The sequence below is a fragment of the Barbus barbus genome, assembly GCF_936440315.1.
Source record: "Barbus barbus genome assembly, chromosome: 15".
NCBI classification, from domain to species: Eukaryota; Metazoa; Chordata; class Actinopteri; order Cypriniformes; family Cyprinidae; genus Barbus; species Barbus barbus.
Window position 1 is genome coordinate 14,162,491 of NC_136743.1, and position 121,896 is coordinate 14,284,386.

Below are 121,896 nucleotides of genomic sequence, written 5' to 3' on the forward strand. Positions count from 1 at the left end.
AACAGAGACTGCATGTGATCCAGAGAGCAGAAGATCAGTGTGATTCTCGCTGTAAGTAAATTATGTCAATGATCATGCCATCTCTTGAGCTGTTATTTTACTGCTCCACATAATAATCGTCCGAGTGAAATTCTTAGGTTTATTGGAATAAAAAAATCAATGTTTTATTCAACATTTGTTTTTAAATGTACTTTTATTCATGTTTTATGTCAAATACTTGAGTCATTTGAAAGTTGATTTCCGTCAACATAGTTAACACTCTCTGATGCAATTAAAACATTGATCTGTTTGTCTGAAGATCATGACACAGAAACATCAGCGTGAGTTTGGGGCAGGATTCAACTCTTTCTATCTTCTGTGATACACAAAAGGAGTAAAGATTCTTGCAACCTTCAAGTATACAGAGACACCATAAAAGTATTAAATTTTTTCAGTTTTATCCAGTTTTCAATAGCTTTGTGGGCATTTTATTATTATTATTATTATTATTATTTAGTCATTTAGCAGACGCTTTTATCCAAAGCGACTTACAAATGAGGACAACAGAAGCAATCAATTGTAGTATTAAAACAACTAAAAACAGATCCAAAACTAAAAGCTAAAACTTTATAAATACTACCTATACACATTTTTAAAATAAAGAAATTAAATAAAAATGACAAATGTATACAAAAAAATTTCAAAACTTAAAAAAATACAAATAAAGATAAAAACAATTCTAAGTATTAAAGAACAAAAGGTATAAGAGTATAATAATAATTCTAACATAACACTAAGCCAAACACCAAAAAAACAACAACTATATATATGTATATGTACAACCACACACATACTGTACATATATACATAAATACATATACATACACATTTATAAATTAAGTATATATATATATATAATTTCATTTCCATTTAATTTGTTGAAGTTTTAAAATAACTCAAATTAAATAAAACTAAAACTTAATAAAAGACCTATACAGACATAATAAATTCAGATATTATTTAACTAAAATTAAAATAGATAAAAAATACAAATCACGACAGTATAGTTTATAGGTAATCCTAAGAAATAACACTGCCAAACACACATGATAAAAATTACAACTTAATTAAACATAGTAAGAAATGGTTATAAAAACTGAAACAGAAGTGAAACAAGTAGTAGAATTTTAGAATTGTAGGCATTATTTCCTCACCTAGCTCTTCAGAAATCTATATTTTTCCTTTTGTTTTCCACTGAAGAAAGCAGAAAATGAGAGGTGAATTACCCCTTTAAACAATTAAACATACTTCTTCATGGTGATTTATCATCATTTATACTTTATATTAACAATCTTTGTAATTGGCAGTATGGTCATTTATTACAGGTGTATTACCTGTAAAGATAATAGAGAGGAATGTTCAGATAATACATGCAATTTCTAAGAGATTAATATGTTAAATCTTATCAAATGTTATGCACTGTTAATCTACAGTCCATGCACTGCATCTCTTCTGTCTCGGGCTGTAGTTAAAGTTGTTGTTCTGCATGCCTCATAGTATCACAGACTGCCAGCCTAATGATTGCTCTAATTAAAGTGAATGTATTTGTGTAGTGTTTTCATGCCAGCCAGACAAGCATGATGGTGTCAACAGCGTCCAACCCGTCTCCTTCACCAACGACCAGTGATGCATTTAGACAAATATAATGATTGTTGCCGTTTCCTCACAAATGGGCAAACACATTTGGTTGAAAATGAGAATTAAACGGCGAGCTATCAATTTCACTTTCTAAAAGATCATATTACCGTTTCGCAGAATGAATACACAAGTGCTTTAATGCCTGCAGGAGTGCAGTGACTGAGTATTGAATACGAATTATAGGCCACTGTAGTCTCATCTGATAATTGAAATGAATCAGCCATTTACAACCACATGGCAGTTTAAAAAGGAACAGTTAGCTCATGCAGACACCTGTTGGGACTGACTAACAGCTTGTTCTTACTCATTGTACTTATCTCAGGAAGAAAGAAGACTGACATTCTGCCAGTTAGCCAACGAGGGCATGAGGATAAAAGAATGTGAGTTTCTTACTGATCAGATGAAAAATTACAATAGATTGATGTTGGTTCAATTAGACCTTTTAAAAGAGATAATTTGGGCTGTTTTCAAGGAGAGAGCACTTCATTTAAATGTTCTTTTGAGATAATGCGGGTGACATAAAATGGCATGTGATCTTCCACCTGAAGCATTTTAAAAGCCATTTGGTATTTTTGTGGGTGGGAGGGGTGCAATTAATGATTCTTTTTGGAAGTAATTATAATAATCTGTGTTTCTGTGATTGATGACAGCGTGCTAAATTATTTCTTGGAGAAGAAACACAACTTGACCTTAACAGAAAAGCACCTTTGAGAATTCAGTGGGCTATCTTTGAGAGAAAAAAAGAAAGAAATTAAATAAATGTAATTTTGAAACATTTAAATCAGCTTTCCAGAAAAATAATCTACTTTAACTAGCACTTGAGCAAATATGAAGCTGATTAGATATAATTAGTCAACTAAAGTATGAAGATCCTGTTTAGCACGCTACTACTTCTAATCCTAATAGTTGCACTAAAGCTGTCATAACGGTAATAATGATTATGTTACTAGGGATCAAACATCCTGTGTGAAGAGCTGAAAGGGAATCAGGCAAATTATTTCAAAACCCAGTCCTATTTGTCTTACTCTGCTGTAAATTGTGTATTAACACTTTCCAAATCTGTTATTGTCACATAATACTAATGTTTCCCAAGTTTTAAATTGGAAAAGCTAGTAGGCACTAATGAGCTGAACAAAAGGATTGAGCTAGCATCATATTTGTTGTGTTTTGGTTTTGATGGAAACATTGCAGATGCGTTGTTTTTCGTAAATGAGGCTTTGAAGTGAGCTGTCGTGTGTAGAGAATCAGGATCAGAGACTTTGCATCATTATATCAGACGGGGGATAAGCAAGCGCCTGTGTCTCAGGGGGGCCTGGATTGAGCTGGGCGGGAAGAGAAACAATGCAATTATGATTGATGTCGGGATTCCCCTGCTCTCGAGCAGAAGTGAGCTTTTGATGACCCGCTGAAGCCAGAGGCCTTCCTTCTAGCTACACCTCAATGTAAATTTCTGTCTGTTTTCTGCTCTGTGCAGCAGCTCAGATTAAATCCTCTCAAAGGAGGAGATCGGATCTAATGAAAGCCATCCCTCTTTGTGATGACTGTTAAAATGTCACCAGCTTCTTTTTAGGAATACCCTTTATGACATTAAAGTGAGGGAGAGAAAGAACCACAGATGGTTACAGGGAAGGAGATATCAGTTAGACAGTGAAAACAACCCATGTTTGTCTGTTTCATTCGGGTTTTTGAGGATTCTCGAGTTCGCAGTAGGTCAGCAAAGGGTGGCAGGGGAGCAGATATTCTCACAACTATGAGAGATCTTCACACATCTCCCACAAATGTGTGAATATGTCTGGGCGATATTCACACATCTCTGGGAAATATGATTATCTTTGAATGTGACTGCACTGAATCTTATCAAACCACTGACCATCAAAGCCTGCTATTCTCCAGAGTGAGCACCCAGGTACAGCTCTCTTATTATCCTCTGTTGAGAGCGGCATGAGTGGGAAATGCCTTGTCATTTATTTCATTGAAGTCATTTAAAATAGGATTCTGACCCTGAAGATTCGCTGTGGGTTTTGAGGCAGGAAAGCGAGGAAGGTCCGCTCAAGGCTAATGTATTACTGAAGATGATCACTTCAAAACCACATATGCCTGCCATCGTATCGTAATTCAAACAAAGTAATCACTGCTCATAAGCATGACTCCTATTGGTTAGAAGGTGATTATTTTTCTACCCAGCAACCTAATGGAGTTCTGGCATAGTGGATTTCAACAGCTTGTATAATGACTAAGCTTTTGGAAAAGAACATGTGATGATCCATTATTGTTTTTCTCTTCCTGTTAGCAGATCAGATTGAGAAAACTACGCCAAGACCTGGGTACATCCTGTTTGAAGTCAGCATGTCCTGTTGATTTGTCTTCATTTTTAAGCGCATTGCCTGAATGTGGTACAATTTAGCAGTGTATTACTTTATAGAATTACTTTAAAGCCTCAGAGGCACAAAAAGCTTCTTACAACAAATAGTTTTGTTCTATTCTGAAAACTTTAACTTTTTTGGGAAAGTACCTTAAAGTTCAGGGATACCAGATAATAAGTTTTCACTCAATTTTTGCTCTGTCGCTGTAAGTTGTGATGTTGCTTATCACACACTAACTTTTGTAAATTTCTCTGGGGAAATCAGTCATAGTGAAAGGTTAAATGTCACAGCATATATTTTTCTGATCTCTATGAGTTTTTTTTTTTTTTTTGAATGTCAGCATGATCTTCCCATTCCACCGTAAAAGAAGTGAATCAATCTAATCTGTCTCTGACATCAACTCAACAAAAATTTGTATTCTAGTACTATATAAAAAGTGACACTAATCAATCAACTGGTGAATCGAGACATGCAATTTTTATTCCCTTCTTCAATCTACTGCAATGTAATGCTACACTGATTGATTTACCTACTTTCAGACCAAGATGTATTAAAAGTGCATCAAAACTTTAGTCATTGTTGTTATTGTGTCATCCTCCTTTTGTTCTTTTTTCCCATTCTCATAACCAGACATTAGAGAGAACACATTTAATGAGTACAATTTATTGATCTGATTTATTTGATCGATCACAATGTCAAGACTGGCATTTCCTTGTCCACTGGGATGACGGCATTAAGAGCGATTACCCTCAAGAAATCTGATTTTAAAATGTTCATGATTTTTCCTACCCTGAAATATTTCATCTAAAATCAATATCATTCCTGTGAGGTAACATTAATTCATTTTTAATGCAGTGGGTGTTGTTTTGATCATGCTGCTTCTGACTGAAATGATCGCTCAACACCTATTAAACAACACATTCGAGAGATTCATGTTATTTACTAAGTTTGATTTGAATTTCCAAGATGTATGAAAGATTTTCATAAAAAAAAAAAGTAAAGACAAATTTTATATCTAGTCTGATTGGTTAAGCATGATATTCAGTTCCACGGCACTTTTGCTTGGGTGATTTTGCCATTTTCAATTCAATATTGCTTAATGCATATCTCCTTAAAGATGAATACTGAGCAATAATTCTTCTCAATGGGCCAGTATGTGTTCCTAAACATTATCTCAACTGCATAATGATCTATCATTTTGTCTATCTGTCTAATCTTTAAGGCCTATAAAACGTTGAAAACTAACTTGACTTTTTTAAATATTTCAAACTTCCAGAACTTTCAGAGATTTGATGAGCTCAAACTGCAATTCTGAATTTCAGTTTAATGGCATAATTAATATTTTGCTGAGCGACTGACCTCTGAGTGATGGAGCACATCACTTTTGGTTTGTTAAATGAAACTCCACAACTAGTGGGGAAGTCGTGGCCTAATGGTTAGAGAGTCGGACTCGTAATCCAAAGGTTGCGAGTTCGAGCCCCCGGCCGGCAGGAATTGTAGGTGGGGGGAGGGAATGTCCAGCGCTCTCTCCACCCTCAATACCACGACTGAGGTGCCCTTGAGCAAGGCACCGAACCCCCAATTGCTCCCCGGGCGCTGCAGCATGGCTGCCCACTGCTCCGGGTGTGTGTTCACGGTGTGTGTGTGTGTGTGTGGATTTGTTCACTACTCACTGCTGTGTGTGTGCACTTGGATGGGTTAAACGCAGAGCACCAATTTCGAGCATGGGTCACCATACTTGACAATACGTCACGACTTTACTTTACTTTACTTTTAGTGTCACTTGCTGACAGAGGTGAATACTCATGAAACGGTGCATGCTCAGAGCCGGGGTGTTTTGACATGGTCTGCAGTGCAGACGGTTAATCAGCTTCTTGACCTGCAGCATGTGATATGGTCTCTGGCCCTTAACTGGCTCCGGCTCTGGCTTGGGATTTGTCAGGCCTTCTCAAGAGGTCCCAGTGGGGTCTACGGCACCATTGACCCCAGCTCAGATGCGCTTGATTAAGGCACAGGTCAATGTTTTAATTCAGCTTGAGCCATAGTTGCTATTCTGCCCTTCACACAGAGATCAGGGCCTGGAATAATGAGATTTTCTCCTGCAGGTGATTATATGAAGCAGTCAGCCTGAAAGGCTATGATCCTCAGCGATGTTCACCCTTCAGGTCTGGACACCAGCATTACCCCGGATGCTAATTTTAGGCATGCTGTTTTTAGGGTGGGCTGTAGGAGCGAATGCAATCACTTCCTTTTCTTCAAATACGTCAGTCTGCTTCAGTCGGTCGTTCATTGAACTGTCTCATGGAGGTAATTAATGTTAGTACTCCCTAAAATTGTTTGCAGATGAAAAATCTTTGTTAAGTAGATTAAGTTTTTCCCTTTTCGGTTAAAAACTGATGACATGACGTCATCGTAGAGTATTTGTGGTTGTACTATTTTGGACGGGAAGCAAGAGCTGCTTAAAGTCTGGCTCAATAAAGATGACGAATATGACAGCACCTCTCGGAGCGGTGTCAGCCAATTCGTCATCCTGTCTGATGACATGATGAACAGCCCCATCCACTCGTCCCATATGACTCCTCACACAGCGCCGCTGAGGCACGTCTCACCCAAACGCTGCCTGCCAGTCACAGCGTTCCCTTTGTCGCAGATCTCTACCTCGGTGCTGCATGTGACAGTAGGGGTCACATCTGCAGTCGGATTTTATTGTGTTAATATAGCCACTTGACTGATGATGGCAAAACCCTGCGGATGAGAGAATTGAAGTTTGATGCAATCTGTCCAACACAATTGTATTATTGTCCAGTTTAGATTTAATTTTACTTTGGACTTTTCTTATTATTATGTCTATTGTTTGCATCCCAACTAATGTTTTAGCCTGAATAAAAATGCCTGAACTGTGCCAGAACAACTGATATAAATATGATGGAAATACTAAGGCATTTGAAGAGTCCAAACACATTAGGAGCATTATAGCTGGCTTTATTACAGCCAGATAGAGAGGCACTGCAACATTATAGTTTTTTATGATGCATCTAGCAGATATGAAACTAAATTTTGCTGAATTCTTTAAAATGATTTCATTTACAGGACAAAAACAATTTTGATGTGCAAGCACGTTAATGTCTCATAAAGGACAGCTGATCCCTAGTAAAAAAGTAATATATTTTAAATACTTTTTTTTCATACTAGGTATAGTTCAAACCTATTGACATATTTACAGACATAACTTTTGAGACTTACTGATATAAAAATATAGAATTAAACTTCATTGGGATTACTACTTGTGCACAATGCATTTTTCTTAATATTAAGCTAAAAATGTGTTATAATGTTACTGTTGATGAGGATTGTATGACATTGTATGAATAATATCAGTCTTTAAATGCAAGATATTTAAAGTGTATCTGAAGTATACTTGCAATAGTTCCACGCACAATCAAATATGCTTCAGTATATGTTTAGTTGGACTTCCGCACAATTAAAGTGCATTAAGCACAAAATTTGTTGTTCCAATTTAGCAAACTTTATGTATACCAGTTTAGTATACCAAAAGTACATCTGCAGGGTATTTTAATTTAATACATAAAAATGTAAATATATTTGAAGTATTTTCAGCATAAAAAAATGTATTTATTTTTCACATATCATCTGAATCAGCAGATTCTCTTGTTTAATTTAATATATAACAGTTACTCAAGGTCTAATATCAGATAAGTCAGCCATTTATTACCCATTTATTTCTAATGGAGTGACAAAAAACACTGAACAAAATGGAACAGTGTATACACCACATTTGGCACAAAAATTTCCTTTACATTTTTAGCCCTTTAATGTATTGTTCAATTTAGTTTTCATGCTTTTTTCTTTTCTGTTTTACCATCATTTTATTATTTATTAATAATAATAAAAGTTATTATCATTATTATTGTTGTTGTTAAAAGGTTAATGGGGGATTGGTTATATATATATATATATATATATACACACACACATATACAGATACATTCATTTATTTAAATTATTGTACATGTTCTCCATCACAACATCTCACCCTGATGAGTTGCAGTAAGTTGGAGGTTGTAACAACAGTACTTTTTGTACTTGACATTAACTTACACATAAGCTGTCATTTTAAAAATAACTTTAATTTGCAGTCTGTACAACTGATGGGAAATTCTAAGATCACAATTCTCGACACTCTTTATCAAAGTCTGTGTTACAATGTTCAAGCGTAGCGAAGTGTTACAGCCATAGTCTCCACTACAAAATAGTAAAGTGAAACGTGGCAAGACTGGACTTACTTACCACATTAAAGCAGAGAAGTGATTTAAGTTCAAATAATGAGAATGATTTGTTTGTGATGCCTTGAAAGAATGCTGCCTTGATTAACAACCAAACGTTCCAATTACACTGAGATGCACATTAAAAAACAGCCACATTAGCTCAAAAGTATACGTTTCATATGACTCTATTTCTGTAATTTCCTGATGCCATAAATCATGCACACAGTTAATTAAATACAAACACACACACACTTGCACACAGTTTGTACAGTGCTGCTAAATTGCACAAGATGATACAACAGATCAATGGTAAGAGCCGAGAAATGAATTACTATCATAATATCATAAAATCACATTTGGCTTTCAGTTATTTATTATGAAGGCATAAAGCTTCTTCTAACCAATGAGATAACTCCATGAGCACCTATATATTCCACCTGAGCATATTTGTGGGTTCAATACAAATATAAATTGTTGTTGTCTTGTTTACTTGGTAAACCAAAATATACTTTTTGAGATCAGGTTTGAATATGATGCAGGCTGAAATAGTTTCCATGGTAACTCTTCAGAAGAATAGATGGATGAGAGGGGGAAAGTTATGAGCAGGTGTGGCATGAGGAAGTACATCAATTACTGTTCCCTAGAGTGGATCTTCATCTTCAAACACCGAGAAATAATAATGCTGTGAGATATTGGCAATATTCACGGAGAACAGGCTAATATTGATCACAGTTATGTGTTGTAAACAGAGTAAATCTCCAGGTAGACTGAAAAGACAGACAAGGAGACTTACAATGACAATGTCTCTGCAGTGTGGCGTCTTCAGTAAGAAGTTAATGAGGCCTGCTGGATATTAATGTAATATTTATTCATTATTTAGTATTCAGGTTCAATCAATCATGTACTGAAAATAACTTTAAATGTCTTTGGGAGGAAGTACGCCGCCATGTTTCTGTTACAAGGATACTGAATTCAGCTATGATGATGATGAATGTTCTTAGTTTTTAGGTGATCATGGGAAATTATCTTTTACTTAAGCAAATTATGTGCTTTTTAAACAGTCCAGGTGATTTACTTTTAAAAGGAAAAGTGCTTAAGAGCTGCAAACCATCTCATGACCAAGAAAACATTCATTCATTTCTTCTGCTTCGTGAGACTAAAAAGAGAAATGCATAACATGGAACACAGAGACGTTGCCTCCCACGTGTACGTGCAATAATCTGAAAACATTAAACTCAAATAAATCATTCTGCCACAAATGGATTCATGTGATCCTCCCACAGAAAAAATTCTAAATCCATTTGAATATTATTATACAGCATTTCATAAAAACAACAAAGATTTTTTTGCTGAAATACTAAGCCATCTCCTGCTTTAAGAAACATAACTTTCTCTACTTTGCAAAAAACGACTGTCATTTGCTGCCCTTTAATTTTTTCTTGTATATCCTGCAGTATGAGGCATTTTATATGTTTAATGAAGTTTACAAATGTAAAACCTAGCATAGTGTTTCCACCCATAGGAAATATTCTTTGATTATGGGTTTCAGAGGGAGAAGGAAAACAGCAATAAAAGAAATTTTATCTGAGGCATTAGGGAAAATGAAAAACTCTTAGTGACACGCCTCTCTGTAATTGCTCTTACTGAGATGGCTCATGTTGTCTCATCCTTGGAGAAACATCAGGGAAAATTGCAGCAGGGGAGGAGAAGAAAGGGGTTAAGAGAATAATGGTATGATCGATGGCTCTCAAGAAGTGATTAGCTGATTTTGTTTTTATTTGGTTTTATGAGCCATTTCCTTTTTATGCTTGTTGGGTTTGACATGCAGGATAGGACGTTTTCAATCGAAAGTTAGACTACCCAAGACTCATTTCATGCAACAAATTTGTTTTCTTTCTTTAATTATTCTAATTTATTTAAATGATCTGATTGGCAATGGAACTGAGTTTCCTTTTCCAGATATTTATTCCTTACGAATACCAAAAAGGAATTGTTAATTGAACCACTAAGGGACTGGAATCAAAGCCAGATTATTAAATTCTTTACAATTCCCATCCCTATTCTTCATCTTATGCTTGTGCATCTAAATGTCATATTTTCATATTTATGTTTCATGAATATGAATAATCATATTGCGAAATGATGAAAGATAAGGCACTGTGTTTTCAATTACCTACGAAAGCATTTGAGGCATGAGATTCACAACCAAACGCATCCTTTCCTGTTTGGAATGAACTAAAATCCATCATTCAAAATAGTATAAATATTTGTCATCCTTTGGTGGCCTAAAAATAGGGCTATTCAGTGGAAATGGCAACATTCATCTAACAGAGATTTATATCCGGTTGATGAACAGATTTTGCATATCAATGCAGGCATCAGAGATTGAAATCCATTCCGTTTTACGGATAGCTTTTTGATGCCTTTCCATTATGAGGATGTCACCCTAAGGTCGACTGAAAATGCCATCCCAGTCTAAGCCGGGCAGTTTGCTGATGGCTCAGAGCCCACTCTAAGATGGAGAAATATCCCCTCATAGGTTAACCTCAGTCTCCACAATGATAAGAGAGAAGCAGACACTGCCAGTGTTTTGTAATAGAAGCTCCTTCATTGTATGCTGCATGTTAATAAGCAATACGATTTGCATTTTGGAGGGATGGTTGTATAAACAGTCCAAATTGAAATTCAGATCTCACTCCCTTGCTTACAAGTTTGCAATGACTGCTGCGGTTGAACTGACATTACCTTAAAAATATTTCTTCAGCATCAAAAATTAAATGATGCATCGTTGTTATTTTGCTTCACTCTGTAATTTTTTTTATGATATATTTTTTTACAAATTACATTCAAAAACAAGACAGTCTTTATTCCTTTTACCTAAGTCAGTAAAAGCAAAATGGCATCTATGCATGTGATTTGTGCTGTCTTTATATTGGCAATGGTACAGGAGAATAAAATGCTAGAGTGATTCTTCACCACCTGACTTACAGATGAGAAAAACCCAAGGTCGCAAGTTGAACCATTTCAATAGTTTTACCTGTGTTTCCCTGGGAACACTTTTTTACACTTAATCAACCTGTACAATGGTTCTCTATGCCTAAGCAGCGAGTCCCTGATTGCTTTTGTTGCATGGCAGCACAATCTTCTTCCCTGAACAAACCCACATCTCCTGTCTCATTAAAACACTGCAAACAGATCTGGCTTATGTAGACCATCATATTAAGAGTTTGATAGGGAAAGAATAACATAATCCTGCAAAACTTTTTTATTGAATGCTGAAGTATCCATTTGTCCTCATGTGAGATTAGAAAGGAAATATTTTATTATATTAATATTTTATTACAAAAATTTAAAAATAAAAACTCTAAAAGAAGTCAAAGCAACAAGCTCTGATACACATGGAAATCTAAAAAAGCTGTCATCTGAGCAGGTAAGTCCTATGACGTTGTTTTGAGAAGCTGAAAACATTGATGTTTTTAAATGAATGACGTTCCAAAAGTTACAGGTTGTCAGCTCAAAACTTTTTGGATGAAATGCAACCAAAAACAGAGATATTAGATGGAAAGTGAGAAGTTGACACCTTAATTTGGGGACCCATTAGGTTTATAATTCACACAGCCCATGCCTTGATCTTAAAATCCGTACAGTACTACAACGAAAATGAAATTAACCTGTACAAAAGTTAATACCCTCACTGTTAAAGAACTTCAAGAAACAAAATATCTACCTGTTGAGTAAAAAAAGAAGCCATTTCTGGGTCGGTTTTAAATCCTTTCAAATGTTTTGCTCCTCTAAAAAAGCCAAGGTTTTATGAACGTTACCTATTTGCTTGTAGACTCTGCTTTTTTCTGCATTTCTTTGTTTTTACAACCGGTGATTTCTCGTTCTTAACTTTAAAGGGATAGTTCACCCAAACAACGCATGCTTTTCTGTGTCAGCAGCACCATACGCGGATACTACATAATGTTTTTACATTTTGATCTGAACATAAACAACGGATCCGCGTGCATTGTTTACATATGTGATACTCTCCAAAATGGCGCTATAGGGTGATGCGGAGGAGACGAATTGTTGAATAAAGTCGTAATTTTTGTTTTCTTTGCGCACAAAAAGTATTCTCGTAGCTTCGTAAATTACGGTTGAACCCCTGATGTCACATGGATTATTTTAACGATCTCCTTGCTACGTTTCTGAGCCTTGATCGTGTTAGGATCCTTGCTGTCTATGGGAGCGTCAGAGAGCTCTCGGAATGCACCGAAGATGAACGATTTCATTTTTGGATGAACTATCCCTTTAATTAAGCTTCTGATTACGGATATGACGGACAAATGACGTGTACACAATTTACAAAAAATATCAACACATATTATTGCTTACTGTAATGATTTATGGTAAGACACTATGATGTAGCCTACAGGGTCATTATTTGAATTTTGGTAATTATAACAAAATTGCATATTGTGTTTACAAAATAACAACTTCAAAAAAAGTATACAGAGAGTAGGCCAGTGTGATTTCAGATGCAGCCAGTCACTTTGTTTTGTTCCTAAATGATTCAGTGTTTGGACAAATTGTTTCGGGGAATAATTCTATGAATCACTCCGAAATTCAATTAATTTGTTGAATGAATGTGTGTTTTGAGAAAATATAGCTGATCAAATCAAATTTTAGAAAACTTTGGTCAGGAATGAACGTAGGATGGTTTCGACGTAACAATTCTCAGAAAATGAGACGATAAAGGTTGCACAACGCGCTGCTGCTGTGTTTTTACGTGACTCTTGAAGTGTGAGACCGACTCTGACCCCCTGACATAAACTCAGCTGTGAACACACCGCTTCATGCTCACTTCCTCTGCAGCGCGCTGTGCGATGGCTTCTAATTGTGGACTAATGGTCTAAAAAGAACATGACACCGAGATGTCCAGTCCTGGAAATGAGACAGGAAAACGGCCCGAGAAGAGGAAACAGACAGTTGGACCGATCAGCACATAATGAGATAATCAAACTATTGTCTTTTTTCGTGTTATCTGGCATTTCAGATGGTGTAGCCTGACGTAGTGCTGCACTGATCTGGGATCAGTGATGTGGGAAATGCATTAACCCTGCGCTCTCTGGCCGAGGGAGAGGAGCAGTCCCATGGGACATTGGCGCTGGCTTCTGCCAATGTTATTTCCCGGACAGATTGCACACTTATTGCATTTTGACCTGTTTGGCAGCCCAGTATTGATTTTTGAAGCATTACAGCAATATGAGGATGAAAGCATTTCTCCGAGGGAAGGCTGCAATAAGCTTGTTTGCTACCTCTTCTCACTTCTTTTGGCTTCGTTGTTTTTGTGTGTTCGCCGCTAGTCGATAAAATAAATTCTATGAAAGTCTCGGAAATATCGCCCGGCACGTGGCTTCCTCTTTGGAACGTTAATCAAATAAAGAACGATCTCATTTCCATAACACATCGTGTCTCTGCTCCATGTTGTTCATGGCTGTAACTTGTTGCTTGTCAACGCCTCACTGCCTTTCCCATCATCCTTCTTTGATTCGGTGTGTCTTAGATTGGATGTTAGCCACAGGATGAACAAATGGTGTCTGTCTCCATGGAGCATTAGTTGGTCTTTAGCATGTATTATTGATTTGACTCTCCTAATAACTGTCTCCACTGTCAGAAACCACATAGTAATGTGGGCAGACAAAGTGCTTAGAAAACATTTCAAACATTGCCTTGGCTGTGAATGTCACTTTTGTGAACACATTGCAGTTGTCTCATTTTTTAACTGTTGTAACAATATTTTCACCTCTAAAATACACAATGACAGATAACTTAAAACATATTTAGATCGTATTGAAGAACTTTGTGTGAATTACGTTTATTTTCATATACGGTCCTTGCATTTAAAAAGCTGAACAATTTACAATTGTTTATTTTTTTAGTGTGGCACAAGATTTTAATTTCTGAAATACACAATGACAAAAAAAAAAACACTCCGATTTTAAAGAACCAGATGAAAAAGATGCTGTTCATATTGTACTTCCATTTAAAAAGCATTTTGGTCTAAAGTTGTTCTTTTTTTGGCTTCCCATTTAATCCGAGTTTTGATGCTATATCGTTCAGTCTGTGCAACGAGATATATTGATGCTTATAAACAATTGATGTTTTTCTCATGCTAGCTAGATTCACGTCACCAAAGAATGAATGTCTTCATTTACTCATCTCCGTGTCATTCCAAACTTGTACGATTTTCCTCTGTGGAACACAGATGAGATTCTGAAGAAGGTCCATACAATGAAAGTCATTTGGATCCAACTTTCATTGTGTAGACAAAAAAAAATCTGAGGCATGTTTCAAAATATTTTCTTTTGTGTTCTGCAGAAAAAATAATCAGCATGTTTTTGGCTCAACTGTCCCTTTATGGACATAGGTAATCTTTCTTCACCTTCACTTTGGACCTCATGCTTATTTATTTTTTTATTTTTTCAAAAACTTAAAGGGATACTCCACCCCAAAATGCAAATATTATCATTAATCACTTACCCCCATGTCGTTCCAAACCCGTAAAAGCTTCGTTCGTCCTTGGAACACAATTAAATATATTTTGGATGAAAACCGGGAGGCTTGTGACTGTCCCATTGACTGCCAAGTAAATTACACTGTCAAGGCACAGAAAAGTATGAAAGACATTTTCAGGATAGTCCATCTGCCATCAGTGGTTCAATCTGAATTTTATGAAGCAACGAGAATACTTTTTGCATGCAAAGAAAATAAAAATAATGACGTTTATTCAACAATTCGTCTCCTCTCTGTCTCTCTGTGTCAGCGTAGAGCCATTTTGTAGAGCATCCGATGGACGCAAAGTGCGTACGCTTTTCTGTCATCAGTAACGCATGGATATACTGTTTCTGTGCCTTGACAGTGATAATTACCTTGGCAGTCAATGGGACAGTCACAAGACTCACAGTTTTCATCCAAAATATCTTAAATTATGTTCCGAGGACGAACAAAGCTTTTACAGGTTTGGAACGACATGGGGGTAAGTGATTAATGACAAAATTTGCATTTTGGGGTGGAGTATCCCTATAATATGAATCAAACCACAAGAATTCCCATGAAGTTAGCAACTCAGTTACATTTTTTCATGAGATTGGGTTGACACGATCAGTGGCACCACTAGGGTTTTGGGTCCCCTGACTAGGTTATTGCCTTGGGAAAAAGAAATCACAGGGCACCCCTTAGAATCATCCTGCAATTGTGGTTTCCCTGGGTGCGATTAAGGTATCAAAATCAATTCAGTACACATTCTTTTCACCATAAAGTGTAATGTTGCACCTGAGCTTACCTGACACCTCTATTCTTGCCTGACCAGAATGCATCCCAGTCCTCCAAGGCCTTGCACATGCTTCTCAATCAAAGCTCAATTCATCTGTACACATTTGCTTAGATATTTGATTAAATAGACAGATGGTGGGGTGGTATTTGAGTATGAAGGATTGCAGCTTCTTTCAAAGACTTCCACTTAATTGCAGCAAAAGAGGAGAGCGAATTCACGTCATGCCGGCGCTCAAGGTTATCCCTTTATCCAACATCTGAAAGCAGCAGAAAAAAAAGTTTCTTTTTAAATTCATTTATATATTTATTTTTTGACACCTGAGTCAAATAATTTGAAAATATGAGGAATGTTCTAACAGGTCAAATCAGGGCGTGCAAGTAATATAGTTGAATTATAGTAAATGAAATGAAAGTGTGGAAGATAAAGCTATTTAATTCAATGAGATGCATATAAGGTAACAAATGTCGTCAAAAAAGAAAGTGCTAAGACATGGAGGAGTGACAACTGTGAGTGCTGTGAAAATGTGTGGGAGGTTTAAAACAATGGATTTGAATCAGTGATAGATTTGTCGAGTTCACTGAGCTGGAACATTAGGAATGTAATGATTTGAGTAATCAACAAAAAAGCTCCCTAGACGTCATTCCCCAACAACTAACCCTCAAGTTTTAGAGGTAGGCCCATTAGGGATGTGCATCTCCATAATTGAGGCCGATGCGATACACATCTCGATGCATAGCCAACGATACGGTACATTGAAGATACATATGAAGGAGCTAGCGATGCGTTGCGATACGATTAACCCCTATTACGATTCGATTTCGATTCGATTCAACACATTGCGAAAAAATATGATCGCTTTTATTTCTTTGGTTCAGACAGACAGCAAATCATAAATTAACTTATGTGTCTTTTGACTTCTAACGCCTCAAGGCCTGTTTCATAAAACAAGTTTACCAAATAGGCCAGGCTTTCAGTTAGTCTGACTCACTGTCAAATGATTTGGTTCCTTAAAGCAAATTTAACAATGATCAACCTCAGTCACTGTGGCTACTTATACTGGAAAGCTAACCTGGTCTAAAGCAGGCTAACTGTCAGGCTAAGCTAAGCTCACTGACCAATAGGAATGCAATGATTACTCTCTCACATACTATCATAGCCATGCAGCCTTTCTCTCTGGCTTTATAACAGCTGTACCTTTTATAGTTAGACCAGATAGCATTAGAACATTACAATCTAGCATTGCTCTTAATGCATTAACAATCACTAAACTAAAAGTTAAAATCACTAAATTAAAACGACATTTTAACTACTATAAGAAACACATTAACTCAACTGAGCTCATTAATTAGGACTGTATTAGCTTACATTTTATTTACCCATTACAATAGTCCCGTTACAGTTACTGCTATCATAAAATGCATATTAGACTCAGAATTATTGCGCTCCTATTTTAGGCCGCAGCAGCGCTCATCCACTCGCGTAAACCCACTCCTGACAACAAAATGGATGCATTTGCACGACTTTCTAACATTTACAGATGACAAATATACCCGTGACATGTCAGTTATGCATTGAGGAAAACAAAATGTCTCAAATGTATAAAACAGCACAAATATATTCTCTGTTTGCCATGGTCGCTTGATTTGATCCATGATCGACATTAAGGGTTGTTTAAGAATAAGCGTGCACAAATTAGTTAGATTGTGTGAATTTACATTGTCGTTTATAACGATGATTTGTTAGGTTATTTCAAGTCAGATTTTGGACTTTAATCCCAGCTTTTCCTCAGGTAGCCTAGTGTTGTTGTGAATCGTCATATTCACGCGCAGCGGTGAGAGAACGCGCTTGAGAAACAGTTTCGAGAGGAGAAATCAATCTACATGTAAAATACTGTATCAAAAATATATTTTATTATATAATATAATAAAATATTATGTGTCACTTTATAAACAATAAAAGTGTAGCGCATCCACTAGTAATTATATATAAATCAATCAGTTTTTTACCGATGCAAATATGTTAGAAACGATGCATCGCGATACAAATGCCAGCTTGTATCCGATGAACACTTTTTAAACCGATGCACCCCATCGTTTACTTTTTTCGGGGGGGGGGTTGTGATTATATATATTAGTCTAAGTATTTTTATGATTCTCCCACGATTCTGAAAACAAACGTTGGACAACCAGACAGTGTCTAAATGTTGTATTTAATGTTATGAATCAGATTATTTAAAGATACGTATTAATTTAAATGAATTAATTAGGCTATGTAAAAAAATAATTTGAAAAAAAAATGAATGAAAACTTGTTTCGTCCAGAGTTTTTTTACGAATCTCTTCAGGCATCAACCTACATTTAACAGTCCTTGTTTGCCACCTACTGGCGTAATGTAACAATCTCTTTTTTCTTTTTTTAAGTGTAACTTTAGTTCCACAGGTTAATTACTCGTTTTGATCGCGGCTGCCGCAACATCAGAGTCTATTTCCGGATTAAAAACTTGCATCCCAATACTTTCGTTATTATTTAATGTTTGCAACACAGAAATGTAGCTACTGTGTATGTAGACTGTTTGTGATGCATGCTGTAGGATATGACAAACATAAAGAATATGATGACCACTGCTCTCTCTGGATCAGCGGCTGCGCAAAAGCAGGATTAAATATTCCGATGTGATGTGATTTCAAAGGTTTAATTGACATAGCGGAATCGTCATTTAGGAATAAGATCGTGATCAGATCCCAGCCAACATGTATATGTGGGCCCCACATGGTTTATGCCTGGGCTACACGGGTACCAACTGGGCATGGTCCCAAAATGGGCATCTTATCTGGGGCCTACTTGGGTCAGCTAAGTAGGTCCCACATGGGCAAAAACAGGTGGGCTCCCTATGTAGGTCCTAGTTGGGTCACTAATGGGAAATGAGTGCATGGGCCCAGAATGGGCAACACAAATGAGGCCCATTTGGGTTTACCAAATGGGTTAGACATTGGCGAACACAATCAGTCCCATATAGGCTGCCTACATGGGCCCAATGTAGTACCCACATAGGTAATCTCTATATGAGTCAAGAATGGGAAAAACATATGGGGCACACTTTGATAAACCATATGGGTCAGACATGGGCAAACACAATAAGTCTCATATAGGCTGCCTACATGAGCCCAAGGTGGTACCCACATAGGTAATCTCTAGATGGGATCTGAATGGGGAAATACATATGGGGCCCGCTTGACCAAACCATATGGGTCATACATGGACAAACACAATCAGTCCCATATAGGCTTCCTACATGGGCCCAAGGTAGTACCCACATAGGTAATCTCTATATGGGTTATGAATGGGAAAAACATATGGGGCACACTTTGATAAACCATATGGGTCAGACATGGGCAAACACAATAAGTCTCATATAGGCTGCCTACATGAGCCCAAGGTAGTACCCACATAGGTTATCTCTCTACAGACTATGAATGGGGAAAACATATGCTGGGGCCTACTTTGATAACCCATATGGGTCATACATGGGCAAACACAATCAGTTCCATATAGGTGTCATACATGGGCCAAATGTAGTACCAACATAGTTAATCTCTATATGGACTATAAATGGTGAAATACATATGGGGCCCGCTTGACCAAACCATATGGATCATACATGGACAAACACAATCAGTCCCATATAGGCTGCCTACATGAGCCCAAGGTAGTTCCCACATAGGTAATCTCTAAATGAGTAATGAATGGGAAAAACACATGGGGCCCGCTTGACCAAACCATATGGGTCAGACATGGGCAAACACAATCAGTCCCATATAGGCTGCCTACATGAGCCCAAGGTAGTTCCCACATAGGTAATCTCTAAATGAGTAATGAATGGGAAAAACACATGGGGCCCGCTTGACCAAACCTTATGGGTCAGACATGGGCAAACACAATTGGTCCCATATGGCTGCCTACATGGGCCCAAGGAAGTACCCACATAGGTTATCTCTCTACAGACTATGAATGGGGAAAACATATGCTGGGGCCTACTTTGATAACCCATATGGGTCATACATGGGCAAACACAATCAGTTCCATATAGGTGTCATACATGGGCCAAATGTAGTACCAACATAGTTAATCTCTATATGGACTATAAATGGTGAAATACATGGGCCCGCTTGACCAAACCATATGGATCATACATGGACAAACACAATCAGTCCCATATAGGCTGCCTACATGAGCCCAAGGTAGTTCCCACATAGGTAATCTCTAAATGAGTAATGAATGGGAAAAACATATGGGGCCCGCTTGACCAAACCATATGGGTCATACATGGACAAACACAATCAGTCCCATATAGGCTGCCTACATGAGCCCAAGGTAGTTCCCACATAGGTAATCTCTAAATGAGTAATGAATGGGAAAAACACATGGGGCCTGCTTGACCAAACCTTATGGGTCAGACATGGGCAAACACAATCAGTCCCATATAGGCTGCCTACATGGGCCCAAGGAAGTACCCACATAGGTTATCTGTCTACAGACTATGAATGGGGAAAACATATGGGGCCCACTTTGATAAACCTTATGGGTCAGACATGGGCAAACACAAATAGTCCCATATAGGTTTCCTACATGAGCCCAAGGTAGTACCCTGATAGGTAATCTCTAGATGGGTTCTGAATGGGTAAATACATTTGGGGCCCGCTTGACCAAACCATATGGGTCAGACATGGGCAAACACAAAAAATCCCATATGCTGCCTACATGGGCCCAAGGAAGTACCCACATAGGTGATCTGTATATTGGTTATGAATGGGAAAAACATATAGGGCCCACTTTGATAAACAATATGGGTCAGACATTGGCAAACACAATCAGTCCCATATAGATTGCATACATGGGCCCAATGTGGTTCCCACATAGGTGATCTCTATATGGACTATGAATGGGGAAAAAAATATGGGTGCCTACCTACTTTGATAAACAATATGGGTCAGATATGAGCAAACACAATTTGTCCCATAAAGGCTGCCTACATGGGCCCAAGGTGGTTCCCATAATCTCTATATGGGTTATGAATTGGGAAATACATACAAGTATTATTGTGAATATAATTAGTTATGTAATAAATATAAATTGTGCATCTGTAAATTACATAATAAATTACTTGTAAATATATCTGTACAATCATTAAAACAATTATATACAGTACATTTATAATTTATAATCTTTGTTATAATACCACTAACAGTTGATAGTGGAATAAGTAGTGAGGAAATTTCACAAATGGACTTATTACACAGGTGGAAACCTGGTACCACGCTTGAATTCACTGAGATCCTGAGAGCAATCTATTCTTTCACAAATGTTTGTAGAAGCAGTCTGCATGCCTAGGTGCTTGATTTTATACAACTGTGGCCATGAAAGTGATTGAAACACCCAAATTCAATGATTTGGTGGGGTGTCCCAATACTTTTAGCAATATAGTGTATGTGGGTTCCGGCCATGGCTCTTCAAATCCAGTCCTGGAGTGTGGGTGTTAAGCAGACATTAATTCCAACCCTAATCATTGACATTACATATTCAAAGTGTCAACTTTTAGTGGTCTGACTTTGTGAGTTACTGCAAAATGCTTATCTCCATATAGTTATTTTAAAATCTATAGAAATGGTTCAAAATATCCAGAAAATGGTCATTGTACAATATGAAGAACGGGTAATTATCTATCAAAATAATGAAATTATAATGGCTTAGAGATGGGTAGAAGAAATCAAACCCCTAACAACAGCCACATGCCCTTATATTCAATGCATATACTCCAGAGTTTTCTGGTCAGTCAGTGAGTGACAATGTAATTCTAGAGATTTAGAAAATTGGGGTTAGGGTTTTGATTATTGAAAGCGGCACATCAGTTCAGTTCAGATTTGTGTTCAGTTTGCTTTTGAGGTCAACAGTACAGACTTTTCTTACAGTCGTATTTGGCACATAACTGACCCTCAAAGTTGAAATAAGGTTGAAATAATGTCAGTTGTTGTTTTAATGTTGACACAATGTAACATTTAATAGGCCTATAACAAAACAGTTGAACAGTTTTTTTTTTTTTTTACAAAATATATATGTTGAATCAATGTAATGTCTTCAAGAAATACATAACCTTTGAATCATTATTATTTCTAGTGATTATTTTGTTTTTATTTTAGCATTGTATGATATTTTGATTAAAACACCACTATAAAAATCTAAATTTGTTAAAATATAATCATATTATTAACAATAATAATAATAATAATAATGGATATAATTTCAATCTCAGTAGTACAGAGAAGAGCAGTAGAAACTTTTTTGTTTTGTGTGTTGTTTTGTGTGATTTTCTTACAATGTTGTGTGTGTACCTAAAGCTAGAAACCCTCACAGCAGCGGTAAATATTTTTTTGCAATTTCATGTAAAGCTATATTTAAAAAATAATTATTATTATAAAAAACCGCAGGAGTTCGGATCATTTTACTCACTCTCTTGTTCGATCTCGTTCATCAAAATGAACGAATCTTTATTCAAGTCATTTCGTTCATTTGAATCGCGTTAAATGTTATATTTTTAACTCTCAAATTCCCCAAACACATCCACCTACGCAATCTTAATCATATTCTGAATTAGGAAATAATTACAATGCAGCCAAAGATAATTTATGAGAAAATGATTACTTTGACTTACAGTCTCTTTTGTCACGTGTCAGACGCAATGAACGAATCGTTCATGATCGACCCATCACTATAAATTGCGCCATTTTGCGATCTGTTGGCGGTCTAGGATGAGCTGCAGGTTACTGCGGTGAGTACATCTTTGATTATATGATGATGTTGTAAATGTGTTTTAATAAACTGTATAATTCCACAACAGAATATAACACATTTCATAGAGAAGTTCATTTAGCTGTAAAAGGGGGAAGCGGCCAATTTGCTATAATTAACTTAACAATTCGACATTGGAATTCGTGAAATGTAAAATAAAAATACATTTAAGTCATCTAATGGGGCATTGAAACAGTCAGGTCGAATAGTTCGAAATTTAAACACACAAACGTTTGTTTATCAGCAGAATTATATATTTTTTTTATCATTCTTCTAAACTTTTTGAGATTAAATTCCATGCATCTTTAGCTGTGTGGAGAATAGCAAATAAAAATAAATAATCTCAGAATAAGTATTAGAGAAGCCCATTTACACATTTCAGTGTCGTTGTTTCCAAAGCGACAGAGTCTGGAGCTCATGCGCAGTAAACCCGCGCATTTTTTAAAAACTCTGAGCTCATGTCCGCTCGTTAAACAGAAGAGGAAGCAATCCAAATATAAAGTTGTCAATGCGTATGTAAGGCGAACTCCACAGTTTGTCAAAAATCCCAGTCACGGTGGATAAATATTATTACCTATTAATATAATATTTCATACGTTATCAGAGCCCTAACCTGTTATTTTGAGACATTATTAGTCAGATTATTCATTGATATTATACATATATTTTTATATCGGTTGGTATTAAGATTTAAGACATAAATGTTTTATTATTAGAATGTTATTAATATTATAAATAATGTTTAATAATTTATGATCATAAGCTAATCCTGTCATATACAATATATTGCATTAAAAAGAAAAAAAGTTAATTTATATTTAAAAGTGGGACACTTAGGCCCGGTTTCATAGATGGGTTTAGCCTAAACCAGGATTAGGCCATAGTTCAATTTGGACATTTAAGTAATTTTTATAAACGTGCCTTATAAAAAAACATTACTGGTGTGCATCTTGAGACAAAACAAAGTCACTGATATATTTTAAGATCAGTCAGTGCAAGTTTCTTTCATTTGAAACAGCTCAGACTTACATTTTAGTCTAGGACTAGGCTTAAGCCTTGTCTATGAAACCAGGGGTTAATTATATTTAGTCCTGATTTAATGAAAATAATTAAAGATTAAAAATTCACACCGTCCAGAATTGTTTAAAAATTTATGAAAAGTTCCAAACAGAATGACGTTTTAAGACACAGACATATCCTGATAGAGTTCTATAGAAATCAAATGATAATATCAAGTAGACTTCACATTGTTGTCATGTTTTATTGTTGAGCTGTCAAGCTGTCATGTGTTGCAATAATCAGTTAACTTCTTATTCTATTTATTATTCTTTTTCTTTTTGAATGTTGCTACATTGGAGGTGGCAACCATAACCTCTAATCAAACATTAGAATAACAGCCTTTTCTACTACGAGCATCATCATACTTTTGATTTATTTTAATTTTTTTCAGATACTGAATAGCTGGCAGGTATTCTTCTATATACCATGTAAGTAATTTGAATTTATTATTTTTCTATATGCAAATATAGTTTCACTAACTACTTTGTATTTATTAGAAATTGTTATATCGTTATGGCCAATGTTTTTACAATGCCTCGTTGATTTTTCATCTTCTCTCAACTTTAGAATTGCTCAATTATCCCCCCACTATTTGATGTTGGCTAATGCTTTTTAACAGTAAATTCAGTCTTCACAACTGCAACTATATGGGCTAATACCATTCAGAGGCATTTATTAAGCAATACATGTAACAGTACTCACATACATATCAAAAACTCACCTAGCTATCAAAAACATTGTAGTCAGATGTCCCAATAGTTTAGCTAAATTGACTTCATACAAAATACTATAATACAAAAAGTGCTGTGTTTAAATGTTGTTTAACTCCTACTAGGGCTTGATTAAGATTCTTGATTATGGCAAAAATCATAATCACGATTATTTTGGTCAATATTGAAATCATGATTATTTAGCACGATTATAGTCTTATTTCATGATATGAGTAATTTTAAATGTTAGTGAAATTTCACAATTACACAAAAAATAAGTAAACAGTGACCAATACAATAAGAACAAAGAAACAAAACCAACAAAAATACAACAAAACAAAATTCAAATTTAGGGTGTGTTCACACTTGGTGTCTTTTTTGAAGCTGTCACTGTCTTTTTTTTTTTTTTACATTATAATATTCTATTAAGTAAACCTTGTTTTCAAACGCCACCGCCAACGTCTTTTTCTGCAGCTCAGAGAGTCTTATTTATGACATTTACCTGTCATAAATAAATATCAAGAATTAAATGCTGAAATTCTAAACTCTCTTCCATTATGCATATTTTGATCTCAAAACTAAATATAATAGGTATATGATGACTCGACTTAACTGTTCCAATAGTTGCATCCTCGGGAGGTCTTATTTGAAGGCTACATACTTCATCGAGATGATCTCATTTAAGAAAAGTAACCCTTAGATTGCAAATTAAGAAATTACAATATTTGACACCTCACTAAAAATAACAATACATTTTTATTAAGTTTGCTATTCTTAAATAATACATCCTTGATGACATAATCAGCCTTCAAATGCATACAGTATACAGCATACAGTATATATCGCTTTCTGCCCCTGGTCTCTGTGTTGTAGTGAAATGGATTACCATGGCAATTCACGGACAAGGAGGAGGAGAATCAAAGCCAGGGTGCAGCAGCATTTAATGAGTATTGCAATGGAGGCTATGGAGCAGGCAGATCAGGCTGTGGACCAGGCATTGCAAAATATTGAGGACAATGCTGATGAAACTGTAAATCTTGATTTTGATGTTGATACTGAAGTTGATGACTTGTACATGGCAAGTGATCCTGATGAAAATTCTTGCTCTGATAATCCTGAAGAGGAACCCCATAATGATGCAAAAAGGAAACTGGCTGAATGGGCAGCTAACCGAAATGTATCTCATTCTGCACTTTCAGAACTATTAGGTATACTTTTGGAGCTAGGTTTGGATTTACCAAAGGATCCCAGAACTCTCCTCAGTACAGTGAAAGAATGTGATGTGAAAGAGATGGGTCAGGGTAGCTACTATCATTTTGGCCTTACAAGTGCAATAATTTCAGAATTGAAAATTACAAGCGAGAGTGAACTGACAACAGATACATTGACTGTTCGTGTGAATGTTGATGGATTACCTCTTTCTAGGAGCTCTAATATGCAGTTGTGGCCTATATTAGGTCAAATAGTTGAATTACCAAAAGCAAATGTGTTTATAATCGGTGTCTATGCAGGTCCCTGTAAACCTGAATCAGTAAATGACTACATGCATGATTTTATAGAAGATTTAAAAGTTGTCATAAGAGTTGGTGTAACTTTTAATGGTAAACACTATAATGTACCACTGCCAGATGCGTTTATCTGTGACACTCCAGCAAGAGCCTTTTTAAAATGTGTCAAAGGTCATGGTGGCTACAGTTCTTGTGAGCGTTGCACGCAGTATGGCATTTATCTTGATGGTAAAGTTGTGTTTCCTGACATGGATTCAAGCCTAAGAACAGACACTCAGTTTGATCAAATGTTTGATGAAGAGCACCACCACTCTAAATCACCTCTCCAGGGCCTAGGCATTGGCATGGTTTCCAGTTTTCCTTTGGACTATATGCATTTAGTCTGCTTGGGCATTGTCCGTAAACTAATTGCTCTGTGGTTCAAGGGACCATTGCAGTGTCGGGTTTCGTCTTCTACTCTGTCTGCTATCTCTGATCACTTGAAACTGTGTAGACCAAGCTTACCTCGGAGCTTCTCCAGAAAGCCACGTTCTTTGACTGAGTACAGCCAATGGAAGGCTACAGAATTCAGGCAATTTTTATTATATACAGGGCCTGTTGTGCTTTTTCAAAGATTACCACGTCAACAGTACAAAAACTTTCTTGTGTTGTCATCTGCTATGAGAATACTTTTGTCTCCTATGTGTAGAGAATTCTATGGGTATGCCCAAAAATTATTAAGATGTTTTGTTACCAATTTTGAGAAGATATATGGGACAAAATTTCTGGTTAACAATACACACAGTCTTTTACATTTAGCAGATGATGCTAAAAAGTATGGCCCTCTGGATTCAGTTTCATGTTTTCCATTTGAGAATTATTTGGGACAGTTGAAAAAAATGGTGAGAAGACCACAGAATCCTGTGCAACAAATTGTCAGGCGTGTTTATGAAAGGCAATTATTTGCTCACATGTCTGAAGAAATGCCTGAAAATGTTAAACTGACACAGCCTCATGAATTTGGTCCAATGCTGACAGAATTTCCGCTGCATCAGTATGTTCAATACAAAATGTTCAAACACAAAGACACAATGATCTCAAGCTCCATTGGTACCAATTGTTTTGAACTTGAGGGAAGAGTTGGGATTGTGCGGAACATTGTGCATTCCATTGTGACTGGAGGAACACATGTGGTGTATGAACTTTTTCAGACAGGGACATGTTTTTTCAACTACCCCCTTGATTCTACATCTCTTGGAGTCTGTTTGCTATCAAAACTGTCTGGTCAGCTTTCCAGTGCTCCAGTGACAGATTTCACTAAACCGCTGCTTTTATTGCCTCTTAATAATATGTTTGTGGCTTTGCCTCATCTACACCGTACATGATTTATTGAACTCTGCAGGGTGTCCTCGTTCAGTGTTGTGGAGTTTGTGGATGAGGTTGACCCCGATGGCTGCAAGAAAATGGACATAATTCCATTCGAGTGGTTCAAGGGCATAGAGAGAAAAGTATGCTGGTGGCCACCAGTCTCACTATCCAATGTAACGAAGGCTGTAAAAGAACACACACCACCAGCCAGCAACTGGATAGCGTGTAATGTGCGTGTAATGGGAAATGCAGGTAACTGATTTTCCTCTTTTATTAAATATAGTAGAATAAATACTGCTATACTTTGCTTACGTTAATTAGTTATTTGACCCTTGAACTCTTTATGTTTGTGTTCATTTCTTTACATCTTTGTTTTCCAAAGTATTACATAAAGAGCTGATATAACTATAGGTTTTCACTCCGACAGGATCACACCAGGCTTGACACAGTTTATTAATTAAATCAGATGTGCTCTTGATAAATAGGAAAAAAAAACTGCAACCACAATAGCACTTTGCAAATAAGATTTGAAATCTTATTTATAGTTATTTGCATATATTCTGGAACAAATGTTGCACTTGTGGTACTAAACGCTAATGCGAATTTCAAAATCTGCCTCACTCCTTTTGTGTATCATTGTGTTTTACAGCCACTTATGCCGAAGCTAGGGTTAAACTCCACCAAGCTGAGTATTCATCAGACTTGACAGACACAGAAAATATCTCAAGAAAAAAAAGGTAGGTGTTATTTGGAGCAATGCAGGTCAAATTACATGCCCTCTAGAAATAATATGAAGGTAGTAGGTAAGGTGTCTTAAATGTTTGTGTTAACTTCTCTAGGCCAAGTGCAAAAATCCTCCAGAGTCAACTGAGCACCCAACTGCTATCAAGTGAGAATTCAGATTCTTCAGAGGAGCTTCCACCCACTCCACCAAACCAACTCTTTTGGCCTGCAGTGAGAGAAGTCAGCAATTACTTCCAAAACCCCACTGCCCAACGCGGAACCAGCCCCACAGCTACAATTACCAGCCCCACGGCCCGAGGAGTTGCCAGCTCCCCAGCTATGGTTACCAGCCCGACGGCCCGAGGAGTTGCCAGCCCAACTTGTGAAACTATGTTCACTAAAATTCTAACAGTTTTAGAAGAAGTGAAGGAGACACAACGTGTTCATGGAAAGATGTTGAATGCCCTGCTGAGAAAGCAAGACGGATCGATGGTAGAGGTTCCTGAAGGAGTGGTCTTACCTCTGAAAACCCAGGCTGACCTTGAGGCTCTTGATCAGAAGCTGGGGGATCGTAGTGTCATGTCTGCTGTTGTAAGTTTACATTACATGTTGTAAGGCCTACAATTTTATTTTAATTAGTGATCGACCGATATTGATTTTTTATAACCGATACCGATACCAATTATTTGCATGTCTATGTGCCCGATAACCGATATGCAGAACCGATATTTATTTACTGTTATAAAGTAAATAAATGACTGCGTGAAGTAAGTCCATACTTCACTTTGGTTTTTCCTCCTTTCAGTCATCTTAACAAAAAATGTTTTGAGAATTAGCAGTCTTTCATGCAGGGCTCTAGACTCATTCTTCCCACTGATCTCACTTTTGCGCACGAGCACATAATTTGGTTGCAATTTGTTTTTTGTTTTTGCTACAACATTTGATTAATCAATGCATGCTGATGAACTTTTATCATAGTTTATAGTTATATGGTAACGAAAGTTTTCAACATTCAACTCGTTCTTTTTCATCTGTATTATTTGTGATTTAAATTTTGTGAACAGGAATTCCTTTTTTCGTGCGCTTTTTACTTTCAAATTTGCGATCTTGGTGTCACATTTTACAAGAAAAGATCATTGTCTGTTTTGCTTATATCTATACACCTTTAACTTTTTAAGACTAAAACAAAAGATGGATTCATTGTTATTCTTAATTAAAAAGCGCAACAACAATAAAACAGTAAGTTAACAATGACAAACTCTTACATAACATTTATCAACAAAACGAATAAGACGAGGCATGGCATAGGACACACCACATGCTGTACTATATACCTAGTATATTACAGAATGTTTAGCAAACTCTGAGGAAGCAAATAAATATTAATATATATTTTTTTTTAATTAAGGAAAGCCTCCATAGCATAACCTGAGGTAAACAGCAAAGATAACAAGCTTCTCAAAACGAAAACAAAAAGAAAAGTAAAACTAAACTGGCTGTAGCTGACAGGACTTGCATGTTTTTTCTACAAGAATACCACCACGTTCACCTTCTCTGGTTTAAGAAGCGGTCTTAAACTTTAGTTTGAAAACAAATCCATCCGTTGCGCTCCATCCGCGACGCGCACTAGAGGGCTGCATCGGGATTGGGACCCGCCGGGTCCCGCGGGACCCAACGCAAATCTCGCGGGAGCGGGCGGTTTAAACTTTGCTGCGGGCGGGAATGGGCGGCTAAAAAAAAACACTGCGGGATCGGGAGGCAGCCTAGCGACATGATGTCATTGTCAACAAAATCAAAGTACTTGAAGTCTAAAGAAACGCGCGGTAGCCTAAGCGTTTTAGATGTCCCCGATAGCCCAGGCTATATTCATCTTCCCTACCAGTGCGTCAGAATACAGGTCAGGGAAAGAAACAAACATGAATCTCTTTAATAATAGCAATACAATACTTTTTTTTTTCCCCGCGGGACGGGAGAAGACACAAAATCAATGCATCTCTATTATCGTGCGGGAATAAATTCTCAGAGTTTTGCGGGTGCGGGCGGGAGTGGACATACATATTGCGGGAGCGGGCGGGAGTGTAACACACACGTTGCGGGAGCGGGCGGTAATGGTCAGAAATTCGGCGGGCGCGGGCGGGAGCGGGATGAAGAAAACAGTCCCGCGCAGGGCTCTAACGCGCACCTTCACGCTCGTGCTGACGCGGCGAGTATAAACCAGGCTCTACCCACTAAGCGCTCGGCTGAAAGCACCTCTCTTCACGTGATCAGTGAAATCTGACTCCTGCTATAATGTGCTGCGGCTGGCAGCGCGCGCTGTATGAAGCAGACGCTTTGGAGCAGCGCAGACCTGGCACTCGTACAAATGCGACCACGTCAAATTTTAACTCGCAAAAAATTACCATTTTGGTCGCAGTCTAGAGCCCTGTCATGTTCAATTTAATCTTCGTATTACAACAATAAAAAACATCTTATTTATAAAAAGCTTTAGCAGCAACACTAATATTAGCAGTAAGCAAAATGAACATAGAAAGTCTAATGTTTTCAAATGGAGAAAATAAAGGAAAGGAGTCATATCAACTTCATTTTTAACTACAGTTTTAGTAGGTTTATAAGCTGTTTAATAGGATAAAGAGTGAAGAATAATTCACTGGATAATGTTAATTCACGGAATAATATTCTCTGGAATATTGGAATATAACAAGCATTGTATTTTATTGCATTTCTCAACTGGCATGCTCTAAATTATGCTGCTGACAGCGCGGTTTATCTGTGCATTTACACAGAACTATAGGCTACTCAAACTGCGATCGATCGCGGAGATAATAAATAATTAATTTCCATAGAGTTGTATTAATTTAGATGTTTATAAACGAAATAATGGTTATATAGTAAGTGTTAATACAATTTAGGGTGCTTCAAAAAAGTGAATCTTGTTAAGTTGCATGCAGTGGCCGTGCTGAGCATTTCTTGAGCATCAACTGCTGAGTGAACTGCAATATGAAAGCGGCTTCACGAGACTAATGATGAGCATATAGACAACAGAGAGAGAATTACATTCAATGCTTTTCTTTCCAACATGCAATCATTCATGGCTGTATTATTTAATTCATGCAAAGTTACGTCTTTATTGGGAGAGGACTTGACGGATTATCTATGTGACTCCGACTTCACGAGACTAATAGACCACAGAGAGAATTAAATTCAGCGCTTTTATTTCCACCATGTGCTAATTCATGGCTGTGTTATTTCAGGCAAAGTTATAGCCTATCTTTATAGGGACAGGGCTTGACAGAGTATCTTATTTATCATATTTCTTAGAGCCAAGTTGCATTTAAACTATATATCAGGCATTTATGTAATACATCTAATTTGTGCATTAATGCCTGTAATATTAAATAGTTTACTAACTACAGCAAATCAAGTACCTGCACGCCGTTGCTGTCTCGTCTCCCCTCAGATGCGCTGCAATTGCGATCCTGCGCGCAATTCTGAAAACGTCCACAAGATGGCGGTGTTTATCGGGGAATCCGATATTATAAAACCGATATTCGATTATGGAAAAATGCTTAAATATCGGGAAAAATATCGGTAAATCGATATATCGGTCGATCTCTAATTTTAATCGATAAATTGTTGTGGTTTCTTTTTCTTTTTTTTTATTGCTATACCTTTTTAAGTCTAAAATAAAGTTTGAATATCAGTAAGTATTTGTACATAGACTGCAAAGTACCATTTGATAGAAAAATATCTATTGCAATTAATTTTCCGTATACTTTCAGGAATTGATTTTATTAATCTTAGCTTATTGTTTTTGCAGTTTATGTAAACTTTTGTTTTCTATCTTTGGCTCTCATCCTTAGGTTGCCATGGTGGCAGATGTGGGCGGCACAAGTATAGATGATGCAACGAGAAGAATGATGAAATACATCTTTTCAAATGAGCTGGCATTGGAGTACAATTTGTTTGGCCGTCATGGGAAAAAAAAGTTTAAAGATTTGCGTATTTTCAACGTTGTGTATGGTAAGTAAATTAACTAAGTAAAAACATAAGTTGTTAATAACGATCTTAAATTTGATGGTAACACTTTACAATAAGTTAACATTAGTTAATGCATTAACTACCATCAGCTAACAGTGAGCAATGCTTTTTTTACAGTATTATTCTTTGTTAAAGGGTTAGTTCACCCAAAAATGAAAATTATGTCATTAATGACTCACCCTCATGTCGTTCCAAACCCGTAAGACCTCCGTTCATCTTCGGAACACAGTTTAAGATATTTTAGATTTAGTCCGAGAGCTTTCTGTCCCTCCATTGAAAATGTATGTACGGTATACTGTCCATGTCCAGGAAGGTAATAAAAACATCATCAAAGTAGTCCATGTGACATCAGAGGGTCAGTTAGAATTTGTTGAAGCATCAAAAATACATTTTGGTCCAAAAAAAAATAAATTACGACTTTATTCAGTATTGTCTTCTCTTCCGGGTCTGTTGTGAGTGCGACTGCTGTGACTGTTGACTTACGACGCTGCTGACGTGTTTTCTGGTGCGCCCAATAACAAAGATAACACGTCAGCAGCGTCGACATCAGGGTGAGTCATTAATGACATAATTTTCCACATTTTTGGGTGAACTAACCCTTTAACATTAGTTAATGAAAACACAACTAACCAATGTTAATTCATATTACTGTATTTTCCGGACTATAAGTTGCACTTTTTTTTTATAGTTTTGGTTTGGTCGAAGTGCAAATTGATCAGACCATCCCTATTTGTAATATTAATTAGTTTGTATTAAAAATTTATTTGTTTTTGCAGAGGCTCTTAAGAACAACCCCCTGACATCAAAAGTCAACCAGCAAGAAGCTGAGAGGGCTCTGTCAAAATGGTTCACTGGAGCAAGAGACAGAGGAGGACAAAGGGCAGCAAGAATACACCAAAAGATGGCTGCAGTTTAAATTTTACTGAAGAGGTTGTAAGTTGCAGCATCTAGCTGTATTTTTTTTTTTGAAGATCGTGTTCTCAAATTTGGTGGGTTGACAGCTTTCCCAAACACTCATGGTTGGTTCTAAAATAGTTTTGTGCCATTGTGACATAAACATGACATGATGGTTAGTTAAATAAAGCTGAATTTTGAACATATTTCAGTCTCCCTGTGTTCTCTACTGCTTTAAAACTTGTTTGTGTGGTGTTGCTTCTCATTTAGATGGAACCCAGATGATCCCTAGTTGGGCCACATGCATATGATTCCTAGTTGGGCTTCACCTACAGCCCTGTGAAATCCTGCATAAAACCTAAATGAGTAAGTTGCTGGGGCCAACATGGAACCCGTGGACAAACCCACTCATAGCCCATATTTCAGCCCATGCAGTAACCTTGTAGTACCCAAAAAAAAAAAAAAACTAAAGCTGGGACCACGATGGGTCTTATGCATGTTGCCCAGTAGGGGGGCCACCTGAATTGCAATCCTACATGAAATCCACCTGGGCAATAAACATGGGGACATGGAACCCGCGGACAATCCCATACAGAGCCCATTTTTCAGCCTGTTTCAAAACCACAGGGGCCCCACATACAAATGTCAACTGGGTTAAAGCTGGGACTGAGATGTGTCTTATGCATGTTGCCCACTTGGGTACCGCCTAATACGAAGTACAATCCTACATGAAATCCATCTGGGCAATTTACATGGGGCCATTATGTAACCCGCGGACAATCCCATACAGAGCCCATTTTTCAGCCCATTTCAAACCCACATGGGCCCCACATACAAATGTTGACTGGGATAATATATATAAGGACAGATTAATTTGCATTTGGAACAGTCTCCCCAAAGAGTAGGAGTACTTCCTCGAGTAGGACTAGAAAGGTTACCTGGAGTGAAGTGCTAATTAGATTCAATTTAACACATCTAGGCAGCTTTTGTGCCAAAAACTCTGCATTTTATCCTAATTAAAGCAGCGAGATGAAACTCTCACGCTCCACAAAGACGGAGCAAAACCCCAAAGAACACGAGGCTGCTTTCTGCCCTTTGTTCGCATGGAGTGAGATGCTATCCATTACCTAGCCATGAACAGCGTGAGAGTCTCTGTCTCAGCGCCTCCCGTTGACACCCGCCTGCCTGAGAGGGGGCGTAGTGCTGAGAGGAGGATTTTCACACAAACAACAGAGACTAAAGACAAAGCGGCGCGGAACAAAAAAAACACGTCGAGGTGACGGTGTGGGCACAGACTGGTGCCGCAGAAGTGTGCGAGCACGGTCGGTCTGTGGGCCAATCTGTGGCGCCGAGTCCTGGCAGGGAAGGAGCAGCCTCGCGCGGTGACTCACCTTCTCTGTCAGGACAGCGGCATTATGCTGTGGTGAGTGTGGAGCAGTGATCACACCCGCCAATTACACCGAACTCAGCTCACTGTCTTCACCGTAACATATAATGTCAGCGGCAGGCGGGCCAGAGGTGCTTCACATGCTGCCAACCTGATCAGACACAAATTGGACAGTCGCAGCTGTAGTGAGCCCACAAAAAAGGTGTTTTGTTCCAGATGCGCGAACACGGGTCACTCACGAACGCCTTCTACAATCCATCATCAGTAGTGTGACATGTCTTAACCCACAGTTTACAGAGGGATATTTTCAGCCGATTTATACATGGTATTCAAAAACTACTTTAGATGTCAGGTGCATTCTGCATGAGTAAACCCCCAGAAATGGCAGCATGAATTAAATACCTGACACATTAGCCAGTAAGTTGTCAAAAGCTCCTCCTAAGGTTTTCTCCTTGTATGCCAGTGGTTTTGAAAGCATATTTATTTGCCCCCAAAATATGTACAGACGAATAAAGAGTTGTAGGGCCTCTGGCAATTTTAGTTGCCTGTGGGCCCAACTCAGTTTAAGACCAAAGAGAAAACAATGCATTACAGAATATAAAATGTGGTGATATAATCTAAAATAAACCATTCACCATTTTAATAAAACTTACTTTGCACAATCCTTACATTTATATTATTATTATTTAAATGTGAAAGGATACATTTCATTTTTAAAGGACTTTTATCATTTTTATAAGGGTGTGTTTGTGGCTATTTCTGCTCAGGCTGATGTTGTCAAGTTCATGTAGCTAACCTATGCAATATGCTATTTTTATCACAATAGGTCTGGTCTCATAGAAGATCTGTGTGATCGTTTTCAGCCACGCAATGTATGATGTGCAACAGCATGATTTCGAAAAGCCGAGACGCTCCACGCTGAGCGTTTTTTGACGTTCTGTGTTTAATGTTTCGTGGGTGTGCACTGCCCTCTGCTGGAGCATGAACACACGGACACAGCTAAAACCAGCACGAATGCGAGAGGCCGATTGCCACTTCACATTGAAAAACTGTGATTAGTTTTGTTTAATCTCATTTTGTGGATCTGCTGTAATTGCATCTGCTGTGATTTAATCACGTATGTTGGTTAAGTTTGTCATCTGCCTTTGCGCACTTGATTTGACAGCATTTTTAAGGAGTGTGATGAATCAGTCATAGACAATACCAGGCAGGTGTCTACCTTAGGTAACTGTTTGAGGCTTTGAAGTTAGGTTCACAGAATAAGTTTACCACCTGGTCAACTGTAGTATTTTCAATCTCTGAAAATATTTTACATGTTCTTCCAACTAGATTCTTTATTTGATTTAAATCATGTGGCATCACACCATGTACTTTGAAATGGTAGCACACACCAGGGACGTGCACAGGGGGGTTGCTCAGGTTGCCCTGGCAACTGCCCATATGCCCTTTTCGACTCACGTTGCCCTTCCGAGGAAAAAAACAACAACATCGTACAATGGATGCAGATTTTCACGTAAGCCTAGATTAATAATAATAATAAAAAAAAAAAAATCGAAAAGCCTCATTCACTTCTATTCGGGCACCGAAAGTGAAAGTCAGTAGGGGAAGGGCAAACTCTGTTTACGTGGCTGCTGCAGCGCTGCGCGTGACGGGCACCTGAGCTGAGCCTGCATGAGCGGGCGCGAGATTGTCGCGGTTGTCGGGTGAGGCGTCTCATATGGAGCGATTTTTGTGCCGATATTTATCAAACAAATCCAGTGTTTTGCAAATAAACACAATCTGCGTTGCAAAGAAAAACTCAACTTTCAAACAAACGCAAAGTGGTTTTCAAATACAAAACTCTATTTGAGAGAAAATACAGAGGTGTGGACAAATTGTGTGTTACAACTGTGAGACTCATTTGCCTTTTTATGAGGAAACTTGGCTTGATTTTCTCACAAATGCGACAGGCAGATTTTCTCACACGAGTGCGGGCAAAACAGCAGATGGCGGTGTCGGTGAATTTATGCTAGTCTCCCGAGACCTGAAACACCTCTTTACCTTTTCAGACCAATATGAGTGGGGAACAGGTGAGTTTCTGTCTTACTAGATCTATAATTAACCATTTAGATATAGATTTTCACAAAGTGACCCTACTACAGTGTCAGTGAAATTCACAACAAGTGCTGTAAAGTTGTTAACATGATTGATTAGTTCAAAAATCAGAGGTGAGGAGGCAGGTAGGCCTAAGTGATGATCACCAAATATGAGATGAGAGGACCATGCTAGAAAGTATAGGGTTAAAGAGCTGCATGCTAAATAATTGTAATCTAAAAAAACAATGGCTATTTTAGAGGTCATTTCAAAGATCTTGCCTGAGCAGAACATAATGACTTGATAGGATATTGATAGGGATATTGATGTAGGGATTTTCATGACTCAAGTCATGTTTTTCTGTGTTATTATTAGTAGTAGTTAAAGTGATTGAGTGCTGTATTTCAGTGTTTTACCTCTTTGTGTATATATATTTTAATAAAGACCCTGTTATTCTCAGTCCTTCATATAGCCCGTGAGTTGTTTTTTTTGGGAGTTGTTTTTTTTGTGAGTTGCTTCTTTCAGGTCAGAGCAACTGCCCCTCAAAATTCCTGTGCACGTCCCTGGCACACACCCTCACGATTCTCAGTGAGGTCATGAAGGTTTCCATTTATTATGTTATTTAGTACTTATGTATGTCATAAAGAAATTAAAATAGACATAACCTCATCCTCCACCCAAAGCCATGATCTGTGTGTGTTTCTGTGGGTATATGTGAGTCTTATCCACCTACAGTTTCACTTATCTATCTATCTATCTATCTATCTATCTATCTATCTATCTATCTATCTATCTATCTATCTATCTATCTGTCTGTCTGTCTGTCTGTCTGTCTGTCTGTCTGTCTGTCTGTCTGTCTGTCTGTCTGTCTGTCTGTCTGTCTGTCTATAATGCGTCCATCTGCCATTTATCTATATTACTCAAAATGACCTGATCAGCATTTTGAAGCCAAGACGTTTTTCTTAACCACTATTATCCAACCCATGCAAAGCATATCATCCGATGAGCACAAAGCAATGTGGTTGATTGTGTAAAGCGTTTTTGCAACTGTGTAAACAAATCGAACAAAAAGCTTTTCTCGTCACTTATTCGCTGTGTTTTTGACGTACTTAATGTTACGTGATCACCAAGTAATAGTTTCCAGTGACAGAGATAAAGGCAGATGTTTTCAATTGAGCTCGGAAACTGTGTTCATTTACACTTGGTGGGGTGTGCAGGGGCGCTATTGTTTTTCTTTTTTTTACTTCCCCTACCCCCATCTACCCCCTTCTTTCGGATAGGCGGCGAATTGAACCCCTGCAGACTAGAGTCCACCTTCAGTTTTTCGGACTTCCTCGAACTTTGTCAAACTTAGCAGTAAGTTGGACGCGCGCTCTTTATTCTCTGGCCTCCAGAGGCTGAAACACTACTCGACTCTTCTCACACCGACTCTGTGCAGGCTTTTGGCTGCTTTGTTTTTAGACAATGAATTGCCAGCCACCTTTCCCTGGAGTACAGTTATCAGTTTTATTTATCATAAGCGTTTCTCTCGCTCATGGATATCCGTCAAGTCTGTTTCAGGGCAGCGCATATTCAGGAGCCGTTCACAGGCACAGAAATAAGTAAGTTCTCCAGAAGTGTTTACAGCGTAGACTTCTTGTATGATGTTCTCTGTATCTCAAAATAGACAAATTATTTAACTCACAGCAAACTCCTGGGGTGACATTTGCTTTTGTTGCTGTTGTTTGGTTCTCTGATTGTGGTAAATCGCTAAAGAAACAAGTAACAAGAGGTCAATCGATTTATTGAATATTCCTCCGTGGTGTTTAACATTTCAGTGACTTTTTTCAGGGTGGGGAAAACATTTGCTTTTATTTTAAAAGAACATAATTTTCACTTAAATTTAACTTTAATAATTTTCACTTTTCAATTTTGTCACATTCAGAATTTGCTGTCAGTTAGTATGGAAAAAATGCTCGATATATGTTAGGTTTTTGCTTTGCGGTAAACACCCACTCGAATTCTTCTTCTTATTATTATTATGAATCTGTGTATTATACAGAAACTGGTGCGCTTTTATAGTCCAAAAGAACGTAAGCTGCGCAGTTCAAGGCAGTGTGGAAAGTCACGTTGAACCTGAAGCCGCGCGCTGTCCCGAGCATCAGCCTGACTGTGAGCCACAAATGATGTAAGTACTCAAGAGACCGGGAGGGGCGTGTGGAAGTACTGATGCTCGGTACTTCTCATGCTCCTTATGGACTCGAAGACACTACACCAAATGCATGATTCACATGTACTAGACCCCCGGTTTCACAGACAAGGCTTAAGCCTAAAATATAAGTCTCAACTGTTTCAACTGAAAGAAACTTGCACTGATTGAACTTAAAATATAACAATGCCTTTGTTTTGTCTCAAGAGGGACACCAGCAATTTTTTTTAAAGGCACATTTATAAAAATTACTTAAAGGAGCACTCCACTTTTTTTGGAAATAGGCTCATTTTCCAAGTCCCCAAGAGTTGAACAGTTGAGTTTTACCGTTTTTGAATCCATTCAGCCGAACTCTGGGTCTGGCGGTAGCACTTTTAGTTTAGCTTAGCATAGATCATTGAATCGGATTAGACCATTAGCATCTCACTCAAAAATGACCAAAGAGTTTCTTTATTTTTCCTATTTAAAAACTTGACTTTTCTGTAGTTACATTGTGTACTAAGACTGACGGAAAATGAAAAGGAACTTTGCTGCCGTACCATGGGTGCAGTAGACGCAATAACTACAGAAGAGTCAAGTTTTAAATAGGAAAAATATAGAAACTCTTTGGTCAGACCTGGAGATTGGCTGAATGGATTCAAAAACAGTAAAATTCAACTGTTTAACTCTTGGGGACTTGGAAAATGAGCCTATTTCCAAAAAAGTGGAGTGCTCCTTTAAATGTCCTAATTGGACTATAGGGCCTAATCCTGGTTTAGTCTAAGGCCTGTATGTGAAACCAGCCCATAGAGTGTTAATATACGATACTAATGGGATTCTGCTTTTACAGCATAAACAAGATCTATAAACAAGATGTTAATATTCACAGGGAAATTTGTTAAAATAATTGCAGCGCAAACACTGAAAAGTGTTCTGGAACAGTGTGTGATTGGAACGGATTGACAGAGGGTTACCCGCCCTGGTCATAGCATTCTTTAATCACTCTGGATTTTCCAGAACACATGTTTTTTTTCCCAGAAAGCACGTGCTCTGCCCCTCCTCAACACTCACATACTCTGGTCTGGAATGACTCAAACTCAAGCAGAGTTATACAGTAAACTATATCAGTGTTCAATTATAAATATCAGCACTCTAATTGGAACTGTTGTTTTTGTTTTGTTTTTAATTGATTTAGTGCTTTAACTTTTAAAGATTGTGCCGATTCTGTGGCAGTGCCAAGAGTTTGGTGCAAGATGTACTCAAGCTGTTTACTTTAGTTGGCTAGCTAGCTTTTTGTTTCAGATGTCACTGACAGTATAGGTCAGTTTTGCTTATTAATGTAGTAAACAGTTAGATTAAAAAGAACATTGAAGATATTTGCTTAGTCCATTGAAAGTCCTATTCTGGATTGTTATGACATAATTGTGATGTTTTATGTAAAATATTGCTCACACTATTTCACAAACTGAAGTTCTTTACTGCACAACTGCCACAAGAATTTATGTAAGCTGTTGTTTGCTTTAAAAGGTCATTGAGTTAGACTAGTGTTTGATTAATTGAATATGTGGAGACTGGGAGGAATTTCAGTGTATAACCTACATTAAATTAAGCATCAAGATGAAATCATTATAATGGCATTGTAACACATACTGTACATACACTCAAAGCTTTTGAGTAGGCAGTTTAATAAAGATTATACTTCATTGATGAATGTTGTATGTATGATTTCATTCTTTTTGTAAAGTCATGTGAGGAATTTAAGGCTGCCGTATTTGGCTTTGTCTCACTTTTGTTCTTGAAGCATTTCACCTAGTTCTAAAGCAACTGTGATATTAATTGTTTGGCTCAACTTGTTGTGGCATAAGAACTAGAATGATTGCACTTCTAATTGCAGCATTATCCATCAGAAGTAACAAGATCAACATCATTAAGTGAAGCTGAACAGACTAGGCCAGAAGACTCTTCTTATTAATCCCTCTCAGTCTGCGCAAGTTGATGCTTGCCTTTACCTTTGCTTTTATCCTATAATAGGGGCAAAGCTTCATGATCCATTACTCACAGTTCAAAGTAATAGCAGTAAGTGACCTAAGCCTTATAAAGGATGGTGCGAGCAAATCAAGATTGTGGAGTCAAGTTGTTTCATTGTTTGTTTTTCATATTTCAGTTAATGTAAAATGCCATCTTAATCGGGTTTTTTGTGTGTTTTTTTTTCAGATACCAGACTCGGTTTCGGCCGACTTACAAGATAGCATACAAGACTGTGACTGAGCTAGAATGGAGGTGCTGCCCAGGACACCAGGGCCCAGACTGCAGAGAACTGAAAGGCTCTCCAAATGGACAGACAGCATATCCACAATCGTACCCACAGCCACAGCATGGACAAACTCGACCTGCACAAAGTATGTCATCAGGATATTTTCCAGACATCGAGGAGTATTTAAAAAAAAAAAAAGTTTTTATTTGTATTTTGTTACCACAGGGCCAGGACGACGAGAAACGGGACAATATGAAATCAGACGAACAGCTGACAAAACCCGCATATTGGACGAAGAAGTGCAGCGCCTTTCACAGACAGTTCTGGATCTTCAAGCAGCCATGACAGGTATGGCTGAGAACCTGAGGACAGACTTGCAGGAGGACACCAGCAAGATGCTCATTACCCTCCTCAATGACAGGACTTCACCTGACAGCGCAAGAACAGGAGGCACGGAGGAGAGTGTGGTGCATCTGGATGGCCACCAGGCAATGAGAGGCCACACCCGTGGAGAAAGAGAAATGGAGACATTGTTGTCCAGGCTCAATGATATGACAGATGCTCTCAAAAGCAAAGACGAAGCTCTTGAGGAACTGCGGGGAACAGTGACAGGGCATGATGGGCAGATACGAATGCTCATGGATAGTTCCTCTCAAGGCCTACCAGTCACGGGTGATGCTGCTCCAGATATAGACATCCTTCAGACTTATATTGATGGGAAATTTGAGAAGCTCAAGAAGGAACTTGTTGTAAACATGGAAGAAGAGATGGCCAAGCTGAAAAGTGTATGCGATGAAAAGATTCAGTCTCTTCAAAAAACATGTGAAGATGGAAAGGACAGCAGCTATGTGAGCCTTACTGATCTAGTGCACAACAAGGAAGCTGAGCTTAGAAAGGAGATCCGTGAGCTCCGGTTGGATTTGTCAATGTCAGATGGTGTAGTGCGCACAAACCAACAAACAACCATTGATGGTGACTATGATGACTTGAAGAGGGAACTTATTCGAGTGGCAGAGGCCCATCGTGTCCTTAATGCCAGAGTGGACAATGAGCTAGAGCATTTGTCCTCACTGAAGATAGAAGATGTACTCAGTTTGCAATTAGAGGACCTAGAGGACAGGATGAACGTCACCGAGAGGAATGCAGAGACGTATTGCTTCTATGTGGATGAAAAACTTACCAAGGAAATTAAGGATGAAGTAGCTATGCTACGTCAACTCCTGGACCAGAAACTCAATGCTGTGCAGGATCAGTTCACTTCCATGTTGATCGAAATGAACAACAACTCCTTCCCAGGGATGTCTAGCGATTCTGTCGATGCACTGCAAATTCAAGTCAATGCTAACAGGTACCTTATAAAGGGGTTGGAGGACAAGTTTAATGCAATTGGACAGATATGCTCAACCGACTGCAAAACCAACCTACCCACTGATTCCCAAAACACAGAAGGCCTGAATAGTCTTGTAAAGGACGTAAGACTTTGTAGAAATGATCTGGATGTTTTACGTTCTGATTTTGTGAACAACATAGCAAGGCTTCATGCATTAGAAGATACTGTAAAAATGTCACCTGAAAAACAGTTTATTAATGCACATATACAGGACACCCGCAAAAGAATTAATGCTTTGACTGACAACGTTAATGGCGTGACTGGAGCTATAACGGGACTGGGAGACACAGTTAGCAAATTTAGCCAAGACATTCACACATTGAACTCCTCATGTTGCCAGCAGGTAAGCAGTTCCCCTCTTTGGGTAGAAACTGGTAAACCAAGCCACAACCAGATCAAGGAGCTAAAAGACCAAGTGGATGCACTGAACGCCCGAGTGACCACGGAATTGAGTGTGTGTAAGTTCAACACAGCTGGAGTAGCTGAGGGTGTCTCTGCTGTGGACGGCAGGGTGACTGCTCTGGAGAAGATCTGTGGAAGCCTTGATGGTGACAGGAACAACATCCAGGGCCTTTCAGGGGAATTGGAGAGTAAGGTGGCACAGATGAACAGCACTCTGGGCAGTCATTCAGGAGCGATCACAGCTCTTCAAAACTCCCTTCTGAATTTTCAGAGTCAGCTAGCAGGAATGGCTAAGCAGATCCATGCAAGTAGAGACCAAGGTAAGCTTTCAGATGTTAATGGCAAAATGAGGGAGCCACGGAAACCTGTTTTTATGTTTTTAGCCAGTTAGTATTGGAAAATGGAAATTGAACTACCTGAAAGTCAGTCTTTGTATTTGCCTTCCAATTTGTAACCACCTATTTTTATTGTGTTTAAATTTTTTGGGATTTGCGACCAAATGGTATTTTTAGTAACCTAACAGTTTGGAGAATGTTGTATGCTATGTTTTGCAGTGTATCGTTTCAGCATACTGAACCAATAATACAATAACCTGTATGCCCCAAAGCCGTTGAGAGGCAGGGGGCCAGAAAAGGTTTCCTGTGCCTTTTGTATGTGCCTGTAATATGTCAAAACAACAGCTAGGCACTTTGGAATGGATCCCTTTGCTTTTTATGTTCACAAAAGCATATTTTTTTATTTTGTTAACATTACATGTCTCTTGATAGAATGAGTGATTTCCTATTCATTAACTTAATGCTAAAATGTGTAACTGACTTTACTTTGGTCCTTACCTATGGTCCATTTGAACCTATGTCTAAAAAAATATCTCGGTACATATACTGTGTTCAGTGGTTTTATGAGTGGAGGAGTTGTGTGGTCTATATTTTTGTAATGCCCAGCTTTCTCCGCCTATAACATTTAGAACTGGCGAGCGAGTTCAGTTGCAGGCAGGTCTGGTACTCATTAAGCTCCAAAGTCAACTTGAGGGCCTCAGGAGGTGATGAATTCCCACACCCCTCTGCAGATGTTCAGCTATGAGACGACTGTGATTTCACTAGAGAATGCACATTCTCATAAACTCCCGTTAAAGGGTGATGTCATCATTCCTGATAAGGGTGGAGGTCCGTCTCTTACAGAAACAAAAGCTGTTTTCCCAATAACTGTGGCTAAACAGTAACTGTGCCAAAGCGGCCATTGCTAAAGATCTATATATACATTTAAATATATATATATATATATATATATAAAAGTCACATTTATGCTGTGACAATGCACAATACATGTGTCATTTAACCTCAAATAATGAATAAAAAAACAACCAGCACTAATTATTCAGCAGCACTGTAAAAACGTTTTGGAATATAGGCCCAGTGCGAAATAAGCCAGTTTATATTTCTTTTTAGTGAATCAAAAGCAAACAGCGCAATGTGTAGTCTGACTCCCTATGAATGACTCTTTTCACTCGTTTCTTTTTAGTGAATCAAAGGCATGTCTCTACCCACATAGTCTGATTCCTGAACGAATGATTCTTATGAGCCGGTTCATTTTTAGTGAATCAAAAGTATGCAGCACAACCTTTGTAATCCGACTCCTGAATGAATGAATCATATGATTCTTTTTAGTGAATCAAAGACACACATTGCAACCTGTGTAGACTGCCAAACTAATGACTCTCCTGAGCCAGATCTTTTTAGTGAATCAGACATACAGCTGAATTATGAGACTTAAATCACTAGTTACTGTCTGGTTATCGATATGACAATGTGTAACTAAAGATGTACATAATGAGTTTTAAAAATATGTTACCTGGTTTAATATATAGTAAAACATCAAAGGGATAGTTCACCCAAAAATTAAAATTGTCATCATTTACTCGCCCTCAGGTAGTTCTAAACCTGTATGAATGTCTTTGTTCTGCTGAACACAAAGGAAGATATTCTGAAGAATGTGGGAAAAAGAGAAGTTCTCGGGCACCATTGACTTCCATAGTATTTATTTTTCTTACTATGGAAGTCAATGGTGCCCCAAAACAACCTGGTTACAAACTTTCCTCAGAATATCTTCCTTTGTGTTCAGCAGAACAAAGACATTCGTACAGGTTTGGAACTACTTGAGGGTGAGTAAATGATGACACAATGTTCATTTTTGGGTGACAATTATTGGACTGCATTCAAGTACTAAAATAATTGATAATGGAACCATTAAGGAACTGGAATCGTTTAAAGGAATCCATAGATTTATTCTTGATTCCTATGCCTTCTTGTGTGACATGATACAGTTAAAAGTTAAAGTCAGAAACACAACAGACCTTATCCCTGAATAGCCTCAGCATTACTCAAACTATTTGGCCACTGATCATGGCAGAGGCACATTGCACAATTCTGGAACGGCCCATCCAGCTGCGTCTCTGTGACAAAGCGACCAAGCTTGGTTTCTCTGGTAATTTACTCTAATGGCTCTTCATTGATTTTTTTTTTTTTTACATGGTTCAAGGCATCAGTTAAGCCTGGGAATGTTTGAGGACTGCATAGAAAACACTCTCAACTCATTATTCTGGCCACAAATCAGGCGTGTTCAGAAAACTCACTGTTTGCTTTGGAGACAATGACTTAATTTCAGTTCTTGAATTCATCTTGATCCGTTTCCATGTTCTGTGGAAACATTTGCAAGACAATGACGTTGTTGTTTAGCATTCTACTGACACCCCCAAAAATGGATGTGAACTTTGAATAGTGTTCCTCTCCACACTCTTATCAGCCGTGTCCTCTCTCTTTTCTCTCTTCCTACTGATTGATATCTCTGGGTCAGAGGATGTAAAGGAAGCTCTTTCCTGCTCTCACCAAATGCGTTTCTACTCTTGTTTTATATTATGTAACATTGTGTGAAGATAAACAGACTTTTAAGTGCCAGACTTCTCTGTTGAAAAAACCATATGCTGGTTAGGTATGTTTTGATTTGAAGCATGGCAGCTGGTTTGAGCTGGTTTAAGCTGAGCAGGAGCTAGTTGCTTAGGACCAGCACATGACCAGCTCATAACCAGCTTTTAACCAGCTCAGGACAAGTTTAATCAGCTGCCATGCTTCAAAACAAACCTAACCAGCATATGCTGATTTTTGTAAACAGGGTTGAAGGTATTCCCAGCTGGTTTCAGGTTAAAGTTTCTCTCTCTGGGTCCAGGAACCCATGTGGAAGTTCTCAGATTGGATCAGGTCTGGCCATTACAGCAGGGTCCAACTTTAGTTGTTTCACTTGTGTGTTTGTGTTCTTGTTTCCATACACAAAATCACCACACCCCATGGAGCTTTTTGCTTTCCAATCCTAAAACTGTCAACAAAAAGACCATTCAGAAGAACCAGTCTTCCATTCATCAGCTAAATATGTTTTAAAAAAAGGCTCTCCACATCAAAGAGTGGTGAATCCCTAATTTCAGCTGAGTGTTTTTGACTCATTAAACCCACAGTTCTGAGTCTCTACATCCAGTATTTCAAATCAGCATGTCCGTGATTTACTCTGAAACATGTGTTTGTGTTGCAGCCGTTAGGCATTATGTGTGTGATGAGTCTGTTATTTGCTCAGAATGCCAAACAGACTTGTGGGAAACACAAATATAGATGCCTATTATCCCTTGGGAGATGCAATGTATGTGGGAAGGAATATGTTTGTGTGAAATCGGATATTTGAACAGACAAACGGTACTGACGCATAATTTTAGCCATGTCCATTTTGCAGTATGAGTTGATACTGTTCCCAAGTGAACCCATGGGACTCAAGCTCCGCCCCTCTTTTGAATTACTTCCTACAACAGCCAATCAAATTCAGAGTCCAAATAGACCCTAATGTCAGGAATGACGCATTACACTTCTCAATTTAGACAGCAGCATCTGGTAGGACAGGAAAGTTGTTTTCTCGAAATCGCTGTAGAAAAGCTTGTAACCCACCGACAGCAAAAAGGGATTAAAAAGAGAAAATGTGAGGTTTTGGAAAAGAGTGTGAGATGTGCGAGATCTTTAGGGCTGCAAGTGTGAGCTGAAAAAAAGATTTTCTCCCTCATTAGACTGAGCTGACAGCCGTGTGTAAAGACAGAAAGGCTTTGTAAATAAGGTGCACTGTGAAATTCAAAAACATTGAATTGAACATTAAAGCTCTCTGTGGTGTTTTATTTAGAAGCACTGGCATGAGTACTTTGGCTGAAATCAGAGGTTAACAGCTTTTACACAGGTTTGCAGAATGGGTTAAATGCCATTAAAATGCTTTATAGATGCTTTAAAAAAAGGGGGCTGGCAAGCTGACATTCCTATAACCTTAGATTTTACCAACCTATAACAAGTCCAAAACTGTTTACCAGCATTTTACAAAATATATGCTTTTATAAAAGAAAGTCATATGGTTTCTAAATAAAATGACAGTGAGTAAATGATGACAGAACTTTTATTTTTTGGGTGATCTATCCCTTTCATCTACTAATTTATTCAAAAACACATTAAACATATGTTACACATTAAAACATATTCTCATATTGAAATCACACCCCTTATGATAAGCATGTTTGAAATTACTCAATGAGAATTGATTTAGATATTTTTGGATGAGTATAAAATAATGTCAGTTTCACACATTTGCCCTTAATGAAAAAAAAACTCATTAAAAGAATGAAAATAAACACACACTTACCTTTAATAATTAAAAAAACTGTAAAACATTATTACTTTTTAGAAATAAAAGTGTATTTTCTAGTGTAAGAGTGTTATTTTGTGCTACCCAATGAGTCATTAAATTGAAACATTTTCTTGACACGTGTTTTAGATATTTTTAAAGGGGTTTTTTTGTTTTCTTTATTGGGGATATTCTTACACTATCTCTGAAACATGTAGGGTCAGCAAGATTTGTTTTTGTTTTTTAAAGAAATTATTAATAAAGCAAGGTTGTATTAAATTGATCAAAATTGACAGTCAAGACGTTTATAATTTTACTAAAGATTTGTATTGTAATAAATGCTGTTCTTTTAAACTTTATTTTCATAAAATATATATAAAAAATGGTTTCCACTAAATATTTAAGCAGCACAATTGTTTTCAACATTTACTATGTTTACCTGCAAATTACAAACTTTACCTCATGTAAACAATAGTTTGATCAAATTGTAGCAACCGTTATTGTTGTCAAAAATATGTGCTGTATGCTAATATTTGTCAATTTATCAGTGTATAAGAAAACCCACAATAAAGAAAATGAAAAACCCTCTAAAAACACGTGAAGTATTTGGTCAAATAAATGCAGCCTTTGTGAGCAAGAGACTTCTTTTAGAAACATGATTGTTACCAAGCCTAAACTTTGGAACACTGTGCTTTGAATGGTATATTTTTTGTCCTTTTGGGTCTTTCATCCTAAATCCCTCTTTCTTTTTCACAGGACTGCCTGTTAGGCAAGAGAGACCCGTGTCTGGCCCTGACACTCGAGCTCCTACACAACCCTTGAGACCTTATGTTCCTCACATCCACATACCTTTGATCATACCACACAGAACAGTGCCAGCCCCCACCAGCCGCCCTCATGTGCGCCAGCCACACATCCCACACAATCCCTACTTCCTTCAGCCACCAGGCAGCCCCAAGCATCCCATCCACCCCGTAAAACCCTACCAACCTGCCGTACACCAGCCAGTGGTGGTATCAGGGCAAGCCGGCCCACCTGGGTATGTGCGCAGGGTCACGGTCAGACGGGATCAAAGGTCAGAGGACTCAAAAACACCTTTGAAAGGATTTGCAGGTTCTCCAGGTATGAAGTAGATACATTTTAAAATTTATATTATTATAAATTTAAACTTAAAGTGTCAAAAAAAGTATTTGACTGCTTTTTTTCTTTTCCATAGGTTATTCTCCCGTCAATCCAGTCTCATATAATACCAAACAGTCTCAGCCAGAAGGTTTTTTCTTTATTTATATTGTTTGCATTATAACATTTTTTGTAAAATTGTTCAAATTTACAGAATTATGACTATTAATTCTCGTTACAGCTGCCCATGTCCTATGGAATCCTGCATATCAAAGACCTATTGCCACTCCAGGTAACAAGTTGTTATGTACAGAAATAAAGTAGTTACAACTGTTTTAAATTATATTGTACAATTCGGAGGCCAAAAATGTTCAAATATTCCAACTGTTCACAATTGTGTCACTTGTGAGTCCAAAATTATCACTTGCCAAGTGCAAATTAAAAGTAAAAACTGGCTTTGGAAAGTTCCTTGACAGTGTCTGCTAACTTTATTAGGAACTGTAACATAACACATGGGAAACTGGAACTGTAAGAATAATAGCCTGACCTTCACCGATGAAAGTGATGAGCATGAATCATAGAAAACTTCTGTCTCAACATGGGTGTCTTCTAATGTCTTTACCTCAATGGAAATTTCATTAAGGATGCCTATTATTTTTTTTCCAGAGCATCAATGTAGAGACTACAAAATGAAAATATGAGAAACAATAATCACATTGTTGTCATGTTCTTGAGAAAGGTGCTGTTAGAGATACCATGCTGATCACTGCCAAAAATCCCTTTCTTAGCCAGTATTTTTAATTATTAAAATTCAACTTTAATTTATTGTATCTGATTTCTGCTTAAAACAATGTATTTTTCAGTTAGGTAAGTAATAGAAGCATATCAAAGGCAAAACTATAGCAATATAGATCAATATAAGCAATGTAATAGAAATATATTATATTAAAACATACAGAACTTACATTACTTACACCAACTAACTGTAGTAAAATAAGTTGAAGTACTAAAATGACTAAAAATTATCTGAAATAAAATAAAGCTCCATATTTAGAAAAATATTGCCAAACCCTAAATAAAATTAAAATGACAATATAAAAATAAAAGCTCATTTAAAATATAAATAAATGGTTCAATATAAATAATGCTAAATAACACTTGTCAAAAGTAATTAAGATAAAAAATAATATGCTTTTTTGTTGTGCTGTTTGGAATTTTTCTTTTATAAAAATACTGCAAATTACAGTTTCATGGCCAATAAAGATATTTACTGCCAAGTAAAGTTTCTCAATTCACTCACCACTGGCAGGTGTGGCAAAGTTCATTTTGGACAGGTGTGTAATGATCAAAACATACTATTCAGGCATGTGATGTTGATACATGTCTCTTCTTCACAATAGTGTCACAGCAGAACTCCTTGACAGATCCATTTTCTTTCTCGGCTGGCCTCACCCGGCAGATGTTCTCAGGGGACTTCGGTATCATTCGCTTTGATAGGGTGCTCGTCAATGATGGAGGACACTATAACCCTCAAACAGGTCAACTGAAACTATTTAATAAACCCTGTCTGTGAAATAAACGTGTTTAGATTAGCTGTTTGGCTTCAAGAAACAGAGGTTCCCATATGGGTTTTCAATGTATACCCTATATCCTATTTGGCTGCTGATGTTGCTCCTCCCTCTCTGTAGGGATCTTCACGGTGCCTGCTGACGGCCGTTATCTGGTGAGCGCCGTTCTAACAGCTTCACGGGGTGAGCATGCAGAAGCCGTGCTCTCAGTGTCCAATCGCAGCGTGCAGAAGTTGGACACAGCGGGTTACTGGAGTGGCCATCCACGGCTGACCCGAGATCAGTGCATGTGTGGGGGGTCTGCATCCTTCAGCCTCATCCTCCCACTCCGGCAAGGTGACACCGTGGCCTTGGTGCGCACTGCCGGGAAGCTGGCGATCTCTGAATCCAGAGAGATCCTCTCCACCTTCAGCGCTATATTCCTCTACTCGCCTCAAGCCAAGAGATAACCCCGTCAATGAGAGGGGTGCTAACGTGACTTTTTACGCAAGTCTAACTATTCAAAATGCTGCCTCATTTGGAAAGGTGCGGTCATATTAGCAATATTATGCAAAATAGGGGCATGTTGGCGTGACCAGCTTGAATCCATTGCGAAATCTTTATGGGAAAAACTTTAAAATTCCCAACAGCGTGGATTCCCATTGAAAGAACAAACATTGGTTTGCGGAAATTTGCAGAACATTGGTAAATGTGACCATACCTTGAGAGTTGTGACTACACATTAGTTTGGCTTTGGTTATTTATCTGACAAAATACAGAGTTATTTAGATGTTTAAAGGTGGAATGTGTTTGAGGTGGTAAAATATAAATCACGAATGCACTCACACAATCACTAAGAAAAAGAGCTTACCATTAGATTTTAGTAGTATATGTGCAACAATCTATATAGTTTTTTTTAAATTGTTATCTTAAAATATCTATAAAATGTAAAAGGTTTATATATTTTTTGTAACATTAACAAATGCATATTTTTTAATCTTTAAAAACTAGTTCAACAGTTCAGTTTGAATATCACTTCTCTTACAGGCAATATTTTTATCTATAAAATAAATAAATAAATGAACTACCATGATGTAAGGGCTTGTGCACTTCATTTTCAGGGTGTTGGATAAACCCCCCCCCCAAATGATGATCAAAATATGCACATCTGCAGTGTAAAATTGATTTATCGCAGTTAGTTTTAAATGTACTTTGGGTGAGATGATAAAAATAAATAATAGATACTGTAAAATACACATTTGGGCTTGTGAATTAAAAACTGATCTGTTGTCTTTTGCAGTAAGCCTACATTATTTCACATTTAAATAATACATTTAAAATGAGTAAAAACAATACAAATAATTTCCCCCACAAACTGGGTTTTTGTGATATATTAAACACACCCTGAAGATTAAAACAATTAAATTTACATTCATTGTGACATCAACACGGTCCACACATATTTATTAAATACATCTTTAATAGATTCATAAACATTGTCCAAACCATAGTTTTTTTTTATCTATAGTACAATTATCCATTTAAAGGTATTTATGCTGGTCAAACGCAATCCTATAAAGCAAAACTGAGAAATGCACCAACCCACTCCAGTACAACTACAAATAAAAGCAAGTAAAACAAAAGGCATCAAAGATCAAGAGGAATGACAAAACACATTCAGCACTTACAACAGCGGTTTCAACAAAAGAAAGAATAGAGGCTTTTTTTTTAAACATTTTTTTGTCTTTTTTACCATTAATGTTATTTTTATACAAGATGAGTGTGTTCATCCCACACAAGAGGTATTACTTTCATAGAAAGAATGGGATTCCTTTGTTAACAATTAACAGATTTCACTTCCAAACATCGTAACTGCAGACACGAGGCGCAACACACACATATATATTAAATCACAACAGCCAGCTGAACCATGAAATGCCCCAATTTTTCCCTAAACAATGATTCGACTTAAAGAAACGATTTGTGCTCTAATTCTGTACATCTATTTTAACATCCAGCACACAGTGCTCTAAAACTTACCCTTATGAGATTCAAAAGCAACTTGAACAAAGCCCAAAGGTAGAGGTCAAGACCATAGTGAGCACTTCAGTCCAGTCGTTCTCATCAGCTTCAATAGTTTCTAATAATAAAAAAAATTCAGCTTCCTGCTGCTCAAGATCATCCACTAATAGTGAAAACCTACAAAGTCAAGACCCTCCAAACTGTCTAACCCAACAGAAAGCATCAATGCCTGTGTAAAACATAAATGGTCATATTTATATTTCAAACTATATTCGAAGGCCTAACAAAACGTTAAAGGCCATTTGATACTCTCTCACAGGCCGCAGCCTCCTTAAAGGTATAACATGCCTTCATTTTGAAAGCCAATATATACTACACTCTTCTTAACTTAATACAGATCTCTTGCCGAGGTTTACATAAAGAATCTAAAAGCGCTTAAATCTTCGCATTGTGCACAAAAGGCTGCTGAAAAGCTTCGAACGTTATTGCATTTCTGTCGTGAGTTAAGTGCAAGACCAGCTGATATTTTTCCTTTCTTGGCTGCAGCTGAAAAAGTGCGATCGGTAAGGCGTTCTGCAGCAACCAGACGATGAAAATGTCAACAGTTGGGAAATAACAAGAAAGCCCAATTACGATGAACTCCTTGGTGTACTTTTCATACAAATCCAGTCGACTGTACGAGGCTGTGCGCGCTAAATCTGCTGAAATGTAAATGATGAGCTGTGTCCTCACGTGGCACGGCTCATTCTGTGCATACTTTCCAGTAGCTACGAGATTCAGCTCATTTCACACCATCTGGCAATGCATATTCAAACTGTCATACCGTCACCACATCTTTGAGGCAGTGCATGTTAAGTAGTTAGAATTAACTAATGCCTTTGTATATAAATAATCTATGCTCTAAAAATGTAAATTAGCGGTTGTAAGGAATATCTTTGTTAATTACTTCGATTATAAGCATACCTGTATGCCATCTTTAACCTTACACATACCCAAACAAACAGCTGTGCATTCATTCTGCTGACCAAGAGGCCATTGGTCGTCTAACTAATACTGTAAACATTAACCCAATAGCAATAAATTCCTTCAGAGCTGAAGCAGCCTAACTCATAGCAGCTAATCAAAATGATATAGATTAGAAATATTGTTACAGAGCAGCACCAGGTGTTTCAGTTTGTGGAAGTTCTACCAACATCCCATTAATGTGACACTGGGGTGTGTTTTGGTGTTTTCTCTCAAACTGGTTCAGCTTAGAGGTGCTGTTGTGCAGTTTGTATTTCCTAGGTGGGATAGGACGGCCACTTTATTTGTCTTTAAGCAGAGATGTGAGATGTGGAGGGGTACCGGCTAAGTGCTTCTGATGGCAGAGATGACCGTGAACGTGTAATAGATGGCCCCTCTGGGATGGTCTATAAAAGCAGGTCCTCTGCACAGATCTCAGGGATAGGTTGACGCCAGAAACAGAATGTACTGAACTCTGGGAAACTGAAAGCGGAACTTTGTTCTTTACTCAGCAAGGGAAAGACGTGATCCACCAGCTCACTCAATCTACTGTACCTACACAAACAGAGAAAGAACGTGAGACAGCTAATCGAAAACACAAAAAGGCGTCCTTCAACTCTCAAGAAGACCTTGAACAAAGTTCAAGAATCAGCTCTCCACCTTTGAATCAACATAATCTTTGACAGCTGAAGTCGACTTTAGAGATACTTTTATATAATGCTGCAGATCGATGTGCCCACTTACGAGGACTTGTTGCCCTTGGTTTGCTCCTGTATGAGCTCTCCTTTGGGGTTAACCGTAAAGATTCTGCAGAGTGGCACTCCAACCTCCTTGTAGGCAAAGGCGTCCTAGAAGAAACAATCAGAAGATCAGGCTTCAAGCGTCGATTAAGGACAACCTCTGCTGTTTTTTCCACCCAGTCCACAAACGAAAACATCATTCTATGTTAGTTCCTGACATTAGCAACGGTTTTATGATGAAATGGATGCATTTGCATAAACATTCAGTGTCTTACTACACCCAAACAATATAATTTATTCAGCTGGAAGCGATCAGCAGGCTGGTTCGTAGCAGCTGGTCATGCAGTCCGAGACTGTGCGTGTAGCCTGAGGGGACAGCGCTTCTAAGTTCTAAGCCTCAAACATGAATCTTTGCGCTGAACTTTGACTGCTGCTGAGGTCAGTGTGTGTTTAAAAAAAATTATAATAAGTTAACTGCATTCCAACTCACATTTGTTCGGTTTCCAAATGCGGCATAAAAGGGATGTTTGTTGGGCAGGAAAAGGTTCTTAATGTCAGTAAGGCATTCGATTTTGAAGATTTCTGGCTTCTTCTCAATCACCTCTCTTTTAGACAAAGAAAACATTTTGAGTAAGTGAAAAATGAGCAAGTATATGTATCCTGTTTAGTGTGATTTATTCACTAATTCAACTTATTAAAGGGATAGTTCACCCCAAAACAAAAATTCTGTCATCATTTACTCACCTTCATGTCCAAATTCGTATGACTGACTTACTTCTGCAGAACACTAATGAAGATATTTTGAAGAATGTTGGTAACCAAACAGTTTTGGTTACCACTGACTTCCATTGTATGGACAAAAAAAATATATACATTTCTCAAAATATCTTCTTTTGTATTATACAGAAGAAAGAAGTACAGGTTTGAAATGACATAAGGGTGAATAATGGTGACAGAATTATTTTTTGGGTGAAATACCCCTTAAAAACAATGATGTTTATATAATACCTGTGAAATGCAGAGAAGAGGCTACTGGGAGAGAGCATGAGGGGTCCACGGGGCAGGATAATGCCTCCGTCATTTACCCATTGCAGATATCCTCGCGTCATGTCTGCCATGCCAATTGCCCTTGCTGAGCAGTACAGGAATTTATATCCATTTCTGGAAAAAAACGAATGCCCTTTTATCAAAACATCGTTTAAAGGCTGCTTGTGTCGTTTTAGTGAAGAAAATGTGTCTTCAAGGAGGTTGAAGATTAAGAATGCAAACTCACTCAGCCACGGAGTGGTAGAGTTTAGCAATGCCCTGATGCGTCCAGTCCTTCCCAAACTGAGGCAAAATCTGCCCGAACACATCTGATCTGAAAGCACATAAACATACGTGTGAGCATGGCACGTACTAGAAAAACGAAAGGCGCAAAATCCTCTAGTGCATATTTGTTCTACTTGGAAGGAAGTCCAAGTCTCATTCAACTGGGTTCCTAAATATAGCTTCTGACATTCTTTTTATTCTTAGAACTAATAGACTTGTGAAGGAGAAAGATTTTTTTCTCAGCTTGGGCAAAACTCTGTGTCGTCTACTAATGAGGATCCTCTCCCCGTTTTAGCGTTTTATCTCCGGCTCTTTCTAAGTGGCATTATGAGAGAGCAAGATTTAAATTGGCTCGTTATGGTGACATCCTCCTCCTAGTCCAACCTTGGTCTAGGCGCACCCCACAGTCCTGCTTCACAGCCTCAGAGAGATGTGTCAGGCAAGCGGGTCAGAGAAATAATAAGCAGCAGTCAATCTGCCCGTTTGATGTTTGCCACCCACCAGCCACGAGTCTGGAGGCGGAGAGCGTTCGTTTGCATAGACGCGTTGATATTACAGCCGGCTTTGCAGTAATTAAAAACCAAAGACGGTGGAACGGTATCGCACTAATATTAGAGCTGTGAACTCCATCAAACAGCCAGTAAAACTCGGGAGACATTGTCCATTAAATGGTGCATTGTCCTCGTCACTGAAAGCGTTAGTGGAGAGGGCTGCGATGCAAGATCATTATTAGTGGTTGATTATTTGCCACATACTCAGAGTGCTCTGTCTTGCTCTATAAACATCTTTCTGTTTTGGCAGTAAAAAAACCTGGCAGTGAATGAGTCCTTCTGCAGTAACTAATGGAAATGTGTATGCACACCTAAGCCCTTTTTCCCCTCTTTCATGACTACAGTTAACTAGAAAAATTAAGAGCAAAGGTGGATTTTGCACAAAAACAACCCAGCACATGACTTTCATTAAAGGAAACACATGCTGTGTGTCTGAGAAATACATACTTGGTGATGGTTCCATCGATGTCTGAGATGATGACTTTGTCGTCCCAGTTCCAAAGGTAGATGGTGCCTTCACAGCGGCACGTGCCCTGGTACTGCGTTGTGATACTGAAGGTTACATCATTGGGTCCTTCCTTTAGTTTCAGACTAGCCTGTAAGTCAATACCACATTATCAGTGCTTCTCTTGACCATTACATAACATTAATCTTACCTGACAGTATTACATAAACTTCTGAAAATGAAGTTCAGATTGGACAGATGGATTAAAGTGGATGAAGAAAATGGTGCAGCTTTTAAAGGTAATATCACTTGATTAACATGGTTTTGATGTGTGAACAGTATCTTACTGCTAAAAAGACAGAACGTTGTCGTTCGTGTGAACAGCGCCTTTGTGCATCTACCAGAAAAGCAATTCTGTTAATTTTACACTAATTCACCAGGATTACTGTGTAAAAAGAGCTAATATCTGTATAGTTAACTAATATTAATTGACTAACTGATCTGTAATCCTTTGCACTACAAACTTGACTGCTGAATGCTGCAACAAATTTTATTTGATCATTTATGCAATGCAATCAGTTCATCTACACCATCATCTTCATTCATTTATAAATTCACGAATTTATTAAAAGACATAAGCATTCTTAAATGGAAGATTTTCTCTTGCGCAACTGCATCTATGCTTGCCAATAGGGGGCAGTCCAGTGCAAATCAACTGCAAGACACTACCCTTTCAGAATGAGTCACAGAGCTTTTACATAATTTCCTGGAGGAAGCTTTCCTGGAGGCAACAGAGCTCTGGATCTTTTAGTCAAAACCACAAGAGCAAGTGTTGGAGCTGCCTATGTAAATAGTCGCTGTGTGGTTTAGCATGGAGTACGTTTACAGAACTAAATATTTCTGTCTCCTAACAAAAGCTTAGACTCACAATTTGGTCGGAGGAGAGGCGCAGGGACTTGCGGTAGGCATGAGTAGATGTGTGGCTGTGGGGCTCAGACTGGACCTTGCGCTCCATTGATGATGCAGCGGCGCTCACCTCCTTCCCCTCCTCATCGCTGGACGAGTCCCTGGTGTCCACTCTGTGCTCGGAGCAAACATGAAATCAGTGAACTAAATTTGCAACCACATCCAGATTCCTAATTTAGACTACAACAGCACCACAGAGAATGAGACAAAACAGAAAGTAGGCTGGATCGTCCTGATTCACTTCTTCTGCATGAACAGGGGGGAAAAAAACTAGTCAGCAATCAGAGGAAGGGTCAAAGGTAAAACTGATACTTTTATCTTTTACAAATTTTTTACAACTAAGCCAGCTGACATAGCTAGTTTTATGCTCCCATCTATAACTTTTGGATGCATTTTGTTAGTTTCATTCAAGAATAACAACCAGTCTGATTATAATCTCCACAACTTCTAAAAGTGACAGGCAGGAAATGATGCTGTATCTGTCAGGGCTTCTGACTCACTTGCGGGCATGACTTTCAATCGACAAAGAGGAGCTGCCTTCCTCCATTTGGGACTGCTTTGTCTCCAGCTTTCCAGTGCTTTCTGACTGCATAACAAAACAAAAGAACATTAGTACATCAGATCACACATATCTACAAATCGCAAAAACAAATGTGTAAACGTCATCATTTAATTTTGCTGTTGTGACTGGCTACATGATCCTATCATCCTCACATGCTGTCAGGCTATTACTGAAAAGTCTGATGAGCTGCCTGGCCTATTTCTAGGCTGTAAAATTCCACAACGCAGAGTGGTGCTAATTACAGACACGCCAGATGAGGGCAGCGAAGGAGCCTGATGTATGGTGTCTGAATGACGGCAGAAGCTCTAGAGAGAAGAATGAACTTCAGAGGAAGCATGTTTCATCTTCTTTAAAACAAAGAATTGCCTCGTCCTTTTGTTCAGGCAATTGCGTGAATGTTGATGCTTGTGTAATCAGATCTAAAGACAAGTACTGGAATGCAGTGGGATTAAAAGACCAATAACTGCTTAAAGGTTTTGTTCCTACTCCCTAATTACATCTCAATAAAAGACCTTTATGTTTTAACAAAAAAGTTTATCTTTGCAGAGTGTTGTACAAATCTGAAGGTCACACCGCGCTGGTCTTACCTGTTTAATAGTGCTATCCGCTCTCTTTCTCCAGAACCACCAGCGGCCTGATTTCTTTGGCATCCTCTCTTTCACCCAAGCTTCCTCTGTATCCTAAACAGAACATTGACATAAGCTATTTGACCTACTAGAGTACACCACAGCACTGCAAAACAAACTTTACAGTACTTAAAAACAGCAAGTAAAAATATCCTATTAGTTCGAACAAAATACCTTGGGTAAATTCTTCTGAAATGCTTGCAAACTTAGGATCAAAGGGGCAGCCAATGTCCAATTGTAATACCTAAAACAACAAACAAGAAAAAGTTATTATATAATTTTATGTGAGCATTTTGTCAACTTTATACAACTATATTCAGAATATATTTGTTATATTTCAATTCAAACCCACCTGTTTCCTATTTTAACAACTAAATTCGGATTGTCTATGATAGCTGGATTTTCTGCAAATTCATGATATGTGAGGATATGCTCCATAAATTTTTCTAGAAACAAGCAGAAAGAGAACTTTAAAATCACTTGTATTACTCTCATTTGTACATCTCTTCAAATAGAAGCATACATTGATTTTCACACCATGATAAAGGAATGCACACAAGATTCAGATACCTTTGGAAATCTCTCCGTTCTCACCGAGTCCTCCACACAGAGACAGAGTGACGTCAGGGAGATCACTGGCAGAGTCAGACAGGCACTCAGTGCCACTGTCAGCTGCAGCACTGCCCACAGACTGTGGGGACTGAGAGCCTGAGTGCATCCCAGAATCCATCCGAATGGAGCCACCATCTGAATCACTGCGAATACACATTAAGGTCACCTGACACCTGATAAACTTGTTATGAGCTGCTTTCCAAGTGCCTTAATCTAGTCTTAAAAGCAATATAGGTCAGATGAGCGATTCTCTTTCTACCTCTTAGGAAAGTAGCGAGCAGCAACATCAGGCTCCAGCACATTCAGGTCATCCAGGTAGATGTCCTCTGGGCCCTGGTGCTGACTCCTTTTTGGAACGCCTAAACAAATTTACAGTCGGCAAACAGTAATCATACCAGAACAGCAAGCTCTAATGTTCTACAACAAGCGTTCCGCACTTAGGTGCTTTACCTCGACAGCACTAAATTAGATTGATTTAGGTGCACGGTTTTTATTTCTAGAACACACTGATATAATCTTGTTAAACACAATTTTATTTCTACTTTATCTACCCCCAACACGTCCTCTATCAAACAGAGATAATGGGCACTGGCAAGCCAATCAAACCAACTACCGACAGAATTTCCTAGAATGAGGTGCTTAACAGGCCCACCTTTCTTTTTGGAGGGCGAGTCAGTCTTGGGGCCAACATCTCCCAAGTCTCCACCCATATGAGCAGCAGAGGCAGCAGCTAGAGCAGCAGGAAGGCTGTTTGAAGGAGTGGAGGTCAACACTCCACTAGGCACCGTCTCCAACTCAGACTCAGTGGGAGTTTTGGGGGTCACAGGGGTGCGGGGTTCAGGCTTGACTATGGTACAGCCAGGAGTCCCTGAGGCCGGTTCTCTTTCATCTGTCTGCATGGCCTCTGAGCTCAGGATGACTCTGAAGTGAGTGTTCTCTGAAGGCGTTATGGTCACGGTCTTCGGCAGCTCCACCTTTTCCTTCTTTGAAACCTAGGAATTACAGTTTTGATGAGTGGCAATCAGCTTAAATTTAATCAGACCTGTTAACTCAAAGTCATAGCATAAAACAGAAAATAATTTTGCATTATATATTCACTTATTAATAGGCTCAGAATCCATTGGTTTTCAAAAACAAATTCTGTGGTGAAAACTGCAGAATGGACTTAAACATGGTAAAAGTGTTCATTTATTAAACAAACAAACACATCTAAAGATTATGAACAGGACAGAAAATCTTTCAATGTCTGAAACTTTATATTGCTAGCACGTTGTGTTTATTGCCTCTTTTTGATCTCATTTGTAAGTCACCTGGGACAAAAGAGTCTGCTAAATTAATAAATGTAAATCATGAAGGATGAACATTCAGATTCCACGTATATCTTCAGTATTTCCTTCATGTGAACAAAATAAATACAAATAAATTACATGAAATTCACAGGAAAAAGTTTTGGTGTAACTTACCCTGGTAGATTCTGGAAACTCTCCCCATGTCCACTGCATGTGTGACTCCATTTTGAATAGGCTCTCTGAAGGCCGAACGACCAGTTCAGAGTCACTCTTGGGAGAAAAGCCCTCTGACATGGCATGACTGCACAAAATACAATAACAACAGCAACTCGCGTGAATTGAGACAAAAGTGAATGTGAAAATGAAAGAGAACTGAGTGTCTTCAATTCTTAAAACATATATTTGGAAGTCCTCCAATATGATAAGGATCAAAAACATATCTTGAAGTGCGTATGAGAGAAATAATAAGCAGATACAAACCTATCTGATGGAGACCAGTCTCCGTCAGAATAAGGGTAGTTGTCCAAAGAATGACGAACTGTTGGTAACTTGGGTTCAACTTCTCTAACTGTACTAATTGAAGATGATCTGAAAGACAGGTTTTCCTTTAAATCACATGTCTGCTCCATCAGATATGAGTATATCTGATGTGCATGCATCAGTTAGTACCTGGTGTTGGAAGCAGGGTCCTCATCAGAACTCAGGTCCATCTCAAATATATCATCTGTTGAAGGGGTCGAGCTGATGACGGCAGGAGGGGTCAGCTCTTCTCGACGTGGGTCACCTTTATGCTTCTTTCTCCGTTTCTTCTTCTTCTTGGCTGCCCCGGTGCTGGCAACAGGGGGATCAGGAGGGTCCTCGGGGTCCAGTGGATCATCATCCAGGTTTTGACTTGACCTGTGATCACCTCCGATCCAAAATAGGTGACTCTCAGTAGGGATGGGGGAGGTAGCCAGGTGAGCTGGTACAATCTCCTACAAAAAAAAAAGACCATTAATGCATGGCAGATTGACCGTCTTCGTTTTTCAAACAAAATGCCAGTCATATATAAAGATGTTTGGTGCAGTCAGTCATGTGAGTGACAATACCTATGAACTAGAGGACACTTACGTTCTGCTCCTCAGTTTCCTGCACAAAGAAGGCTTCTCCATTATCTCCCAGCTTCATATGGAGATCCACAGGCTCCCCGTTGATCTCTATGTCAATCTGAAGGAGTTGCAGAGGATTCATGTAAAACACAGCCTTAATATAGAAGCCACCAACAGATGTAGCTTCAAACTTTCAATAAAGTTACACGCCATAACTTATCGTATGATCTGTGCTTTCATAATTATCCAACACCATGATTCTAAATCAAATGTCTGACCTTTGCAATGTCCCTTTTTATTTTATTAAAGAATATCTATGTACGGCATATGTGTTAGATGACCTTAAAAAGCCAATATCTGTTGACATTTACCCTGCGATTCCCTTCTGAACTCGTGACTTTTCACCCTGCACATCCAAACTCAGACAAGCAGGTTTACTCTCCTGTCCACCAATGCAGTTTTAATCGTTTGTTCACAGGAGACACAATACCCATTGAGGGGGATCTAGCCACCAAAACATAATTAGCGAATTTGCGCCGCTCTGAAAGCACTGCAGCCAGCTGACCCGCAAAGAGTATCGCATCACACACCTGATACCACGACCCAGCACAACAGCAGCCTGATATTGAGCTGTTTGAGTCTCAGATGACATCCACAGAAACATTATCCTTCAGTTAGACCTCCAAGGAAATATAGATTTATTTCCCTGTGTTCTGTGTTTTTTAGTTTTTTCACAACTGTTTCTTTGGACTGCTCTTATACCAACTCGTTTTGTCTATACAGGGGCCTCTGAGCCTCAGTTTCACTGTTGCTGGGTGATTTATGCATGCAGAGTAATGGGCCAGAATTTTAATGTCGGTGTAAATCATGACCCTGAGTAAATCTCGAGGAGAGAGCTCTCTTACGTGCGTGCTCGTGGACAACAAGATCTGGATTTCATTTCACAGCACAGCAAGAAGAGAGGGACGGATGTTGTTCTGACTCTTAATGACTGTTTTGTATCAGCAATCTAATTTATTTACTTTAACAATCCAGATCTATTTCATAATAGTGGTAAGAAAGCAAGGTCAACTGTCTCTTATCTGTACTGTGGGCGAATGTGTTACACCACACTGTCTGACACGACAAACTGGGTTTAAAAATGGCTAATCTGAGCTTGAAACACTTTTCAAAGGTTGCTGAAACGAATCTACTGCCATCTTCCAATCACAGAGGCAACCTTGATAAAACTCTCACTCCTCTGCCTCCATTTCCTATCTCTTTTTAGTCAGAGAAACCTGTTGCCATAGCGACCACTTCTTTCTAAACCTCTTCACACATCCTGTAGATCGTAAGAACCGGTCCATCCCCCATCCACTGCTGTTTCTCATGCACACTGGTAAATGTTTTATGCTAAACATTGTAACACATTCTGTGTACTACAGATGATTGAAAACATCCAAATGGCTTCAACATGGAATGCTTTCAAATGTTATTTATTGCCTATAATCTTGTTATCTACTGCTGGAGATAAACAGAATATCACAGAATGCACAATTTCAAAAGAAAAATCCTCACTGATCATGTCTACAGCCCATTTCCTCAACAACTACAACATGTCACTGTTTAAATGAGAAGAATTGAACATACCACTTTGGCACTCACATGGTAATAGATAAATAATGATTTTCCTGTCTTTCCATTCGAGCATTTATTTAGCCTGTTCTGTCAATGCTCTGAGTCTATTTACATGCAGTACCCTCTGCTGGAGTCTTCTGTCACGAACATGCCAGCAGAGAAACATGTTTATAGAGCTGCTACAAAGGTACAGGCCTGCTTATGCATCATTGAGTGTTTTCAAATGAACCACCACAGACATGCACAGATGAAGGCATATTTGAAGACAACAGAATCATGAGGACATTTGTGGATTCAAGCTGAGCTTCTTTGATCCGACTTGTGTTTGCTCTTTCATCCAGTCATTATGGTGCAAGATTAATGCTGCCATAGGCTCCAGACTGGAAAGCAGAAAAGCAAATATTGTCCAAAGCTCAGATCAATTACATTGATAGTGACCTGTCTGTGGATTTTCCTTTATTCTGTGTTTTGAAAAGTTTTCAGAAACTCACTAGCTTGATAAAAATCTATGCCTTGGACTTGTTGATAACACTCACAATTTATCTTCCTGTTTTATTTGAAAATCCTATTTGCACTTCAACACTCACCACTTTCTCTTTGGAGCGCAGCACACCCAGTTTTCCGAAGCGCACATGGAAAGGGGAGCACTGGTAGGTGCCGTCCTTCTGCCGGACCACCACTACATCAATGCAGCCTGAAAGCGTGGCCTGGTTAATCCCCTTATACAGCTCCTTCATGGTCACCAGCACCTGACCGGCCAACTGCCCCACGTAATTCATGGTGTCCGCCTAAAGAGAGAAACAGAAACCAAAACTAACTTAACCTTAAGACATCACACAGCAAACAGGAACTACTCTTTCTTTAATCTTTCCCACTGTATCTCTATATGGCAAGTGTTGCACGATCTCCCCTTAACTCATTGTAAAAGTTAAATTCTAACTTCTCTTTGGCTGCCTGCCTTTTTAAAACTGTTATCAGCAGACGGCTTAATGCTGTTTCACAAGTGGTGGTCTAAATGTGCTCCAACCAGGGCTCGCAAAATTTCTAAATCCCTGGTAGTCCTTCGGGCAGGTACTCTTCAGATTTTGGAAGCCCGAAAATTAATTTAACTAGCCCAAATAAAATAAAAACCATAAATGTCAATCAAAAACATTTTCAATACACAAATATCAACGAATATCAAGGAAAGAGTTTTATTTTACTATTTACAAGGTATCTGCAGAATTCTTAATCTATTTAAGGCAATTTGAAAAATTATTTCTTATACCATTTAACGTATTTAAAACTGTCTAAGGCATTAAAAACTCTTCAATTTAGTTGTATCAAATTTAAGGACCCGTGGGAGTTGAGCAAAAGTTGAGCAAAACTTTTCTCTATTGGGCGGACATTTTGGGCACCTGAGCAAAAGCATTCTTTATACCAGACCTGTACAGCATGCACACACAAAAGTGTGTAACTTTTAACTTTAATGTGCCATTTAGATTTGATTTGACCCTTGATGTAACTAAATGTACATTTTAGGTTACCTGAGAAAACATTTTTACTGTACAATACACTGCAGGTCAAAAGTTTGGATCAATAATTGTTCTTATGCTCATCAAGACTGTATCTATTTGAAAACAAATACTGAATATTATAATATTGTGAAATATTATTGCAATTTAAAATAAATGTTTTCTATTTTAATATACTTTCAAATTTCATTAATTCCTGTGAAGAAAAGCAGTATTTTCAGAGTCACATGATCCTTTAGAAGTCATTTTAATATGCTGATTTTTAATCAATGTCGGAAACAGTTGCACTGCTGTATTTTTTGGGACCCGTGTTATTTAAAAAAAATAAAAAGTTAAAAAGAACAGTGTTTAGTCAAAATAGAGATTTTGTTTTACAATATAAACTATTCAAAAGTTTGGGGTCAGACATTGTTTTCTTTCTTTTTTAAAGATACTTTAAAAAAGTTTAAAGAAAGTTAAATAAACTTTATTCAGCAAGGATGTGTTAAATGGATAAAATTGATAGTAAAGACTTTTGTATTGTTAGAAAATATTTCTATTTTGAATAAATGCTGTTCTTTTAAACTTTTTATTAATCAAAGAAAAAAAGTAACAGGTTCCAAAAAAATATTAAGCAGCACAACAGTTTCAACACTGATAATAAATCAGCATATTAGAATGATTTCTGAAGGATCATGTGACACTGAAGACTGGAGTAACTGTGCGTTCACACCGCCGGCGTCGAGAGCGTCAAAATTCGCCCTGGCCGCCCTGACTGAGACGCTGTAGAAAAGATTCGTGGACGCGCTGACGCTCTGACGTAGATCGTATGCTCGTCTTGTATTTAAAGGAGCCGCAAAAGAAACAAGTAGGTTGAGCCAATGAAAAGCCATTTGTGTGGTGTGGATTTGTGTTCATGGTTAAGTGCTAGTCTAATTTCAACATTATAGGAGACATTTACTAGCCTTGGTCTTTAATTAACATTAATTTGTGTGCAGCCTACATTACAAACTGTCCAGATTGAAGTGTAGCCTTAATGTAATTGGTCAAATCGGTGTTGTTTTGAGCAAATAAATTGCATGCCCGCTGAAAAACAAACGTTGTAGCGGGAAAATGTACCCTATAATTTTTATTTATTTATCTCCCTGTACACAAACAGGGACACGTCAAATATTATCGGGAAACCCGCCACAGCAATAACTAATCTCTCTTCCATTTTGCATGGGAACTAATGTGGTCGGAACCAAAGTTTACAGAACTGCGTTCTCTGGAACCCTCTCAAGCGGAGGACTTCTACATTCCGATTGGTTGCCGCCCAACCGCGTCATAGCTCATTACCATAAAGTTGACCTGATTTCAACTCTCCTCGACGCTCTCACCGCCCAAGACTCGCCGCGCCGCTCTCGCCGGAGCTCGCCGCCGGCTCTCATTGAAAATGAATGACTTCCGGCCGCTTTGACGCTCTCGCCGCTGGCGGTGTGAACGCACAGTAATGATGCTGAAAATTAATTAACAAAATAAATGCTATTTTAAAGTATAGGTATTAAAATAGGAAACCAATATTAGAAATTGCAATAATATTTCACTATCACTGTTTTTCTGTATTTTTTAAATGAATACAGCCTTGATGAGCAAGAGACTCAAAGTCAAAGATATTATATTATATATATTTTTTTTTTAAATTTATGTTTCCTGACATACTTTGAATGTGAAAATCAATGCACATTTTTGTGGAATCGCTGGCATTCTTCTAGTGCCTGTTTAACAGGTATAAATGACCACAGCAGGATATGGTTGCACAAGCGGTTGCAAATTTAAGAAAAGTGACTGACATGTTTATCTATGATAGTTTATTTATTCAAAAAACATCCGGTCTAAATTTAAGGTTAACGCCTAGGGTATGAGGCGACATGCTAAATTAATCCCCAGCAGACTGTGTTAGTGAAGTTCAAAGAAACAATATTTCTGGAATTAATTATTATGCTAATGACAATGAGTTTCTGATTTAACAACATGGCTCATTTTAGTCTTTATGAGGTCTAACAATGTGAAAATAGGCAAGTTATTTTTAAACATCAGATCAAGGAAACCACAAGATTAAATACTGTCACAGCTTGTATAAAATGCCTTGGGGGGGGGGGGGGGGGGGGGGGGGGGTAGTAGTATTCTCTACAAATAGCTAAAGTAGAGAATTCTCTCTAACCATAGGGGCAGCCAAAAAGGTCTTAACAGACTTTGCACCCATGGCTAACCTACTTTTCCCCCAGCACAAGTCACTATTTACATGAACCATTTTCTCTGAACCATTCACACACGCAGTTGCCTTTAAGAAGAGAAAGAAAAGGGATATGCAAAAAGCTGAGCATAGAATAACAATAAATAACACTTGGCCCAACAGGAAGTGCATTTAAAGTATAATACATAACATGCTGCACATTATTGTAAAAAATGGCAGCATAGAGGATGCTTTATATTCACAACAGTACCTTGTCTGTAAAATTGGTCATATGGGGTAGAAAAGAAATTGTACTAGACATTTAATAAATTTACCCTCATGAAAAACACTACCGTTAAAACAGTTGGGGTCAATAGCATTTGTTATGTTTTTTTAAGAAGTATGATAATAATGCTAACATTATTTGATCAAAAATACAGTAAAAAAATAGTCACATTACTATTTAAAACAACTGTTCTCTATTTGAATATATTTTAAAACGTAATATTCCTATGATAACAAACATTAATTTTTTGGATTAATTTACTTTATTTTTAAAAATCCTGTTAATCTTATAATTTTGAACAGTATATATGATGACTGAACACTTGTTGCAAAGTGACATTGTAACTGCATGATATACTATTATTATTATTATAAAGAAAATAGTGTTATTCTGCAAAACAGAACAATTGACCTCAGCCTCATGCAACCTACTTGTAGCGCAATTTATAGAGGACACTGTGAACATGGGTCATCGCTGTGACACTCATATCAGCGATCTCCACATATCTAAATATTTGATTCTCAGAAAACAGCCTGAACAGAACAACAAACATATGACATCCACAGTCAACCAAAGCTCAGCCTTTAAGAATTACAAGTCCATAAACTTGTGACTTAAAACTTTTAATTGCTACAACACATAAGACCCTGAACTGGATAACTATATAAATATCATTATGTAATGCCAATCTCTTATTATAGCTTCTTTTAGAATTTTTTTTTTTTTTTAAACATAAGCTTTCAATGTGAGTTCATAAGTTTTTGAAGGTTGTAATGTTTTAGCAATTAAGCAAATAAGAAGCTAGCAAATCCCATCCCAATCCTGACAACGGCATTTTAGTTCAATCTAAATAAAAGGCTTAAGCCCTAACATAAGTAATTCGTTCAATCGTATTATTGGCTAAACTGTAACTATTCTAATATTTTCATTTGTAAAATACACTGGTATGCAATTTTCACCCACTGGCAGTCAGCGTAATGCTAAAAACTAGCATAAAGATTCTCAGACTAATATTAATCAGCTGAAGAAGCTTCTCCGGTTTTAAATTCAAAGTGTAAACAGAAGTCATTCAATGCAAAATTAGATTAAAAAAAATATATAGGTGTGCCGGTCTGTTTTTTAGAAACTGTTCATAAGCTTTACCTGATAAAAGAACACGTTTTAAGGCATTTACATGACCTAACACATTGCCATGTTAATAGACATAATCAATGCAAGATTGTGCACGTAAACAGTCAGTGTGCGGTAATTGCTAATAATAGCACTTAACTAATGCTAAACTGGACTCTTAACTCTACACCTAGAAGGCAATGAACTGTCTCATTTGCATTTCTGACTCACCCAGGACCATGATGCCGTAAAGGATGAGGACTCATCTTGTTCACTTCCTCAGTGCAGCTGCCAGTGGCTTCTGGTTCTGCCCAAGGATGGAGTCTTTTCATCACTATTTATCTCTGGTCTTTCCTTCCTTAGAAATAAACTCTTTACCTGTGTCATCCTAAACACTATGTCAGGTGGCCCGCCTATCTGGTCTGACTCAATGACCTTGTAGGGCATAAACATAAACTACTGTAACCTTTCTGACACTGCATAAAATTAAAATAAAAAACAGAAGCTGCATTTTAGTTTCGTCAAATCACGTCATATTAAAGAAGACCTAACAAATCAACTAACTGGGTATAAGAACCTACTCTCACTAACCAATAACGCAAGAATAAGAGGTCAGCAGTTCTGAAACAGATAAGACTTGTTTCCGACGAGGGGGCGGGTGAAGTTGACCGCTGATAAGGGCCATGAAAAGGGGGGCTGGAGGAAAAAAGTAGTTGTATTTCACCCGTCTGTGTAATCACATGAGAACGTCCTCCATGCTGATTCTGACAAACATTCAGCTTACTTTAGTTTATCTTCTATATAGCCATAGGAGCCCACAAAGACACATTGGTGAAATTTATTTCACATCAATTCTGAGTCTAATTTCATGATTTTATTTTCATGTTATAGCAAATAATTAATTAAATTGTGAATATTATAAATGCATCAATTTTGCCAAAAATAAAAATAAATAACATACAATAAAATCAATAGTTCATATACCACAAGCAAACTTATTAATCAAAACATTACAATGTACAGTATGAAAGATGGATAATTTAATTCTGAGATTTGCTTGAGAAAAACAAATAAATATATAACCTTATAAATATATATATATATATAACCATAAGTTATGAAAACAATAATATTCTTTATAATAATTAATTTAAACATTATTTTTAAGGAATATCATGTTTGTCCATGTTTTAACTTAAAATACCTCTGTTGTGCAGCACTTTGACAAAAATAATGTGTTGTTAAATTTTCATTTGATAACATTTTAAAAATTTATTCAAATGTTAAAGTATGATATAGATGTACATAAGGCTTATGGCTTTATTTTGTAATTGTTTTTTTTTGTTTTAGTTTTTTTTTTCTCAGAAGGGAGGCTTACTTTCATTAAAATGATATCAAGTTTGTTGCAATAAAGGATTTGTTCACTCAAATAACTTATTCTTATTCTTTTAAGAGTCATTGTTACTGATAAGAATTATTGTTTAATATATACCGTGAAACCGTGATATTTTCTAAGACGATTATCATACCGTGAAAATCTCATACCGTTACAACCCTACGTATAGATTTTTTTTTTTTTACAACAGTTCAATAAACAAGAAGTTAATTAAGAGACTTGCGGTTTAGACACCATATTGCCTGTTTTTGCTCTATTTTGAAAACAAAAATAATGTTGCGTCTTGACGGTGATTCGTTCCTGAATGAATCAACTGTTTAAATGATTTGGTTCAGTCGCAATGACACCTACTGGCGGTTTTAATTTCACATTTAAAGTATCTTTTGATTTTTTCAATATAATTTCACATGAGTATTCAACATTTTATGTCTTATATATCAAAACATTATTTCTACATTTGTAACTGCAGGTTAAATGCATTCATGTCCTGCATTAAACAGTGTGTAAATACGTCTAAATGCCACTTCAGATGAAGCTTCTGTGTTTCCTCTGCATTGCAAAGATTAATTTTGTTGATACTGATTTTATTTGCCTGGTAACAGCCCAAATGTCTTATTATTCTAAATAACTGATTCCTTTAATTAAAAACAACTAATTTGAGATTTATAGGCCTATCCCAGTGGTGTCAACTCAGTTCATGGAGAGATGCAGCCCTGCCGAGTTTAGTTCCAACCCTGCTCCAACACACATACATGTAGTTTTCAAATAAGCCTAAATGATTAGATTATTTTAGATATAACCCTAATTAAACACATCTGATCCACACTGTAAAAAAATTAAAGCGGTTTCAACTAATTATTATTTAGTAACTAACTAGTTCCACAGAAATGTTATGTTCAGTGAATTTCCAACTTCAAAGTGTTGCCTGAATTGTTATTTTTTAGTTGGCTCAACCTTTACTGAAGTTTTATTGTGCACGTGAACGTGTTTTTATTAGTTTAGTCAACATTAGCATAGCTAATTGTTGACTGGATTTGAAAATAACCATTCATTCGATGTTTTTTTAATATATTTGTGTAGACTTAATATAATATGTCCTCTCAACTAAGGCCAGGGCTCCAAACTGCGACTAAAATGGTCGCATTTGCGACCAAAAATATTAATTTGCGAGTGAAGTTTTTGCTGAGGTCGCCACTGGCGACTATATATAATTTGCATGAAAGGACTTTTTTCCCGATTGTTTTGCGCTCACATCTTTTGTTATGTTCACGTATTAAACTTACATAAGACGATGCGCATCAAAGTTTTACTGGAAAAGAGTTTCAAACAGTCCTCGTCTCTGCCGCACACAGTCTGCTGAACGCAGTGAGAGAGACCTGAAAGGGCCTGTTTACACCTGCTCACTTCATGCATTTTCTCTGATCGGATATCTATATGATTTGTTAAAACGTTTCCCCATTTACACTTGGCCACATAAATGTGTCTTCGCAAAACGGATATAAATCCGTTCTTCAATTCCCGCTTCATATGCAAATATAACGGAGTTCACGTCAATGAAAGCAATGGATAATTTTATTAATTATCAGCTAATTTCAATATCAAGAGAGCGCGCGGCATCAGCACTGGAAAGATAGGCTAGTCTCGCTACTTTTAATGAAGAAGATTGTGTGTTGAGCGTCTGCGGCTTACTTTCAGTTTCATTCAGTTTGCGCGTCGCTTGCTTAAGAAATACTCCGCTATTCATCCGCGGTGATGCTTGTTGCATTGCGCTGTCATATCTGACTATAACATGCCATATAGGCTATAAAACGCTCTCACACGTCTATTATTTTAATATTATGGGAGGAGTAAAATTACCATATGTGGTTTCAACAACCAGATGCATTTACACTTGTCCGGTCGATCTTCTTATCGAGATCAGTCTATATGCTGTGTTCTGTTAATGCATGGACTTCCTGTTATTTGAAGCGCACTTGCCATCCAGTAATCGCAAAAAGCTTTGTGCTGTCTTACTTTTTAATAAACAAAGTATCAGCTTTAAAATGCTACGAAATTCAAATGATGCGGTTTGGGTGCTCTTTAATGCGGACCACAAGCGCACACTTTGGGTAATATAAACACCAGTACCCGCGTCCACACGGTCCGTGTATGCGTCCGGATCGCGCGAGCGGAGAGTATCGCACTTAATGCTCAGGCGCGATCTCTTTAGCACCTCAGTTAAAGCAGCAAGTGAACCCATTATATATTTCGATTTACTACTATAGTATGAAATGAACATGATCAAAAGGTAGGCAATAAGAAAGCCTATAGTAGCTACAACTTACTGAAATGTTTTATGTAAAAGCTCATTGTTTCAAACTGAGGAAATGTATAAAGCTTGTAAACATTGCATTGTAATACATTTACCTCAGAATAACCACTCAGTGTCCATAAACTCATCAGTCAGCTAGAAAAATAACTATAAAGAGGAGCGTTTTGCTATATTCATGCGCTGTTGCATATTAATATTTTTACTTATTCTGTTGTACATGATTCAACTCCTCCTATAAAATTGCATTTTACTAATGAAGAAAAACAGACTGAATGTGTGAAAGACGTGACAACATTTATAGGATGCACTGCACTCAGTTGCCAAGTGATGCTTATGGTCCATGATATTGGTACAGATTCTGTGTAACGAACAATTCTTTGTGACTGTATATTTCAAGTTGTAAAAGACATTTAATTCACACTTTAAGTGAACCTTAGTCCCCCGGTCGACCTGATCATCTACAAGATGGATTAAAATGCTGATAAAGCCTAGAAAAGATAAGACATAAACACATGACGAAATGATTGAAATGTTAAAATAGGGGGGAAAAATAAAATGATAATAATAAAATAAACCACTTTTATTCTGTGGCACCTAAAAAAATAATTTGGCGCCTAAGTTTTTCTTTTATAGGAGCCAATGGCTCCTTACTCGATTTTTTTGTCTGGAGCCCTGAAGGCCAAGCAATAAAATTAGCTCAACTTAAATATTTTTGCCCTTCTATTTTGTTAATTTGATTTTTTTACAGTGCAGCTATTTAATTAGGGTTACATCTATACTGTTGTAGGGCTGTGGCCCTCCAAGTAATTTTTAGACTGTTACTTTTACTTTACTTAAGTAAAATTTCACTAAGGTAATGGTACTTTTACTTGAGTAAAATATTTCCGTACTCTTTCCACCTCTGCTGGCCACTTTATTAGGTACACCTTGCTAGTACCGGGTTGGACCCCCTTTTGCCTTCAGAACTGCCTTAATTTTTCGTGGCATAGATTCAACAAGGTGTTGGAAACATTCCTCAGAGATTTTGGTCCATATTGACATGATAGCATCACACAGTTGCTGCAGATATGTGTCGGCTGCACATCCATGATGCGAATCTCCCGTTCTACCACATCCCAAAGGTGCTCTATGGGATTTAGATCTGGTGACTGTGGAGGCCATTTGAGTAAAGTGTCATGTTCAAGAAACCAGTCTGAGATTATTTGACCTTTGTGACACGGTGCATAGAAGTAGCCATCAGAAGATGGGTACACTGTAGTCATAAAGGGATGGACATAGGGCTGGGCGATAAAACGATAACGATATGTATCGCGATAGACACGTGAACGATATCAATAAAAAATGTGTTCGATAAAACGTTCGATATTTTTTATTCTTCGTCGGAAGAAAACAAAGGCTGCGAAGCAAGTTTGGTTGCATTAACAAAGGCACTCGCTCTCTGGTAACCTAGCAACGTAGGGAGTGACACGCTAACAGCCAATCATGTAACAGTATCATGTTTGGTTGCGCCATATCGTTGTCTCGTGTCTAAGTGCGCACGCGCAAAAAAAAAAAAAAAAAAAAAAGTGCGCACGCGCGGCTGAGAGTGCACGTCTGCAGCCAGACCCTATTGGCTGGTCTGCTGGATTCCTCTTCATAAGCAGAAAATGAGTGCCGCAGCGAGCGAGGAAATTGTAAATAAAAGAGAAAGTCAGCTCCCAGTATGGCAGTTTTTGGATATTATAAGTCTGACCGTAGTCAGACCAAATGTCGTCTGCAAATTATGCAAGACCGTCGTCCCCGCCAAGACTGGTAATACCACAAACTTGATGTACCACCTTAAAAAAATATCAATAATTATCGATATCGACCGATATGAAACACTGATATCGTGATACAGTTTTCAGCCATATCGCCCAGCCCTAGATGGACATGGTCAGCAACAATACTCAGGTAGGCTGTGGCGTTTAAACGATGCTCAATTGGTACTAAGAGGCCCAAAGTGTGCCAAGAAAATATCCCCCACACCATTACACCACCACCAGCCTGAACCGTTGAGACAAGGCAGGATGTTCTTTACACCTAATTCTAACCCTACCATCTGAATGTCGCAGCAGAAATCGAGACTCATCGGACCAGGCAACGTTTTTCCAGTCTTCTATTTTCAAATTTTGGTGATCCTGTGCGAACTGAAGCCTCCGTTTCCTGTTTCCGTTACTGTTGCTTTTCTATCATTTCTAACCAGTCTGTCCATTCTCCTCTGACCTCTGACATCAACAAGGCATTTTCATCCACACAACTGCCGCTCACTGGATATTTTCTCTTTTTCGGACCATTCTCTGTAAACCCTAGAGATGGTTGTGCGTGAAAATCCCAGTAGATCAGCAGTTTTTGAAATACTCAGACCAGCCCGTCTGGCACCAACAACCATTCCACGTTCAAAGTCACTTAAATCCCCTTTCTTCCCCATTCTGATGCTCGGTTTGAACTTCAGCAAGTCGTCTTCACCACATCTAGATGCCTAAATGCATTGAGTTGCTGCCATGTGATTGGCTGATTAGCAATTTGTGTTACCAAGCAATTGAACAGGTGTACCTAATAAAGACCGGTGAGCGTGTGTGTATATATATTAGTGTTGTCAAAAATATCGATATTTCGATAAATATCGATACTGAAATATCTGAACGGTACCAATATTAATTTCCCGATGTATCGATACACCGATACTAGCCGAGCTGTCACTTTCACTTCTCTCCAAAGGCGTGTGGACAAGCACCACATGTGACCGCACTCGTCTCCTTCGCTCTGGTTAAATAGCAAAAGTGAAGTGAATAGAAAGATGACTGCTCTGGTTGTTAAAGAACACAGCAGGGGCGCTATCTGTAGGGATCTATGATCTCAGCGATGCAGAGAGCGCGCACGGAATCGTGGAATCCAATCATAAAAACGGAATTTACAGTTTAACGCGGAATGTCATGGAATTTGTCAAAGTTTGGATGAATTAATCAAAAGTAGGTCATTACACTTACATCAAATCGCGATATGGACTAGTATCTGTAAATATTAAGCTGCAAAAGTCGTTTTAAATATGAATCCTGCATGTTCTGCGCGTCTCTGTGTGAATGTGCTGCACGTGCGGTTGTGTTTACTAATGTGGCGCTGGCGGTGATTTCAGCGTATGCCGTCTCAATGAGGACATAAATACATCAACAATATCTCCAGAACTGATCTGAAAGGCACTTTACGAGCATTTTACCATTTAATTTGAGTAAAACTAGCGTCATATCATACACACACAGAACTTTAAAAGTATTCACGGCAACCCGTCAAAATAAAAGTTCGATCAATTCAATCATAATTCAAATAGCCCTGAGATTTTAAAATAAATATTTTAATAATTAAGTATCACATTTGCATGTTCACGGTTCTCTGGTATCGCTTAATGGTCACATGGCATGCAGGTAAACAAAATATTTCTTCTTTTTTAGTAAGTGAATTATTTTGATTGTTATTTTTTAAATTATTTATTTTAATTTAAAATTTTTATGATTTAATTACATTTCTCTTTTCATTAAACTCACAAACTCCCTGCAGTTCTTTTACGAACCCCAGTTTGGGAAACCTTGATGTAATATAATGTTTAATGCACTTCATGTTGTTAATTACAATGAAAGGAATATATTTTCTCACTCTCTGTATTTTTACATCATGTTACAAGATTATCCTGTTTAAATGTTTAAATCAATGTGATAAACGAGTTAGGTCAAAAGTAATCCAAAAGTAATCTAAAAGTAATCTGATTATTTTACCTAAAATGTATAATGTAATGGATTATGTTACAGATTACAATTTGTAAGTAATCTACCCAGCTCTGATGATATGCAAACTACGTTTTCTCGGCTGGATAAAGCAAACAAGCTTCTTTTGATGCTTGAGTTTTGATGGTTGAGGATTGAGAATTGCAATCAAGGTAAAGACGATTGCGGTGACGTACAGGAGTCGTAAGCAGACGTGAGTCTGATACACCGTCCCTGCATCCCAGTGTGCATACTATCCACCCTATCTGCCCTAAATAGTATTGAAAATTACTAATATCACATAGACTTTAGGATGGTGTGCACATTGGGATGTAGGCCGTGTTTGATTGTTTCAGTACATTCACATTGTTTCCACACAAATTCAGGATAATGTTTTCATATGTCTTGTGTATGTTACTGTGTTTAGTCAGTGTGCACAAATGTATCAGTTATATGAACTTCTTATATCATTTGGTTCTTTGGTGTCCTTTTGGAGTCTCCCAAATGTCCTTTAAAAAAAAAACAAATAGATAGATACATATCTAAATTTATCTTGAAATAAGCTTGCAGAAAGTACAGTTTTGTGAGAATCACCCTTCAATCTTTTGGATTACTTTGCTGGATATAGTAAATAAAGACTAAATTAACGTATTAAGCAAGATAAATGGTATGATATATGCTAAATTTCATGATAAGTGTGCGATTAATCACACAAAAAGGGTGCCATTAATCGCAAAATTTTTATCTATTGACAACCCTAATATATATATATATACATACACATATACATACAAGCATGCTAATCTAAGAAGTTCAAAGGTTTGTATGTTCACCTGCTCTGTTTAACTGACAAACAAGACCTAGTGTAGAATCAAATTGGTTTGTGTATCTGTGGTCTCTCCGGGAACGCCTCTAATTACAGAGGGCGCGTGTATCTGTCAGGTACATGTTATCAGTACTGCTGTACATAATGAAAACATTAGGTGTAGTACAAAAAGTCTGTAATTTGCCATGATGGCAGACCAAGTAGTAAAGGCTATTGACCTTTAAGGCTGCATGACTATTGCATAATCATAACTAGCTGTACACAAAAACTCCACTAATCGTTATTCTTAAACTAGACTGTAATTATGAAGCACAGAGTTCTTCACAATAAACAGGCAAAAAACTGCAAGAATTTAAGGCTACTTGGGTGGGGATATCAAAATTATTAATGTACTGTGTTGCTCACACAAAGTTGCAGGTTAAGTTCTAAAACGTGACCAAGGAAGAAATGAGTCAGTTAAAGGAATAGCTCATCGAAAAATGAAAACTTGCTTAAAACATTCAAGATGTAGAAGAGTTTGTTTCTTCATCAACAAAGATTTGGGGAAATTTAGCATCGGTTTACCAGTGAATTGAAGTAAAAAAATGTCATATTAATGGATGTTTATTACAAACACACAGATTTTCACTTTACAAAATGTTAGTTGATGGGCTGGAGTTGTGTGGATTACTTGTGGATTATTTTATGTTTTATCACCTGTTTGGACTCTCAATCTGACAGCACTCATTCGCTGCAGAGGATCCATTGGTGAGCAAGTGATGTAACTTAATGCTAAATGCTATCTTGTATGGCCTGTGGGTGAGTAAATTTTCAATTCTGGGTGAACTATTCCTTTAACAAAACCACAATCTTTTTTCTATACCCCTTTGACCTTGAGCAGCACACTTTAGTCCATTTTACACCGGTGGGACGGTCAAATTATGTAATGGGAGTCATTTAGAATGGAACATTTACTAAATGAGCTAAGTCTTATGTTCAACCACCCACTTTGCATTACATTTCTTGTACTTTGCTGTGTCATGAGATGCGAGGCAACATGCCCAGCATGAAGTCTTTCACTTACATAAAAAGGTGATTCAAGTTCAGTTACAAAGGGCAAACAAGCCAGTGGAAATGAGCAGTCTTACGCATTCTCTCCTACTGTAAAACAGTTATAGATTTATATAAAATCCAAAATAAATCTGAAATGTCATAATATGCACTTTAACAATTCAGTTCCTCAATTCTTCAGACACCCTTGAGGTTTCATTTTCATTTCAGTTCTTTCATTTTCATTTCAGTTATTTTCACATTTTCTAGTAAACAACATGACAATTGTCAATCAGGAGAGACATATCAAGCATATATGATAACAGCTATAAAAGGTAACCCAATGTGGTTCCAAGAAAAAAGTTAACATGGTGATTTGCATTTGACTTCAAAATCAAAAGTGCTTTTGCTCAGTTGTAAACAATTTCAGACAAGTTTGTGTAAAGCTGTATTTATCAGCACTAATGCTCACTAATACTGTATATTATAAGCATGTTACTGCTTAACAGTCATTGTCTGTAGCAGTTATTACAGCAAAACAATTTGTCAGGAAAGAAAGTGCTGACTGTTGTAATTTTTCCTATTAAGGAGTCGAAAATAACTGTATTTGAACAAAATAAAATGTTCTTTTTCAAACAGCAACCATTCATACATTATTGGTCAGTGTGCAACACTCCTGTTGGCCAGTGCAAAGACATAATGCTGCTGTTTAGTGAAACTGTAGTGTTTTGGATACAACAGCAACTCTACATACAAGCATATAACGTTAAGTGACTTTATTTATTTTTATACAAAATGTGCCATTAGCCTGCTCTAAATGAATAAATAGATAAAATAATTAAGTTAATGAGATTATGTTTGGTTAAGCGAGGTGTTGGGTTAGAGTGAATGCTCCTGTCAGAGCATCAGCATTGTGGTTCACGTTAGCTCGACTAGCCGACCAGCTAAACTGACATTTACATCCCTATGCTATCAAATTACGACATGTTTGTGTTATTAAAACAGGTATTTTATACGTTTATATGATACGTTTGGCCAAAATGGTCACTCAGAAATGGTCTCGTGTAATGTTTACCTTTCAGCTGCTGCTGTTGTTGTTGAGAAATTGGACGATATGTCGCCGTCTGCTTGTCCGCTGCTCTCTCTCGCGCCGACGTTATTCAGTCATTTCTGAACGAGCACCGCTGACGGCAGTGAATATTTACACCTCTCAGCGCCAACCCAAGCCCTCCTGGTTGTCTCGTGTATCATAACAGTGGGCAGTTTTTCGGAGGGTCACCGCGAACCGATCAGGTAGCGGCTCACACACACAGCGGCGGCAGGGGTTGGCCGTGACGCGACTGAGGCACTTCAAACAGAGGCCTCTCACGTGACCGCCACAGCAGAATTCCCCCGAGCGCAGTCTAGAATTAGCGAGATAACCACCACAACCACTTCCTTGTAGAAGTTTGTTTGTGATTTTTTTGTTCAGTTACTTGTCAGTAAATAACCGGTTACATGTTCCAAACTTGATTGATGTGCTTACTCGTGCACTTGATGAAATAGCCCTAGCTTATGTTCACAGTGCAGGTCCTTAATTACGCTCAAGTCACACATTTTCTGCATTGCAATGGGTTAAATTTATTGCACAGCGCTGACTCTTGGTTTTCTGATTAAGATCTGTGTTAGCTGATATGAGTACAAAACAACAAAGTCTTAACAATAGCGGTGTCTGTGTTATCTAAAGAACCTCCACAAATTAAATTGCCTTGTAACTGCCAACTGACTTTATGTTTATATGTTTACATATAAAGACACAAAGCAAGCATTAAGCAAGATTCAGCAGACATACATCAATAAATCATAAAACTACAAATGAGATTATCCAGAAATATATATTTTTTTTTTTCAAGAAAGGATTTACCAAATCTTGGTTGAGTAACCTTTAATGTTCTGTTGTCAAAGTAAATGAGATTTTTTTCACAAAGCAGTAGATTGACACCAGAAACTACACAACCAATTAGAATCAAAATGAGACAATGGTTAAGATACATTCTAAAGTTCCAATTTATGCTTAAAAATAAAGCAAGACCCAAAGCTTTCTAATTCAAAACATGTTAATATTGTTATACCCAAGTGTTTTTATTACCTGCAGGTACATTGCAGTTACATAAAGCAATAAGATGCATATATCTTCATTTGCTAAATGGGCTTTGCAAACCTTTTTAAACCAAAGATTAAGAAATAATGACCATATTTTGTAAGGCAGTTTTTAAGGTTAACACCTCAATGTTTACTTTTCCATACAGTTCATACATTAGCCTGGGTTAGCAATTCACACTGTATAGTTTTGAAGTCAGAATGGCAGCAGGGCTTCATAACCTTGCTCCCCAAATTCAAAATTACAAATGTGAAATACTGCTTAACGCATTACAGTAGATTTAACTCAGAAATAAAAAGATGTTAAAGGGAGATTTCACCCCAAAATTAAAATCGTCATTATATACGCATTCTCAAGTTGTTCCAAACCTCTATGAGTTTTTTTCTTCGGAGAGACCAAAAAAAAATGATATTTTGAAGAATGTTCGTAACCAGATTCAGCACCAGCCCATACAAACTATGGGGTGGGGGGCATTTACATTTCTAGAGGGGGGCACAAGGACCTAAGTGGCTGGGCCAAGCCCCCTCATATCATGCACTCTATTGGTAACCAAACAGTCGACGGTCGCCACTGACATTGACAGTATAAAAAAAAAATACTGTGGAAGTCAATGGCTAACGTCAAATGGTTACCAACATTCTTCAAAATGTTTTGTGTTCAGCAGCTTGGAGGTGATTAAATGATGAGAGAATTTAGATTTTTGGACGAACTATCTCTTTAAACCCTGTGTTAAGTATAGTGTGAACAGCCTAGAAGCTTATTTCGCTCACATAAGGAAAATTATGTTTATTTAAGGGAAAACCATACAATATTGCACTTTGCGTGGGCATGCTTTGAATTAAAATGCTTTGGAAGGTTTGCTGGTCATCTGTTAAACCCCTCCTTCCCTTTGTGCGTCTTTACTCCTTCTTCACCGCTTCATCCTCTGGGATGTAGACACTGACGGTTAACTCTGCCGCCTCTGTGCCATACTTGTTCTTCACCAGCAGGGCGTATTTGCCTGAGTCGACGGTTGTAACAGCAGCGATGGTAATGCTGGCAAACTTGCCGTGTTCAAACTTCAGTGTGTAGTGATCGTCAGACAACAGCGGTTTATCATTCTTCACCCAGCTGACCTCAGGAACAGGATCACCCCATACGTTGCCGGTGAGGTTGAGGGACTGAAAAGGGTGAAGAGTGATAAAATGTCAGACCACATTATCAATAAACTCTTAACGAAATATGATGCACATATATGATTGATTGTATTACCTTGCCCTCCTGAATGGTGACTACATCAGGCAGGCCGCCCACCACTCGAGCACGGTCTACAGATACACAAACCATTTAATAAGCTGCAGCTTCAAGAAGTTTTAATATGCGATGAACCAAATCAATATCTGTTCTCTCTAAAGAAATGAATGAGTCTGAAATGTTTGTTCAAGCATATTAATTTAATCTACTGAACACAGAATAATAATTCTGCAACTGAAACATTCAAATTGGATTGCTTTTATGGAATGACATTGTGAATCTGTACACAGTGTCACAGCACAATAATAACAGCATAGACAATCACTTACTTCTCTCTGCTATGGCCGCCGCCCTGAGGAAGGAAAGAGAGATAAACATGCTGTTATTTTGGTCTTTACATAGTGACTCCAAAGGTGATACATGCTTCTCACACTTTTCAATATCAGGAAATGCTTCACTGCAAGCCTACTGTGACGCTCATGGGTGGTCTATTTTAGTATTATTCTGATAGCTTATGCAAGGAGGTCTTGACCATAAAAAAGTTTAAAATTAACAAATCCGTGTTACATTAAAAGGATATGAAGATTTTCATTAGTTTAAACTTACTTCAGCCTCTTGAATTCTTCAAATGCTTCCTCCCATACTATGTAATGGAATGATAGAAGGATAAATAATTGAAAAATAAAAAATATAAAAGGTAATATAAGGTACGTATATTGAATTATATATGTATACAAATTAAAAAATATTATGATAAAAATAAACAGTAAACTTTAATAAATACAGTAAACTTTAACAAAAGTTCACAATATCTCTAATGAATGCAGAAGTACTACAAGGTCGCTTGTGTTGGAACACCTGAGCTCTTACCTTGTCCTGACAGGTCAAGAACTCTCTTGACGCTGCCTTTGCCATCGAAGACATCAATGGCATATTTGCCCTTATCCTTCTCGGTGGGCTCGTTAATTTTGAGCCACAGCTGTTCTCCGGTGACTCCACACTGCACTCTATCTGAATGGGAGATCTTTGATTCTCTAGAACCAGTTAGAAACAAAGGGGCAACACAAGGTCATTGGCCATGGTGATACGGTACAGTGAGCAAACAAATTGGCAAAACTTTGGATTGTATTAGTTTTGGGAAGAAATTTAGTTTGAAACGGTTTCAGTGTGGCTAATGTGACACTGGAGTCACATTAAAACAGCCCACACACACTGGTAGATAGAGAAGGGCGCCAGGATGCCTACTTGTGAAGCCAGCCAATACGGAGATCTTCAATATAGTGTACAACGAATGAGTAGAGAATGATTCCGTGTTCTGTGCACATAACCTTGAGCTCGGTTGAAGAATTGGCTACAAGTACAGAGAAAGAAAGGCATGAAAATTACATGACATGCACTGATCGGATTTTAATGCATGAGAGCACATTCCTAATAGAGCATCATGTTCCTGTACATTCAATAACGATGAGTGGTGAATGACTGATGGCATGACACTCACCAATAACTCTAAATACTTCATTCAGCACTGCTTGATAACCTGTTAGGAAAGAAATTAATAATATCCACATTTAAATAGCCTGTTAAACGAAAAAAGATAAAACAATTAAATATGCATTTACTGATAATTTACTGATAGGTGAGTTGTTTTAAATCGAAATTTGATTACATAAAAATTCTAAGAATAAAAATTATATATTTTATTTTTCAACATGAAGCCTAAATTGCATATTAAATATGTATGTGTGTGTGTGTGTGTGTGTGTGTGTTACAAATTTCTATAATTAATTATTAAGTATTAAATATAAGATAAATAAGCACTTTAAACAAGTCTTCATATGGAGCAAAACAAGCAAAACACCTAAAGGAATCGTTTTTCCAGTTTTGTTTCTATGCTGGACTAATGGAATTCTGTTGTATGTCTGTGCTGAATTTATTTGAATTGCAAATCAGTCATTCCACTTCAAATTCCAATTCAACATCCTGTGAGATGCAAATTCCATCTCAACTGAAAAGATGCCAATCCTTAAATTCAGAATTCTGATTATCCTACCTGCATCTGTCAGGTTCAGCAAAGTTTTGTCCTTTCCTCTTTCATCCTTCAGTTTAACCTCATATACTCCTGCATCTTTTTTTGAAATCTGTTGGGGAATTGTGGGAACAGTGAGGCATAGACACGGGACACTAGTTTCATCAATACGAATCAGAAGGTAAAACATTTTTTGAATAACATTTAAATAAACGAAACAGGAAAGACCGAAAAGCCAAGCTTTTCTCCTGCGGAGGATGCTGCAGGCCAACAGAGTAAGAGAGGAAAAGACAGCACCATCACAAATAACAACATATTGACATTGATGGCAACTTATAAATCAAAGCTCCAGACTTTTGGCTTGCTTGGGCTTTCTTCGGTTGCTGGTTTCTTTTTCCGTTGTGCCTTTTCGCTCTTAATAACAAGCTGTGAATCAAACAAACATTGCAGTTAATGCCAGCGCCCCCTACTGGAGTGGCAAGGGAGTTTGCCTCTCTTCTGCAGCATGCATAAAATCCACCCCTCTCTCAGTCCAGCTGGACTGGCACCTTATTGGTAGTTGAATTCAGTCAAAGTAAGATGGCTTTTAATATTTATAACCCATTAATATTACAGATTGCACATAATATGACCATTTGCATTACTTTACAAAGCTGCCATCTAAATCCGATTGAATTCAGGAAATGGCTTCCTTTAAAAACCAAGGTTCACACACGGAAGAACCATATATTTATGATATATGGACATAAATGTTGATAAATGTCATAAATAATTGAATAGGTTTTGCATCCTGCATGTTCAAAGTATAGGGCATGATAAACGTGATAGAATCCAATATGCATATATATATATATATATATATATATATATATATATATATATATATATATATATATTTATTTTTCTTTTTACTTCCATAATGTGATTTTATTACTAATATTGCGGTGTCGTTCATTACATTAATATTAACCAGCATTACATTACATTACATACTAAAACAAAGTAGCTATTTTTCCAACGTAGGTGTAGTCAGACAAAAATGAAAGGCATTTTAGAGGCAGAGCGAGTTATTAAATGTGGATAAAATATTACGAAGACCATTTTTTCATTGATGGATGAATCATGCACAATAAGACCAGGAGTAAGTATTAAGAAAGTTAATTTTCATTTAATTCTGATTTTATACACTATTACTTTTCAGGAAGGCTTTTGAGAAATAACTTATTTCTCCTTAAGTCTAAAGGAATAAAGAAAAGAAACCCATTCTTCAGTACTATGCAAATATCTTATCATTTATGAGTCCGTGTGTCAGAGAGGAGAGTGGCTTTTAGCATAGCAAAGCCTGTAGCGTATGTAGAATACTGCATTCAGCAAAAATACATTCATTATAATAATAATAATAATAATAATACAGATGGTGGAATCCCAGCTCGAACACAGCCTTATCATTGCCCAACCAAGTCTGACCTTGCCAATGTCAAAGATCAACAATTCATCAGATTTTCCGATCTTCTTAGCATCCTCATCATCCTCTTCAATCTCAATTCCATCCTTAAACCAGGCAATCTCAGTAGCAGGTTTGATGTTTCCAACCTATAGCAGGAGAAAGATGGAAAAAGGGATTTTAACAAGTACAGTATCTTTTCAACCTGAGGCATTGACAGACGGTTTCATGTTCCCATCTTTGATTCCTAGAGCCTTACCTTGCATTTCAGATGCACATCACATTCTGGAGTGACCTCGAAACTGAGATACTCCACAAAGTGAGGACCTGTGTGTTTGAGAATATTTTTAGACATTCAACAACTAAAATGTGATTTAACGCAAACAATACAGACAGCGTACCTTGTCTTCTGACCCACTCTGCTCTCTCAAACTCAGATTTCTTCTGAAGCTCAGCAAACTCTGTAAAACAACATTATTAAAAATAGAAGAAAATGATCAAAGCAAGCAGAATACAGCTTATTTTAAGTTTTGAATTCTGTTTAGAGTCCATTCATAAGCATTCCCCTGAGCTAGATCACAAAACATATTTCTTGTCACCCCACCTGTGTAGTTAATTTTGGATTTGAAGTTATAAACGGTACTCTTCTGCCCTCTAAAGGAGATAATGATATAAAGCTCTGTAAGGCTGCTGTACTAGTGGTTCACTGGTCTGCATTATGGAATGGTGGGCTCCATTTTTTTTAATTTACAAAAAAAATGATTTATGTAATAGAAGCATTTTAACAAGTAGTTTCAGACCTCTGGACACCTCTGAAAAAATATAATATATATATTATATACTTTTACTTTTTATTTTATTTGGATGGGACAATGCATATTAATGAATGTACAATGACGTAAATATGCCGGATTTAGCACAGTGCTAATTCCCATCCGTAGACCCAGACTTGGAAAACACAGACAAATAATTAAAAAAATGAACAAAGACAAGAGAAAACATCATAGAATATACAAAAAAAAACAAAAAAAACATGCTTAAATAAAATACTTGTTATGCATAGACATTCCAATGTACTTGTTGTAACTGTACCTATTTTGAAAGGCATATTTTAAAGTGCCTATGGATAGTTCTTAACTAGTGTTCAAAATTTTGATTGTTATTCAGCCATATTTTAAGTTGTTTCTTAAACTAAACAAAAGTAGGGCGACCTCTAATTGCAGTTGGTAGAGTATTCCAACTTGTACAGCCTTTAATAGAAATGACATTTTGTGCAAAAGTAGTCTTTCTAATGGTACGTCACAATACCCCCGAATTGTTGACCTAGTAGTAGTCTCGCTATTTCTCTTTTTGATAAAATCCCCCAGAGACGGTGGAGCCATTCCATTCGTTGATCTATATATAAGACAACTAGTTTTAAATACTTTAAGATTTTCAAAGCTTAGGAGTTGATACTTTTCTAGAATTGAACAAAGATGAAACAACTGTAGTTTCCTATCAAATACCTTAACTGCCTTTTTGTAAAGTTTATCAATGGATTTTAGTACAGTGACACCAGCAAACGACCAAACTATGAAACATCATACAAATGAAGGTAGGATTTAGCAGCCTCTGTTGTAATAAAGAGCCTAATTTGTTTGAAATTTTGTAAATTAAATTTTATAACATTGGTTACCTTTTTTGTGTTTTTTGAAAGTGAGGTTCGAATCTAGTATAACCCCAAGATACCTGAATTGAGATACCAACTTCAATTCCTCTCCTCCCAAAAACACAGCAGATCTAGTTTTTGTTGGTGGTCGTTTGGTGGACATCTTACAGTCAGATTTTACAATATTTGACTTCATTGTTTTTTTTGTGAACATCATAACGATGGTCTTTTTGGTGTTAAGAATAAGACAAATTTGACTTAACCAATTTTTTACTTTAGTTAGTGCATTTGTAAGATTTGTAGCTATTGTTTTAGCATCTTTACCATGTATAAAGATCACAGCATCATCCGCATACATCTATACATTAAATTCAGGACAGACATCTGGGAGATCATTAATGTACATGGAAAATAATAAAGGCCCAAGAATTGAGCCCTGTGGAACTCCAACGTGATTACTAAGGCAGGGGGATGTTACACCATCTATAGTGACATATTGTGTTCTCTTAGATAAGTATGATTGAAACCATGATATAGCATCTGTGGAAAAATTTAAATATGTGAGCTTGGTATAATAATTATATTATATATCTTTCTTGTACCATTAAGCTGTAGGAATACTAAAGTTACTAAAAAATAAACAAATTTAAATATGACCTCACCTTCTCCAATAAGCACTAAGCTGGTGCGACCAGTTGCTTTGCTATCAACAAGGTTGAATGTGAAGGTTCCTTCATCAGTAACCTCCAGTAAGTCCATGAACATCTCAATTATGCCAGTGGTTTTGTTAAAGTTCATTGTGTACTTCTGAGTTTGACAAAAAAAAAACAAAAAAAAACATGTATGCTGTCTAAGTTTACAATTAATGATAATTAATGTTAGTTTGTGAAGTCCACTGGAGCTAAAATGTTCTGATATGTCTTACCTTTCCTTCATGGATGATATTATCATTGAACACATACTCCACTTGGCAGTTAGAAGTGAACTTGCCAACTTCGGCCCAGAAACGCACACGACCCTTCTCCTGCAGCTCAATGGCCATTTCACTTTTGAAGGGAATTACTGCAGAAAATTGCTCACAATTAACATAACAACCTACTGACTGGTAAATGCATATTAAGTATGCATATTGACTATACTATATAAAAGTCTAGATGAACCACTTACTGGGGAACTGGTGGTCATGGCTGATGTCCAACAAGCGCTTAAGTCCTACAAAAAGTAAACAGCATTGCATGTAATCAACAAAGCTTACAACATCTAAGCTTTCTATGAGAAAACAGATTATTGACGTAAATGATTTGTTGTGTGGAATCATTTGTTTTTTGTTCATGGAATAGGAATCGGCAGCTGCTGTACTCTCAGTTGACATTAAGAAGTAGTAATCTCCATGTTTTCCCTTCTTAAGCATGAACGTCCCTCAAAGAAATATAATGGGATGGAATATCACGGCAGATTAAATGAAAGTGACTCACCTTCCTCAGTGAGTGTGTAGCTGGCAGAGACACCATCAGTGTTGGTCACAAAACAGGAGTAAGTGCCCAAGTCTTCCAATGATGGGTCATTAAAGGCAGCTCTGGACCTAAATAAATGTAAATTAATAGTTTCTATCAACAGTAATACACACAAATCACTTACACATCTATTTCTTTACATGAATGTTATTGGGTATCCAAACATAAAAATATGAAAGTTACTGAAACTCGGCATGACCGTATTATTTCAGAAGTCATCTTACCTGCCACCAGCAGTCTGAATGCTCAGACGAGAAGTGTCAGTGAAGGCCTCATAGTTTTTAGACCACACAAACTGAGAGTTCTCTTTAAGATCGGAGCACTCAAAGATCAGAGAGATCACACCATCATCATCCACATCCACCACAATCTCATTGGTTCCTGAAGAGAACCCAACATGTGTAACAAAATTAGGTGCAGGTGGTGAGCGACAGATGTTTTCCTCTCCCACACAGCAGTATCCATGTCCATGAGTAAAATCTCACCGGGGCGGGTCTCAGCCAAAATTGCATCAGTTGCCTTTGAGGGTCCACCAACACCTGCCAGATTCTTAGCATGGACGCGCAGCCTGTAGGAAGCACCCTCTTGGAGACCAGTTACCTTTATCAAACAAAGAAAACTGATATGAGTAAACTCATAAAGACATTTTGTTCTTTCTCTTTTTTGAATAACAACTAAATGTCTCAACACAAAAAAATCAAAAACCTAAAAAACATCATAAAAACAAAAGCCAGTTCTAGGAAATTGGTTTGCAATTAAGCCATGGGAACAGTTCTGTCTTCTTTCTAAATACAGAACTTGAGCTACATACAGTAAAAATAAATGAGTAAACTTTGAGAACTAAAACATCTAAACTGTGAGAACAACAAAAAAAAATCTAATTTATTACCTTCATGTAAGTATTTTTTGTGGATCTCTCTTGGACACATCTCCATTTGCCATTCTCTTCCTTATAGTCCACATAATATCCAGTAACAGGACTCCGGCCATTAAATGTCGGTGATTCCCACAGAAGCACCATAGAGTCTTTACGTAGCTCCTGGACACGGAGGCCATGAGGAGGGCCTGGGTTTGTTAAAAAAGTCAAATGCACACAGAGAAACACCTGTGATGCATCACCACAGGTAAATTGGACAAAAAACCTGTGATTATTGTTGACTAAATTGAACCCAAGTCCCTTCAGTGGCAAATCAGCACCTTAAAAAGGCAGTATAGCCTCTTTCAATGCTAAGAATGTAAATTATTTCTACATTTCAATAACATTTTTAAATATATACAGTGCGCTCCAAAAGTATTGGAACAGTAAGGCCAATTCCTTTATTTTTGCTGTAGACTGATAACATTTGGGTTTGACATCAAAAGATGAATATGAGATGAGAAATTAACATTTCAGCTTTTATTCACAGGTATTTTCATCTGGATCTGATACATGACTTAGAAGATAGCACCTTTTGTTTGAACCCACCCATTTTTAAATAAAAGCTGAAATGTTAATCTCTCATCTCATATTCATCTTTTGATGTCAAACCCAAATGTTTTCAGTCTACAGCCAAAATAAAGGAATTGGCCTTACTGTTCCAATACTTTTGGAGGGCACTGCATTTATGTAAAATCAGCAACAAAATTAACTTACAAAGTGGGCTCAAGACCTGACAAATTTTGAACAAATAATGTTAAGATATTTAAAATAACAAAAAACAAGCATTAAAATAAGCACAAATAAATAAATAAATTACTGTAATCAATTAATAATAAAAAAAAAGTCAAGATAAAGTTCAAAGTTTTTTTTATATATATAAAGAAAAGGCATTCCCAAAGTCTTGAAAACATGGATGTATGAGGCAAATTTAAAAATTTCTAAAGCAGGCAACATTAATAAAATCTTGGTCATTTGGATAATGATTTTTTTTTCTCCAGTTATGCCAAGCTCTAAAATATTTTATCGGGCAGAAATTCTGAAGAATTATTAATTATTTTTTTATTATCCCTATTCCTTTTTTAATTCTTAATCCTAATTTATTAAATAATGAACAGCTGGAAAAGTCATCAGGCCTTGAATACTGGTGTGGACAAAAAAGTTAACAACCACTGTTATAGAGGAAACAAACTCAAAAAGGCAATTTACACTCCTCTAGCTCATATATCATATTGAGCATTATGATTTCTTCTCCTTGATGTCTTCTTGATCATTTTCCTATGAGTGGTCTGTCTCCTCCCCGTTATAATAACTCCCATATACTGATTTAAACAAGGATATTATATGTCTATAAAAGTCTCATTGCCTGACATATATGCTGACTGGTTTACCTGGAACAGCCACAGTCCATTCCTTGCACTCCAAGGGGACAGTGGGTATGGAGGATTCACTTATTCCAGCCCGATTGACTGCACGCACCTGGAACTGGTAGAATACGTTTTCCTTCAGGTCTGTCACCTAATTCAACGGGACAGGAATAGGGACAACAGTTATTCAAATAAGTCTGTGCACATTGTGATCATAATTCTTAACTTGATCAAAGTTTTTCATTTTATAAAACTAAAAAACTATGGTATCATGACCTACTTTATAAGATGTGCCAGTGATTGCCTGGAGGTTAATTTCATGCCACTTGCTTGTGACTCCATCCTTCACTGTTCTGTAGTCCAAGTAGTAACCTCTGATGTCGGCTCCACCAGTCTTCGCAGGAGCTTGCCAGCCTAGCACCATGTAGTCACGGACCCTCTCCTGCAGGGTCACACCAGTGGGAGAGCTTGGGACGGCTGCAGAAAACAAGACATAGTTTAGCCCAACAAAACATTCAAACGTTGGCAGTTTTACATCTGTTAACCAAACAAAGAATTAATGCACATTCTCTTCTTGAAAGAGCACAAGATCTGTTGTGTATCTTCATAGTAGGACATCAGCATATGTGATCTTAATACAAAATCATGCTACTTTAAACACATTCTGCATTTTATTGAACAATACAAAGTCAAAATAATAACTTCACAACATTTACATGTTGTTCAGACTCTGCAGACAAACAGTAAGTAAGCAAGCAGGTTATAACAGGTAATTAAAGGTTTTTGTTATAAAACAAAAATCCTGTTAAATATCATATGCTGTCTAGGTAAAATTCAACCAAAAATTAATTAATTAAATAATAACAGAAATTATATTTTGCATTAAAAAAATGAAGCCTAATACTAAGATCTCTTTAAGTTTTTTAAAAAAGTGTTTCATATTGTGACATTTTCACGAAAATCAAGTCTGTTCTAGCCTGCTGTAATGTGAAAAACAGATTTTTAAAAAATTGTAATACAAATATTATATTATATATATATATATATATATATATAACACACTGTATATTTGTAAGCTACTGAAAACTAAATTTCATTCTCTTAACTGGAATACAAAAATGTTATTATTGAACATTGTGTCCTTTTTCATAAATCTACAGTACAGTAGTATAGTGAATGAATGGGAAAATGTGCTTAATTGCTTAGAAAATAAAATAAAGCTAAATTTAAATAAATAAATAAATAGTGGTCTCTCTCTCTCTCTCTCTCTCTCTCTCTCTCTCTATATATATATATATATATATATACAGTATATATATGTATACACACATAGACAACTGTAAAATGATTAGTTTCTCTAGATTTACTATTTTTGGTATGTTTTTGAATAAAATGAACTTTTTTTATTTTACATTTTTATTCTATACAATTTTGTCCAAATTTCAAATAAAAATATTGTCCTTTAAGAGCATTTGTTAGCAGAAAATTACCATTGTGCCCAAGATACATCCACCTGTCCATGACACATAATGATACATAGATTCATCACAGTCTAAACAGGTCTATACTCACTGTGCTCAGGATGAAGGATGACCTTTGCTCAGCTTGCTCTACCACCCATCCTGCTCATGCACAGGTTTGTATTACACACCCTGCAGTTATTCAGCAAACAGACACACAGCACAGACACACCTGCATGACAACACAGAGGCACACTGTCTGATTTTCAGTCAACGTGCATTCTGCAGTCTGGGATAGTTAACGAGATACCCCTATTGTCTCTTTCACATGGCTGCTTTGTTAATCTTAGTACCTGGATGTTTGTGTCACGCAGGATACACTCAGGTAATTACTGTGTGTTTCTGAGGGAATTAAAGGAGTTCTGATAGCAGGGCAGGGGATGCAGAGGCAGGTCTCGCTTTAATAAGATGTTCATGCAGCATGCAGGCTTTATGTTTTTAGCTTCTGTGGTATGCAAAGTTTTATATACAACATAATGGTGACTTTTCAATGGCATTGAAAGCCAAGTGAGTGGGTAATGCACATATAGAGTGAATCTGGAGGATGGTGCTAAGTGCTGGCACACATAAAGGAAAGAATGAATCACAGATATGAAATGCTTTTTTTAATGGTTTCGTTCCCAAAGTTACAATAGACAACATTAAATCTACACACTGGATTCCTTACACACATGGTTAAAATTAAAGGGAAAGTTGACCCAAAAAAGACAGTTACTATGGAATACTAAAAATACTATGGAAGTCAATGGCTACCGTCAACTGTTTGTTCACCAACATTCTTCAAAATATCTTCTTTTGTTTTTAAACTAATACAAGTTTGGAACAAGTAGACAGTGAGTAAATGTTGACAGAATTGTCATTTTTGGGTGACCTATCCTTTTCATTTGAACATAACCTACAGTTCAGAAAAATATTTCATTGTGCCTCTCAGATTAAAAAAAGAATATGATGACAATTTTAACAGTTTTGTGATGAACACATAATTAAGTATGTAAATTACAGGTCGTGCTACTTGTTAGTTATACCTGTTCAGTCTCTATGGGGTCCTTGGCCTGAAAAAGTTTCAAGACTTCTGCTGTAGACAGCAATACTCACCAATGCCTGCTTGTACAATGCAGGCCTCAGATTCGGCACTGCTTCCACTGTATCCTGCAGCGTTCACAGCCTTCACCCTAAACACGCATTTGTCCGTAGTGTTCAGACCGTGGCACACAAACCTGCACACCAGAACACAAGTTATGACCAGTCACATAATAATAGCTTGGTATAAATATCTATATAAACTGCTTTATTGTAATTCATTAGAAAAATATCTGTAGTTTTAATAACAATGCACATTTATATCAGTTTTCCTGATTGACATACCTAGTGCCTTTAACTGGTTTGTTGTTACAGGGAACCCACATGCCACTGCCATTGACGCTGACCTCGATGTAATAACCCACCAGATTCTTAACCTCCTTAGATGCCCCCCAGCACACAACCACAGATGTGTCAGTGTTTCTGATGGGAATAAGAGGCCCTGGGACAGAGGGCAGGTCTAAAAACAACAACAACAAAAATATATAAAATAAAAGACATATGATTTTATTGAAAAGACTTATGGTTTCAAGGCAAGCCATACTCACACGTATATTTACAGGACCAAAAACCTTGTTATTTTATTTAGTGTAGACATACATTACCATTCAAAAGTTGGTAAGATTTATATTTTTGAAAGAAGTCTCTTATGCTCACCATAGCTGCATATATTTATTATCAATACTTAAGTAAAAAACATTAATATTGTGAAACATTTTTACAATTTAAAAGAACAGTTTTATATTTTAAGATATTTTAAAATGTAATTTATTCCTGTAATGGCAAAGCTGAATTTTTTAGCAGCCATTACTCCAGTCTCCAGTGTCACATGATTCTTCAGAAATCATTCTAATATACTGATTTGCAGCTCAAGAAACATTTCTTATTATTATCAATGTTGAAATCAGTTGTGCTGCTTAAAGGTGCCATAGAATGCATTGATACGATATTTTAAATTGTTCTCTGATATCTACATAGAAGGTATGTGGCATAGGTAAGGGCAAAAAAATATCCAGAAATGGCTTTACATGTGCATTTACAACCTTAGGATTTCTCCTTAGAATGAAATTGTCTGTTATTGGCTTATTTGGCATAGTCATGAATAATAATGTTGAGCCCTGCTCTGATTGGTTGTTTCACAGTGCAGCTCATTTCAGTAGCTCACAGGGTGGGAAATATATATTTCAATACTTTCTCTCACAGTTATATCGTCGGGTAATTATACTGTATATAAAATGCGGGCATCAGGGAGCCGCTATTAATATGTGGGGCACTGAAACTGCTTTCAAATGCACGATCGCTTTTTACTTTCACTTTCGAGATTCGCGATCGCACAAACTCTGTTTATACTATGGAGCGGCAGTACTTACCACACATTTTACAAGATCAGATGCTTGTCAATGGTGCTCAGGATCTGTAAACCATTCGCCATCATCCTCAGTCATCTCTCCTTACTCTGTTTATGTGGCAAGTGAAATCTTATGTACTGCAATGTAACAGGCTACGGCTAGAACTTCTGATGGCTCGGCTGGCGGCTGGCCTGGAACATGGGCGGGCATATGCAAATGTTGAGGGCGTAACTATTAGTGATCCCGACTGTTACATAACAGTCAGTGTTATGTTCTGATTCACCTATTTTTCAGTGCTCTTTTTTATTCACGAGATTTACATAAGGAGGAGGAAACAATGGTGTTTGAGGCTCACTGTATGTTATTTCCATGTACAGAACTCTTATTATTCAACTATGCCAAGGTAAAGACAGTTTTCCATTCTATGGCACCTTTAATATTTTTGTGGAAACCATGACACATTCCTTCAGGATACTTTAATGAATAGAAATTTTGAGAGAAAGAGAGAAATCTTTTGTAACATGTCTTTACTGTCACTTTTGATTAATAGATTTTGATTTATAGCTGGGACTGCTCCATCTTTCAGTATTAAACGATGTGCAAATCCAGCGTTGAACTGGGCCTTTTTTATGAAACGTTCGTCAACAAACACACTTGCGAAACTCCGTTGCTGCCCCGAAAAACAAACTGCATCCACTGTTCATGTAAGGCTGGGTTCTTTTGGGAAGCTGAACAAGGTTATCTTTCCCTCACAACCAAAAACACACTTCTTTAGAGACATTCTTCCCGAGCGAGTCCCGTGCAGTGCTGCTGGATGAAGCGTGTTGATGGGCACGCTCTCGCTCTGGTCGATGCGTGTGCGGGCGCGGGCGCATTCTTTTGGGAGAAATGCCCATATGAGGAGTTCCACCGTCCTTTACGTCAGCAAGAGCCATGATCGAAAAAAACTCTCAGAAAGTTGTATGACCCCGGAAGTGAGATTTTTGACACAGAAATACTCTGCTATACATCCAAATTGTTTTTTGAAACTTTGTTCATGCTTAGCATGAGAATCCAACTCTTTCACAGTGTAAACAACTCTGAAAGCATGAAACAGCATTGTACCCACCCTTTAATTAAGCATTACTGACTCCAAACTTTTGAATGGTACTTTCCTGAACTGATACTGCTGGTCTCATCCCAAATTCATGCCACATGGGATTAGAACCCCTTTGAGGCACTAGTCACAGAAATCTTGAAACATACTCTCTGTCATGCCATTCAGAACATGTGTCACTAACCCATTTTCTTTTTTTGTGTCAAGTGCTAATATTCACCCAATCTGTCTCCCACAGTAGTCGCCCCAGTTTCTTCCGACGGCTCTCCAACTCCAGCAGAGTTGCAGCTACGGACACGGAAGCTGTAGGACTTGCCCTCAGCAAGGTCGAACAGGGCAAAGCGGGGGGACTTCACTGGCATCCCGGTGTTCACCCTCTGCCATGTATCTGTACCCACCAAGCACTGGGAATACATTTGATAGTTTAAAAATGTCCAAACTCAATTCAAGGTAAAAGTCAAATACTTTATATCGTACATTCTGCCTCACCTTCTCCACATAATACATGACACCCTCATGTCCTCTCTGGATGGGTGGCTTCCAGCTCAGTACCACGTAACTCTTAGTAGCCTCAGTGACAGCCAGGTCAGTAGGAGGACCGGGAACCACCCCCACTGAAAGAGACAAGAGAAATAAAGCTGCCGTGACCTCCACACATTATTTATTCTCTATTTTTACATTTTGATTGTCTTTGCTGTCATCTAACACTTACTTCAAGTCAATCTTGTCAATCTTTAGTTAATAATTTAATAAATCTATCAATGAAATTGCCATTTTTATGACATTCATTGTAATGCTGCCTGCAATGCCTAGATTTACGTGAGGAATTGAAGACAACTGATTTGAATTTTCTGTATTTTATTTAATGAATTACCACAACTGTTAAAAAAGTTTGTAGTCAGTAAGATTTAAAAAACATCTAAATAAAATATTTAAAATTAAATTAATACTCACTAAATTGATCAAAAGTGACAGTAAAGACATTTAAAGTGTTACAAAATATTTCCATTTAAAATAAATACTGTTCTTTTGAACAAATAATTCTGTATTTAAGAATTCACAGTTTTGACAAAAATATTAAATATTACAACAGTGCTAATAATAAGGAATGTTTCTTGAGCACCAAATCAGCATACTAGAATGATTTTTCTAAAGGATCATGTGACATTGAAGACTGGAGTAATGTCATCACAGGAATGAACTGCATTTTAAAACATATTGAAATGTTATTTTAAATAGTAAAAAAATAATTAAAAATTTTACAGTTTTTACTGTATTAATGCAGCTATAAAAATGCAGCTGTGTTGAGCATAAGACACTTCTTTTAAAAACTTAATTAACAAAACCCAAAACTTTTTAACAGTAGTGTACTTGGACAAAATTATGAAAGACTATTATCAAGTTAGTGTATTATTTTACCTGTGGGGTCTTCCTCAGTGAATTTGATCATTCCAGTCCATGGAGCCGAGGGACCAGCTGTGAAAAAACACAACAAAAAAAACATACTTATTCTCATAAGAAAAACTGATTGGCTTTGTTCTTCAGTTTTAATTCTTTGTTCTTTAGTCTTTATTCATTTATACTTCACCTCTAAGGCGGGCATGGTCTGATGGATCCATGGCAACTACAGGATCAGAGGCCCGGGACGGGAGGCTCACTCCAGAATTGTTGAGGGCTCGGACCCTAAAGTTATAGGAGCGGCCCTCAATAAGCCCAGTGACAGGAAAACGGGCATACTTCACTGGAGTGTCATTACACTGGGTCCAATGATGAGTGCCCACCTCCAACCTGCAAAGAAATATTTAGATGATAAGCACTGATGTGAGCTCTATATGGTCTCATTGCTGATGGCATATGACTCACCTGTCAATGAAGTAGCCAATGATGGAACTGCTGCCCTCCACTGCTGGCTGCTTCCAGGTAACAACTACATAGTCTTTATTAGCGTCATGACAACGCACATCAAGAGGAGCAACAGGAACCCCCTCCTCCTCCACATCAGCATCTGATACACACAAATCAGCTTGATTTCCACCCTGCTGTCACTGTCACATCTAATTATGGCAAAGTGAGATCCATGACAGTGCCTCCGCTCTGTGAACACAGCTAGCTAATTTCAGCCCTCTCTTAACTTAGGAAGTGTTTTAATGATCTCATAATGTAAGCCTCAAGGGCTTATAAGATGATGTCAAAAGCAAATACTTTCTAAAAACATTTATTTTGTACCATTCACGAGCCAACAACAGGCCTAAAATCAAAAATTTTGATTTGAACAAACTGAGACAGACTAAATCCAGAAGAACTGTGGCAACGTCTCCAAGATGCTTCAAGAAACCTACCTGCAAAGCTACAGTTCTGTTAAAAGTTTTAGGCACTTGCGTAAAAATGCTGTAAAATGAGGATGCTGTTAAAAAATAAATATCATAAATACATTTTCTTTATCAATTAACTTCTACCTAAATTAAGTCAACATTTGGTGTGACCATCCTTTGGCTTTAAAGCAGCTTTTGCCCTCGGTGGACTTGAGCATAATTTTTCAGGTAGCTTTGCACTGTATAAATAAAATTATTATTAAATTTATTAAATTTATTTATTACAATTATTAAAAAAAATATATGATTTTATGTATTTCATTAAAAATGTACACTATGAAATTTTAGACTTTGGGGTCAGTACAATTTTTTTTGTTTTTAAAAAAGTCGCTTATGCTCGTTTATTGCATTTATTTGATGAAAAATAGAGTAAAACAATAATATTATGGAATATAATTAAATACAATTATATATTATTTCCTTTTTTATTTATTTTCCTTTTTTAATGTATTCCTGTGATAGCAAAGTTTTCAGCAGTCATTAGTTCAGTCTTTAGTGTCACATGATCCTTCAGAAATCATTATAATATGCTGATTTGTTGCTCAAGAAACATTTCATATTATTGTTCTTATTCTTTTTGTGGAAACCATGATACCTTTTCTTCAGGATTTTTTGATATATAAAGCACAAAAACAGCATTTATTTGAAATAGAAATCTTTTTCAATTGCGTTTAATGTCACTTTTGATCAATTCAATGCGTCCTTGCTGAATAAATGTATTCATTTCCTTAAAAAAAAAAAAAGTTACTGACCCCAAACTTTTGAAAGATAGTGTAACTTGTACTTCACACTGGCTGCCTTTAGTGCCATAAACCAAAGATAGAAGCAGCATTCCCAGAGAGAAACCTAACACATGTGCTAACTCTTAAAGATACAGTACACACAGCTTGTGCAAAGACAATAAGACATTGCCTTCAAACTTATGAGTACTCGGCACAAGCACACAGACAGGTCTCACCTCTGACAAACACATAGGCAGAGTGGGTGTCGAAGCCTGACTTGGTGTTGACACGCAGAGTGTAGAGACCCTCATCTTCTTTGTTCAGATGCACAAGGGTCAAAGTGGCTTGCTCACCACTCCAATGCATGTGCACCCACTTAGAAGGTGACAAGGCGACACCTGATAAAGAAAAGGGATCATTATAGACTGTTAACTGCACTTTAATTAATAGCTACTGCATTTAAAGAGCACGGAGGAGGACAATTGTAAGGAGAAGTTGACTTATGCTTCAGTAAATTTGTAAGTAGCTTTTTAAAAATGCACTTTGCAATGCATTCATACTTACCATTTCTGTACCACACTATCTCTGGCTGGTAGCGCTTCACAGTGGGGTAGACAATGACTGTACAGCCCAAACTCATGGTCTCTCCCTCACGGCCAAAAGAAACGTCAAACTTGTCAATGATGGTAGTGTTGAAGGTCACACCATATTCAGGGCTGAAACCATCTGAGCAGAATATGAATAGAAACAGCTTAAAGGTCTATTTCTATTATACACATTCAAATGAAGAAACTAGCCATACATAAATTAGCCATACAATTTATTGTAAAGACCAAAACATTACATTTGTACTCATATACACTTATGTGCTTTCTATGAGTGAGCATAAAAGAAGTATATGGTATAGCAAACTTACGGGGTCTTTCAGTCACCTCTTCTCCTTCTTTGAATCCTTTAGAATGAAAATGCAAATGAACTTTTTAGTGTATTCTAAGTGAAAACGTATAATGAAACTGCATAGCTGCATGGTGCATTGCAAACAGAACCAACTGCTTCTCTTTAAATATTCCGGTTGACCTTGGTGTACATGACTGATACACCAAACAATCTTAAATAATAAAGACCCAGTTAAGATATTTCATAGCATTAGTCTGTGGAGAGGCAGTGGAAAGATGCTCTAGAACAGGGGTTCTCAAAGTCTACATTCAAAGGTCCAAATCTGAATTTTCATCAGTGTCAAAGGTCCGGAACAATTGGTTATTACAAAACGTGTTTTTAATAAACATACATAACATATAACAAATAAACACTCATTTTAAAAAAAAAAGGTTCCCTTTGCATTCAAAATACTTTAATAACAAGTGCAAAAGTGGCAAAACAATTAATTTAAGTGTCAGCAGTAGAAGTCGACCTATAATGTTTTTTCTCTGGCCAATGCCGATATTTAGAAATCACGGCAGCCTATGGCCGATATATGATGCTGATTTTTTTGGGCCGATTTTCTCTTTTTTTCCCTTTATATCAAAAGAGAGTTTCCGTAAATGGTTATTGCAGGGCACAAGATAGTAATAGTAGTAGTAGTAGCCTAATTCATAGTAATAATACATGGCTCAAAACTTAAGCACCTTCTCAAAACAGTTCTGCAGCATGCTTTTTTGTTTATGTTTGCTGACAGACACCAGTGTTTCCCGCAGACTAGCAAATGCAAGTTGATTCTCTGCCAGCAGGAGGCGCTGTTGGAGCGTGATATATAGCTGTTTCCCCGGTAACGACTGTAATCAAATAAGCGCTACTTTATCAGCCATTACAGGAAAGACCAAATGAAAATTGACATCAAAGCTTTTCTGAAGAAAACGGACAGTTCTTTTAAAAGATACATTCATATAAAAACACCCGCGCAGCATTTTATTTTTGAAACGCGCAGTGCTCAGTTTATTCAACGAAGTATAAGCCTTTTGGAAAATCTATTTGTAGCGGTCAGTTTTGATATTGTGACAAGCCGCCACAAATAAATGTATACACTGGGCACTGTTATAAGACAAATTGCCATAATATAAGTGATAGCAAAACAAAACAAAAAAATAAAAATATTAATGTCGCCCGATTATGTCAAACGTCATACGCTCACTGGATGTCATGATGACAACAAATGTCATGAAGGAAAAGTTTCAATATCTCGCCTGCAATTTCGGACCTTCTCCAAAAGACATTAAAAAAATAAGAATAAATAAACAAATGATTTACAAGTTTAACTTGCGTTTATCAAAGTAGGAAATATAATTAATGTTCTTGAAATATGAAATAGAAGCGGGTCCGGATCCGGACCGGAGTCCGGACTTTGAGAAGCACTGCTCTAGAATAACACAGGGCACACTGAAGTGCTGTAAGGGCCTTAAAATAGAACGTCAAGAGGACAGCAACTGCAAACCAGAGCAGAGTGACTTACACACAAGTATAAGCACAGTTTCTACATTCGGTAGAATATGAGTAAAACTTATGCCTGTGCTTCAGATGACCCCTTAATTATGTCCTTCATTAGTTGTGGCCTAATGGTTAGAGAGTCGGACTCGTAATCCAAAGGTTGCGGGTTCGAGTCTCGGGCCGGCAGGGATTGTAGGTGGGGGGAGTGAATGTCCAGCGCTCTCTCCACCCTCAATACCACGACTGAGGTGCCCTTGAGCAAGGCACCGAACCCCCAACTGCTCCCCGGGCGCCGCAGCATAAAAATGGCTGCCCACTGCTCCGGGTGTGTGTTCACGGTGTGTGTGTGTGTGTGTGTTCACCGCTGTGTGTGTGCACTATGGATGGGTTAAATGCAGAGCACGAATTCCGAGTATGGGTCACCATACTTGGCAGTATGTCACTTAACTTCATTAACTAAAAATAAATGTGACCATGGAGCACAAAATCAGTCATAAGGGTCAATTTTCGGAAGTTGAGATTTATAATGAATAAATAAGCTTTCCATATGGTTTGTTAGGGTAGGACAATATTTGGCAGAGATTCAACTATTTGAAAATCTGGAAAAAATATAAATATTGAGGAAATCACCTTTAAACTTGTCCAAATGAAGTTCTTAGCTATGTATATTACTTAATGTATATTAATTAAGTTGATATATTTATGGTAGGAAATTTACAAAATACCTTAATGGAACATGATCTTTACTTCATATCCCAATGATTTTTGGCATAAAAGAAAAATCGATCATTTTGACCCATGCAATGTATTTTTGGCTATTGCTACAAATATACCCGTGCTTCTAAAATAATTCAGTTTAATAAAATATGTTCAATCCAATCTTCATTATTTGCGTCTTATTTTTTGAAGGCCAGATCGGAGCCATCAATACACAACAGTTTAATTTTGAGCACATGCAAAACATTATTCAAAAATGATTCAAGATTTGAAATCCATTTAAAAAAAGTGAAATACTCACTTTTAATAATGACAGAGGCAAACGCAGAACTTTCTCCCTTCACGTTAAGTGCAGAGATTCGGTACTCGGCAGTGTCGCTAAAATTACAACTGCAACCCACAAGAATAATTTTAATATAATTTCAGTATAATATAGTTATAGAATATATAATTTTAAGAGAATCAAAAATAACAGTCATGCCTTTAATGTTTATCTTTTCCATGCATCTGATATTACTAAGAAATTAAATCATCCCATGCATTTAGTGCAATATAATTACGAATCACAAACAAACTTTCACAAACATTATTAAACAAATAAAAACTTTCTTTACTTCTTGATTTCCAGAGAATGCATGTTGTATTGGCTCTCTGTGAAGTATTTCTCAGGGTGAGACTTAGCATCAATTAAAACATTGTTTTTGTACCTGAACAGTTAGGGAAACAGAACAGAGTTAAATTAAACCTAGCTTTAATGATTATTTCTATCCAGTACTGCTGGAATTGAAGTGATTCTGACCAGGCCACGCGGGGTTTGGGCCATCCGGCAACCGTGCAGTGCAGCGTCACACTCTTCCCCTCCCACACAGTCTGGCCACGTGGTTTCACGATGAACTCTGGGGGGTGAGTCAAACTGTCTGGATTCATCTTCTTTTGGAATTCTTCTTTCTCATGCATCTTGTGTAAAAAACAACATAAATTAGGTCCCTAAGATAAAACAGTCATACAAATACTGACACTGCTAGAATAGTTAGTGTGATTAACTTCTGTTACAATAAGCCTCAATACACAGTTTTGGGATACAAAAAGTTGCACCAAACGTTTTTAACAGTTAAAGGCACAATGTTTTATAAAAGCATCTCGTTAAACATTTTAGGTCAAACCTTCCTGCTCAGAGCCAGGCGTTCAGCAGACTCTCTCAAACTGGTCTCTCTGGACTTCTTCACAGTTCTCATCTTGAAGTCAGTCTCCCTGGAGAACAGGTTCCTCATGACGACATACCCCACACCCTCTTCCTTCACCTCCCCCTGAGTCTCCATCAGGTCCTGGGTAGCCAAATGACTAATGGAAAAGATTAAAGTTAATGAGCAGCCTGACCCAATATTGACTAATATTGTTTGACATATGAGATCCATGTTAGTCTAGACGTACATATAGTCAGCAAAGGGACATAGGATCTCCTGACTTAACTTAAAAAAAAAGGTCTAATGAGTTTCATAGACATGAAGGGTAGACGATGACAATTTTCAGTCAGGTTTAATATGGTCAACTGAAAAAAAAAAAAAATTATTAAAACATGCTAACTATGCAGTCACCTGCTTCTGAAGACTGGCACAACGTATCCAATGATCTCGTCTTCTTTGTCCACAGCCAGGTACGAGCGCTTCTCTTTCTTAGAGAGATTGCTCAGTTTCTTCTCCTTCTTTGAAATCTTGTACCTAAACCACAGTGAAGATCAACAACACCAACAAACACACAGTTGGATTATATGGCAAAATGCATCAAAGATTTTGTATACGGCGGAAAACACTATGTTCCATTATTCTATCATAAAATGTCAGTTGCATTAATTTTTTTCCTTAAATCTTCCTAACGCTAATGGAAAGGTTCAGTTTTTCAGCAGGGTTAATGGAATAGAGTCACTTAAAAGTCAGTCTTAGTGTGTTAGTGGAAAGTAAATATTAGCAGAGACATCCACTACATTAAGCATTTATTAAAAAATAAATGAAAAAGCCTGAAATAAGCAGCACTTCAGAAAAAGCAATTAAATCAATATACACTACTCCAGGATATTGTTACTGTGTGTGCACACATCCTCCTTGTTACAATGTTCCTCATTAGCACACCAAAAAAATTTGAACAAATTAATACTACATTACATTTTTTTTCTTTTATTGTACAGTGTTAATTGCGATCAAGAAAGATCATGACCAGCTGGAAACAAACATTACTTGAAATGTCATGTCAGCCAGAGATAAACCATTTAGTATGCATATGATCCTGACAGTCACTCACAACTGCCACCCGCATTATGGGCTTTGGACTGATTTATAGATAAAACATAGAGCTCTGTCTGCTATTTGAGAGGCTGATCCTTTTATGTCTTACACTGTTACACAATATTTTGGGATTACAGTGGCTTCCAAGCCATCTGTGGATTGTTTCATAAGTAATACAATAATACAAAGTGCATATTTTGCAAATTATTCTCTTGAACAACTATAGGCTAAACAGTACAAGAGTAAATGGGAAGATTATAACAGTTATTTCATGACAGAAATATTTAAATACTTTCAGAACCATTCAAAATTGCTGTCAGGAACATATTTTACAACTATAAAAAATTTAATAAACCATATCATGGTTTGGTTTGCCATATTCAATGCATACATGTGTCAATTTCTGCACAAATAACAACCATCAGAAACACTAATAAATTGTCATAACTGGTGAATAATGACTTCTTTTTTTCTGAGATTTCTGAAAGCTCCTCCAATACTGCTCTACCTTAAAGAGATATATAGTTCAGTGTCAGTCTTGCATGTGGTGCTGCTGACGCAGACGCCGGTGTTCTGATATTCTGACTATTTTAACAATGTCCTTACTATCTTTGTGGGCCTTGAATGTTTAAGTTGAGTTGCTGTATATGCAGGGTCAGAAAGCTCGTGGATTTCATCAAACATATCTTAATTTGTGTTCCAAAGATGAATGAAGGTCTTAGGAACAACATGAGGGTGAGTAATTAATAATAGAATGTTCATTTTTGGGTGAACTAACCCTTTAAACAGACAGCTCAACAAAAATAAAATTGTTTCATCATTTAGCATTATGTCAGTACAAGCCTGTATAACCTTTTTTCTTCTGTGGAACACAAAAGAAGACATTTTGTGAAAAAGAAAATCATACAGGCTTGTAACAAACACGGGTGAGTAAATGATAACAGAATTTTCCTTTTTGCATGAATTATCCCATTAAGCGACCTCAAGCAGCAAAGTGATGTACAGTTCATGTACAGTTACAGTCCAGCTCAACTACTGTGATTTCAAGTTTCAGTGACCATAAATCATCTCTAAGACCATTAATAACCTTGGCTCACTCCCACAGAGGCTCAAATTATTCCAGCCACAGGGTCATGGCATCACGGAGTCCTCAACAGCACATATGTTCCTCTATAACAAAGGATTCTGACCTATATTTATAAACATAGTTCCAATGACTGTAAGCATAAAGACAGCACAACAGCCACAGCACACTCAGCTGGCGTATTTTTTTCTTTTTACAAGTATTTGTTTCCATGCATATTCTCCATGAGGATTTAAAAAAAATACAAATTCAATACAAAGTTATAAGCTATGAACCAAAACAACTAGCAAAGAGATAAATCACAATGTTACAAACTAATTATAATGTAAACAAAGTGAGAATCAGTCAGACACAGCAACATTTGCTCAAGTGTGAGGCAGTGCATCTGTTTGTACAATCAGATACAGATCTATACAATATATAAGCAGCTTGAGAGTGTATGCAAATCTGCTTTGTGTCACGGGAGTGGGCAGTCACTGCTGAGCACTTTAGATGCAATATTCATTCCCATGGCAACAGCAACTTCTCTGATTGGTTAAGTGATGCTGAAGTTAAGTTATTCAACAGGAATTTGGCTTAAACACCTTAAAAACTAAACTTAAATGATACTGACTTAAGGCTTCTACAAAAACATATATCATTGTTTGAAATGTTTATACAAAAATGACACATTTTGCTTGTTAGACTACTGCACACTACAGCATGCACCACCAATGGTTATTTACTCAAAACTATCCAACTATAAAAGATGAAAATACATATCTCATATAACATAGAAAGACTAAGTCTTTTTGTAGATGACTTGATTATGTTGTCATTGTTATTGTTTTGTTATTGCAATAAACTCTGATGTAATTTGCGGTCGTCACAAAATGAAACGGATAACAGATAATGAAAGAAAATGCATCAGCGTTCTTTGCTGATCTGTTTTAAAGCAAAAAATCATCACAAGGTTATCATGAAAGGGTTATGATGTAGGCACTTCATATGATGCAAGACACATTTTCAAGTAAGCAGCATGGAACGTGTTACAAAGCACTGGTATCTAAAAGCAGTGCTTGTGAGGGGGTTGCTCTACAGGGGCCATTCTTCAGGGCAGCATGAGCACAGGGACAATGTCCCCTATGTCCTCTTACCCATGGCTGCTGCTGCTGCTCACATGAGCAGCATAAGACTGGTGTCTAACAGATGATAGGGAGCCTTGGCGATAGCTGCTCTCATAGTGCGTCTCAAGGTCCCGTTGCTGCTGTTCCTTTTGTAGTTTTAAGGATTCTGACATCCTGAGGTGCTTTTTAGATCGGCCCAAGGACCCCTTTCTCTCTCCGCTTGCAGTCTCAATTACAATTCCCAATTAATGTTAATTCAAATGCACAATAAAACAACACCTGACTCCAAACACAATTTTAATCATGAATATACATTGTCAGAAAAAAGTGCAAAAACTTGATTGGGGGTACAGCAGCTTGTCACTGGGGCAGTAAGCTTAAAGGGACATCAGTAACATATACCCTTGAGGTACTACTCTGAATATTTGGTGGTAAATAAGGTACATTGATATTCCTTTAAGGATACTGCCCCAGTCGAAAGCTGTGCCTAAATACATACTTTTCCTGAGAATGTAAATTCCACTATTTGGCTTATTTTGTTATTTTTCAGAAACACTGTATGGGCCAACACACATATCCAAGATATTTGTTTATGTATGTTTGTTTACCAAAAATAGTAACAGGCACATTCTTGTTCAAATTAAAAGGACATATATAATTAAATTTACTTAATATCACAACAGCAAAAATTAAATAGTCCTACAAAAACTTTCCAAGTAAACTATTCAAAGTATAATGTCAGACACCATACAATTATATGAGCAACTAGTTTTGTCTGTTGTGATGGTAATTAATTGATCAATTTAGACTAAGCTGTTACAAACAATTGGATGACTTAAACACACTAGGCTACTACTAGTCTAGCGTCAGTTAGAAATACAAAGTCACTTACCAAGTCAAAGTTGCTTTTGCAAAAAGAAGAAGGGGCTAACTCCAAAAAATGAGAAGTCAGTGAAAATCCAGGCACAGCGGCGGGTATGGGGCAGCCGACAGGACGGGACTTCACTGAACAAAAATAATGCTGCCACTCTGCAGATTGCAGCGTCCAGTCACGACCTTGTAGGGCCACTGGGTCTGTTAAATATAGACCCTGACTAGGGGGCAGGCAGTTTCAGCATGTTAACTATGGGAACGCGCATAATTCAATTTATAAACACAATTAGACAACAAAATCAACGTAACAAAATTGTATTAAAGGAATATCAGAAGACTGCTGTTAGCTATATAGGCCTCGTGTCGCAAACAATCAACTCTAGTTGAACAGAAGTGATTGAATGTGATATTATTATTATTATTATTATTAACATTCCATTAAACAATATTAATTTGCGATTTTACCACAGTTACTAGCCTATATTCCCGGCAAACGAAAGTTCCAAAAGAATCATCACAGCGTGCGTTAAAATTTAAGGATTAAAACTAACTGTTGTATAATTTATAACAGCTATATTGATATCTGAGATATAAATGATGGTATTGATTATTTTGATACGTTTACAAACTGTTTGCTGTCCCTTTCAGTGTTTTGTACTTGAACGTCCTGCTGTCCTATTAAAATATTTTTTTATTAAAGTATTATATTAGCCTAATATAAAAACTACTTTTAGAAACCTATCTATTTAAATTATACAACAAAAATGTTTTCAAATGATTTTCATGTAATAAATAAAAAAAAATCCATTATTTTAATGACATTGATAATTGTAATTAAAACTGACATTAAAATTGTAATTTTAATGGCATTGTAATTTATCTAAATTAACTTAAAGTTTAACTAAACTGACCTTTGCGCATATATTGAAATCATAATACAATAAACAGACCCGTTACTTACTGTAACAACTAATTTTATCAGTCATTCGGCATTCTTCCTAATTTTGTTAATTTGAACCTACCCCTGCAGGAAAATGCATGGGCTATTCCAGTCGGTGATGTAAGGATCTGTCGACGGGACTTTCCCATTGCACTAATCTACAGAGGGGTGCTGTGGGTCGTCAGTAACCAGCGTGGCAGCCGTTGTTTAGGTGTCCTGCCTTTTTTTTTTACTGGGATAGGTATGTGAAATTTTACTAGATTTACTGCATCAGTATCTCAGGTCTAGATGGAGATATTTTTACGAGTTTTATAATTTGTATTACAAACGACAGACAAACAGCTTAAGCTAAATTGCTAGCTAACTTAGCTTATTTGTAATTGTGTTATGCTGCCTCCTCTCAGAACAACAAGCTTATTACTGACCATTAGTGCTCTTAAAAAGACACTATATTTGAATGTGGACGAAGGATCTAAAATAATCTATCAAAATAAACATACCGTCAGCTATAAAGAATTTAAGTAAGTTAATACTCAGTTGTTGACAGTTAGCTTGTGGGCTGCTCAGCTTATGTTAACGCAGTTAGCAGAACAAACTCATAACCACAGTCGTATAGTTTGTTTGTCTTAAAAGTAAGTTGTTTAAAATAAACCAAAAGTCATTGTGGTTTATATTGACATGGTTGCCGTATGACTTTTCGTCAGTCTTTTTTTATAGCTCATGTAACTTATTCGTATAATGCTTGCTGAACGTTTTTCACTAATGTAGAAGCCTAACGAGCAATATGTCTCTTCTATTTCAGTTTTAATATCACAGAATTGTCAAAATGTCTAGCAAAAGGGCTAAGGGGAAAACCACCAAAAAGCGCCCCCAGCGGGCCACGTCAAACGTGTTTGCCATGTTCGACCAGTCCCAGATCCAGGAATTCAAAGAAGCCTTCAACATGATCGATCAGAACCGTGATGGCTTCATTGATAAGGAGGATCTACATGATATGTTGGCTTCATTAGGTAAGGACAATATAAAGTTGGCAAAGCAGAAAGGTTAAATCTTTTATCCTACCCAGTTTCCTAATGGACTTCACTTTTCTTCACCTTTTTTCACATAAATACTATAAAAAATATTAGCATAAACTGAGCTCTAAATAAAACTGTTTTTGCCCATATTATATTTTGAATAGTATTTATAGAGTTCTGGAAAGGTTAAAGAGAACTCCTAATCAGGTACAAACTTTGTCTTTAGAAAATCAATATATTGCAAGTCATTTAGAGAGTTTTATGGCATTCTTTTTTTTCCACCTGTGTGAGTTTCTTTCTTCTGCAGAACACAAGAATATGTTTTGAACGGTTGATTTCCCCCCCCCCCCATACTATGAAAGTCAAAAGGTATTGTCAAATGTTTCAAGCGATTAATCGCATCCAAAATAAAAGTTTGTTTACATATGTGCACACTGTGTATATTTTATGTATATATAAATACACACATATGCATGTATATATTTTGAAAATATTTACATGCATTTTCATATAATTGATATTATTTAGAATAATTTTAATATATAAACATATTTTTCTTAAATGTGTATTTGTGTATATAATAAATATACACAGTACACACACATTATGTAAACACAAACTTTTATTTTGAATGCGATTAATCGTTTGACAGCACTAAAATGTTTATTTACCAACATTCTTCAAAATATCATCTTTTGTGCTCGGCAGAATAGAGAAACTGATAGAGGTTTGGAATTTTCATTTTTGGGTGAACTATCTCTTTAAAAGCTACATTTAATCAAATACAAACTGCCATTTCATTGTTAGGTAAGAACCCCACAGATGAATACCTCGAGGCGATGATGAATGAAGCCCCTGGTCCCATTAACTTCACCATGTTCCTCACAATGTTTGGAGAGAAGCTTAATGGCACAGATCCTGAGGATGTTATCAAAAACGCATTTGCATGTTTTGATGAGGAAGGGACGGGTAAGCATGAACAAACCACTGAAATAAAATAGCAAGTAACACTGGTGATCTGTATTAGTCTGAAGTACCAAAATTAGAGGAATATATGCTGTATTTGATAAACATTTGTTAGGTCATTAATATTCAGGTTGCCTCATTTGTCCTAGGTTTTATTCAGGAGGACTACCTGAGGGAGCTCTTGACCACTATGGGAGACAGGTTCACAGACGAAGAAGTAGATGAGCTGTTTAGAGAGGCCCCTATTGACAAGAAAGGAAACTTCAACTACGTAGAATTTACACGCATCCTGAAACACGGTGCTAAAGATAAGGATGATTAGGACAAGGCCAAACACTACTGAAACTAATGAAAACTACACTGTAACACTACAACATGTTTAATTGTCTTCTTTTCCCCACATTCATGGGCTAGTGCAAAGGGATACATTCATCAGCAAGGCAAAATCATTTGACTCTTCTGGACCTTCTCTTAAACAGTCTAAGTAGACTTGTACATAACTATGAAATAAATAGACATGTAATCTGTGGTAAACCTCAAAGTGAATGAATGCTGTTCTGGTATGTAAATGTTGAGAAATAAATTCCGGAATTATTCAATGTAGCCTGGAGTTGCTGGATATTTACACTGTTATAACCAATTTGAAATAAGTTATCAAATTTTCATTACAGAATGTGGGACATTTTATGAAAAAAAAAAAAAAAAAGTTTAAAATTTCTCCCAACATTTTTTACCATTACATTTTTTTTTTTTTAGGATTTTAGCATTTACATTCATAATATCATTAAAACCTAGAAAATATAGGATTTTACAAAACAGGACAAATTGCCAAAGATTTACCGAGATGACACAAAAGTTTTCTTCAAATGTTTAATTTCTCTCAATAACTTCACAACAGCATTTGAGACAGAAATTGATGGGGAAAACCACCAGTGGTTTGAAGCACCCTGAGATTTAATCATGATAAAAACAAAACAAGGACTATCAATTCTGAAATCTTTTACTTCGCACAAGTTCACTCTTTTCATAAATAGAACATTTTTTTCCAAACGTTTTACTGCACAAAACTAATTTATTGAATTAGATAATTTGTTATATCCTTTAAAAGGATATTCTTCCAGCACCATTTTTTTATTTTTGATCAAAATAAGACTATAAATCCAACATCTGTCAGGCTAGATAACAAAGTTTAAAGAGAGAACAGTGTGGTCCAGATGGTCAAAACTCCTTAAACCTAGCCATAAGTATTTCCAAAAATTAACATGAATAATCTAAACTCGTAAGAAAACGATTTCAAAATGTTTCGAATGCTGCCTGCTCTTCTCTGCATGACAGGTGCATGTGTAGGTTGTGGGGTGTAGGCGAACTGCAGGACCACCTCCAGTGCCAAAGCTCTCAGTGAGGTTCTTCATTTGCAGCACCAGTAACTACTGATGTCAGGAGTCTTACTTCATGATCAATCTGCTAAGGCTAAGTTTTTTGTCTGAATCTTAGCCAAGTGATCTGATATTCCAGCTTCAATTTTGTCACACTGAGCTAAGAACCCCTGAGCATGAGGAAAATAAAGAAAACAACCTTTAAGACATGAAATCAAATAACGGTCATGGGTATGTTAAAGTCTAAGGTACTTAATTAAAACACAATATTAAAGGAATAGTTCACCCAAAAATTAAAATTTACATCCAATAACATAAATGGGTTTGTTTCTTCATCAGAACAGATTTGGAGGAATTTAGCATTACATCACTTGCTCACCAATGGATCCTCTGCAGTAAATGGGTGCCGTCAGGATAAAGAGTCCAAACAGCTAATAAAAACATCACAATCGTCCACACAACTCCAGTCCATTCAATCATGTTTGTAAGAGAAAACTCCATTATTATGATGTTTTCAACTTGCTCTCTTGCTTTCTGCAACATTCTCCAGGAAAAATTAATCTAGTCTTAATCAGAAGAGAAATATGCACAGATCAAGCATTGCTTACAAGTGAAAACAGTCCAAAACGGTTATAAACAAATATGTTGGTTGATTTTGATGCGAGAGGACAACAGAGGATAGACTTTTTCACTGTATGGATCATGGACTGGTATTTTGGCCAGAAGTGACGGTGGAAAGTTAAAACATCTTAATGATTGATTTGTTTCTTACAAACATGTACCTTTTCACTTCACAAGGACTGGAGTCGTGTGGATTATTGTGATGTTTTTATCAGCTGTTTGGACTCTCATTCAATGCAGATGATCTATAGCAAGTGAACAAAATCATCTCCATCTCAGATGGCCCGAGGGTCAGTAAATTTTCAGCAAATTTAAATTGTGTGTAAACTATTCCTTTAATAAGTCATAATCATACCTGAACACTTTTCACAAGTCCTTTTTTCTTCATCCTGCAATCACTAAAACTCTCAGGGAAGCTCTGTAAATAATTAATATAAAGAGGCACAAATAAACTTTACTGAGCAACGGAAGCAGCAAAATATTTTCTTCCTTGTTCTTCCTATCGTACATAGTGTAATACAATGCATTTACAAAATAGGTGAGGTGAATTTTCATTTCATGCCTACTTTAAGAAACAATATAACAACAACGAAAAACAATTACCATTCCATCTATTTCCTCTAGGATTTTCATGAACTGCTCAGAGGCAATTTTCACCCTGTGGTCCAGTTTGTTAAGAGCCTCTGCTTGCAACTCTTTTGCAAGAAAACCCTGTAAATAATCCATTAAATTATGAAATTACCATATTGCCAAGCCTATTATAACACGTACAGTGTTCAAGAAGAAAAATACAGAAATTATCCATATTTCACATACATTCTTCAGTCCTGTGAGTTCACCATCCACCTTCTCAAGCTTCTTAGCAGTTTGTTCCACTGACTTTTCAATGTCTTTGAGCTTTTTAAGTTCAGCTTCCTCCTCCGGGCTGTTCTGTAAAAACAAAGCAGCTTGTCAGACTCAGAAATCATTACAGTTCTATCTGTATGAATTAATGAACGGCACATTTTACCCTCTTTCCAATCATCATCAGTTTACAACCCTGCTTTATTCCAAAGCTGGACAGAGGCTCCTCCATCTCCTTCAGTGATTTCCCTACCGCCAGAACAACATAACATTACAATTCCAGTGATCCAGATATTCTTACATCCAACAATACACTGTTACTGTTGCACTGGCACAGAATAATGATGCTTTTATTTCAAAAACTGCATCGTTCTATTGAGTTTAATGATAATTACTGTAGTTTATACCCAAAACACAGGTGTCCATTTACAGTTGAGTAAATATAACGCATGAAGGGTATACTGTGTTACCTTTAAATATGACTTTCTGGGATGGTGCTGGTACTCCTGTGGCTTCTGTCAACGCCTCACACAAATCCTTTAACAGTGGTTCATGTCCATCCTGTGCTGTTAAAGTGATGCTGTGTTTGGTTGTGACTGGGACGAGAAGAAAAAGAAAAAAGACAGGCTTAATACTCAAAATGATTCAGAGAGCTAACTAGCACCGTTATTTGCAAATCCAGCATTGACATATACACATTAACTAACCGTAATTAGATTAAAATTAACCTGGAAACTCAAAATATACATTCTTAGCCTCAAAATTTAACTAATATTTGAATAAACGTCTGTGGTTTAGAGGGATGTGCAAATATTGGTACAGTAGCTAGCTTCAACACTGTCGTACCGTATAAAGCCTCAATAAAAATATCGACAGCATTTATTTTCGATACATCTTAATGTTTTAAAATATAAAAAGGTAGTCAGTTGTCTTTACCATAAGCAACTGTCACTGTCATAGCGTTCTCCGTCATATCGGCACACTATTAGCTAACGCTTCACAACTTTACAGCGCATACACATGCAACCGGAAGTGACGCGTGTTTACGCCACGCCCCTTTTCTGCGCCTCATCCATCTGTCCTTCTGTTTCATTGTATTTACCAAGAATAATAATAAGAATTCTGAAGGATTATATATATATATATATATATATATATATATATATATATATATATATATATATATATATTAATAGAAAACTGGGGTGTGTGATTTTTTTGTTTGTTTGTTTTGTTTAGAATGTCATTTTAGAATGTAAAAAAAAAAAAAAAAATACATTATGCAATTATTATTCATTTATACGCAGGAAAACCACACAAACATTTTGATCAAACTAAAAGCAAAAAAAACCTTGTTTTTTTTAATGTTGTAAATAATGCGACTGTGTAATACCTCTTGTTCAGTCTGCCTTTCTTCTGAAATGTGTTATTGCTGCATGAATAGCCTAAAATGTTTCCAAAAACCACCATTTATTGCATCTCTTACAGACTCCAGTGATGCATTTTACATTTCAGAATATTTCAGATCTTGATGTATAACAATAATGAAGTTTGTTATCAAGAAAACCAGGTCATTTTAATAATCCAAGCAATATTTGGACTAGTTCATGGCTGCTCCACGCAGGTTCTTCATTCACACTACCCAGAACTATGGACTTGATCAGTCTCAAAAATAATTCTGTCAACATTTCAACAAGATTCAGAGTCCAGAGTAAAGCGAGACACACTCCATATTAACAAGAGCATAGACATTAATATTAATTGGAAAATGCTAAATAATATTAAGAATAATATGTAATTAACAAGTTAACATGTAATTAGATGTTTTAATGTGTGTATTTTTTTGTAAAAAGAAAATCTCCATGCTCTAAAAAATATGTTTCTTCAATAACTCGACTTTCCCCAGCTGTTTGTATCTCATATCATCCAGAATTCTTTTTGTTTGGACATGCATTATAATGCAATATAAAGGTATGTTCAGATATAATGGAAAGTAGGTGATGCAAAATTCTGATTAATAAAGGGATATGCCAAGAGTTCTACTTGGATATCTAAAAACTGTAATCTCGTCTTTATGGAAATCAGGCGAACATGTTTACATGACCAAATTCTAAATAAACCTGGAAAATCAAGCTTCATGAGATCATGTTAAACATTAAACTGAAGTTACAATGCCATGTGCTAGACTGGGCAATGACTATAACACAATATGTTCAATACCATCAGCACAAGAAAAACTTCCTCCACCAGCTGTAAACAAAACACTGATCAGAGAACAGATTCTTATGTGGCAGGGATCTGTGGTAGGCCAAACTCATCCACCAGAACGCCATCCTGAGAGATACAGATATGCACTGAGTAAATCACAAAGACGAATAATAATGAATACGAATATTTTCTCATTGACCATTTAAAAAATGTAATCTGCACCTTATTGGTTTTAGTGTCGCTGGGCATTCCTTCAGGAATGGAGGGTGCAGACGAGGCTTCATCCAAGTAAGAGCTGTCATCATCCAGCAGTAACTCATCTCCCAGAGCATCCAGCTCTGCAACAGAGAAAAAAGTGAAGCTCTAAACTCCATACACACACACACACACACAAATTACCTGCTTCTAGTTCATCCTCATCGATCTCTGGTGTGCCATAGCTGCGACTGAGAGCTTCCTGCACCTCGTTGGCCTCCTCCATCATGTCTTCCAGTTGATCCTGCAGGTCCTATCAGTCACAAAGATTGGTCATGAAAAGTGTACCTTATTTACCACTGATCATCAATCAAAAATACAGCTTAAAAACAGCCAATATCAAAATGATTGGTGTATCTACTTCAATCTGATCCATTTTCACTTGTTTATATGCTTTCTTCATTTCTTTTGCTCCAATCTTCATAGCCTCCACCTACAAAAGAATAAAATATCTTTAGAATCTAACTATTAAAATGACAAATTTAAAATCCAATAATAATACATTATAATATGTATTTTATTATTGATAATATGGACACCAGCAAAACAGAATTACATTTTACAAAGTAAAAAAAACCTAAAATTATATATATATAATAAATAAATAAATAAAATATTTTTTTTTATGAATTAATAGTGCTGGGAATAATATGGACAACAGTAAAGCTAAATAACAAGACTTTACTGTTGTTTTTGTGTCCCTTAAAGACTGGATTGTATAGTTGGCTTGTTCCATATTAAATGACTGTTGGGAAAGCTGATCTCTTTGTCCTTCATACCTGCATAATACAGTGAAAAGAAAAGCAAAAACAGAATTTAACATTGTTATTATAAAACATTTTCATCACTTCTATCCTTTTCCGATTTGAAATGAAAACAATCTTAGATATTGAAATACACATTTCACACATTGCAAACGAATATTAGTGCAGGGAAAAACTCACATTCTCTTTTGTTTCAGCACTCTTATCGCCTTCTGTTTCACTGTATTCTGTAAAAAGAGTGTTCATCTCATGCTTACACAACTGTGTATGATTTATAGTGGGATCCAAAAATTTGAGACCACTTTGAAAATCTGGGATTCAAAATCCCCAAAATTTTAATAAAGTAAATTTGTGAACTTGTGAACTTCTAAAGGTCAGATGATACACAAGGTGCTCTTTGGATCATCGGGTTTGACATAAACTTGTGGAGTTAATAAAGCTGAAATATAATATATATGTCAATGACAACATTCTCAATGACACTAAATTTACACTGATTTGAATGCGGCTATCAGAGGGAGGACATACAAACTAAGATGTTAATTTTTCAATTAAAAATTTATAATATTATTTGTAATGAAAACAAAGGATCTTTTGGATCTCACTGTACAGCTGCCTTTATAAAATGAGAGATTGCATTATTGCATGTTGACATGATTTCAACTCAAGTCTCTGATGCTCACTTTTGAGGGTCCATCCCTCATCTTTTTCATCTGGTCCTTATACTTCATTAGCTCTGCATCGATTCTCGCTATTTTCTTATCGACTGACTCGATCCTCGTATCCACCTATAACGGGAACAGCACACAGCATCCACAGTACATCCATGTCTGAAATGCAAACACCAATCAGGATGCTGCACTCATGTTCTGGGAGACAGTCACAACAATACACTACTTACATTGCCTATGCAGTCAGAAAGGTTAGGATTAGGCGTTTGTTTGCTCCGTCCGAAAATTCGGTTCATTTTTAAACGGGACTATGACAAATATTTGCTTTGTTAAAGGATTTAAATGCTGAACAGAGAGAGCTTGTTCCGGTTGGTTGGAGAAAACACACCATAATAAAAGTCACTGTTTAGGATTATTATTGGTTCCCACAGGTAAAGCTTTAGAAATTCGGTGCTTCCTATGTAGGCAATAGCTGTATGTGCAATAGCTCATTTTCCCCTTGAAAATTCGTCTCCCCCCGAAATAAAGATATCATATCTAAATGTATGTTAATTATTGCCACTGGCTACTATTACTAGTAAATATACTTTTTTTTTTTTTTTATAATTATTTTTTCCATTTTAATTTTCACACTCACACACACACACACACACACACACACACACTCACACACACACACATATATTATTCTAACAACATTCAGTAGGCTACACTTTCATGTTGGTATAACCATAATGATCTGATTTATCCCCAAATTTACCCCCATTCCAGTCAGGAAAGATGGTAGGCAAGTACAATTAAAAAAAAAATATGAAGTGTGTAAGTACAGACAAGTCATTTTCTCTCGAAATATATTTGTGATTACACATCTCACAGAGTCCATGTAAATTAATTGTATATGCTCCTTCTTTAGGGCTGTTCTAACAAATGTTTCACAGTCTCAGAGTGACCTTGAAGAGCTATGTTTATCCATTAATGTCTACCATGGCAACGTTAACACTTCATTAGACTCACCAAGAACTAGAGTACTGATAGTTTCTGAAAAGTGTTAATGTGCACATAGCCTAATCTGACAGTACTGGACAACTGTAAAAATAAAAATAAAACAACAACAACAACAACAAAAAACTGCAATTTTCTGTTCCTTGAAGCCATCGTTTTAAGTTGCAAAGCATGGTGTATGAAAAATAATTAACGCATCTTTACAGGGACTGTTCAAAAAATGTAAATTCTGCCATCATTTATTCATCTTCATATTGTTCTAAAGTGAGGAATTTAGTATATCCACTTATACTGTATTTGGAAATGAGCATTTGGTCTACTAAAGATCTCTTTTGTTGTTCCATGATAGAATGAAATCAGAGTTAAAACACTTTTGATGAAGTAAACATTTATATAAAAAGAGAAAATCTTTTTTTCTTCTTCTCTAAATTAAGACTATAGTATAGACGCAGTGTCCATTGATTCCAAGCCTTTCTCTATGTCGTATCTGAGATGTTCTCAATATACTGACAAGCATCAAAGGTGTGGAAAAAAAGAATTTGTCTCTTGCTGTTTGAAATAGGCTATAAGATGCACAATAGGTTGCCATGGCGATACTGCCTTTGTTACGTGGTTAGGCTTCTTTCGTCTGGCTTTGTTGTCTTGAATGATTTTTTGGACACATTCAGTCGTGATGGATGAAAACCCCATAATTGACATCTTTGAACTGAACATGACTCATCTCAACACTGATTCTTACAGTTTAATTTATTGACAATATAATTTTCAAATACAGGTAATATTATACAAGCAAGGTACAACTGATGGCATAGCAAAGCTCATTTCATTTGATTTCAAATTATTTTTTTTCTCTCCAAAAATTGCACATATTGAAACACAAGCTGAGAAAGAAAACTTGCTAACACATTCAAAATGTGCCGTGATATAATAGTGTATAAGCACATTACTGAAAATAAAGTGGATTTTACAGAAGCTTCTCTCACTCTGTCTGCGCTTCATTGTCCTATATATACCAGAATAAAGCATCTAAGATGACCAGATATTTGCAATAATGTCATATATATTGATTTACAAAAAACCAAAGGCACAAAGGGCATTACATTTTTCAAAATAATTTTGCAATTCCTAGTACTGTTGAGGCAATAGAGCACTAATGATGTCATAATATATATATATATATATATATTTGACGAGTGAATCTTAGTCACACACACCCAAGGAACAAAGCAACAGTAAAAGATTACATTTTTACGAACGTCAAGACAATATATATTGCCTTCACAACCTAAAGGCAACATTACTAATACTTACAAAAATCAACTGTTACATCAATAATATCAAAAACAATGTACGTTTGAACTATTTTCTACTTTACCACAGAAATGATTTTGTATTTTCTTTTCATCATAAATTGTATTTACATAAACATTACTCAAAGATTCCCACATTTTCATTGTCAAACATGCAATAGAGATGTACATCTTTTTTGTTGGTCTAGAGAAATGATAATATACTGTATTAAGCACAAACAACCAAAGTAGATTCAGTCCTTTAGTGTGTTGTTTTAAAGCCCTATTCCCAAAAACAACATAAAAATCCTTAGACTCCCTCTAAGGCAACTTAGATACATAATCCTTCATAATCCTTTTCAGATGTAATCCTTCAATCTAAATCAAATACAGAGAATATAAAGCATTTATCAGACAGTAAGCAGTTCTGAAAGCACTACACTCACTTTGCTCAAACTGCTGTAGATTTTTTTTTTTTTTTTTTTTACTTTTCCACCATTACAGGTATATAGTTTCCTGAGTGATAATTATGTGACACTGCGGATTAATATACATTGATATATATATATATATATATATATCATACAAAGCTGTAAATTAGAATTAAAATATGGTGCCTAATATATTATATATCCCAAAGGACCTTATTACGCAAAAGGATCTTTAAGCATGACATTTGATTGTGAGGGACCAGATTTTAATCATGCATCTTCTTTGGCCAATAGACATTCAAAAAAACAATAAACAAAGGTTTGAATGAGGTGATGCACTGTAAAAAAAAAAAGATAATATTTTAATGGACAAAAACTGGTGATTTGTTCATGGTAATTCCCTTACTATATACCAGGAAAAACTGTGATAATGGGACATTTAATTTCAGTAGGTTGGTGTTTTAACATTAAATCAGTTAGTAAAATATAATGTATGGGTTTTTACTTTAAACTTAAAAGTTTTATAGTCATTTTTTTGTAGTGTACTATAAAAATATGAATATGGAAATACGAAACAAAACAATGATTTTGCTAAAAGATCCCCTTTTGCTCTAACAATAGTTAGCCCATTTTTCTAAACGTAAAGGGCACAATCTATTCCTCAGATGGTGGTGGTGATCTGTGTCAGTCCCAGGTCATTTGAGTCCTCTCGACCATGAAAGGAAGACAGCTCCACGGCTAGTCATACAGGTCGACCTTGCCCCCCGTCCCCTTTGGCCTGTGGTGGGCACGTGTGCTCACGAAGAGTGCTTCTGACCCGACTGACGCCATGTCTGTCCCTCGTGGTCCGACCTGGACAGCAGAAGTCCCTGAAGCAGCGTTTGAAGTTCTCATCAAGGAACGCATACAGGATGGGGTTCAGGCTGCTGTTGGTGTATCCCAGCGCCACACAGAAGAAGTAGGCGGCCATGACCGCAGTGGTCTCCGGCACTCCGGGCGCAAGAGCTTTGACTAGGATGAAGATGTGTATGGGCGTCCAGCACACCACAAACACAGCCACAACAACCAGCACTAGACGGGTAATGCGTCTCAGGTTGCGGTCTTTCTCCCGGGAGCCCGACAGCAGACGTACGCTCTTGAGACGCAGGACCATGAGCGTGTAGCACACCGTGATGATGAGGAGAGGAGCCACAAAGGCAAAGATGAAGACGCAGATCTTCATCAATGTATCCCAGTAGATATACGGGTCTGGAAACTGCAGAGCACATTCTGTAGTGCCTGCAGAAGAAATATAACAACAGCGGTTAATTATTCATCAGAAGTGAGGACAGCTTAATCATCTGTGCTGTAATGAAGCCACTGTGGGATGGAACAATAAATACATTAGGATAGAGTAGAGAACTCACAGTCCCATCATTTACTCTAAGATATTTTGGATTTCTTCCTAAATGATAATTAGATATTACTGCTGATTATAATACATTGATTTATAGATAGATAGATAGAAAATAAGTATTTTAAATTTCAATAATGTTTGACAATATTACAGTAATTGTACTTTTACTGTTTACGCGGCCATGCATTATTATAATTTTTCTGTCTTGTTTTGTCGTTATCACGACTTAATTTTCTCGTGATCTCGACATAACGGAAGTTGTTTTGTCGTTATCACGACTTAATTTTCTCGTGATCTCGACATAACGGAAGTTGTTTTGTCGTTATCACGACTTAATTTTCTCGTGATCTCGACATAACGAAAGTTGTTTTGTCGTTATCACGACTTAATTTTCTCGTGATCTCGACATAACGAAAGTTGTTTTGTCGTTTTAAGTCGTGATAACGACAAAACAACTTTCGTTATGTCGAGATCACGAGAAAATTAAGTCGTGATCACGAGAAAACAAGACAGAAAAATTATAATAATACATGGCCGCTTAGAACTTCCGTACATAAGAGAGTTCTTTCAAAATAATTTTTAAAATCCTACCGACTTTTGAATGGTAGTGTGTTTATCATTCATGCCTACCATTGTTTGTTTGAGTGCTCCCAAGAACCATTGCAGGGATTCCAGCAGCCGAGGACAGCACCCAGATGAGGATGTTTATGATCTTAGCTTTCATCGGTGTCCGGAAGTCCAGGGCCTTGACGGGGTGGCAGACGGCCACATAGCGGTCCACACTCATCATGGTCAAGGTGAAAATACTAGTAAACATGTTATAGTAATCGATGGAGATGAACACCTTACACACCACCTCTCCAAACGGCCAGGAGTTCAGCAGATAATCTGTGCTTTGAAAGGGCATGGTGGTGGTTACCAAGGCATCTGCAACAGCCAGGTTGAAGATGTAGATGTTTGTCGCGGTTTTCATTTTAGTGTATCTGTTGGGAAAATCAATTGAGCCAGACAGCGTCAAAATTTATAAAACACAACCCATCAGTGTGATAAATTCATGTATGAGATTGCTTTCAGACTGTATGACAAATAAACTGACAGCAAATTCCCAAACGTCACCAAAAATTTCGCTTTCACTGGTTGTATAAAGACATTATATATAATTCACATCTTAAACCCATCAATTTTTGTGATTATATTTGCAGTATGACAGCTTGTGCTGTGATATATTTATTCAACAAGCACAAACTTTGCAGTTTTTTTTATCTCAAATGTCTCAAAAACCTCATATTGCATCTTTACACAACACAGAAATGCCATATACATAACTGCCCCGTTTTAGTATGACTTTTATTCGTCTATACACAGAATGTGAGCAGACACAGTCCTTGCTCAAAGCAGAATATATTTACTGTATGTCAAGGTAATTTTGACTGCTTTGTGCATTCATATTTCAGTCCACCGAGGGGAGCTAAACTGCCGAATTGGACATGAACCCTTCACTAAATGTTTTCTATAAAACAGGTATTTCGTCCAAACTATCCCATCAGAAACGTTTCATGTGACTGTTTATAAATAAACTCTATTAAAAATGAGATAAATATTCTCAAAATTATATTTAAAGACACGCGTATGATAACCAATGCAGGGCAATCTTAGGACAATGCAGTTTCTTACCTGATAATGACATACATCACCAGGCAGTTTCCCACTAGTCCTACAATAAACACCACGGAATACACGGCAGTGATGATCGGAATAAGAGGAGACATGGTTTCCTGCTCGTTCGTCCAGCTTTCATTCAGTGAATAGTTATAAATGTCCGAGACAGCAGACTGCCATGTGAAGTTGGGTAAACACTTCTCGGGGTGCGATGAGGGGCATTTGTCCTCCTTAAAAATCTGCACCACGTTGCTGTCCATCGTCTGTTCATTTGCAAAATGAGAGCAAATGTCTAATTTGCAAATGAAAAAGTTCAGTCGCTTTAGAATACAGCTTATTAAAACAGTAAAATAATCATCAGAATTAACTAAATGAATAAATAAACGATGGATATTGATGCTGACAGCTTTTAACAACAAAATAGTTGAATGTGTGTTTGTTAAAAAATATATACACTGCATGCTGAAAACTACGTAAAAC

The 121,896-nt window shown here is 37.1% G+C and overlaps 7 protein-coding genes across 11 annotated transcripts; 2 read left to right on the forward strand and 5 right to left on the reverse strand.

The window, feature by feature from the left end:
* Window positions 1–35,613: 35,613 nt before the first annotated feature.
* Window positions 35,614–51,094, forward strand: LOC306881045 (EMILIN-2-like). Of its 2 annotated transcripts, XM_079434930.1 has the most exons (9): window positions 37,386–37,826; window positions 38,267–38,392; window positions 40,607–40,791; window positions 40,872–42,758; window positions 47,890–48,255; window positions 48,350–48,403; window positions 48,494–48,544; window positions 49,653–49,790; window positions 49,941–51,094. In XM_079434930.1, exons 1-9 carry the CDS (start codon window positions 37,690–37,692, stop codon window positions 50,267–50,269), a joined length of 3,273 nt encoding a protein of 1,090 aa, XP_079291056.1. In that variant the 5' UTR covers window positions 37,386–37,689; the 3' UTR covers window positions 50,270–51,094. The 2 variants fall into 2 exon arrangements, with proteins under 2 accessions (XP_079291057.1, XP_079291056.1); XM_079434931.1 differs by lacking the exons at window positions 37,386–37,826; window positions 38,267–38,392 and adding an exon at window positions 35,614–35,665.
* Window positions 51,095–51,159: 65 nt separating this feature from the next.
* LOC306881046 (phosphatidate phosphatase LPIN2-like) lies at window positions 51,160–78,432 on the reverse strand. Of its 2 annotated transcripts, none has more exons than XM_079434932.1 (20): window positions 78,148–78,432; window positions 63,218–63,418; window positions 61,036–61,131; window positions 60,595–60,899; window positions 60,406–60,513; window positions 60,100–60,226; window positions 59,289–59,628; window positions 58,896–58,995; window positions 58,595–58,779; window positions 58,377–58,470; window positions 58,199–58,268; window positions 57,986–58,078; window positions 57,337–57,422; window positions 56,799–56,949; window positions 55,873–56,021; window positions 54,837–54,923; window positions 54,572–54,724; window positions 54,054–54,168; window positions 53,568–53,671; window positions 51,160–53,378 (listed from the first exon to the last, which is right to left on the reverse strand). In XM_079434932.1, the coding sequence occupies exons 2-20, from the start codon at window positions 63,407–63,409 to the stop codon at window positions 53,231–53,233; spliced, it is 2,703 nt and encodes a 900-aa protein (XP_079291058.1). In that variant the 5' UTR covers window positions 63,410–63,418; window positions 78,148–78,432; the 3' UTR covers window positions 51,160–53,230. The 2 variants fall into 2 exon arrangements, with proteins under 2 accessions (XP_079291058.1, XP_079291059.1); XM_079434933.1 differs by lacking the exon at window positions 78,148–78,432 and adding an exon at window positions 67,966–68,105 and having other exon boundaries at window positions 51,165–53,378.
* A 385-nt stretch (window positions 78,433–78,817) lies between these two features.
* On the reverse strand, window positions 78,818–106,153 carry LOC306880809 (myomesin-1-like). The gene is made up of 37 exons (XM_079434579.1): window positions 105,999–106,153; window positions 105,137–105,333; window positions 102,233–102,355; window positions 101,801–101,978; window positions 101,437–101,594; window positions 101,252–101,344; window positions 100,939–101,027; window positions 98,416–98,451; window positions 98,064–98,225; window positions 97,736–97,897; window positions 96,269–96,410; window positions 95,994–96,193; window positions 95,825–95,881; window positions 94,895–95,019; window positions 94,626–94,809; window positions 92,246–92,420; window positions 91,976–92,097; window positions 89,641–89,837; window positions 89,385–89,511; window positions 87,967–88,142; window positions 87,563–87,677; window positions 87,302–87,458; window positions 87,039–87,145; window positions 86,731–86,775; window positions 86,489–86,625; window positions 86,226–86,370; window positions 84,317–84,376; window positions 84,175–84,242; window positions 83,939–84,064; window positions 82,496–82,583; window positions 81,944–81,982; window positions 81,691–81,796; window positions 81,316–81,479; window positions 81,052–81,088; window positions 80,775–80,797; window positions 80,464–80,519; window positions 78,818–80,372 (listed from the first exon to the last, which is right to left on the reverse strand). The coding sequence occupies exons 2-37, from the start codon at window positions 105,277–105,279 to the stop codon at window positions 80,112–80,114; spliced, it is 4,383 nt and encodes a 1,460-aa protein (XP_079290705.1). The 5' UTR covers window positions 105,280–105,333; window positions 105,999–106,153; the 3' UTR covers window positions 78,818–80,111.
* A 913-nt stretch (window positions 106,154–107,066) lies between these two features.
* Window positions 107,067–109,503, forward strand: LOC306881559 (myosin regulatory light chain 2, smooth muscle minor isoform). Of its 2 annotated transcripts, XM_079435746.1 has the most exons (5): window positions 107,075–107,160; window positions 107,324–107,440; window positions 107,722–107,929; window positions 108,743–108,904; window positions 109,051–109,503. In XM_079435746.1, exons 3-5 carry the CDS (start codon window positions 107,746–107,748, stop codon window positions 109,221–109,223), a joined length of 519 nt encoding a protein of 172 aa, XP_079291872.1. In that variant the 5' UTR covers window positions 107,075–107,160; window positions 107,324–107,440; window positions 107,722–107,745; the 3' UTR covers window positions 109,224–109,503. The 2 variants fall into 2 exon arrangements, with proteins under 2 accessions (XP_079291871.1, XP_079291872.1); XM_079435745.1 differs by lacking the exon at window positions 107,324–107,440 and having other exon boundaries at window positions 107,067–107,160; window positions 109,051–109,502.
* LOC306881558 (BAG family molecular chaperone regulator 1-like) lies at window positions 109,266–112,780 on the reverse strand. 2 transcript variants are annotated; one of them, XR_013785161.1, is made up of 8 exons: window positions 112,678–112,780; window positions 112,212–112,337; window positions 111,908–111,990; window positions 111,715–111,828; window positions 111,502–111,609; window positions 111,060–111,316; window positions 110,657–110,843; window positions 109,765–110,447 (listed from the first exon to the last, which is right to left on the reverse strand). XR_013785161.1 is itself a non-coding variant. In XM_079435744.1 (7 exons), the coding sequence occupies exons 1-7, from the start codon at window positions 112,712–112,714 to the stop codon at window positions 110,358–110,360; spliced, it is 621 nt and encodes a 206-aa protein (XP_079291870.1). In that variant the 5' UTR covers window positions 112,715–112,780; the 3' UTR covers window positions 109,266–110,357. The 2 variants fall into 2 exon arrangements, 1 of the variants encoding a protein (XP_079291870.1); XM_079435744.1 differs by lacking the exon at window positions 110,657–110,843 and having other exon boundaries at window positions 109,266–110,447; window positions 111,254–111,316.
* Window positions 112,781–113,197: 417 nt separating this feature from the next.
* Window positions 113,198–116,028, reverse strand: LOC306880753 (charged multivesicular body protein 5-like). The gene is made up of 8 exons (XM_079434494.1): window positions 115,870–116,028; window positions 115,652–115,756; window positions 115,149–115,195; window positions 114,890–114,983; window positions 114,566–114,637; window positions 114,349–114,457; window positions 114,172–114,287; window positions 113,198–114,075 (listed from the first exon to the last, which is right to left on the reverse strand). Exons 1-8 carry the CDS (start codon window positions 115,933–115,935, stop codon window positions 114,025–114,027), a joined length of 660 nt encoding a protein of 219 aa, XP_079290620.1. The 5' UTR covers window positions 115,936–116,028; the 3' UTR covers window positions 113,198–114,024.
* A 3,075-nt stretch (window positions 116,029–119,103) lies between these two features.
* Window positions 119,104–121,676, reverse strand: LOC306881231 (delta-type opioid receptor-like; the record flags this gene model as incomplete). Its single annotated transcript, XM_079435225.1, has 3 exons — window positions 119,104–119,639; window positions 120,388–120,740; window positions 121,432–121,676. 3 exons carry the CDS (start codon window positions 121,674–121,676, stop codon window positions 119,104–119,106), a joined length of 1,134 nt encoding a protein of 377 aa, XP_079291351.1.
* Window positions 121,677–121,896: the final 220 nt, after the last annotated feature.

Bases quoted from the DNA above. Each gene is read 5' to 3' on its own strand.
- LOC306881045 (XM_079434930.1), top strand. From the start codon at position 37,690: ATGAATTGCCAGCCACCTTTCCCTGGAGTACAGTTATCAGTTTTATTT. The intron at 48,256-48,349 runs GTATGAAGTAGA...TCTTTTCCATAG, and splicing joins AGGATTTGCAGGTTCTCCAG to GTTATTCTCCCGTCAATCCA. The intron at 48,545-49,652 runs GTAACAAGTTGT...TCTTCACAATAG, and splicing joins AAGACCTATTGCCACTCCAG to TGTCACAGCAGAACTCCTTG.
- LOC306880753 (XM_079434494.1), bottom strand. From the start codon at position 115,935: ATGAACCGAATTTTCGGACGGAGCAAACAAACGCCTAATCCTAACCTT. The intron at 114,984-115,148 runs GTGAGTTTTTCC...TGTATTATGCAG, and splicing joins GTGCTGAAACAAAAGAGAAT to GTATGAAGGACAAAGAGATC. The intron at 114,076-114,171 runs GTGCAGATTACA...TGTATCTCTCAG, and splicing joins GCGACACTAAAACCAATAAG to GATGGCGTTCTGGTGGATGA.
- LOC306880809 (XM_079434579.1), bottom strand. From the start codon at position 105,279: ATGTCAGAATCCTTAAAACTACAAAAGGAACAGCAGCAACGGGACCTT. The intron at 101,028-101,251 runs GTAAAGAAAGTT...TGTGGGTTGCAG, and splicing joins CATTCTCTGGAAATCAAGAA to TTGTAATTTTAGCGACACTG. The intron at 96,411-97,735 runs GTGAGACCTGTC...TGTGTGTATCAG, and splicing joins TGCCTATGTGTTTGTCAGAG to ATGCTGATGTGGAGGAGGAG.
- LOC306881558 (XM_079435744.1), bottom strand. From the start codon at position 112,714: ATGACGGAGAACGCTATGACAGTGACAGTTGCTTATG. The intron at 111,610-111,714 runs GTATGTGAAATA...GATTATTTACAG, and splicing joins AACTCACAGGACTGAAGAAT to GGTTTTCTTGCAAAAGAGTT. The intron at 111,317-111,501 runs GTAATTGTTTTT...AATTATTTACAG, and splicing joins TAGAGGAAATAGATGGAATG to AGCTTCCCTGAGAGTTTTAG.
- LOC306881046 (XM_079434932.1), bottom strand. From the start codon at position 63,409: ATGAATTACGTGGGGCAGTTGGCCGGTCAGGTGCTGGTGACCATGAAG. The intron at 58,780-58,895 runs GTAGAAAGAGAA...GTGTATTCGCAG, and splicing joins GCTCGCTACTTTCCTAAGAG to TGATTCAGATGGTGGCTCCA. The intron at 56,022-56,798 runs GTGAGTCTAAGC...ATTGACTTACAG, and splicing joins GCCTCTCCTCCGACCAAATT to GCTAGTCTGAAACTAAAGGA.
- LOC306881559 (XM_079435745.1), top strand. From the start codon at position 107,746: ATGTCTAGCAAAAGGGCTAAGGGGAAAACCACCAAAAAGCGCCCCCAG. The intron at 107,930-108,742 runs GTAAGGACAATA...TTTCATTGTTAG, and splicing joins TGATATGTTGGCTTCATTAG to GTAAGAACCCCACAGATGAA. The intron at 108,905-109,050 runs GTAAGCATGAAC...CATTTGTCCTAG, and splicing joins TTTTGATGAGGAAGGGACGG to GTTTTATTCAGGAGGACTAC.